This window comes from Sorex fumeus, unplaced genomic scaffold (genome assembly GCF_029834395.1).
Source record: "Sorex fumeus unplaced genomic scaffold, SorFum_2.1 ptg000061l, whole genome shotgun sequence".
In the NCBI taxonomy this organism is placed as follows: Eukaryota; Metazoa; Chordata; class Mammalia; order Eulipotyphla; family Soricidae; genus Sorex; species Sorex fumeus.
In genome coordinates, this window is record NW_026606118.1 from 59,141,953 (window position 1) to 59,275,262 (window position 133,310).

General features: G+C 54.7%; 3 protein-coding genes and 1 non-coding gene across 4 annotated transcripts; 2 read left to right on the top strand and 2 right to left on the bottom strand.

Annotated features, from left to right (window-relative positions):
- Positions 1-608: 608 nt before the first annotated feature.
- On the top strand, positions 609-120,586 carry MED20 (mediator complex subunit 20). The gene is made up of 5 exons (XM_056126425.1): positions 609-613; positions 110,934-110,981; positions 114,568-114,722; positions 118,318-118,571; positions 120,334-120,586. The coding sequence occupies exons 2-5, from the start codon at positions 110,968-110,970 to the stop codon at positions 120,547-120,549; spliced, it is 639 nt and encodes a 212-aa protein (XP_055982400.1). The 5' UTR covers positions 609-613; positions 110,934-110,967; the 3' UTR covers positions 120,550-120,586.
- On the top strand, positions 93,398-100,422 carry CCND3 (cyclin D3). The gene is given in 11 exon segments (XM_056126427.1): positions 93,398-93,434; positions 93,437-93,552; positions 93,554-93,595; positions 94,426-94,473; positions 94,475-94,642; positions 95,637-95,644; positions 97,451-97,478; positions 97,480-97,500; positions 97,502-97,604; positions 98,868-99,004; positions 99,458-100,422. Coding segments are annotated over 11 exon segments (876 nt in total). The 3' UTR covers positions 99,626-100,422.
- Positions 101,693-110,470, bottom strand: BYSL (bystin like). The gene is made up of 7 exons (XM_056126420.1): positions 110,167-110,470; positions 106,911-107,067; positions 103,442-103,580; positions 102,980-103,113; positions 102,613-102,773; positions 102,423-102,525; positions 101,693-102,072 (listed from the first exon to the last, which is right to left on the bottom strand). The coding sequence occupies exons 1-7, from the start codon at positions 110,432-110,434 to the stop codon at positions 101,727-101,729; spliced, it is 1,308 nt and encodes a 435-aa protein (XP_055982395.1). The 5' UTR covers positions 110,435-110,470; the 3' UTR covers positions 101,693-101,726.
- Positions 108,527-108,660, bottom strand: LOC130034846 (small nucleolar RNA SNORA36 family). Its single transcript, XR_008794171.1, has one exon. It is a non-coding gene; the product is annotated as a small nucleolar RNA SNORA36 family (small nucleolar RNA).
- Positions 120,587-133,310: the final 12,724 nt, after the last annotated feature.

Below are 133,310 nucleotides of genomic sequence, written 5' to 3' on the forward strand. Positions count from 1 at the left end.
TGGTGGGGCTCAGGGGACGGGATGGGGTCTTGGGGATTGAACTCGGCTCCGCTGCCCTGCTGTGTGACCTTGGTTTGTCCGCTTGGTTTTTGGCCACATCCAGTGGTGCTCAGGGGTCATTCCTGGTGGTGCTCGGGGACCGTGGGGATGCAGGGCTCGGACCTAGGCTGGCCGTGTGCGAGGCCGGTGCCCTCCCTGCTGGGCTATTGCTCTGGCCCCTCTCTGCCGGGCCTCTGAGTCCTGTGGGTCCAGCAAGATAAATAGCCAGGCCGCTCCGAGGCAGGCAAGCCAGCAGAGAGCGTTTCCTTTTCCTCCGGCGTCTCTTGTTGGCTGGGAGCTGGGAGGCCGGGAGGTGCGAGCCGCCGTGTCTGCCTGCCCAGCCCAGCAACAGAGGAGGGGCCGTGTCTGGATCGGCCTCGATAGGGCTGTGCCGCCCGCTGACAGCAGACCAGCGTGAACAGCTGTGTCCCCTGGAGAGGGGCGCCACATTCCATTCCCGCTCCCACCCCCAATTCCCACTCCTCCCCAGCGCCTTCCCCCACCCCCGCCCGAACTCGCACACTCAGCACCCCGTCTGCTCCAGGGGGCCTCCCTGGCCTTGGCGGAGGTCCCTGGAACATCCCCACAGCTGCCCCCCGCCCCCTGAGTAGGGACTGGGGGCCCCTCTCCAGCTGTGTGAAGGCGGTGAGGACTCCGGACAGGTGGCCGGAGGCGGATGGAGAGGGGCCTCCTCTTCCAGGCTCCCGGCGGTTTGGGCCACCCTCAGGCTCTCCCAGACGCTGCCGGGAGGGGGTTCGTTCTGGGGAAACTGAGGCAGGATCCTGGCAGTGGGCGAACTCCCGAAGGTTGAGTCCCTGATCATCTGCTGAGCCCTTGCTGTGAATGAACGTACCCCCCAGCACTGTCAGGGCCTGCCTTTTGAGGGGCCCAGAGCAGCCCTGGGACATGGCTTCTCAGGTTGTGGTGGGGGCTCCTGGGAGCCCCCGCAGAAGCCTCTGTGTCTCCTGAGGATGCAAGGCACTACCCCAACTACTCCAGACTACCGTCTGGGTGCACTGACCTGGGGCTGAAGCATCAAGGAGAGAGACTAGACACCGGCACAGTCGGCAAGGTGCTTGCCTTGTTGGGGCCCCACCCAGCCCGCCAGAAGGGACCCCTGAGTCAGAGCCAGGAGTCAGCTCTGAGCACTGCAGGTGTGACCGAAAATTTAAAAATCAAGGAAAAGGGGCTGGAGTGATAGCACAGCGGGGAGGGCACTTGCCTTGCATGCGGCCGACCCGGGTTCGAGTCCCAGCATCCCATCGGGTCCCCTGAGCACCGCCAGGAGTGATTCCTGAGTGCATGAGCCAGGAGGAACCCCTGTGCGTCGCCGGGTGTGACCCAAAAAGCAAAAAAATAAATAAAAATAAAATAAAAAATCAAGGAAAGGAGGCACGGGTCCCTGAGAGTGGGAAGGAACACCTCTGGGTGGCTTTGGGGACGAAGGCCAGCCTGGCCTCGTCCGGGTGAGGCCCGGGCCCTACTGTCGAAGCAGATTCTCTTCCCGTGACCCCAGGACCGTCCTCCTGAGCCGTGAGACTCAGCTGGACCAGAGGGGCCGTGTTCATCGCTTTGTTCTGTCTTGGGGGCTGCAACTAGCAGTGCTCAGGGCTTACTCCTGAGTCTGTGCTCAGGGCTCACTCTGGGGGGCCCTACGGGCTGCTGCGGCTGGGACTCGGGTTGGGCACGTGCAAGGGCTCTGCCCCCTGGACAGGACAGGTCGGACCTGCTGGCTTAGGCCACGTAGGTTTCCCTTTGTTCCGTGTGTCCCGGGCCCCGCCCCAGCAGTGCTCAGGGGCTGCTCTTAACGGCTCCGTGCTCCCTGCTTGCCACGCTCAGGACACGGGGCACTGCCGGGAATCAAACCGGGCCTCCCCGGGGTAAAGTCTGCGCTGTGGCTTGGCCGAGCCACCCCCAGCCCCCGGCCCAGCCTGCTGCGTATTCTCCGCTCCATTACTTGGGTCCTGGTAGTCGAACTCGGGGCCTCACGCCTCCCGGCGTGTGATCTGCCAAGCCGCGTCCAGGGCTCCGGAAGGGCTCTTGGCCCCGGGGCTGCAGGGGGGAGCACCTCCTGACGCGAGGGAGGGGCTCACCCCCACCCCACTTTTGCCCTGGGTGGGGATGATTGAGAGAGGAAAGTGGGCGTGTGTGTGTGTGGGGGGGGGATTCGCGCCCTGGTCCCTGTGAGGGGAGCACTGTGAGGACTCAGCCCTCTTAGAGCAGAACTCCGGCAGCCTAAGCGGGGGTGCCCGGGACTCCGAGGACCCCCCAACACCTCCACCAGCTCCCCGCGCTGGCCCGCCCTGCCGTTGCCTCGGTCCACAGACCCGACGGCAGAATGCGTGGGGGTCCCTGCTCCGAAACCTGACGACGGATTTCGAAAGGGTGGCCACAGGGCATGAAGCCACACCCCCCGCGGACACTCCCCCGCCCCGTCCACGTTGTGGGCAGCCGGCCCCTCGCGGGGCTGCATGTCGAGGCGCCTGCCATGTGTGTCCCCATTCCTGTGCCCGTCCAGGACTATTATCCAGGGCTGTGGATGAGGAAATCGAAGGAGTGGACCAGCCGCCTCACCCACCGCACGCCCGGGGCACGGAGCCCAGCCTCTGCGTCCCCCCACCCACCCACACACACATACATGGGGTACAGGCACTGCCCAGGCGGCAGAGCCAAGGGGGTCCCGGGCAACGCAGCTGCTGTCAGGGCCAGGAAGGAAGAAGAGGCCAGGACAGCAGCTGTGGGTCAGACAGAGGTGCAGGGTGGGGACAGGCGGGTGAGCTGGGCACAGGAATTGGATGAGCTGGTGGCAGCTGATAGAGGCACCCACAGCTGTGCTCCCGCCCCAGGTGGGCGCCCTCTCCTCCCGAGATAGCACGGCCAGCTCGGGCCTGCCTCCCTGTGACCGCTGCCCAACTCTCCTCCCCCCCTCCGCCTCCTCCTGGCCGGCCCCCCTCCCCTTGGGAGGCTCCTGCGGGGGGGGGGGCCCTCCAGCTGTGGCCTCCTCACTTGTCACCACCCCCTCCACCCCCGCAGCAGGCCGGATGTGGGCCCAGGACAGTAAGCGCTTGCCTTGCAGACAGCCCAGCGACCAGTTGGAACCCCCAGCATCGTTGGTGCTTCCCTGGGCCCCACTGGGGGTGATCCTTGAACACAGAGCCCGGAGGAAGCCCTGAGCACCGCCGGGTGTGGTAAAGAAAAAAAAAATGCATGGTTTAGTGAGCACTTACTGCGTGCCAGGCACGCAGCCGCAGGCAACTCTACAAATGTATAACCTTGAATTCTTTCCTCGAACCTCCCAACCATGAAGATTATCTTCATTGTCTCTTTCCTTTCTTTCTTTGGCCTCCCAAGCAGTGCCCAGAGGCAAAGGGGCCACTGCTGGTGGTGCTGAGGAGACGTGTCGTGCCAGTGATTGAACCCAGGGCCACACACGTGCCGGACCTGGGGTCCCGCCCTTGTATCCACCTCCCTGGCGCCTAGGGGCTTTATTTTACTAAGGAAGAAGCCGCCTGAGGGAGGGTCCCAGGCGGCTCAGTGGTGGGGAGGAGATGGGCGTGGGTCTGAACAGCTTGCTTGCCAGGCCTCTCGCGGGACCCGGTCACTCGGACACGATGCCCCACGCCAGGCACAGGGCAGAGCCTTTTCTTCCAAGTGGATGGACGGCTTGAGAAATGGTCCTTGTGGGAGGAATCAGACTGTAAGGAGTGGGCAGTGGCCTCCGGCTTTGCAGAGACCAGTGGGGAGTGGGTTTGTTTTCCCCCAGGAGGGCTGAGGGTGGGGATTCGGGGCCAGGGTCCTGGCACTGTGGAATGGGCTGGAATTGACTGTGCTTGGCACGGGGTAGGGGGAGGGGTGGGGGGGGGCGGCCAGACTGCTGTAAGAGAGACCACAGCTCAGGGGTCCAGGCGGGGCAGGCAGCCGAGAGAACTGAGGGTGTGCTGAGAACTCAGGGGACCCAGTTTTGGTCCTGGGCACGGCATGGTTCCCTGAGCACTGTCGGGAGTGCCCCAGAGCACTGCCAGATGTGATCCAGAAAGGAACAAAAAACTTGGGCTTAGGGGCTGGAGCGATAGCACAGCGGGGAGGGCGTTTGCCTTGCACGCAGCCGACCTGGGTTCGACTCCCAGCATCCCATAGGGTCCCCCGAGCACCACCAGGAGTAATTCCTGAGTGAATGAACCAGGAGTAACTCCTGTGCATTGCTGGGTGTGACCCCCCCCCACAAAAAATATTGGGCTTAAGCACGTGGCAATCTCTCACACGTCAGTCAGGGGGGTGCGCTGAGGATTCAGCCCCTCCCACGAGGAAGTCCCACACGTTTCCGAGGGACCCAGCCCATGGGGAGGATGACCCTGCCCTTCTCTGTCAGGGCACCACCCAACGAGGGCCAGATCCCGGCTGGAGTAAAGGCGTTTGTCTTGCATGTGGCCTGCCGGGGTCCCCCCCCCGGCACTATATATGGTCCCTGGAGCGCTGCCAGGAGTGATCCCTGTGCAAAGAGACCAGATCCCTTTCCCCCTGGTCCCCAGGGGTCATGGGGGGACACATCAGGGCTTTTAGCAGTGGGTTCGAGGGAGTGCTGAGCCGTCTGCTTCAGAGTCTCAGTGGGAGAATCCAGTTTAGGTGGGCAAGGTGTCTACCCCATGTGGGACCTCCATGAAATACATACCTGGGGGTTTCCTTGCGGGGGGAGGCCCAGTGTGGAGGGGCTGGCACCCTGGGTTCCTCGGCCAGTTCCTTCATGCGTGAGGCTCGTCTGAACGTGTGGAGAGCAGTCTGAAGCATGGCTGTGGCTGGAACCGGCTTCCTGAAAGATATGGGACAAGGTCTTCCTTTCTGGACATGCAAGTCTGCAGGTGGTGGTGTGGGCCTGGCCCCCGGTCTGTGGTGGGCGGCTGCCCCGAGGTGCCAGGCGCCGGACCCGTACGAGGGACGGGAAGGAGGAAGATGAACACTCAACTGTCCTCCTGAGAGAGCGTCTGTGCCCGGGCTTCTGTTTTCCCAGCAACATGATGCCCACCGTCCCTCCTCAGAAGCAAAATCACCCCCGGTCCCCACGGAAATCCACCCTCTGCTCAGGAGCAGACGAGCAAAACGCCCCACATGGGGCAGAGGAGGCCAAGCCTGCTCTCCTAGGTGCCCCACACCCTGTGGGGGGAAGGTGTCACCCACTCAGGACACTCAGGCTCAGCGGACACCAGCTGGGATGGGCAGTCCTGCGGGCAGGGCACTGCCCAGTGGTTTCACTTCTCTCTCTCTCTCTCTCTCTCTCTCTCTCATTCTCTCTCTCGGTGGGGAGGGGCTGTGGCCAGTCAGCTGAGGGCTGCTGCCTCCTCTACCCGCCCCAGCGGGTCCTCCAGGGCTCGGGTTTGGGCGGGACCCTCCTGCACCAACGGCACCTCAGGTCCAGGAAAGGGGGTCGCGTGGGAAGTGGAAATCTGTGTGGGGGAACTTCCTCTGCGGGGCCTTTGATCTCTGAGGTGTCTTTTGAGAGTGCGCTCGCTCTCGCTCTCACTCTCTCTCTCTCTGTCTCTGTCTCTCTCCTCTCTCTGTCTCTCTCTGTCTCTCTTCCTCTCTCTCTGTCTCTGTCTGTCTCTGTTTCTCTCTCCCTCTCTCTCTCCCTCTCTCTCTGTCTCTCTCCCTCTCTCTTCCTCACTCTCTGTCTCTGTCTCCTCTGTCTCTGTCTCTCTCGTCTCTCTGTCTCTCTCTTCTCTCTTTCTCTCTGTTTCTCTCTCTCTCTGTCTCTCTCCTCTGTTTCTCTCTGTTTCTCTCTCTGTCTCTCTCCCTCTCTCTTCCTCTCTCTCTGTCTCTGTCTCTCTGTCTCTGTTTCTCTCTCCCTCTCTCACTCTCTGTCTGTCTCTCTCCCTCTCTCTTCCTCTCTCTCTGTCTCTGTCTCCTCTCTGTCTCTCTGTCTCCATCTCTTTCCTATCTCTTTCTCTCTGTCTCTCTCTGTCTCTCTTTCTCCTCTCTCTCCCCCTCTCCCTCTCCCTCTCCCTCTCTCCCTCCCTCTGTCTCTGTCTCTCTGTCTCTCCTCTCTCTTTCTCTCTGTCTCTCTCTGTCTCTCTGATTCCTCTCTCTGTCTCTCTCCCTCTCTGTGTCTCTGTCTCTGTCTCTCTTCTCTCTCTCTCTCTCTCCCCCTCTCCCCTCAGAGCTGGCCTGGGTAGGCGACTTGCTCTCCCCTACCCCCTCCCCCCCATGGGCCATATAGCCCCCCTCCAGCTGGGAGGATCGAGTGGGGCGCAGTGACCTCAGGTCTGGTGGGGGGTGGGTGGGGGCTTTCTGTTTATTCACATAAACTTTCCAGGGGGTGGCGCTGAGTAATTCTGTTCTGAAAAGGGGGCAGTAGGTCACTTGAACGCGGGCCCCTCTGGCCGCGTCCCTGCTCTGCCACAGCCATAAGCTCTCTCCCTTCCCCTCGGGGGCCTCCTGCTCTCGCCTCATGCTCCCTGGCCAGCGGTGCCTGGACCCCGAGGGGCCCCCTCCTCTCAGCGGGGCTGGCGTGCCCTCAGGATTCCGGCTCTGTCCTTTTGCGGCCTGGAGGCGTCCACCTCCGCCCTCTGTCTCCTCCCGGGAGGGGGCTCAGAGATGCTGGCGCCCCGCATAGACTGTGTCAGACTCTGAGATACTCCAGGCCCACTGCACCCAGCAGGTGTGTCCCAGGGCTCAAAAGCAAACCAAAGACCCCAACCCTGCGGTCCTGTCTGCCAGCTGGGGAAGCCTCCGAGCCGCAGCGCTGCTGTCTCTGAGAGGACTGTGCTGTCTCTGAGAGGACAGGCTGAGAGACCGCACAGCTGCGGTCCCAGGATCCATCCCTGACACGACATGGTACCCTGAGCACCACTGGGTGTGGCCCCCTCCAAAACCAAAATGCTGGGGCCAGGGGCTGGAGCGATAGATCAGCGGGGAGGGCGTTTGCCTTGCACGCGGCCAACCCAGGTTCAATTCCCAGCATCCCATAGGGTCCCCTGAGCACCGCCAGGAGTGATTCCTGAGTGCAGAGCCAGGAGGAACCCCTGTGCATCGCCGGGTGTGACCCAAAAAGCCAAAAAAAAAAAAAAAAAAGGCTGGGGCTGGAGTGATAGCACAGCAGGTAGGGCGTTTGCCTTGCACGCGGCCAACCCGGTTCGATTCCCAGCATCCCATATGGCCCCCTGAGCTCCGCCAGGGGTAATTCCTGAGTGGATTTTGTGCTGACTCATTCAGTACGAGGGAAAACAAAGGCGTGGACGCCAGAGGCTTCTCAGGTCCTGGGGAGATAGATCGGCCCAGCTGTGCTTGAGTTATTTTAGTTTTGGGGACACCTCTGTGCTAAGGGGTTGTTGGGGTGGGGGGCACCACATGGTGCCAGGGTTGGAACCCTGACCTCCCACATGCCAAGAGTGTGCAAGAATCATTGCACCGTCTCCAGGGCCCCTGAGATATCCATGGCTGATTGTCACCCTGGAGCGCATAGCTCAAGGAGGCTTATGCAGCAGACGCAGCCCACCAGTATCCCACTTGGGGGGGCATTTTATTTGTGAGTTATCATTTAAGTGAGGGGGTTGGGCGATGTGCCGTTGTGTTCAGAGTTGCCCCTGGTCTGAGAAATGACCTCTGGTGGCGTCGGGGGATCGTATGTGGTGTGGGGTCCGTAGGAGGTAAGACAAGGAAGGGTCTTAACCCCTGCGCTATCTCTCCAGATCCTTGGGGGGCATTATAAACAGCAGAATCACCCCAAAAGGTAAAAAAGGTTTCAGGGGCTGGAGAGATAGCACAGCGGGGAGGGCGTTTGCCTTGCACGCGGCCGACCCGGGTTCGATTCCCAGCATCCCATGTGGTCCCCTGAGCACCGCCAGGAGTAACTCCTGAGTGCAGAGCCAGGAGGAACCCCTGTGCATTGCCGGGTGTGACCCAAAAAGCAAAAAAAAAAAAAATGGTGAAAAAATGGGTGCTGGAGATAGTACAATGGGTAGGGTACTTGCCTTGCACGTAGCTGAATCAGGTTCGATCCCCGGCATCCCATTTGGTCCCTGAGCACCATCAGGAGTAATTCCTGAGTGCAGAGCCAGGAGCAAGCCCTGGGCATCACTGGGTGTGACCCAACAACAAACAAACGAAATAACTAACTAAATGAAAAGACTTTCTCAGGACCAAGGAGATAGTACAGTGGGTAGTGTACTTGCCTAACCTATGGCCAACCAAGGTTCAACCCCCAGCACCCCATACCGTCACCTGAGCCCTGCCAGGAGTGATTCCTGAGCACAGAGCCAGGAATCAGCCCTGAGCACTGCCAGGTGTGGCCTAGAAAACCAAACAACAACAACAACGACAACAGAAATCCCAAAGTGGGGCTGGAGCGATAGCACAGTGGTAGGGCATTTGCCTTGCGCGCAGCCAGCCCGGCCGAGCCGGGTTCGATTCCTCTGTCCCTCTCGGAGAGCCTGGCAAGCTACTGAGAGTATCTCACCCGCACGGCAGAGCAGAGCCTGGTAAGCTACCCGTGACGTATTCGACATGCCAAACACAGTAACAATTGTTTAGGGCTGGAGCAATAGCACAGCGGGTAGGGTGTCTGCCTTGCACGCGACCGACCCAGGTTCGATTCCCAGCATCCCATATGGTCCCCTGAGCACTGCCAGAGGTAATTCCTGAGTGCAGAGCCAGGAGTAACCCCTGTGCATCGCCAGGTGTGACCCAAAAAGCAAAAAAAAAAAAAAGGAAAGAAATCCCAAAGTGGCACGAAATAACTGAACATCAGGAGCCTTAAGGGAGGTGGCAGGAGGTTGCCTGATTCACCTCAGCTGAATCACCCCTGGGTCAGGTGACTCAAAAGGGCCATGGAGGCCGGAGTGATAGCACAGCGGGGAGGGCAGTTGCCTGGCACACAGCTGGCCCAGGCTCCATCCCTGGCGCCCCGTAAGGTGCCCCCAGCCCTGCCAGGAGTGAGCCCAGGTGTGCCCCCAAAACAAACCCAAAAATGTTTGTGGTTCTGTGCACACTGGTGAATGAGCGTGAGAAAAGTGTGGGTACTGATGCGGGGTCCCCGACACATCTCTGTGCACAGGCGAGTTTTGCAAATAGGGAATCTGCAAATGAGGAGGCTCAGGACGGTGCCACAGGGTGGCTTTGTATCCGCCGACCCAACGCACCTGCACCCAGCTCTCCCGGGGGACTGAGAACCCTCCGATGGGTGCTTGCCCGGCAGGGGCCTCCCGCCTCCAGGCCAGCGCCTGGGCCTGCTGGACCACTCTGTGGGGGGTGCGTGATGGTGCTGGCCTGGCCTGCCCTGGAGGCAGGGGTGGGGCGGGAGAGGACCCCTGGCCCTTCCCCTCCCCACCCCCCATTTCCCAACTTCCCCTGCTGCACCTGAGGGTCTCCCCAATGACCAGGACCCACACATGCATTACGGGAGTTCGAGGCAACATGAAGCAAACAGCACCTGGGACTTCTCTAGGGCCCGAGCTGCAGGGACGAACACCTGGGCAAGATCCCCCCGGGAGGGTTGGGGGGAGCCAGTCTGGGGGAGCCAGTTTGTCCCTCACGCAGGAAGTGAATTAAATAGCTGTGTGTGTGTGTGTGTGTGCGTGCATATGTGTATGTGTGTGCGTGCGTGTGTGTGCGTGTGAGTGTCTGTGTATGTGCGTGTGCGCGCGCGTGTGTGTGCGTGCATGCGTGCATGCGTGCGCGTGTGTGTGTGTTTGTGTGTGTGCGCGTGCCCGCGCACGTGCCAGGCTGGAGGAGCCCAGTTGCACAGTTACGAACCGTGACCCGGCCCCAGAGGAAGTGGTAACGAAGCGATCGTTTTCTTTTCCGCCCACCCTGCGTCTCTCCCCGGCCGCCCCTTTCATGTGTGCCGAAACTGTCCCCTCTGCCAGTTTGGAGCCAACACTGCTTCACTGATTTCTTCACTCGCTTGAGCCGTGCCCGGAGCCAGCATGGGGCTGGATGCTAGGCTAGCTAAGAAAGAGAACACGAACCGTGAGGCCTGAGTGCTTCCTCGGGGACAGCCCAGCCGGGGTCATCCATCCCTGAGCACAGAGCCAGGAGTCAGCCCTGAGCACTCACGTGTGTCCATCCCTCCACCTGCCCCCACCCTCCAAAAAGACACCAAAGAGGAAAGCCCAGTGGAGAAAAAAAGTGTTGGCCTTGGAGTTCAGACCACTTGGTTGCCCACTGATGAGGTGACCAGGGCCTGGTTCATGGTGGGGTCATGCAGCAGGGACAAAGATCTGGGGAGCATGGTGGTCTGCTTGTTGTTGTTGTTGTTTGTGGGCCACAGCTGGGTACATTCAGGGGTTACCCCTGGCTCTGCACTCAGGAATTATCCTGGTGGTGCTCAGGGGGCCAAGTGGGATGCGGGGGATGGAGCCTGGGTCAGGCATGTGCAAGGCAGACGCCCTCCCCGCAGTGCGATGGATCCGGCCCTCTTGTTTCTTCTGCTAAGGATGGCTTGGCAGGGCTGGAGCGATAGCACAGCTGGTAGGGCGTTTGCCTTGCACGCGGCCGACCCGGGTTCGATTCCCAGCATCCCATAGGGTCCCCTGAGCACTGCCAGGAGTAACTCCTGAGTGCAGAGCCAGGAGTAAACCCCTGTGCATCGCCGGGTGTGACCCAAAAAGCAAAAACAAAAATAAAGACGGCTTTGCTCACGGCCGTGGAATCTGGGGCTTCCCCTTGGTGCCTCTCCCTGTGCCCTTGGCCGTGGGCCCCCCCTCCACCCCACCCCTTGTGAGCGCTGCCCTACGTGTCCGCCGGGCTTATGGCGTTGTCTGCTCTCCTCCGAGCTTGGCCCGCCTTTCACGCACAGTTAGCCTTCCTCCACGGCGTCCTGTCAGCAGGATAAAAGCCCCTTCTTCATGTTGCTCTGATCTTTCATCCATCAACCCTCTCAGCCCCAGCCCAGCCCATCTTCTAGGCCCAGCTGGTTCATTTCTTTATGGGTTTTAACTGTATTTTTTTTATTTAAATTTTACTATTATTATTATTTTTGCTTTTTGGGTCACACCCAGCGATGCTGCTCAGGTGTTACTCCTGGCTCTGCACTCAGGAATTACTCCTGGTGGTGCTCGGGGCACCATATGGGAGGCTGGGAATCGAACTCGGGTCGGCTGCGTGCAAGGCAAACGCCCCACCCACTGTGCTATCACTGGAGTGTGCTATCACTCCAGCCCTGATTTATTTCTTTATGGGTTTGGCTCATACCGGCTGTGCCTGGGCTTGGAACCTGGGTCTCCTGCATGCAACACTTGCTTCGCAAGTGCTCACGCTGTGATGCTTTCTTTGGGCCCAGTGTGTTTATTTTGTATTTGTGTAGTTTGGGCTTTGGTGTGAGGACTGTGCTCAGGGGCTACTCCTGGCTCTGTACTTAGGAATCAATCCTGGCAGAGCTCGGGGAACCACATGCAGTGCCAAGAATTGAATCAGGGTCAGGCGGATGCAAGGCTGAAGTGCTCTACCCGTGTGTTCTCTCTCTTCTGGCCTTCTAAACTTATTTTTTAAAATGATTACTATTAGGGGCCGGAGGGATAGCACAGCAGGTAGGGCGTTTGCCTTGCACGCTGCCGACCTGGGTTCGATCCCCGGCATCCCATATGGTCCCCCCAAGCACCGCCAGGAGTAATTCCTGAGTGCAGAGCCAGGAATAACCCCTGAGCATTGCTGGGTGTGACCCAAAAAAGCAAAAAAAAAAAAATAGATTACTATTATTATTATTAGTGTTGGGGGGGGTCATACCTGGCTGTGCTCAGGGCTTACTCTTGACTCTGCTTAGGGATTATTTAATTAATTGATTTTAGTTGATTTATTTAATTAATGCTGAGACCACTCTCCACACGCATGAAGGTACCAGCAGAGGAACAAAGGCATGTGGGTCCCGGGGCTGAGATCTCCAGGCCTGCTCGGATCGGGGCTGAGCATCCTCCACCCAGATCCTCCATCTTCCAGTATGCAGGGGTCACACCCACCAACTAGCCCCCTGGTGCCGTGTAATCCCATCAACGGCCAAGTCCCAGAGACTATAAAACCCAGCTCCCGGAAGCGCGTGGCCGCATTCGTGGCCGCATGACATCTTGTTATCTCATTCTTACTTTAGACAACCTGTCAGGCTACCGAATGTAATCTGCCCACACGGCAGAATCTGGCAAACTCCCCGTGGCATACCCAATATGCCAAATATCAGTAACAATGATGGGTCTCATTCTCCTAGCCCTGAAAGAGCCTGGAATATGGCACTTTTTAAGATCTCAGGGCTAGGACAAAGGAGACGTTACTGGGGCCTGCTCGAGGCAATCGATGAACAACAGGATGGTCGCGATCGTCGTGGTCGTGATTTAATTAATTAACTTAACACGTAGGGATCACTTGTTTCTTCTATTTTATGTGTTTGGGTCACACCCGGTGATGCGCAGGAGTTACTCCTGGCTCTGTGCTCAGTGATTGGGGGACCATCTGGGATGCCGGGGATTGAACCCCTGTTGGCTGTGTGTAAGGCAAGCGTCCTCCCCTCTGTCCTATCGCTCGGGCCTCTGAGATCACTTCTTGCAGGGCTCAGGGGACCATATGCGGTGTGTGGGACCAAACCCAGGTTGGCTGCATTGGGGCAAGTGCTTCACCCCTGTACGACCTCTCCAGTCTCTCTGGGCCCATTTCCAATCCCAGCCACGTTGCCTCTGGCGTAGCTTGACCAAAGCCATGTTCCATGCGGGTCCGGCTGCTTGTCCTGTGTGTGGGGGGGCCTCGCAGTCAGCTCCTGCCTGCCTCTTCATCTGGGCGCAGGCGGAAGGTGAGTGGACTCCGGTTCTGCCAACATTCCCATCACTGCATGTCACACTCCAGCAGTGAATGTTGGGGCTGGAGCGATAGTATAGCGGGTCGGACATTTGCCTTGCACTTGGCCGACCCAGGTTCAATCCCCGGCATCCCATAGGGTCCCCCAAGCACCGTCAGGAGTAATTCCTGAGTGCATGAGCCGGGAGGAACCCCTGAGTATGGGTGTGACCCAAAAAGAAAAAATAAATAAATAAATAAATAAATAAACAAGCAGTGAGTGTTGGCCTGGCCCAGAGAGAGCCCCGAGGGACGAGACGGACATTCTGCAGCCGTGGGTGCTGCGGACCCAGGAGGCCGCTGGGCTTGGAAGCTTGTTCTACACACACCTGAGGGAGCAAAGGGGAGCAGAGACACCCCAAACATCTCTGCTTGGGGAGTCACGTGTAACTGCAGAGCCCCAGGCATGCACATGCGTGTGTTAACTCTACCGGCCTTCATGGATTCAGTTATTTGGCTGGGTGGGGGGCCACACTCTAACAGTGCTCAGAGGCAACTCCCGTTTCCATATTCAGGGGGGTCGTGCTTGTGGGTGGGGGGGAGCATGGATCAAACCTGGGTCAGCCACATGCAAGGCAAGCCCTTCACGCCTGTACTGTCTCTACAGTGCCCAGCTTTTACTTGTAACAGGTTTAAACATGATAAAATAAGTACTTGTTCAAGTACAGATCGTACCGTGGGTAGGGCGCTTACCTAGCATGCGACCGTCCTGAGTTCGATCTCCGGAATCCCACGCAGCCCCCTGAGTTCCACCAGGAGTGATTCCTGAGTGCAGAGCCAAGAGTGACCCCTGAGCATCGCTGGGTGTGGTAAGTCCTTAAATAACTAAATACTTATCTAGTGCAGGAAATTTGAACAGTGTGGGAGAGCCACTCACAGCTTTGTTTTGTTTGTGTGTTTGTTTGTTTGTTTTCTGCTTGCCTTTTACTTTTATTTATTTATTTATTTATTTTAAATTTTTTTTTTATTAGTGAAGCACCATGAGGTACAGTTGTAGATTTACAAATCTTTGTGCTTGAGTTTCGGTCATACAATGATGTTTTAAAATTTTTATTAGTGAAACACCATGAGGTACAGTTGTAGACTTACAAATTGTTGTGCTTGGATTTCGATTGTACAATGATCAAATACCCATCCCTCCACCAGTGCCCATTTTCCATTACCATGGATCCCAGTATCCCGCCCATCCCCCATCCCCCCATTCCACCCTGCCTCTGTGGCAGGGCATTCCCTTTTGTTCTCTCTCTCTTCTTTTGGGTCCTGTGTTTTGCAAGAGAGGCATTGAGTGGCAATCATGTTCGGTCTGTAGTCTACTTTCAGCATGCTTCTCCCATCCTGGGAGGATCCTCCCAACACCCTTTACTTGGTGCTCCCTTCTCTATCTGAGCTGCCTTTTCCCCTAGCATGTGCGATTGGCCTCCAAGCCATGGAGTAAACCTCCTGGTACTTATCTCGGCTATTCTTGGGTGTTAGTCTCCTGTTGTGTTACTTTATGTTCCCCAGATGAATGCAACCTTTCTATGTTCGTGCGTTTGGGAGTGAAACTGGGGCTCTCTCAGAATCTCCCCCACATCCCCCCATTCACAGCACCAGTAGCCTCTTGCTTGTCTTCTTCAAGTTCTACATTTCCATTACTTAAATATTTGTCTCATCATTGTTGATTTTCCTCTTGGGGGGGTTGGGTAGTTTAGTTTTATTTTTTGAGCCACCCCTGGCCGTGCAGGGCTCTGAATCACACTCTGTTTTCTTTTTTTTTTTTCCGTTTTTGCTTTTTGGGTCACACCTGGCGATGCTCAGGGGTTCCTCATGGCTCTGCACTGAGGAATTATTCCTGTCGGTGCTTGGGGGACCATATGGGATGCCAGGGATCGAACCCTGGTCTGCTGTATGCAGAATATGTACCTACTGTATTATCACTCCGGCCTCTAATTGTTGATTTTTTAATGTTTAATTTGTAAATTCATTGAAGAATCATAGAAAATGAAATCATGAAAGTAAAGCCGACTTTATCACTGTCCCCCCACAATGTAGCGCTGCATGCCTTGCTCAAGCAGAAGTTCGGCCTCATCTTCTGAGACTCCCACTCCAGGGGGAAACTGTATTATCTCGGGATGGTGAGGTATTCTTCTGAACCCCCTTTTTGTGGGGAAGGAAGGTTTTGTGCCACATCTGGCAGTGCTCGGGCTGCTCCCACCTCTGTGCTCCAGGATTGCTCCTGGCAGTGCTCAGGGTGCCATGTGGTGCCAGGGGTCAAACCCAGGCCTCCCGCAAGCAGCGCACACTCATGACCCGTGAGCTCTCTCAAGCCTCCTGAACCCTCGCTCCCTCCCTCCCTCTCTTCCTTCCTTTCTTCCTCCCTCCCTCCCTCCCTCCCTTCCTTCCTTCCTTCCTTCCTTCCTTCCTTCCATCCTGCCCCTCTCCCTCCCTCCTTCCCTCCCTCCCTCCCTCCCTTCCTTCCTTCCTTCCTTCCTTCCTTCCTTCCTTCTTCCTTCCCTCCTTCCTTCCTTCCATCCTACCCCTCCCTCCCTCCCTCTCTTCCTTCCTTCCCTTCCTTCCTTCTTTTCTTTCTCTATCTTTAATTTTCTCTGTCCCTTTCCTTCCCCTTCTTTCTTTCTTTCTTTCTTTCTTTCTTTCTTTCTTTCTTTCTTTCTCTCTCTCTCTCTTTTTCTTTCTTTCTTTCTCTAATTCTTTATTTGTTTTTCTCTCTCAGGGCTTACTCCTGGCTCTGCTCTCTCAGATCATTCCTGGCAGGGCCCAGGGGACCATATGAATGCCATGGATTGAACTGAGTCAGCCGTGTGCAAGACAAGTGCCCCACCTGCTATACTATCTCTCCAGCTCCAATAGTTTCATTCTTTTTCTGGTTTTGTTTGGGAGTCCACCCTGGCAGTGCTCAGGGCTTACTCCTGGCTCTGCTCAGGGATCCCTCCTGGCTAAGCTCAGGGACCATATGTGGTATGTGTGGGTCAAACCCAAGTTGGCCACATGCAAGACAGGTACCCTACCCACTGCATCATCATCCGGGTCCCCCTAGTTTTCTTCTTTTAAAATAAAACCATAGAATATCGTTCACATGCAATCTTTTTTTTTTTTTTTTTTTTGCTTTTTGGGTCACACCCGGCGATGCACAGGGGTTCCTCCTGGCTCTGCACTCAGGAGTTACTCCTGGTGGTGCTCAGGGGACCCAATGGGATGCTGGGAATCAAACCCGGGTCGGCCACGTGCAAGGCAAATGCCCTCCCCGCTGGGCTATCTCTCCAGCCCCAACATGCAATCTTTTATGTTTACAAAATTAGGGTCATTTTGATCCAGAGAGATTACACTATGGGTGAGATGTTTGCTTTGCACATGGCTCACCTGGGATTGATTCCCCGCATTTATGGTCCCATGAGCAAGCCAGGAGTGATCCCTGAGGCAGAGCCAAGAGTAACCCCTGAGCATCACCAGGTGTGACCCAAAAAGTAAAACAAAACAGAAAACACCAACTCGAGTCATTTTGCATAGCCAATGCTGCATTTTTTCATTTTCTTCGCTGCTTTTACTGTAAATTTATGTAAGTATCTGAATAGAATTACTTCATGCGGTTAGTCAGCACACGACAGTACTGTAAATCTACTGTAAATCGCAGTTTGCAGTGTTGGAAAGTGGGGAGTCATTTGCTGGAAAACAGGATTTTAAAAGCATTTTTCAAGGTAGGGGGAGGGGCTGGAGAGACAGTACGGCAGGTGTGCGTTTGCCTTGCATGCGGATAGCCCGGGTTCGATCCCCGGCATCCCATATGGTCCCTTGAGCACCACCAGGAGTGAGTCCTGAGCACAGAGCCAGGAGTAAGCCCTGCGCACAGTTGGGTGTGGCCTTCAGAAAGAAAATGAAGATAGGGGAATAATCTTTCTTGAATTTTAAAAATGACTGGGAGCAACTTGTACCCAGCTGGGCTGGGGTCTCTTCCTCCCAGTGCTCAGAGGACTGTGGTGCTGGGACTAAGCTCAGGCCTCCCACAGAGCAAGCTTGTTCTTCAGTCTGCTGAATCTCTCTTTATCCCTTTTTAGTTTTTTAAAAAAGGAAAAGGCCTTATTCTCAGATACACAAGTGAAGTGAAAGTGGCTTCTCAGGTGAAGACGTGTGGCATCATATAAAATGCCAGGGTTGAAAATATACATATTTATATTATATAAAATACGTCCCTAGGGCCAGAGGGACAGCACAGGGGCTAAGGCACTTGCCTGGCATGTGGCTGACCCAGGGTTGATGCCTGGCACCTTCTGTGGCCCTGAGACCCCCTCAGAAGTGACCCCTGGGGCTGGAGCAATAGCACAGCGGGTAGGGCATTTGCCTTGCACGCGGCCGACCCGGGTTCGATTCCCAGCATCCCATATGGTCCCCTGAGCACCGCCAGGAGTCATTCCTGAGTGCATGAGCCAGGAGGAACCCCTGTGCATCGCCCGGTGTGACCCAAAAACAAACAAACAACAACAAAAAAGAAGTGACCCCCTGAGCACAGAGCGAGGAGTTAAGCCCTGAGCTCTGCCGGGTGTGACCCAGAAAACAAAAGATGTAGATCCCCGTGGAAAACCTCCAAGTCCCATGTCTTGACTCCAACTGCACATTTGAATGGTGGCTTTCCTGGTCAGTCAAGCTTTGCGTGAACCCTGAGTCAGCAGCCCCACCGCAGGGCGGTCTCCACTTGGTGTGTATAGCCAGCAGCAGGGACAGGGGGCCCACGGCGGTGGGCACACCAGTGTCGCAGCTAGAGGACTAGCAGCAGCAGGTGCCAGCCGAAGGGCTGAGGCAGCGTGGAGGGCCTGCAGGGGGACTTATCATCAGCTGTCCCTCCCGCCCCGCCGGGGGGTGGGGTGCGGCCGGGCCTGCTCTTCCTTTGCAGCTGCACCATTCTCCAGGCAAGGGCTCCAGCTGATTAGAGGGGCCGTCCCCAGCCCCGCACCCCCTCCCTGCTGCAGAAGCTGTGAGACTCCGATTAAGGAAGCCACCGAGACCAAGGGACCCGGGCCAGAGGGGGCCGGAGGACCAGAGGCCTGTGGTGAGGAGGAGATGTGGCTGGCCGCCAGAGAGAGTGGGGTGTAGTGTAGGGGTAAGCTGGGACGATGGATCTCATCTCTCCCGCACCCCTGCTCCACCCGCGCCCCCTGCCCACCCTCCTCTCTGCCTCTGGCCTTCCTCAAGCACTTCCTGAGCGCCTCAATGCACCTGCCCTGGCTCCTACGGAGAGGTCAGCATGAGCTTCTGGGCTGTGGCGTCCAGAAGCCCCTCGTACCAGGAGGTGCATTCCAAGTCAGTTTTTCTCACTTAATCCTCCCTCCACTCAGTGTGGCGTGAGATCCGTGGTGGCCACGGGCCCGTGAGTCTCGTTTCTGTGGGGTTTTTGTTTTGTTTTGTTTTGTTTTTTGCTTTTTGGGTCACAACTGGCAATGCCCAAGGGTTACTCTTGGCTCTGCATTGAGGAATCACTCCTGGTGGTGCTCGGGGGACCCTATGGGATGCTGGGAATCGAACCCGGGTCGGCCGCATGCAAGGCAAACGCCTTACCCACTGTGCTATCTCTTCAGCCCCCTCGTTTTCGTGTTTTTTTTTTAACCCAGAGATAAAAATAACGGTGTCGCCACCCCCGGTCACAAGAACAACTGGGGTCCACAAACTCAGAGAAGTCCTGTTTCTCAGGTATCTGTTGGAGTGTAAATCTCACCCTCCCAGTATCAGCTGTCCTAGGGATATTCATTGCCACTTTGAGGTTTTCTTTTGAAATTTATATATATATATATATATACTCCTGGCGGTGCTCGGGGAACCATATGGGATACTGGGAATCGAACCCGGGTCGGCTGAGTGCAAGGCAAACGCCCTACCCGCTGTGCTATCGCTCCAGCCCCAATATTTTTTTTTTTTTTTTGGTGTTTGGGCACGACAGACAGCCTGGCTCTGTGCTCGGGAATGACTCCTGGTGCTGATCGACCCCCAGCCCTTCGTGTGCAAGGCGGGTACCCTGCCCGCTGTGCCATCACTCCAACCCCTGGCAAAGCTGCTCTTTGCACCTCAGTTTTCTCACTGACAGGAAGGAACCCTCTTTGGGTTGTTCTGGTTGAGGTGATGTGCAGGGCTGTGACTCCAAGAGTGTATGAGATAGACGCTGGAGGCCCTGGGTTTGACCAGCCCCACACGGCCCCAAGCACTGCCTTTGTAGTCCCTAAGCACTGAACCGTCAGGCCCAGCACTTCAGGACCAATACTGTTAGGAGCAAGCCCTAGCCTCCTGAGCACGACCAGAGAAGCACCCAGCCCCTCACTATCTCTTTCGAAGGAAGTGTCTCTGGGCCAGAGAGATAGCACGGTGGGTCAGGCCTGTGCCTTGCCTTCATCTGACCCGGATGAGACCCCCCTCATCCCCTACGGTCCCCCGGACCCACCAGGTATGATTCCAGAGTGCAGAGCCAGGAGGAGTAAACCCAGAGCATGAGAAGAAATGTCTTTGGTTTGCTGGTGATATTCACGAGACTGAAAACTCGTTTTAAGATTTTGTATTTGGGGGTCACACCTAGCAGTGGCCAGGGCTTACTCCTGACTGTTCTTAGGAGGTGCCAGGGATCGAATCAGAGACAGGTGACTTAAACCTTGTATTATCTCTCTGTCTGACTGCAAACATCATTGGGGGGGGTGGGGAACCACACCTGGTGGTGCTTAGGAATCACTCCTGGCCACTACTAGCAGTGGCCGCATGTGGTGCCAGGGATTGGACCAGGGTCTTCCATCTTATCCCCTATACTTTCTTTCTGCTACCTGCCCCCCACCCCCACTCCACACTGTTCCCTCAACCAGAATTTATATATGCGTCGGGAAACAAGAATGTGTGTGACTTGCTGTATAGGGATGTGTGTCTTTTTTTTTTTTTTTTTTTTGCTTTTTGGGTCACACCCGGAGATGCACAGGGGTTACTCCTGCTCCATGCACTCAGGAATTACTCCTGGTGGTGCTCGGGGGACCATATGGGATGCTGAGAATCGAACCTAGGTCGGCTGCATGCAAGGCAAACGCCCTACTCGCTCTGCTATGGGTTCAGTCCCTCGGGATGTGTGTCTTACTCAGGTATCTAGAACTGTCTTGCAGCATTTCCAAGCATGCAGGAATCGCGGTCAAGTGCTATTGAACTTCTCTGTTCCCGCCTTATCGAGGGTGAACAATTTTCCAAGGCCATACAGAGTTTTGGACTCAGAGTTTTTCATGACATTTTGCTTTATTTTAACAACTGAAAGGCTTGACCTGAAGCTGGAGCGCTAGTTCGGCGGGTCGGGTACTTGCCTGCATGCAGTCCACCTGGGTTTGATTCCCAGCATCCCATATGGCCCCCAGAGCCAAGAGTATGCCCTGAACACCAGCAAGTATGGCCCAGAAACCAAGAAAAAAGAAAGAGAGAAAGGGAGGGAGAGAGGGAGAGAGAAGAGAGGGAGATGAAGGATTAACTAGGACTGGTGCTGGTGAGATAACAGGAGGCAAGGCACTTGCCTTGCATGCAGGCAACCAGGTTTGATCCCCAGCACCCCAGGTGGTGGGTGAGCACTGCCAGGAGTAGTCCCTGAGTGCAGCTTGATGTGGAGCTGCTAACACTGTTAACACTGTCCTCCCGTTGTTCATCGATTTGCTCGAGCAGGCCCAATAACATCTCCATTATGAGACTTCTTATTACTGTGTTTGGCATATCGAATACTCTCGGTAGCTTGCCAGGCTGTCCAAGAGGGGCGGAGGAATCGAACCTGGCTCGGCCAGGCTGGCTGCGCGCAAGACAAACGCCCTACCGCTGTGCTATCGCTCCAAACAGACAAAAAACAAAGAAAGCACGAGAAGAGGGCTGGAGCGATCGTGCAGTGAATAGGGTGCTTGGCCTGTACGTGCTCAACGTGTATTCCAGCTCCACCATGGCCTGTGGTCCCCGAGCCTGCCAGGAGTGGTCCCTGGGTGCAGAGCCCTGAGCACAGCTGGGAGTGACCCAAAAAAACAAAGAGGGGGGACAAAATACTAGACACTGTATATGTGGGCCCCAGAAAGTAAAGGACTGAACGCTGAGGAGGCGTGGACAGACGGAAGCGGCTCTGCAGGGGGGGGGTCTGAGCCGTGCACATCTGACCAGTGACGCGGGACAGCGTGGTCGCATGTGATCGCTGGCAGCTCTGTGTGTGTCACTGTCATTGGGCCCCCTTCATTCCTGGGTCCAGAGCAAGTATCCATTCAGCAAACGCCATCTGACCGTTACGTGGCAGACTCCATTCTAGGTTCGTGTACACTGGTGCGTGACAAGGGTCAGAATTCCTACTGGGTGTCCTTGCTGGAGCGATAGCACAGCGGCAGGGCGTTTGCCTTGCACGCAACCAACATGGACGACCCGAGTTCGATTCCTCCGCCGCTCTCGGAGAGCCCGGCAAGCTACCGAGAGTATCTCGCCCGCACGGCAGAGCCTGGCAAGCTCCCCGTGACGTACTCGATATGCCAAACACAGTAACAACAAGTCTCATGATGGAGACGTTACTGGGCCCGCTCGAGCAAATCGATGAACAACGGGAGGACAGTGATAGTGACAGTCGTTGGGCCTAATAGTTAGGCCAGAAGCAAGGAGTGGCACAGCAGAAACAACTAAGTTACGGAGCTCATAGCGTGGGCCAGAAAGATGGCCTAATGGGTGGGAATGAGGGTCCAGAGCTGCAGTATTGTGGGTACTTGCCTTGCATGCTGCCACCCCGGGTTCACTCCCCAGCACCACACAGGGTCCCCAGGCACTGCCAGGAGTGATCCCTGAGTGCAGAGCCAGGAGTCAGCTCTGAGCTTCGCTGGGGTGGCCCCCAAACAAAGTAGTTCAGTCTTTGCTTGCACGAGATCTGGAGTTCAATCCTCGTTACCATCCCGTCTCCCGGACACTGCCAGGACTGACCCCCAAGCTCTGAGCCAGGAGGAGTCCCTGAGCACCCAGGTGCTAAGTCACCCCCCAGTTCATATGTGTGAACATCAGAGCTACCTCCAGTGAGTACCATGAGCGGTGAGAGAGAGACACAGAGAGGAGACAGAGACAGAGAGAGATACACACAGAGAGACAGAGACACAGAAGGAGACAGAGACACAGAGAGAGAGACACAGAGAGAGAGAAAAAAAAGAGAGAGACACAGAGAAAGACAGAGAGACATAGAGGGAGAGATAGAGACAGACTGAGATAGAGACTCCAAGAGAGAGACAGAGACACAAGAGGCAGAGAGAGATGCAGAGAGGCAGAGAGACAAAGACACCCAGAGAGACACACAGAGACACAGAGAGAAACAGAGAGACAGAGACTCAGAGAGAGAGATGGAGACATAGACACACAAGAGAGAAACAGAGACTGGGGCTGGAGCTATATAGCACAGCGGGGAGGGCGTTTGCCTTGCACACAGCCAACCCGGGTTCGATTCCCAGCATCCCACATGGTCCCCTGAGCACCGCCAGGAGTAAATCTTGAGTGCACAGTCAGGATAACCCCTGTGCATCGCCAGGTGTGACCCAAATATTATAAAAGAGAGAGAGAGACAGAGAGAGAGAAAGCACTGCAGCTGCACAGGCCAGAGACAGCAACTCCCAGTATTGGGGGGCAGGGGTGGAGGAGATAAATCCTTTGCACAAATGATACGGCTCATTAAAAGGGGATAAGCTCTGTGAGCCGAGCAGAGGGGGAGCAGAGGAAGGGGGAGGGGAACCCTTTGCAGCTTTCGTTAATTTGATCTCTCTGCGGGTGGGTTCGGGGGACCCTGTGGGGCTCAGGATGGAACCTGGGCCTCCAGCTTGCAGAGCGTGTGCTCAGCCCGCAGAGCCATTGCGGCCCCCAGGTGCGTGTTTGGGAGGATTCAGACACACAGGGAGCATTTGAGCTGTGGCCTGGGTGTGACTGAGGGGCCGTGTCCAGGTTCAGAGAACCGCCAAAGCCAAGACCCCAGGCTCAGACCCTTCTCGGAGGGTGTGGGATGGCAGAACTCCAGGGTGGCTGTGGCTGCAAAGAGAATGTCATTTCTTTCTTTCTTTCTTTCTTTCTTTCTTTCTTTCTTTCTTAATTTTTTTCCTTTTTGAGTCACACCTGGCGATGCACAGGGGTTACTCCTGGCTCTGCACTCAGGAATTACTCCTGGCGGTGCTCAGGGGACCCTGTGGGATGCTGGGAATCGAACCCGGGTCGGCTGCGTGCAAGGCAAACGCCCTACCCGCTATGCTATTGCTCCAGCCCTTTCTTTCTTTCTCTCTCTCTCTCTCTTTCTTTCTTTCTTTCTTTCTTTCTTTCTTTCTCTCTCTCTCTCTCTCTCTCTCTCTCTCTCTTTCTTTCTTTCTTTCTTCTTTTTTTTTCTTTTTGGGTCACACCCGGCGATGCACAGGGGTTACTCCTGGCTCTGCACTCAGGAATTACCCCTGGCGGTGCTCAGGGGACCATATAGGATGCTGGGAATCAAACCCGGGTCGGCCACGTGCAAGGCAAATGCCCTACCTGCAGTGCTATCGCTACAGCCCCCACTGTCTTAATATGAGTGGATAAAGTGTGATTTTTTTATTATGAATTTTTTTTTCTTTTTGGATCACACCCAGCAACACTCAGGGGTTACTCCTGGCTCTGCACTCAGGAATTACTCCTGGCGGTGCTCGGGGGACCCTATGGGATGCTGGGAATCGAACCCGGGTCGGCTGCGTGCAAGGCAAACGCCCTACCCGCTGTGCTATCTCTCCAGCCCCTTTCTTTCTTTCTTTCTTTCTTTCTTTCTTTCTTTCTTTCTTTCTTAGGAGCGAGCACTGCCAGGAGTGATTCCTGAGTGCAGAGCCAGGAGTAACCCCTGTGCATCACCCGGTATGACCCAAAAAGAAAAAAAAAGTAGGACAGGCATTTACCTTGCACACAGCCGACCCAAGTTTGATCCCTGGCATCACCTATGGTATGGTCCCTCAAGCACTGCTAAGAGTAATTCCTGAGTAATTCCTGAGCCAGGAGTAACCCTGAGCATGCTGGGTGTAACCCAAAAATTTTAAAAAAAATGTAAAAATTAAAAAAAAAAGGTTTATCCCCTCAAATTCCCCTTGCTTAGTAGATTGTCGATGGAGTGAAAATTCTAAGCAAATTACCTACGTAAGGGATGAGCAAGACAGATGCTAGATCTGCTGAAGTCTCTATCCCCAGCACACAGCTATGTCTATGCGAGTGTCTGCTGCGGGTCTGGTCGTGTTCTAGGGGACCCAGAGCTAGACCAGCCCCTGCCTTCACCAAATTTGTACTTTTGTGGGTGTGCCCTGCCGCCAAGCAGCAGATGGGGGCCGTGATAGGGGGGGTGGAGGACAAGAACTGCTGAAACCAGTAGCAGTTAACCCTGGTTTCAGCTGAGACGGTGTTCTTTATGAGTCAGCTGCCATGCAGTTGCTAAAAAGCCCAGCTCCACCTGAGAGTGTGTGAGCAGGACACTGACAACCCCCAGCTTGTTGGGGGAGAATGACTAATTCGGGGGAGGGGCACCCTGTCACTCCATCCAGGGGACAGCAGTGGGGCGTCCTTGGGGGAGGGAGAGGTTCCAGAAAGGAAGGCATCAGCGCAGTGGGAAGGGGATGGTAAGAACTGACCCCGGGTGGAGTGAGTGGGGAGAGTGGGGCAGCTTCTGAGTCCAGCTGCAGGGTGGCCAGCCTGGACTCACCTGTCTCAGAACGTTGATGAAGTTCGGGGCTGAGCCAGAGTAGAGCGGAGAGAGAGGGTGACCCAGCTGACCCAGGTTCCATCCCCATGTGGTCCTCCAGACACTGCCAGGAGAGATTCCTGAGTGCAGAGCCAGGAGTAAGCCCCGAGCATCACCAAGTGAGGCCCAGACCCAAAACAACCCCTACCCCCCAAATGTTCATGAAGCTGTAAGAGATCTTAGAAACGTGAGCGGATCCTTCCGGTTCTAGGGAGCGGAGGGATAGCACAGGGGCCAAGGCACTCCTTTGGAAGCATCTGACCCGGGTTCAAGCCCCAGCACCCCATGTGGTCTCTCAGGAGTGACCTCTGAGCACAGACGGGAGGAAGCCCTGAGCATCACTGGGTGGGGCCCCCAAAATATAGGGGAGAGAGAGAGAAAGAGCAAGGGGTGGGGGGAGGATTTTCTGAAAATGACTTGCAGATAATGCCATCGTAGTCACATTTTTATTTGATTGTGGGTTTGGGGCCCCATGGCTTTTGCTCCGAAGTATTGCTCCTGGGTCTGTTTTGGCTCTGGGCTCAGGACCACTCCCAGCAGTGCTTGGGAAACCATTGACAATGCCTGGGGCCAAGCCAGAGCCACTGTGTGCCAGGCCAGTGCCTTATTCTCTGCGCTGTCTCGACAGCCCAGGAACCACGTTTATTATTAGTAGGACTAGTAGTAGTAGTTTTGGGACCACACCCAGCAGTTACTCAGGGCTTACAATTGGCCAATGTACTGTGATAGAGTACTATACCGGCCCATTGTTGGTTTGTCTTCATGAAGCGTTTTTGCCCAGAGGCGTGAAAGGATGTTGTGGAATGTGGGGTTCACCCTGGGACCCTCCTCCCTGGGAGGTGCCTTGCTCCTACCCTGGTGGTCCCCGAGGGAAACAGGCGGACTCAGACCTGAATCAGACCAACCGCACCCTCACCCCCTCGCACCCTGCACCCCCACCGCCCCCAGCTTGGCTCTGCCCACTGACAGTTGCCCCACCCCCAAGGACCCGGCTGTTTCCCGCCAACTTCAGCCACCTGAACCCATTCACAGTTTTCCTGTCGGTTACCCGCGCCCCGTGGGAAGGGCACCCTGACAGGTGCAGGCAGCAGCTGGGGGTCAGGGTCACCCCGCTTCTCCTTTGCCGCAGCCTGAGGAGGTGTCTGTCTGCTCTGCCCCCCACTCCCTGCCCTCACCCCCACTCTGGCTTTCCTCTGGGACGGACATCCTGGGGGGAAGCGGGGAGCGGTGGGGGTCCCACCCAAGTCTCTGGCCAGTCTCTTCAGAAGGGGAGATGGCTGGAGTAGCAGAGCCCGGGAAGGGGCGCAGACTCTGCAGCCTCCAGGGTGCTGAGAGCCACTCAGAAGGGACCGGCTGGTCCCCCTGGGAGAATGTGGCGAGGCAACGCCTTCAAGTCCACGTTCTGAGTGGACCTGAGCTGCCCTTCGCGTCCAAACACCTGCATCCCCCAGCCCAGGCTGGTTAAACGGGGTTATGGACTCACCCCGCTTCTGATTCTGCAGGGCTGGGCCAGGGACCCCCACGTTAAAGAGTCCTGTTGTAGGAGTTCTGCCGTAAGTCGGGGGACCCGAGAGAGAGGAAGGGCCAGCTCGTGCTCTGCATGCAGGGAGCCCTAGCGCCATCCCTGGTCTCAGCTGGTCCCCAGGGGCACCACCAGGAGTGACCCCCAGCACAGAGCTGGCAGTGGTCCCTGAGCACCAGCCAAGGAAACAAAGGGTCTCCAGTATGTTAGACTCTGATAGCCTTGGGAGGCTGGGCAGTCAGGGGAGATCATTAAGTCACTGAGAGGCCCTGTCATCAGGACACGCCACACACACGAGCACACTGTATGCCCTGTGGGGGGATCACACACATGCACACACATCTTGTGTGTCAGTTGGATTCTGGACATGTCCCCACACCCTACACACACTCAACACCTTACATACCCAACACTCTACATACACCGAACACCCTGCACACCCAACACACGCCCAACACCCTACACACCCAACACACACCCAACACCCTACACACACCTGACACCCTACATACACCCAACACCCTATACAGACCTACCACCAAATACCTTATACACACCCAACACCCTACATACACTCAACACCCTACACACCCAAAAATCTACACACACCCAACACCCTACACACATCCAACACCTTACATATACCCAATACCCGACACACACCCAACACCCTACATACAACATACACTCAACATCCTACACATAACCTACACACACTTAACCCCTATATACATCTAACACCCTACACACCCAACACCCTACACATATCCAACACCCTACATACCCAACGTCCTACACACCCAACACCCTACACATCCAACATCCTACATACACCCAACACCCTACACACCCAACACCCTATACACACCTAATACCTTACACATGTGTGCACACACACACGCACACACACAAACACACACCCCTTTAATTTTGAGGAGGGGATAGAAAGAAGTCTGTGTGCCGCCATCTCCTCTTGCCGCCCTCCTTTCCCTGGACGAGAGATGCCCCTGTCCTTCCTGTCTGGAGGTTTTGGGTTTTTCTGTATGTTTGCTGGTGTGTTTTGTTTTTGGGTCACACCCACTGATGCTCAAAGGTTACTTCCTGTAAGAGTGAGTTAATTCCTACACTCAGGAATCAACTGCTGGTGGTCTCAGGGGACCATATGGGATACCAGGGATTGAACCCGGGTCAATCACATGCAAGGCAAATGCCCTCTTTGCTGTACTATCACTCTGGCCCGGCCTGATTTTTGTTTTATTGGAAATTAAAACACTGATAATTCTTGGGCCCAAAGAGATAGTCCAGGGGGCAGGGCATTTACCTTCCATATGGCTGACCAGATTCAATCACAGGCACCCCAAATGGTGTCTTGAGTCCCACCAGAAGTGATCCCTAAGTATAGAGCCAATAGTACACCCTGAGACCACTGCATATGGCCTGAAAAAAAAAATTCTTAAAAAAAAACAATAAAACACTAACGAATCTCATCTGAATAAATTTAAATATTTGCCTATTTAAATATTTAAAGGAGGGGCATTTGGGCCACTCGTGGTGGTGCTCAGGGTCACTCCTGACAGCACCCAGGGAACCAAATATGATCAAACTTGAGGGAGATGAACTTCCCACGGCTTCCACGTATCCCAGTGGGTGGTGTGCTTGCCTTGCATGCAGCCAGTCTCTGTTCAATCCCTGGCCCCCTTTATGGACCCCTCGTACTGCCAGAAGTGATCCCTGAGCATAGAGCCAGGAGCAGATACTGAGCACTGCTGGGGTACAGGCCCCCAAAACAAAAACAAAGAGAGCAGGGCTCTTGCCTCGCACGCTGTGGTTCCTGGCACCCCAGATGGTCCCCCCGAGCACCTCCAGGAGTCATCCTTGAGTGCAGAGGCAGGAGTAACCCCCGAGCATCACCGGGTATGGCCCTCCAAAAGCAAAACAGAAAAACATGCAGACCTGGATGGAAACCCAGGCCTCCACCTCGCATCTCCTTCCTTCCTGTCACCGTCAGATTTCCCCACTGAGGGGCCTTCATTTCTTCCACAGCCGTTCTCTTTATTTTGAGGAAATATTCCGTGTTTTTGTTTGCCGACTGCCAGCAGTCACGGAGAGGGGCCAAGCGTCCTCCCCCAGCGTCCTGCCCAGTGCCCACAGCGGGACCCAATCTTGTCCAGTCCCCCCGGCTTCCCCGCGCACACTCGCGCCCTTTCAGAATTGTGATCCGCACAAACGCTATTTTGTGCCCTGAAATGTTTTACGTCACTTAATCTTGTAAGCCTGTCTGTGTATGGACACAGCATCGCTCCCGCTATGAATAGGACTCTGCTGCTTGAACCAGGCCCTGATTGTTAGGCGTTTGGGTGCCTTCCAGTTTGGAGCTATTTATTCATTCATGATTTAGCCCACTGCTTTGGGGCTCCGCCTCCCACCAGTCTATAAAAACTGACCTCTTAAAGGTCATTGCTATCAGTCTCCCTCCAAAGCGGCCAGCGTCCTCCCAGACCTTGACTGCACCCTTGTCCTGCCTTTAATTGAACTTGGCCTGATGAACCACCCCCAATGCCACCCACCATCCCATCTGTCAAACCCTTATGAAGTGCCAGCCTCCCTTCACTGCCTTTTTCCCTTCCCCTATATTTTTTTCCCCTTCCAAATGCAAACATTTGGGCTGCAGAGAATTCTCCAAGGGCTGAGTGCCTGTAAGAAGCCCAAGTTCAAACTCCAGGACTGTATATGGCCTTGAATACTGCTGAGAAGGACCCCCGAGCAAGGAGCTAGGACCAGCCCCCCCACCCTCCCAAAGCCCCAAACAACCAAATACAGGCATTTCTAAGTTTCCATCGCAAAAGAATAAAACAGGAAAGTAAAAGGACTTTATTAAAGCATTTAAATAAGGGCCAAAGAGATAGTACAGTGGCTAAGACACTTGCCTCGTATGCAGCTGACCCAAGTTGGACCCCCGGTATCCCATATGGTCCCCCGAGCACCGCCAGGAGTCATTCCTGAGCACAGAGGCAGGAGTAAGCCCTGAGCATCACTGTGGTCATAGAACAAACCAAAAGAGCATTTAAATAGAATTATGGGCTGTCTAGATAATACAGCGGTTACGGAACTGGTTAGTTTGCTTTTTTTTTTTTTTTTTTTTTTGCGTTTTTGGATCACACCCGGAGATGCACGGGGGTTACTCCTGGCTCTGCACTCAGGAATTACTCCTGGTGGTGCTCGGGGGACCATATGGGATGCTGAGAATCAACCTGATCAGCTGTGTGCAAACAAATAACCTACCCTCTGTGCTATCGCTCCAGCCCCGACAATGTGTGTTTAAATTATTATATATAATCTATTTGTAAGTTATCCTCCTATTTTTTTTTAAATTTTATTAGTGAAACACCATGAGGTACAGTTGTAGACTTACAAATTTTTGTGCTTGGGTTTCACTTATACAATGATCGAGTACCCATCCCTCCACCAGTGCCCACTTCCCACCACCACGGGTCCCAGCATCCCTCCCACCCCCCATCCCCCCGATCCCACCCTGCCTCTGTGGCTGGGCATTCCCTTTTGTTCTCTCTCTCTCCTTCTGGTAAAGACGACATGAGCATCAATGCTCATAAGTGATATTCAACTGCATTTTTCTCTTATGCTATTTGTGTTTAGTTTGTAATTAAGAATATGCTACCTTCACTGAATAAATCGAATATTTCCCACCCCCGTTTTTAACTGCTAAGCTGCAATAAATTTGGAATGGGTACTTATTTGGGGGGGGCGTGTCTTGTGGTCTCTGGAGCTTTCAGACTATTGTGGTATCTGGAGCCATACCTATCAGTGGTCACAGCTGACTCCTGGCTCTGTGCTCGCGGGTCACTTCTGGTGGGACTCAGGGGATCATATGAGGTGCTGGGGATTTCACCGAGCTCAGCCACATGGAGGGCAAGAATCTATGCTACCTCCAGCCCTGGGATGGAGATTTTCTTGAATGCTCTTCAGTGCTCATAAGTGATATTCACTTATTAAACCTGTGCTTGGTTTTACCTTTGTAGGAAGGTTTTGCTTTATTTGTTTTGTGACATTGTGTTTATTTGTGTTTTTATTTTTATTTGGTGGCCACACCTGCAGTGCTCAGGAGCTACTTGTGCCTCTGTGCTCAGAGTGGCTTCCAGGAGTGCTTGGGGACCATGAGACACCGGGGACTAAGCCTGGGGCTCACTCATGCAAATCATACATATTAGTCCTTTCAACAGCTCCTGAACGGTTATTTCTTTGTTTCTTGTTTTATTTTGTTTGGGGGTCACATCCGGCGATGCCCAGGGCTTACTCCTGGCTTTGCACTCAGGTATCACTCCTGGTGGACTCGAGGGACTATACGGGATGCTGGGGATCTAACCTGGTTGACTGTAAGGAAGGCAAATGCCCTACCTACTCACTCAGCTCCTTCTGGGCTGGTGTGATAGCACAGCGGGTAGGGTGTTCGCCTTGCACGCGGCCAACCTCCATCCCTCTCAGAGAGCCCAGCCAGCTGCCGAGAGTATCTCACCCGCCTGGCAGAGCCTGGCAAGCTCCCCGTGGCGTATTCGATATGCCAAAACCAGTGACAACAAGTCTCACAATGGAGACGTTACTGGTTCCCGCTCGGGCAAATTGATGAACAACGGGAGGACAGTGCTACAGTGACAGTGCTATTCTCCTTCTGAGCCCTTTTTTGAGGAGAGGGGAGATTGGGACTTCACTGGAGGTGCTCAGGGGACCATAGATGGTGCTGGGCATTGAGCCAGGGCCAGTTACATGAAAGGCAAATGCCTTAACCCCTGTCCTGTCTCTTCAACTTCTCCCTTCCCTTTATTTATTTTTTCTCGTTTTTGGGCCACACCAGCAACGTTCAGGGGTTACTCCTGGCTCTTCACTCAGGAATTCTTGGCGGTACTCAGGGACCCACATGGGATGCTGGGGATCGAACTCTCATCAGCCATATCAAGGCAAGCGCCCTAACCTTAGTACTTTGCCCCTGGCCAGGGGCTGGGAGTGAGGCCATGGAGCTTTTTTATACAATTCCTCCAAATGGGTTTTTTTCCCCTAGAGTTTTGCATACATAAATGATAATCTAGGTGTTGTCTCAGAAAAGCCTTGCACTGCTGACAGCCTCTTCAGTAACCTCACAGGTTCTTCTGTAGCGTCTACTTTTCTGAGGGGGTCCTTGCATCTCTGGGGGGGGGGGAGACCTGGGACTCCCGCATCTGGGCGATGCCTCAGTTTTCTCCTCTCCAGAGCTGAGGATTTGCATGTCAGAGGAAGTGGGCTTCATGCCTTTGGGCAACTTCAGGGAGAAAAATCTCTTAAATGTTATTATCCCCCAAAGTACATGACCGGCTCCCTCCCCCGCCCCCACCCCCCCACTGCCTGTGGCAGGTGCCTTCAGATTGGGTGTAAGAACTTTTGCTTTGCGCATACCCCTCCCCCTCACAACAATGGTTAAGAATCAAAGGCAAGACCCGTGGAATCATATTAACAAACGCTAAAGGATTTTTTTAAAATTTATTTTGCTTTTTGGGTCACACCTGGCGATGCACAGGGGTTATTCCTGGCTCATGCACTCAGGAATTACTCCTGGCGGTGCTCAGGGAACCATATGGGATGCTGGGAATCGAACCCGGGTCGGCTGCGTGCAAGGCAAACGCTCTACCCGCTGTGCTATCGCTCCAGCCCCCAAACACTAAAGGATTTTGCAGATTATTCTTGTTTTTTTTTTTTCATCACTGAGCAGTGAATATCCCCCAAACCATGGCTTTTCTCGGTTTCAACTCACTCCTCACTTCCGAACTATTTGGGTGTTTTTGCAAAGGGGTCCTAAGCCTACAGCCCGGCCCAACATCTGGTTCCTTGCCTGCTGTGTGGTGCTCCTTCACCTTCTCCTTCCCGGACCCTCCCCTGTACCCCACTACCTCGTCTTCATCCTGCTCTAGCTGTCCTGGCGCTCTCTGCCGGGGTCGGGCTCTGCACGGCAGCCAGCTGGTTCATCTGATAACAGCTTTCTCCGAAAGTGCTTGTTGGAGTTGGTGCAAGAGCTGCTGCTTCCTGCGAAGGTGCAGAAGTGGGGGCCTTCCTGGAGGAAGTGCTTGGCCCTTTGCAGCCTAAGCTAGGGAAGATGAGGCAGGGTTCAAGCCAAAAAATCAGAAGAGATTTCTGCCCACCAGCCTCCCCTCTATAAAGACAGACCCTCCCTGAACATCTGTCCTGATGGCCGGGAGGGAGCCAATGTCGAGGATATGCCCAGGGAGCACGGCACGACATTTATGCTATAAATGTCCACACGCAGTGTCGGTGATGGAGGGCGGTCTGGCAGGACCCAAAAATGGGTAAGGGGCTGGCGAGATATATTGGCTAGGGCGCTTGCTGGCACACAGCTCACCTGGGTTCCATCCCCAAGCCCCTCCCAAGCCCCTCCAGGATCCCTGAGCCCAGAGCCTCACGCACCACCAGGAGTAGCCGAAAAGTCCAAATCAATAACAAAAAGGGGTGGGAGTAAAACTTGGGTTGGAGAGATAGCAGAGGGGTTAAGGCACTGCCTTGCACACAGCTGACCTTCGTTCCAATTCTGGACCCGTGTGGTCCTCTGAGCACTGCTGGGTGTGGCCCTCAATCCAAAAATAAATAAAAAGGGGCTGGAGCAATAGCACAGCGGGTAGGGCATTTGCCTTACATGCAGCCGACCTGGGTTCGATTCCCAGCATCCCATATGGTCCCCCAAGCACTGCCAGGAGTTATTCCTGAGTGCAGAGCCAGGAGTAACCCCTGAGCATCAGATGGGTGTGATCCAAAAGGCAAAAATAAATAAAAAAATAAATAAAAAGAATGTAAACCAAACCAAGGGTCCTGATAGAGCTCTGTTGGGACAGTGACTCTCAGTCCCATCCCTAATACAGAACCTCACACCCCAACATACCCCTCTGGCTGGGCAACTGGGATCCCTGGGGCCAGTCACTGTCTGTCACTGTCAATGTCCTCCCGTTGATCGTCGATTTGCTCGAGCGGGCCCAGTAACGTCTCCATTGGAGACTTTGTTGTTACTGTGTCTGGCATATTGAATACCCTCGGTAGCTTGCCGGGCTCTCCGAGAGGGGCGGAGGAATCGAACTCGGGTCGGCCATGTTGGCCACTTGTAAGGCGAACGCCCTACCCGCTGTGCTATCGCTCCAGCCCTGCTATCGTCCTTAATTATAATAAAGGTAAAAAGGTAAAGGCCCTCCCGTTGTTCATCGATTTGCTCGAGCGGGCCCAGTAACGTCTCCATTGGAGACTTTGTTGTTACTGTGTCTGGCATATCGAATACTCTCGGTAGCTTGCCGGGCTCTCCGAGGGGGCGGAGGAATCGAACTCGGGTCGGCCGTGTTGGCTGCATGCAAGGCAAACGCCCTACCGCTGTGCTATCGCTCCCGCAGCTAAAAGGGCTCAACCCACAACGAGCACCACAGCCGAGGGCATGTGACCCCAGTCATCACAGACACAGCAACGCAGAGGGGCAGGGCTGGAGCTCAAAGGGCTGAGGGTGGGCTCTGCATGCTGGATGTCTGGGGTGGTCCTCTGAGCATCCTTGGGATGTTCCTTCCTCCTGCTCCCAGGAACAACACACGTATATACGAAGGCTGGGGGATTAGCCATCAGCTGGTGCACAGTACTTGGCATGCTGGAGGCTCAACCCTGGCATTTCATGGTTCCCGAACTCTGCCAGGGGCAGCCTCTGGTCCCAGGTAGTACTGGGTGTGGCCCCCCAAATACAAGAAACCAATGATCTCCCCCAAACAACAACAGGACGAAAGTAAGAAGTCAAACAAGGTCACTCCGTGCCGGCCTTTCAGGGTGCTGCTGGCCCTGACCTTCTGCTCAAGCAAATCGACGATCAACGGGAGGGCCTTTACCTTTTTACCTTTTAAGATTTTAAGTTTATTATAATAAAAAAACCCTTTTAGCTCCTGTGTGGGGCTGGAGCGATAGCACAGCGGGTAGGGCGTTCGCCTTACAAGCGGCCAACATGGCCGACCCGAGTTCGATTCCTCGGCCCCTCTCGGAGAGCCCGGCAAGCTACCGAGAGTATTCGATATGCCAGACACAGTAACAACAAAGTCTCCAATGGAGACGTTACTGGGCCCGCTCGAGCAAATCGACGATCAACGGGAGGGCCTTTACTTTACTTTATTAGTGAAACAGCATGAGGTACAGTTGTAGACTTACAAATTTTTGTGCTCGGGTTTCAGTTATACAATGATCAAGTACCCATCCCTCCACCAGTGCCCATTTTCCACCACCAGGGATCCCTGTACCCCTCCCACCCTCCATCCCCCCCATCCCACCCTGCCTCTGTGGCAGGGCATTCCCTTTTGTTCTCTCTCTCCTTTGGGGTGTTGTGGTCTGCAAAAGAGGCCTTGAGTGGCAAACATGTTCAGTCCATAGTCTACTTTCGACATGCATCTCCCCTCCTGGGAGGATCCTCCCAACACCCTTTATTTGGTGTTCCCTTCTCTATCTGAGCTGCCCTTTCCCCTAGAATGCCTGGCTGGCCTCTAAGCCATGGAGTGATCCTCTTGGTACTTATCTCGGCTATTCTTGGGTGTTAGTCTCCTATTTTGTTACTTTATGTCCCCCAGATGAATGCAATCTTTCTGTCTGTCCCTCTCTTTCTGACTCATTTTGCTTAGCATGATACTTTCCATGTTGTACCACTTGTATGTAAATTTCATGACTTCATCTTTTCTAACAGCTGCATAGTACTCCATTGTGTAGATGTACCAAAGTTTCTTTAACCAGTCATCTGTTCTTGGGCATTCAGGTTTCTTCCAGTTTCTGGCTATTGTAAAGAGTGCTGCAATGAACAAACAAGTGCAGATGTCACTTCCACTATACTTTTTTGCCTCTCTGGGATATATTCCCAGGAGTTCCATCATTTTTTTGCAGTACGTGTGCCCAGTCTTTCGGCTTTCCAGTGTTTCACCCTGCTTGTTAAAAGTGGATTTGCAAACATCACAGGTTCTGGGGCGGTTGCTCAAAGGACCGGAGCATAGGCTTTGCACCGCCGACACCCCCTCCTTCCCTGAGACAGAGCCAGGAGGATCTCTGAGGCACCGCCAGGGGTGGCCCCAAAATGAACCGTTGACTCTCTTTTGGATTCTCAGCAAAACTGAAAAGATAGCATAGAAATTCTTGTGTACTTCCTGTCCCCACGACCACCGTGACCATGAATGCCACAGTTGCCACAGAGGGGTGCATCGTCACCGTCGAGGAGTCTGCATTATGACATGCTCATCACTCAGGTCACAGTGACCGCAGGGGCCATGCTTGGTGTGTGCAGTCTCTAGGTTGGCTGGTTGGTTTTCACGAGGGGTGAGGGGGCATACCCGGCGATGCTCAGGGGTTCCTCCTGGCCCTACATTCAGGAATCACTAGTGGTTATGCTTGGGGAACCATATGGGGTATGGGGCATCGAACCTCATTGGCTGCATGCAAGGCCAATGGCCTACCTGCTATACTATCGCTCCAGCCCCTGCTTTCTCCGGGCTTTCAAACTATGCTTCCACCCCTGGAATGTCATACAGGGCAGCTGCACTGCCCTCAAAATCCTGTGTCCCACTGTCCTGCACCCCCTGGCCCGTGCCAGTCACTGGTTTTCTCACTGCGTGCCATTTAAATAAAAAATTAAAAACAGGGACCCAAGAGATAGCACAGCAGGTAGGACGTTTGCCTTGCACACGGCTGACCCGGGTTCAATCCCCGGCATCCCATAGGGTCCCCCCAGCACCGTCAGGAGTAGTTCCTGATTGCAGAGCCAGGAGTAACCCCTGTGCATCGCCGGGTGTGACCCAAAAAGCAAAAAAAATAAATAAAATTAAAATTAAAAACAGCACTGAATAACATTGGACTGAATAACACTCAGCACATTAAAAACAGCACTGAGGGGCTGGAGCGATAGCACAGCGGGTAGGGCGTTTGCCTTGCACGCAGCCAACATGGCCGACCCGGGTTCGATTCCCAGCATCCCATATGGTCCCCCGAGCACCGCCAGGAGCGATTCCTGAGTGCATGAGCCAGGAGTAACCCCTGAGCATTGCTGGGTGTGATCCAAAAAGCAAAAAAAAAAAGCAAAACAAACAAACAAAAAAAAACCAGCACTGAATAACATTCAGTTTGCCCGTTTGCCTACTACAGCAGAGATGGTTTAGACGCCGAGGCGTTTGCCTTCCAGACAGACAATCCCGGTCCTACCCACACCACTGCCGATCCCCCTAGCACCACTGAGTTCGGCCCCAAAATTCAAAAGACAGAAGAAATCCCAATCACATCCTGGTTGCTTGCACGTTTTGACGATATGGGTCAGATTGCTCTAGAGTTTCGTGTGTGTTGGGGCCAGAGCGATGGAGGGTGTTTGCCTTGCATGCGGTCAGCCTGGGTTCAATCCCCAACGCCTGCTGTGGTCCCCCAAGCCCACCCGGAGTAAGCCCTGAGTATGTTGGGCATGTCCCCCCGCCCCCAAAGAAGCCTCAGATTAGAGCTTCCTGTGCAGCTTTTGAGAGGGCCCGTGTCTCCAGCCCGTTTGGGTCAGCTACCATGTGTTCCGCAGTGCAGGTGGTCCAGTCTGTCCCTGAAGCGGCCTGTGTCTTCCAGACATAGGGCATTCACACGGTGGTTTTTGTTGTGCGTAGGGCTTACTCCTGGCTCTGCGCTCAGTAATCACCCCTGGTGGTGCTCAGGGTGATTATATGGGTTGAACCCAGTAGGCTGCATGCAAGGCCCACACCCTCCCCCCTGCTCTATGACCCCGGTCCCTCACAGTGAGGAGAGCATCTCACACTATCAGTGGTGTTGTCAGGGAGGAAACGGCTGAGGTTGCCCTGCCCAGGGTAGTGTTCACTGTGATTGCTAACGGCTCCTTTCTAGCATGCTGGGACCCCAAGCTTCAAAGATGTTCCTTCATTCACTCATGCCACAAACATTTGTCATATCTGGTAGTGCTCCGGGGACCATGGAGTACCAGGGCTTGAACCCAGGTTCCTACAAGCATGTGCTCCAGCCCTAAGAGCTATCTCCTGGCCCTCAACAAATATTTATCAAGTGCCTCCTCCTCCTTCTGCGGTGTTCTAATACAGAAAATTCTGCGGGGTGAAGGCATGCTCTCTGCCCTGGGAGAGCTTATCCTGAGCGCACAGACCCGTGGGCATGTCCTGCGGTTCTCATGGTGCAGGAATCTCACAGGAAGAAGCTAGACCGAGAAGCAGCCAGGGTGCAGTGGAGTGGGCCTGGTCAGAGAAGGCCTTCCTAGGCCCTCACGTTCAAGCCGAGCCCGGCCTTAGAGCTGGGACATTTCTCGGAGCTGGATGCTGTGGGTGTGGTCATTGTTGGCCGTCCCAGCCATGTGGGAGTGGGGGGTGGGCTCGGGTTCGAGTCCAGGTGCGTGCAGATGAAGCTGGTAGTGCCGGGTCAGGCTGAGGCATGAGTGCAGTGAGAATGCAGACTTGAAGGGGTGAGAGATAGGATTCAGGTGCTGGCCTTGCATGCAACTAATCCCGATTTGAATCAGGAACAGAGCCAGGAATAGCCCCTGAGTACCACACCCTCTGAGCACAGAGCCAGGAGTCAGCTCTGAGCACTGCTGAGTGGGCCACTGGGTGTGGTACTCCAAACTCCCCCTCCCCCTCCCCCCAAGACAGTTCTGAGAGGTCGTGGGGCAGATGACGCTGAGACATGCTTGGGTTTCTGATAGTTGATGGTGAATCTTCCGGCCTTGGTGTTGGGATAATTGCAGGTGTGAGACAAAAGTCAAAGAGGACTCCAAGATTTTTGTCCGTCGGAACTGATGGTAGAGACTGGGGCTGACATATGGCGAGAGGGGCGGGGGGCTTGGAAATAGTCTGGGAGGGAAGGACGAGTTTTGTCTGGAGCCAGAGGAACAGTTCGGGGTTCGCGAGCACCTACCTGCCTTGCAAGCAAGATGGCCACGAGTTCAAGTCCTCCGTGCCCCACGTGTGGCTGGCTTGGAACTGACACCTCTGCTGTCTGCAAGCCCCAACTGCTGCAGTTTCTGGCCACCCCACAGCCAGATGTGTGAAACCACCGCACACACGAAAAAAGAGAGATGTGTCCCCCCCCTCCCCCTCCCCGAGCACTGCATCTAAGAAGATAACACATGCAGTTCCACAGTGTGACTCCTGGCAAGTGCATGTACGAATACAACTACAGGAGCACAGACCATAGTGAGCACTGTGGGCCCGAGGAGCTCCACCCCCTGATGTGTGGCCCCCCCAGAGAGCCCTACGGTTCAAAAGGCGTAACCCCAGGCATTGTCTTTGGTTCCCTAAGCACTGCCAGGAGTGGTTCTGAGCACAGAGCCAGGAGTCAGCTCTGAGCACTGCTGAGTGGGCCCCCAAAAACAAACAGAAAAGCCACTAAAAACCCCGAATTGGGGGCCTGAGCAAGCCGGTGGGTCATGTGCCTTGCACGGTTGGCAGACCCGGGTTCGAGCCCAGGCATCCCATGTGGTCCTTGAACACCACCAGGAGTGATTCCTGAGTGCAGAGCCAGGAGGAACCCCTGAGCATCGCTGGGTGTGACCCAAAAAGAAAAAAAAAACACCCAAATGACATGCTTGAGGCAAAGCTTGCACAGATAGTGCCTGCTGGAAGGCTGACTCAGCGGGGTCTCGAACCCAAGCGGCTCCTTCCCTGAGGAGCTGCCGCCTAGGCTTCCCCCCGCTTTACTGTCCCTGTGTCTGACAGGCACCAGCTTATTACAGAGCTGGGGCTCCAGCCTGGTTGCTGTGCCACAGTGCTCACATATGCAGTCATTGTCCACGCACTTGGTCACAGTGCTCGCATGCTCAGCTGCAGTGCTCACACACTCAGAGTGCTCGCACAGTTGTGGCTCTCGCCCTCTCAGCTGTGATGCTCCCACTCCTCTTGGTTGCAGTGCTCACTGGGAGTCAACCTTGTGCCAGGACTCACACTCACACGTGTGGGGAGCGAGGCCAGAGACAGACTCAGCCTCACGAGAGCTGCAGTCTCCCTTGACCACTGAGCCAGGGTGCTTTTGGAAAACGTCGGCAAGGGCCAGAGCGACGGTATAGTCGGTAGGACATTTGCCTTGCACACAGCCCACCCGGGTTCCATCCCCAGCATCCCATATGGTCCCCTGGCCCCAGCCAGGAGTGATCCCTGAGCACAGAGCCAGGAGGAACCCCTGAGCAACGCTGGGTGTGGCCACAAAGCCAAATGATCTTTAAAAATCTGTGAGCAAGAGTAAACTTGTCCTGGGACTGGAGCGATAGCACAGCGGGTAGGGCGTTTGCCTTGCACGCGGCCGACCCGGGTTCGATTCCCAGCATCCCATATGGTCCCCTGAGCACCGCCAGGAGTAATTCCTGAGTGCAGAGCCAGGAGTAACCCCTGTGCATCGCCAGGTGTGACCCAAAAAGAAAAAAGAAAAAGAGTAAACTTGTCCTGGCCCCCTAAGATGTGAGTAAATGGGTAAAACTCCCAGAGCGGTGCTTACCTGCCAGTGGACGGTCACTACATCAACTTGACTCTTCTTCTTCCCAGGCCCTGGGCTCAGTGTCACAGAACCTGCAGCAGCAGCGGGGGGGCAGAGAGACTACAATGGTGAGCGAAGTATTTCCTTATTGGATATTTTCTAAAGCTCTGTGTATCACACGTTAAAACGAATCCTTGTAGTAAGAGTTGTTGGTTTGTCCGGGGGGCTCCTTAGCTATGTCCAGGGAGCCTGGGTCTACTCTGCCCTCTGGGCAGGCCAGTCCAATGTTTACTCGGCTGGTGGAGGCCCTGGACACAGGGGCCACCAGGTGAACACCTAGCAGGACTTCGGAGTCCATGCAGTGCCGGGGACGGAACACAGGGCCTCAAGCATTCAAGGCTTGTGTTCCAGCCCTTCAAACCCCGGAGCTAGAATTTTTGAAAATAAGTTGGCTTGGGGCTGGAGTGATAGCACAGCAGTAGGGTGTTTGCCTTGCGCGGAGCTGGCCCTGCCGAGCCTGGTTCAATTCCTCCGCCCCTCTCGAAGAGCCTGGCAAGCTACTGAGAGTATCGGCAAGGCCCGGCAAGCTACCTGTGACGTATTCAATATGCCAAACACAGTAACAACAAGTCTCGCAATGGAGATGATACTGGGCCTGCTCGAGCAAAATCGATGAATAACGGGAGGACAGTGACCGTGAAGTTGGCTTATCTCAGAAGCTGTGGGTTGCCATCATTGAAAGCTTTTGAGGGCCGCATAGATCATGGAGAAACTGGTGCCCGGCTGACTACAAACTGGTCTTCTCACCAGGTGCTGTGTTGGCTTCTTTTCTCTAACTACGTGCAGTCCCTTAAAACCCCCTAGAGCCAAGAGATGAGACAGCAGGGTGGGCGTTTGCCTTGCATGCGGCCAACCCAGGTTTGAGTCCCAGCATCCCGTATGGTCCTGAGTCCACCAGGAGTAATTCCTGAGTGCAGAACCAGAAGAGACTCCTGAGCACTGCCAGGAGTGTAGCCCCCAAAGCAAAAACACAAAACGATACAAAAGTCCTTTCCTTGTGCCCGAGAGAGGTCCAGGCACTTAGGGCAGTTTCTTTGCTCACTGTGACCCTCCAGCACAACTGGACGTGGCCCCGAGCACAGAGTCACACCTGGTCTCTGAATTCTGTGAGGTGTGGCCTCTCCCCACTAAAAAAAGGAAAAAGAAGATCCTGCCCTTGGTACCGGAAAGGTTCAAGGCACTTGCTTTGCATGTGGGCCAGCCCACAGAACCACAGAAGATCCCCCAATCCCTGTCAGGAACGATCCTGAGTGCAGAGCCAAGAAACAGCCCGGAGGGGTTGGAGCGATAGCACAGCGGGTAGGGCTTTTGCCTTGCACTTGGCCAACCCGGGTTCGATTCCCAGAATCCCATATGGTCCCCTGAGCACCGCCAGGGATAATTCCTGAGTGCAGAGCCAGGAGGAACCCCTGAGCATCGCTGGGTGTGACCCAAAAAGCAAAAAAAAAAAAAAAGGAAACAGCCCCGAGCCCTGCTGAGTGGCCCAAAAAACCCAGCATTTAAAAATTGATATACATATGGATATAGGTCCTGTTCTATTTGCTCAGCCCTCTCTGGCGTTCAGTCATTCTGTCTCTCATAAGACAACACATATAAGAACACAGGTTTTTTCCCCGGTGGCCTTATTAGGCAGCAACTTTGCTTTTTGGACTCCCAAGTTCGGGGGAAATTTTATTGGTCTTTGAAATGTTAACTTCTGGGAACTGGGTTTGTGGAGAAAATGAATAATTTGGTTGACTGAATGAAGTTCCTCTGAACCTCTTCTGCCCCCTAAGAGTCTGACTTCTGGGCCCAGGCTGAACCCACCCACCCCCACCTGCCCAGTGAGTCATTCTGCAAATGTGAGTCTTGAGGGGGTGTGGATGCACTTGGGGACAGGCCTCTCGTCCCCGACACACTCATGCCTAACCCTTCACCACCTGCGCGCGCCTGGCCGAGAGGAGGGCCTTCCTGGGAGCTCTGAGCCCCGACCCACACGTCCCTTTGTTTGTGTTTGATTTGTGGCCACACCCAGTGCTTATTCTGCTCAGGGCTCCCTCCTGGCTCTGTGCTCAGGGCTCACTCCTGACTCTGTGCTCAGGGCTCCCTCCTGGCTCTGTGCTCTGGGCTGACTCCCGGCTCTGTGCTCAGGTCTGACTCCCGGCTCTGTGCTCAGGGCTCACTCCTGGCTCTGTGCTCAGGGCTCACTCCTGCTCTGCGCTCAGGGCTCACTCCTGGCTCTGTGCTCAGGGCTCACTCCTGGCTCTGTGCTCAAGGCTCACTCCTGGCTCTGTGCTCAGGGCTCACTCCTGCTCTGTGCTCAGGGCTCACTCCTGGCTCTGTGCTCAGGGCTCCCTCCTGGCTCTGTGCTCAGGGCTCCCTCCTGGCTCTGTGCTCAGGGCTCCCTCCCGGCTCTGTGCTCAGGGCTCACTCCTGCTCTGTGCTCAGGGCTCACTCCTGCTCTGTGCTCAGGACTCACTCCTGGCTCTGTGCTCAGGGCTCACTCCTGACTCTGTGCTCAGGGCTCCCTCCTGGCTCTGTGCTCTGGGCTGACTCCCGGCTCTGTGCTCAGGTCTGACTCCCGGCTCTGTGCTCAGGGCTCACTCCTGGCTCTGTGCTCAGGGCTCACTCCTGCTCTGTGCTCAGGGCTCGCTCCTGGCTCTGTGCTCAGGGCTCCCTCCTGGCTCTGTGCTCAGGGCTCACTCCTGCTCTGTGCTCAGGACTCACTTCTGGCTCTGTGCTCAGGGCTCCCTCCTAGCTCTGTGCTCAGGGCTCACTCCTGCTCTGTACTCAGGGCTCACTCCTGGCTCTGTGCTCAGGACTCACTTCTGGCTCTGTGCTCAGGGCTCCCTCCTGGCTCTGTGCTCAGGGCTCACTCCTGCTCTGTGCTCAGGGCTCACTCCTGGCTCTGTGCTCAGGGCTCCCTCCTGGCTCTGTGCTCAGGACTCACTCCTGGCTCTGTGCTCAGGGCTCACTCCTGGCTCTGTGCTCAGGGCTCACTCCTGGCTCTGTGCTCAGGGCTCACTCCTGCTCTGTGCTCAGGGACGACTCCTGATTCTGTGCTCAGGGCTCCCTCCTGGCTCTGTGCTCAGGGCTCACTCCTGCTCTGTGCTCAGGGCTCACTCCCAGCTCTGTGCTCAGGGCTCCCTCCCGGCTCTGTGCTCAGGGCTCACTCCTGCTCTGTGCTCAGGGCTCACTCCTGGCTCTGTGCTCAGGGCTCACTCCTGCTCTGTGCTCAGGGCTCACTCCTGGCTCTGTGCTCAGGGCTCACTCCTGCTCTGTGCTCAGGACTCCCTCCTGGCTCTGTGCTCAGGACTCACTCCTGGCTCTGTGCTCAGGGCTCACTCCTGGCTCTGTGCTCAGGGCTGACTCCCGGCTCTGTGCTCAGGGCTCACTCCTGGCTCTGTGCTCAGGGCTCACATGTTTCCCTGAGCAGCACCAGCTGAGGCCCAAGAACAAAAAACATCAAAAAATATAAATAGGGTGCCCAGAGGACAGGGGAGTACAGCGATCTTCAAGAGACACAATGATTGTCAGCATACCAGAGAATCAGCAGGTCTGTGGAAAAAAGCTTATTAGCTATGAATGCCTTATTTTTACAACTTGAAAGAGGGGGAAAGGGCTGGAGTGATAGCACAGCAGGGAGGGCATTTGCCTTGCATGCGGCTGACCAGGGTTCGATTCCCAGCATCCCATATGGTTACCTGAGCACCACCAGAGCCAGGAGTAACCCCTGTGCATCGCTGGGTGTGACCAAAAACAAAAATAAAAGAAAAAAAAAAGAAAAAATAAGAGAGGGGAATCTGGGCTACACTCAACAGTGCTCAGGACTGACTCCTGATTCTGTGCTCAGGGAATTGGACCCAGTGGGGGCACTGTGCAAGACTTAGCCATGTTCTGTCTCTCTGAACCGTAGTCATGAATAATTAAACAAACAAAACAAATCATGACCGACCATCCTGTTGTTCGTCGATTGCCTCGAGCAGGTCCCAGTAACGTCTCCTTCGTCCTAGCCCTGAGATTTTAAAAAGTGCCATATTCAAGGCTCTTTCAGGGTTAGGAGAATGAGACCCATCATTGTTGCTGGTATTTGGCATATTGGGTACGCCACGGGGAGTTTGCCAGACTCTGCCGTGTGGGCAGGTTACAATCGGTAGCCTGCCAGGTTGTCCAAAGTAAGAAAACAAAACAAAAACCCCCCAAAATAAAAATCCTAAGCAGAAGCTCTATGGAAAGCTGCTGGCCAGGCGACTTCCTTCCAGGGCATTCCTTCCCTATTCCCCTGAGACTCTCTTGCCTCAGTCTTCGTTTTATTTTGTTTGGGGCCATACCTGGTGGTGCTCAGGAGGTTCTCCAAGCTTGCTGTGCGCAGGGGTCACTCCCGCTGGGGATCAAGGGACCTTGTCGGGTGCCAGAGATTGGATCCAGGTTCGCCGTGTGTAAGGCAAGTGCCCTACCGGCTATAATGTCGCTCCGGCCCCTTTCCCCTCAATCTTTTTTATCTGCCAGATCCTTTAGGCCCCTGGGAAGGTCCCAGAATGAAAAAACGGAACAGCCAGGGGCCAGGATGTGGCTCACGTGGCCAGATGCTGGCCGTGACTGAGTGAGGCCTAGGTTGCGTCTCTGACAGTGAAACCCAAACAAACAAACAACAAAAAAAAAACAATCAAAAGTCCAGACGTTCAGTGCACTGGGAGATGAAGTAAGACTTTCAGTTTGTGCTTTGGGCCATACCCAGCAGTGTTGCGGGGTTTGCTCCTGTCCTGGCATAACTCTCTTGGCTGTGTTCTGGGACCATGCAGTGTGGGGGCTCGAACCCAGGTCTCCCCAAGAGGTTAGAAATGTTGTTTGTCCACAGCGCTCAAAAGGAGATAGAGAACAAAAGGGAATGCCCTGCCACAGAGGCAGGGTGGGGTAGGGGGATGGGGAGTGGGAGGGATACTGGGACCCGTGGTGGTGGAGAATGGGCACTGGTGGAGGGATGGGTACTTGATCATTGTATAACTGAAACCCAAGCACAACAACTTGTAAGTCTACAACTGTACCTCATGGTGTCTCACTAATAAAAATTTAAGAAAAAAAAAAAAGAGGGGCTGAAGGGATAGCACAGCGGGTAGGGCATTTGCCTTGCACGCGGCTAACCCGGGTTCGATTCCCAGCATCCCATATGGTCTCCTGAGCACCGCCGGGAGTGACTCCTGAGGGCAGAGCCAGGAGTAACCCCTGTGCATCGCCAGGTGTCACCCAAAAAGAAAAAAAAAAAAAGAAATGTTGCTTGTTTAGTTTTTTTGGGGACCACAGTCCACTGTGCTCACTCCTCGCGAGGCTCGGGGGGCCATCTGGGGTCCCCCCATACCATTTCCCCAGCCCTTAGCATCTGTTTCTGCTGAGTCAGCCGGAGTGCCCTACCTGGCGGCAGTGTGTCTGATGTTGTTCCTCCTTGGCTGGGGGTGGCCCTCTGGGTACCGAGGTGCCTGGCGTCTCCCAGGAGGGACCGTCTGCTGTGAGCTTGTTGGCAGGTCATCGTTGGAGCGTGAGATGTCATGCCGGGGAGCCCAAGCAGGCGGGGCAGGTGGCCCCCGCCTTGGGGTGTCACCCTCCCCACCCCCGTCAGACCCCTTCCACGGTGTGTCCCCGCAGTTCCACTGTGGGCGCGTCTCGTTTGCTGCTTGCTGGGAGGATGAAGTCAGTGAGTGGAGGGAAGGAGAGATGGCACCGTGGGCGGGCCACTTGCTTCCCCGTCACTGACCAGGGTTCCATCCCGCCCCCCCCCCCCGCCCCATGCGATGTCCCATGCCCTGGCAGGCATGACCCCGGAGTACAGCTGGGCATGGTCTGGTGCCCAGCCACCCCAGTGAAGTGCTTTCCGTATGGGGTTTCATTTATTTTTATTTTTTAAACATTTTTATCTATTGGGGCTGGAGCGATAGCCCAGCGGGGAGGGCATTTGCCTTGCACGCGGCAGACCCGGGTTCGATTCCCAGCATCCCATATGGTCCCTGAGCACCGCCAGGAGTGATTCCTGAGTGTATGAACCAGGAGTAACTCCTGTGCATCGCCGGGTGTGACCCAAAAAGCAAAAAAAAAATAAATAAAATTATTTATTTATTTTGCTTTTTGGTACACACCTGGCAATGCACAGGGGCTGGAGCGATAGCACAGCGGGGAGGGCGATTGCCTTGCATGCAGCTGACCCGGGTTCGATTCCCAGCATCCCAGATGGTCCCCCAAGCACGGCCAGGAGTCATTCCTGAGTGCAGAGCCAGGAGTAACTTCTGTAGGGTTTTACCTCTTCAGTGCGGAACATCATGGGGGTGTCGAAGCTCGCTGTGGAACAGAAGAGCAGGATGGCTCAGAGCTCCCAGGGAGGCCGGAAGTGGGCGAGGGCAGCGTGGCCATCCCACCCCTCCACCCCCATCCCTCCCTTCTCAGAGTTAAACTCATAACAGTTGCCGGGTGTCCCCGGGGCAGGGCCCAGGAGGGAACTAGACCGTGCAGTGGTTCCACACGTGGCCGCCTCTGCGTGACGTCGAGGGAGGGAGAGCCCTCGGGAGCCTTCGCAGCTCAGCCCCAGGGGCAGTGCTCACCGTCACGTGCTCCTCCCACGACTCCCACAACTGCTGTCCACCCTGGCTGCCCCAGCTGCTTCTGCTCCTGAGGAGACGGTTGATTTGGGGCTCACTGCTTACTCCTGGTGATAGACACCTCTGCTGAGAAGCCGACCTGGCCTGCATGCATGTGGATGGTGCTCACCTGGAGTGACTCAGGGCTTTCTCTCCAGGTTTTGGGGTGGGGTTGGGGACCTGGATGTGCTTCTTTCTTTCTTTTTCTTTTTGGGTCACACCCAGTGATGCACAGGGGTTACTCCTGGCTCATGCACTCAGGAATTACTCCTGATGGTGCTTGGGGGGACCATATGGGATGCTGGGAATTGAACCCAGGTTGGCCGCGTGCAAGGCAAACGCCCTACCCGCTGTGCTATCGCTCTAGCCCCTCTTTCTTTCTTCCTTTCTTTCTTTCTTTCTTTCTTTCTTTCTTTCTTTCTTTCTTTCTTGCGTCTCTCTTTCTTTCCTTTCTCTCTCTCTCCTTCTTCCTTTCTCTCTTTTATTTTTTTTTTTCCTTTTGCATTTTGGGACCATATGGCATGCTGGGGATCCAACCTGAGTCAGCCGTGAGCAGGACAGACACTGTCCCTGCTGTGCTGTCACTCGGCCCCTGGTCCGGTCTGAGAGGAGCAGAGGCCTACTAGAAGCAGGGATGCTGGAGGTCAGAGTCGGCGCTTTTCTTGTCACTGTCAGTTTCCTGACACACACTGACCCTCAGCAGCCACCTGGCGGGTGTGGAGCTGATGAGGGCGTCGGGCCCGCCGTGGGACTCCGGCGCTTGCCGCGCTGACCACCACTCTGCCCTACCTCTGCTTTGCCTTTCCTGCTTCATCGTGCCGTATCTTTCTCCCTGCATAGTGCGGTGTTCTTTTGTTTTCTTTATTTTGCTTTGTTTGGGGGCCACACCCGGTGGTGCTCAGGGTTTACTCTGGCTCTGTGCTCAGCGGTCACTCCTAATGGGCTCGGGGGTCAAGCCAGGTCAAACCTGGGTTGGCATGACTGGTTAAAGAAACTTTGGCACATCTACACAGTGGAATACTATGCAGCTGTCAGGAGAGATGAAGTCATGAACTTTGCTTCTAAATGGATAGACATGGAGAGTATCATGCTCAGTGAAATGAGTCAGAAAGAGAGGGACAGACATAGAAGAAAGTCTCTCATTTGTGGAGTGTAAAACAACATAACATGAGGCTGACACCAAGGATACTAGAGACACGGGACAGATAGAGTGCTTCATAGCTGGAAGCCTGCCTCAGGAGCAAAGAGGAGAAGGCAGCTGGAATAGAGAAGGGATCACTAAGAAAACGATGGCTGGAGGAATCGGTCGGGATGGGAGATGTATGCAGGAAGTAAATAAAAGACCAAACAGGATAACTTCCCAGGGTCTCTATCGTAAACCATAATGCCCAAAAGTAGAGAGAGATTATGGAGAATCATGTCTGCCATGGAGGCAGAGGAAGGGTTGGAAAGAGAAGGTTAGAGGGTTTACTGGGGATATTGGTGGTGGGGAATTTGAACCGGTGGAGGGATGGGTGTTTGATCATTGTGTGATTGTAACCCAAACATGAAAGCTTGTAACTATCTCACGATTCAATAAAATTTTTAAAAAAAGAAAAAAAAACTTGGGTTGGCTGCGTGTAAGGCAAGTGCCCGACTCACTGCACCGTTGCTCCGGGCCCCCGTGTAATGTTCTCTAACAGCGTTTTATTGTGTTAGAAGGTTACAATCTGGAAGGGAGCAGTGTGAGTCACTCCCAGCTGTGCTCAGGGCTGACTCCTGGCTCTGTGCTCCAGCTCTCTGTGATGCTGGGGCTTGAGTGTGGGTCAACATGCAAGATACATGCCTTTCATGCTATACTGTCTCTCTGGCCCGCTTCTCTTTATCCACAAAATGAGACTCAGAAATACTTAATCTAGGGTTCCTCCCCGTCCCCCCAAGAATGAAATTAGATCATTTTTGTAAACTGGCCCTAGGGTCAGTTTCTTTCCTATGGCAGCCTGGGTCCAATCCCCAGCATCATATGGTCCCTTGGCACTGAGCACGGTCCCTGAGCACTGTTGGAATGACCCGGAACCCTGAGCTGGAATACCCCCTAAGCACCATTAGTTGTTGCCAAAAGCAAAATAAAACCAACACAACCCCCCAATTTTTTCCATCTTTGATCCTTAAGATTTTAGGGCAGTTCATGGTTTCAGGTTCTTCTAAAATAATCCTTAAATTAGTGGCACATTTGGGAGAGGGGACGAGGCCACACTGAACGGCAACCAGGGAACCATTTGTAGTGTCAGTGGTTGAACCAGGTTGACTACATCTAAGGCAAGTCCTGAATCCTTATACTTTATCACAGGCCTTTTTCCTGGCTCTGCACTCAGGAATTACTCCTAGCAGTGCTCAGAAGACCATAGGAATGTCGGGGATCAAACCGGGTCGGCCGCGTGCAAGGCAAACGCCCCCTGCACTGTACCACTACAGCTCAACCCCTGATAACAGTGTTTTTTAAAAATAAGGGCCAAGCGGCTGGAGTGGTCGTACAGCAGCAGGTAGGGCCTTACATGTGGCCAGTGATCCCTGATGCCCCATAAAGTTCCCTTGAGCGCCACCAGAAATAATTCCTGAGCACAGAGCCAGGAGTAAGCCCTGAACACAGCTGCATGTGACAGCAAAAGAAACAAACAAACAAACAAAGATGTGAGGGGCAGGGCCCGAGAGACAGTTCCGGGGGTAACACATTTGCTTTGCATGCATCTGACCTTGGTTTGAATTTCCAGCACTGCATATGTGGTTCCCCGGGCACCATCGCTCCTGAGCACAGAGCCACGAATAACCCCTGAGCACCACAAGGTGTGGCCCAAACTCCCCCTCCCTGCACACCACCGAAATAAAAGTGAAGAGTAGGGGCCATCCTGAGCACCACCCAGGGTGATGCCCGAGCACAGAACCAGGAGTGAGCCCTGAGCAGCACTGGGTGTGACCAAAAAAAAAAAAGTGGGGTGGGGGGAATCATGGGCTGGAAAGATAGTATAGAGGGTAAGGGGCTTGCCTGGCGCGCAGTCAACCTGGATTCGATCCCCAGCATTACTTATGGTCCCCGAGCACCTCTAGGAGTGACCCTTGAGCACAGAGCCAGGAGCAAGCCAGGAGCAATGTCAAGTGTGGATCAAAAAAGGGGAGGGAATTTCAGGGCTGTGGTCTACAACTAGCAGCGCTTGGGTCAGGGCACGTGGTGCCAGCCACTGAAGTCAGGACCACACATGCTCGCATGCACTTGAGCTAGCTTGTCCTTGATCCTTGATATTCTTTTCTTTTCTTTTATTTTTTGGTGGGGGGTCACACCCAGCCATGCTCAGGGGTTACTCCTGACTCAGCACTCCTGGCAGTGCTTGGGGGACCATATGGGATGCCAGGGATTGAACCTAGGTCGGCTACGTGCAAGGCAAACGCCCTCCCAGCTGTACTATTGCTCTGGCCCCACTTGTCCTCGATATTCTGTTTGCCGAGACCCTGATCTCTGACAGCCTCAGCGTCAGTCAGTACCTCAAGTCAAAGCAGCAGGAATCCCCAGCTCTCCAGCACGACTCCCGATTTCTCCCACTGGACCCGGAATGAAGATGGGGGACAGGAATCAAGGGCTGATCACTAAACTCCCTCCTCACAACTCGAGAGCCTTTGGAAGGGAATTCATTACGAATACCGGGTGTGAAAACACTAGAAGTATCTAAATGATTTAGCCGAGAGAGGGGAAGTCACAGGAAGGAAGGAAATCAGCATCCCCTGGATATGAATCCTGAGTTCCATCTCCAGGATGGCCCTGGGTCTGGGGAGGGCTCTGAGGGTACTTGGGTGACAGACGGTACCGGTCACTGTCTACCTGCTTGCTCTAAAACGGCCCTAGAATAGGCTAAGGAGATATTACAGTACCGTGGACCCGGCACTTGCCTTGCACACGGCTGACCTGGGTTTGATCCCTGACATGCCGTAATGTCCCCTGAGCACTGCCAGGAATAACCACCTCTGAGTACATATGGGTATGGTCCAATGGTTCCTGAAAAAAAAAAAATAGGGATTAGAACAATAGCACAGCCGGTAGGGTGTTTGCCTTGCACACGGCCAATCCGGGTTCGATTCCCAGCATCCCATATGGTCCCCCGAGCACCGCCAGGAGCAATTCTTGAGTGCATGAGCCAGAAATAACCCCTGTGCATCGCCGGGTGTGACCCAAAAAGCAAAAAAAGCAATAAGTAAATAAGTGAAAAGTAATACTAACAAAGTAGGATAAGAGAAACGCCTCTAAGAGGGCTCAGACAACGGGGGCACATGTTTCTCATATGGGAGCCCAGGGATCTGTCCTCAATACCTCACAGCCCCCCGAGCACTGCCAGAGGGACTGCCGAGCCCACTATCATCAGCATGGCGGGGAGGGGGGCGGGTAGCCCCCAAATCAAACAAATAAAACTCAGTGCAAAAGAAGGGCTGAACATTGTCTCACTCTGGACTCCGAGGTGTGAGCCAGGTCCAGCAGTTGTTGGGGGGGAATGACAGGGGGAGGGACCCCCCCCATCACTGGGAAAGCACGCCACCCAGAGCAACCAACCGGGCCTCTGTATCTCCCCCACGCAGGGGGATCCTGTGTGCATGGCTGAGCGGGTGGCCTGGAGGGTTGGCAGGAAGGTTCTATGGCTCCTTCCTGTCTGTGTGGGGTTCATCATGTCCCCAGACTGAACTGCCAGAGGGGCAATCTCTGTCTCCTCCCTCACCTGCCTGCCCTCAGAAAAGGCCAGTTATGGGTAGCCCCTGCCTGCCCGGACACTTGCCTCTCTCTCCCCAAGGACCATGGCTCCAGTTTAGGGGCAGAAACAGATGTCTCCACTTTAAACTGCTATGAGGGGGGATGGAGAGGCCACACCCATCAGTGCTCAAGGCTCACTCCCAGCTCTGTGCTCAGAGATCGCTCCTGGTTCCCCAGGGTGCTGCGGACCAATCAAACCGAAGACTTGGGGTCTGTCTGCTGCATGCAAGGCCAGCGTCCTAGTCCTGTACTGCTACTTCACAACCCCCCACCGCACCCCCCAGACCGCACCCCCCAGACATTCCTGTTTTACAGGGTAACCCCTGTGCATGCAGGTTTTTACAGAGAAACCGAGCCAGGCTCCCTGGCTTGTCAGGGGTCCTAAAGGGGCTGAAATGCACGTCAAATTCGGACATTTATTTTTCCATTGTGTGTGTGTATATGTGTGTGTGTGTTGTGTGTGTGTGTGTGTGTGTGTGTGTGTGTTGGGGATCGAACCCAGGTCTCATGCATGCAAGGCATGCACTTTGTCACCGAGCCACATCCTGGGTCCCAGGAGTGTCTGATTTCAAAGCCTTCAGCAGGGGATCAGGAAATGTTGGTTTAGTCCCTTACTTGATTATCCCTTCAAGCATTCCTTCGTGTTTTTATTTCCTCTTGAGGAAACACAGAGGGAGAAGATGAGCCGGCCAGGGCTGGGGAGGCGGCTCAAAGGGCCCGGGCACAGGCTTTGCACGCAGGAGGTCCGAGTTCCATTGGCACCTCAGGAAGTGTCATCTCAGCAACCTGCCAGCCAGCTGGAGTAGCCTCAGAGAATTCCTGGGTGTGCCTCCCCCCACCGCCAGCCCCAGCAAACAGGAACAAAATAGAAGAGCATTAGAAGTCCCTGGTCCCGGGCTGGAGTGATAGCACAGTCGGTAGGGCGTTTGCCTTGCACGCGGCCCAACCCGGGTTCGATTCCCAGTGTCCCATATGGTCCCCCGAGCATGGCCAGGAGTAATCCCTGAGTGCATGAACCAGGAGTAACCCCTGTGCATGCATTGCTGGGTGTGACCCCAAAAAACAAAACAAAACAGAAAAAGAACTCCTCGGTCCTTCCGCCTGAGGACATTGGAACAGAGAGAGAGGTGGTCCCAAGGCCCCCAACAGGGACAGGAGGTGACCCTCGTCCACCAACCCTCTCCTTTCAGTGTCCTCTGTGACTCAGCAAAGAAGCCAGAATTGCTCCAAAATCAGAGAGGAGAAAAACCAAACCTCAAAAATGTTTTCTTTTCCTGGAGGAATTTCCTTTTCATGTCATTCATTCCTCTGCCAGGGAGTCTGGGAGCCGGGGGCTCACGGCCCTTATGACGGCCAGACTCGCTCCTTTCTCAGGCCTGGCCGCCCCCCGGGATCGGCCTCTGCCCTGCTCCCGGATTCGGGGACCAGCCAAGGGGCCCGGATGTGACTGGAAGGGCTGGAGTCTTGTTTTCAACTCCCAGCAACCCAGGACCCCTGAGCTCCACCAGGAGTGACCCTGAGCTCCCCGGAGTGTGCCCCCAGACAAGGACAGAGCATCCTAACCTTGGACCGAGAGAGTTAGAACAGGAGGGGAGGGACTTGTCTTCCATGTGACTGACCCCAGTTCGATCCCTGGCACTGCCTAGGGTCCCCTGAGCTCTCCCAGGGTGCCCGGGTATGGCCAGAGCCACCTTCAACACCCTCGTGTTGAACCATCTGCCAGTTGGGCCTCGAATGGCCAAGCAGGGCCTCCGGCCTTCCTGATACCTGGGAACCACCCGACCCTCCCCGCCCCCCCAAAAAAAACACCCATATCCTGACCTTGGACTTGGTTATCTGTGTTCAAATTCTGCCTCTCCCATTAGCCTTGGGACCTTAGGCAGGTCACTCCCCTGCTCTGTGCCTCAGTTTCCTCCCTGTGAAGTCTAACAATAAATGGAACCCTTTCGAGGAAGGGTTTTGATCAGTCCTGACAAAAGGTCAGGACTCCAGGAGGTCGATCTGGTTGTTAGGGGGTCTTATTCATACCTGGGGGGGCCCCCTGGCCCAACTTCCCCTCTATTCTCCTTTGTTCTTCTCTCACCCCAGAATTTGCAGGAATTCTCGATTATTCATGCTGTAGGGAGCACGAGGGGGCAACTGCAAATGAGTGAATACATTAATAAATTAGGGCGCTCCTGCCCTGCCTCTGAAAAATGAGATGATTGTAACGGGAGAGGCGTGACTTGGGACTGTGGTTTGGTTTCTGAGTCCCCATTCGGTCCTGGAGGGGTTTCCAAACACGCCCCGTTGGAGCCTCCTAGGGTGTGGCTCGTGAGTGCTCCCTATCTGGTCTCGATTCACACACCTCAAGCTGGGTGGGTCCCACCGCTAGGGGTCCTGAAAGCCAGGCGTGGAGGGGAATTAACAAACCTACCAGGTTTGGGGGCTTCTTGAGGGGGGACAGGGAGAGCAGAATGGGCAGGAACCAGAAACACTGTAATCCCGACCCAGGGTGACAGAGTTCACGCCTTCAAGTGTGTGAAGCCCGTTTGAACCCAAGGTAGACCATGGGTGTGTTTCTCTCATCCTAATTCATCCGACTGGGCATAAAACCCGTGCAGTTGATGGCGAATTCTCTTTTAAACAATTTTTTTTTGATTTTTCGGTCACACCCGGCGATGCACAGGGGTTACTCCTGGCTCTGCACTCAGGAGTTACCCCTGGCAGTGCTCAGGGGACCATATGGGATGCTGGGAATCGAACCCAGGTCGGCCACGTGCAAGGCAAACGCCCTACCCGCTGTGCTGTATCTCTCCAGCCCCTAAACAATTTTTTAAAAAGAAGTTACAGCACAAGTTAGAACCCACGACATTTAAACATTACAGTGTTTTTTTTTTTTTTCACCAGCACATGCAGTAGGATATGCTGGAGAAAGTTGGGAAGAAGAAACGGAATATCACTGGGATGGGGGTACCTGGGGTGTCATACTGGGGTGTCTCCTTGTTTTTCACCAGCTTTTTTTTTTTTTTTTTGCTTTTTGGGTCACACTCGACAATGCACAGGGGTTACTCCTGGCTCATGCACTCAGGAATCACTCCTGGCGATGCTCGGGGACCATATGGGATGCTGGGAATCGAATCCGGATCGGCTGTGTGCAAGGCAAACGCCCTACCCGCTGTGCTAACGCTCCAGCCCCTTCACCAGCTTTTAAGGAGATGACAATACCTTATTAGAAAATCTAACAAATTTACTAAATTAAAAAAAAGAGAGAGAGAGAGACCAGTGCAGTTGAATGTCAGAGAGATAGAAAAGACGTGAAGGTGATTGCCTTGCATCTGACCTGGGTTCGACCCCCGGCACCCCATAGGGTCCCCCGAGCCTCACCAGGAGTGATTCCTGAGCCCAGAGTCAGAAGTAAGCCCTGAGCACCACCAGGTGTGGCCCCAAACCAAACCAAGGCAAAAGCAAGCACCCGAGTTAAAGTCTGGAGGTGGAGAGGAGCGGCCTGGGGTATTTCGCACATTCCCCACCACGGGAGGTCGGCCTGGAAGAACCTTCCCAGAAACTGAAATTAAGATGATCCCCTGGGTGGGAAACTATAAAATCGATACATAATGGAGTCCGAGCAAAGATATGCAAAACGATTTAAAGGGACACAAAAGCCCCCGGAGCGAGAAAGGCTTGACCTTAACCCTTGACCCTCATCAGCATATCTAAAGGAGGAATGTCTGGCGGCGGGAGGGGCTGGCCTGGCCGCCAGCCCTCGGTGCTGAGACGGCCCGGCGGGTGGCCCCCACCCGGCCCCGGGCTTCCATCCTCCCCGACCTCTGTGATTCTCGACCTGCCCTTTGCATGTGTGTGTCCTCAGTGTGACAGTCCCCCACGCTCCCTGGGGACCTCGTCCTGTCCAGGGCGCCGAGCGGATGTCCAGAAGGACCTGCGTCACGGCAGACTCCTGGTGAAGGCCAAGAGGAGGACGTGACGGGCGTGACGTGTCAGTCGGTCGCACTTCACACCCCAGCTGAGCCACGTTTCTCTCTCTCTCTCTCTACTTTTTTTTCTTTTTGGGTCACACCCGGCGATGCACAGGGGTTACTCCTGGTTCATGCACTCAGAAATCACTCCTGGAGGTGCTCAGGGGACCATATGGGATGCTGGGAATCGAACCCCGGTCGGCCGCGTGCAAGGCAAACGCCCTCCCCGCTGTGCTATCTCTCCAGCCCCTCTGTTTCTCTCTTTTGCTTTTTGGGTCACACCCGGTGATGCTCAGGGGTTCCTCCTGGCTCATGCACTCAGGAATCTCTCCTGGAGGTGCTCACGGGACCATATGGGATGCTGGGAATTGAACCCGGGTCAGCCGTGTTCAAGGCAAACACCCTACCCGCTGTGCTATTGCTCCAGCCCCTTCTCTCTTGCTTTCTTTTGTTTTGTTTTCTTTTTTTTTTTTTTTAAAGTAGAAGTACTGAGCTGGAGCGATACGAACTCTAGATTACTTTTTAAAAAATTTTTTTTTTAAATTTAAATGGAATATTTGTGAGATAGAACCATTACAAAGCTGTTCATAATTGGGACACAGTGATCCGGCACCCACCCCTCCGCCAGTGTACATCTCCCATCATCAGTGTCGCCTGTTTCCCTCCCACCATCCCCAAACACCCCACCCCCCTCCCCTCAGCCTCCCTCTTTGGGCGGCACAGTCCTTCTTTGAGCCACATTTTTTGTTTGGGGGCCCCACGTGGCGCTGCTTGGGGCGACTCCCACTCAGTGCTCGGGGGACCGGTCACTCGTGGGAGCCATGAGTTGCTGGGCATCACACGTAGGACGTCATCCATGAAGTTTTGGTTCTGACCCTTTGAGGAGCTCCCGGCCCACTGAACGTTATTTAGTTCTCAGTTTCTTGGGGGGCCCAGGGGACAGAGTGAGGTTTGGGTGGTGTGCCCGCGGGCTTGGAGGACCATATGTGCTACTGGGGATCCAATCAAAGTCCTTTGCATGCAAGGCAAGGACCTCACTCCCTGAATTATCTCTCGAGCAGCTTCTTTTTCTAGTATTATGATTTGATTTGAGTTTGGTTTTGCCACCTGGTGGTGTCCAGGGATGCTCCCAGCTTGGGGCTCAGAGGTCACGCACGCCTGATGGGGCCTGAGGAGTGGACCCAGGCCTTCCTCACTCCTGGGGTGGGCCTGGAGCTGTCCCTCCAACCTGTTCTCGGTGGTGGACTGGGAGAACGGTGCCTGCCTTCAGCATCTGTTGAGGATGGATAGACTTGCATTCAAGCGATTGGTACCTGTTGATTATGGCCGGCTGCAAGGGGAGAGCACTTAACTTTCCCAGGACACTTCAAAGGCGACATATGGGGCCACCGAGACAAACAGGGATCCAAATGCTTGTCTGGCCTCTGATGGACCCCATTTGTCCCCCAGTTGGTCTTCCACCCCAGCACAGAGCCAGGAGCAGCCCCTGAGCACTTCTGGGGGTGGCCCCAAGAAGACTTAACTAGAAGTTAAAACAAACTTAAGGAACTGGAGCAAAAGCACAGCGGGGAGGGCGTTTGCCTTGCACGCAGCCAACATGGCCGATACAGGTTCGATTCCCAGCATCCCATATGGTCCCCCGAGCACCGCCAGGAGCAATTCCTGAGTGCATGAGCCAGGAGTCAGCCCTGAGCATCACCGGGTATGACCCAAAAAGAAAAAAAAAAAAAACCAAACTTAAAGACAAAACAAAATGGCAAAATAAATATAGAACCCTTCTCCCTTTTAACTGCTGTTCCACTTAGATTCCTAAATCAGAAAACAAATACTGGGTGGGAGAGATAGTATAGCTGGTAAGACACTTGCTTTGCTTACAGCCAGCTGGGTTCAGTCCTCAACATACTATATGGTCCCCTGAGCACTGCCAGGAGTGATTCCTGAGCATAGAGCCAGAAATAATCCCTGAGCATCACCAGATGTGCACCCCCCCCCACTCCTCAGTTTCCCGGTCACCCAAAAGGTTCCCCAGTTCCCGTGGAACCTCTCCATTGGATCTATGCTCTTCTCAGAATTCCTCATTAGGGGGCCAGAATGATAGTACAGTGGGTAGGGCATTTACCTTGCACATGGCCGACCCAGGTTCGATCCCTGGTATGCCATATGGTCCCGCAAGCGCTGTCAGGAGTAATTCCTGAGTGCAAGAGCCAGGAGGAACCCCTGAGTATCGCGGTATGTGACACCGCACCCCCTTCAAAAAAAAAAAAAGAATTCCTCATTAGGTCACAAAAGAACGTCTTACCTCCTTGCTCTAGTATCGGGAAACTTCTAATGCTTGCGACCTCAGATTCTGGTACTGCTAAGGACTTTCCATCTGGGTCAAAACATAGCACAGAGGTTAAGGCACTTATCTTACATGTGGCTAGCCCCAGTTTGATCCCGGGGACCTCAGGAGGTCTCCTGGGCATCACCAGGAGTGATCCCTGAACACAGAATCAGGAGGAAGTCCTGAGCACGGCCAGACATGGCCCGAACACTCCAGCCCAAACATCCCAACTCTTAGCCTTTTCTCTGTGGCCAGGTGTTGGGGGACCACCCAGGGCTGGGATTCTGCAGGCAGAGCCTGTAGACAGTTGGATCATTTCCCGCTGTCCTTGGGCACTTGGCCCTTTCACAGGGTGGGGGTGGGGGGGTGCCTCCCCTCCTCTCTAGTACCTGAAGCGTGGGGCACACCGGCCACGTCTGCACACAGACACACTGAGCCTGGCGACCGAGACTTCTCACTGCAGCAGGAGAAGGCCAGGCCACCCCACAGCTCAGCAGGACACAGGGCCCAGGAAAGCGGCTCAGTTCCCGGCTCTGTTTGTATTGTTTGTGTGTGTGTGTGTGTGTGTGTGTGTGGTGGGGGTTACACCGAGTGGTGCTCAGAGCCCCCCCCAGCAGTGCTCAAGGATCACGTGCAATGCATGTGCTTAGGTCAGCGAGCTCCCTGCTGCTGACCCTCCGTTAGCCTTTCCACTGCTCCTGAGCTCATTGTCCACTGCCCACCCAGGGGGTGGCTGGGATATGCAGGGCTGCCCCCGGAGCGCCCGGTCTTGGTCACTGCCATGCGCTGGCGGGCACAGGCGCTCATGCTAACACTACACAGTGTTAGCAGGGGGTTCCCACCCAGGGCCTCACGTGTGTGTGAGAGAGGCGAGCCAAGGGCATGGTCGTTACTGTTTTATTTTGGACTTTGGCCACACCTGGTGGTGCTCAGGGCCTCCTCCTGGCTCTGCACTCAGGAGCACCAGTGGGGGTGCTCAAGGACCCACGTAGGGGGCCGGAGCAATAGTCCAGCGGGGAGGGCGTTTGCCTTGCACGCGGCAGACCTGGGTTCAATCCCCAGCATCCCATAGGGTCCCCCGAGCACTGCCAGGACTGATTCCTGAGTGCAGAGCCAAGAGTAAGCCCTGAGCATCGCCGGGTGTGACCCAAGAGGCAAAAAAAAAAAAAAAAAAAAAGAAAGAATCAAGGACCCATGTAGGATGCCGGGGACTGAACGTGAGTCTCCTGCTTGCGAGGCAAGTGCCTTCCTGCTGTACTGTCTCTCTAGCCCTCCAAGCAAAGATGAAGAAGTAAAAGGACAAATCTAGTCTAAAAGACAATTCACTCTAAACATTTTATTTACAGTGTTATACATTTATTTATTTATTTTGCTTTTTAAAGCAAAAAGCACAGGGGTTACTCCTGGCTCTGCACTCAGGAATTACCCCTGCCAGTGTTCAGGGGACCATATGGGATGCTGGGAATCGAACCCGGGTCGGCGCTTGCAAGGCAAATGCCCTACCTGCTGTGCTATTGCTCCAGCCCCCACTGTCTTAATATGAGTGGATAAAGTGTGATTTTTTTTTATTATGAATTTTTTTTTTTTTTTTTTTTTTTTGCTTTCTGGATCACACCCAGCAACGCTCAGGGGATCCTCCTGGCTCTGCGCTCAGGAATTACTCCTGGCGGTGCTCAGGGGACCATATGGGATGCTGGGAATCGATCCCGGGTCAGCTGCGTGCAAGGCAAACGCCTTACCCGCTGTGCTGTCTCTCCAGTCCCCATTATGAATTTTTTTGTTTTTGGGCTACGCCTGGCGATGTGCAGGACTACTCCTGACTCTGCACTCAGGAACCATTCCTGGTGATACTCAGGAGACCATCTGGGAGTCTGGGGAATCCAACCGGGTCAGCCGCATGCAAGGCAAGTGCCCTCCCCGCTGTGCTATCTCTCCGGACACCTCATCACCTAATTTTAAATGGGTTTTTATCACCCCAAATAGAAGCACAGTAGCCATCAGCAGTGACTTCCCTTACCACCGCCTTAAACCCCAGGCAACCGCTAATCTATTTTCTGCCAGTAGATTTGCCTATTCTGTACAATTAATATCAACCTAGTCATCATACCCTCCGTGGTCCTTTGAAGATGACTTCTTTCACTTACTGTCATGTTTTAGGGTTCTTCCATGTGGCAGCACATAGCAGTAGTTCATCTCTTCTCCATTGCTTTCTGGCTACTGTTTGGAAGTCCACCCCCAGCCCTGCCCCGGGATTGCCACCTCATTGCTAGGGATCACTTCCTGGTGGCGTTGGGAGGACCATGTAGTACTGGAGAATGAATCGAGGGGCTCCTGCATACAGAGCATGGACTCTAGTCCTTTGAACCATTCTTTCCTTTTCATGATTGAATGATGTTCCATCGTATGTACAGGTAGACCATCAGTTACTGAATTTTTCATACGTTCATAGGTGTTTGTGTTTCCACTGTTTGATGACTATGAATAATGCTATCCTGATATTTGTACCACAATTTTTTGGGCAGGAGAGAACCACACTCAGCTGTGCTCAGGAGTTACTCTTGGCTCTGTGCTCAGTCATCACTCCTGGCAAGGCTCAGAGGATCCTGTAGGATGCTGGGGATCCAATCCAGGCTGGCCATGAGCAGGACAAACATCCTACCCACTGTAGATACTCTGACACCATATGTGTGCTTTTGTGTGAAAGTCTGTTTTTATTTTCTTGTGGATATGTACTCAGGACTTGAATGACTAAGAATAGGATCCCTAATTTTATTTTATTTTTTTGCTTTTTGTGTCATGCCCCGCTATGCTCAGGGGTTCCTCCTGGCTCTGCACTCAGGAATTACTCCTGGTAGTGCTCAGGGACCATATAGGATCCCGGGGGTATCAACCCAGGCTTGACTGCATGCCAGGTAAATGCCCTACTTGCTGTAGTATCACTCTGGCCCCCTAGGATCCCTAAATTTTGAGGGGAAATTTTGCTTTGGTAAAGTTTGGGGCCACACCCAGAGATGCGCAGGGATCACTCCTGGTGTGATTGGGATGTAGGGGGAACAGTATTTGGTACCAAGGATCAAACTAGGGTCTTGCAAGATGAGCACCTTTACCCCTGTACTATTCTCCTGCCCCTTGGGGAAAATTTTGATGACGTGTTTACACCAAGCGCCTGATCCGTTTGTCATTCTCGCCTGCAGTGGCGGAGGGCTGGGAATTCTCTGAGTCTTCACCAATACTTGTTCCCGACGGGGACATTTTTGAGAGAGAAAGATGCCGTATTAGTGTTATACCAGGGCAGCCAGTGCTAAGTGAAACTGTTCTTTCTCAGATACCCAATACATAAGATTCAATTCCTGATTTCAGGGTACTGTCTGGCCATGTGATGAGCAAAAGCCCCAAACCCACATAGATGAGTCAATTGAAGAGTGAAGTCAAGGTGGGTGCTGGGGTCAGCTTGCCCGGTTCCAGGTCCCGGGCCCCACCAGTAGCACCCCCATTACTCCAGGACTATTGGGTGTGGTCCCAAAGCAAAATAACAAACCAACAAACATTGTCCTCCAGTTGTTCATCGATTTGCTCGAGCGGGCCCAGTAACATCTCCATTTTGAGACTTATTGTTACTGTGTTTGGCACATGAATATAAATATGACACGGGGAGCTTGCCAGGCTTTGCCATGCGGGTGAGATACTCTCAGTAGCTTGCCGGGCTCTCTGAGAAAGGCGGAGGAATCGAACCCGGCTTGGCTGGGCTGGCTGCGCACAAGGTAAATGTCCAAAGCAAAATAAACAAATAAAAACATGGGAAAAAAGGAAGAAAAGGTAAATTAAATGGGATGAGGCTAGATAGCTGACTCAAAGGGCCAAGTATTTGCTTTGCCTGTAGGAGGCATTGGGAATATCCCCTAAACACTGCTGGTATGACCCCAAAATGAAACAAAACCACAAAAAAGCAGAAGGAAAGCAGAACACATTCTTTTTCTCCCAGGAGATTGTATGCTCTTTAAAAGAAAGTAACCAAGGGTCAGAAAGATAGTTCAGTGGGTAGGGCACTTACCTTGCACATAGTTGACCTGGGTTTGATCTCTGGCATCCCAAAGGGTCCCCCTAGCACCACCAGGAGTAATTCCTGAGCTCAAAACCAGGGGAACCCCCCCTGGAACATTGCCAGATTTGGCCCCTCCAAAAAAAAATGAATAAAAGAAAATAACTGCGCCAGAGAGATGGCAACTGGCAGCATGCAGGCTTTGTACATGGAAGTCAGGGTCCCATCCCTGACTCCTCATGGTTCCCGGAGCATCACGGAGAGTGAGTCCCACGCGCTGAGCCAGAAGCAGCCCCTCCAAGCACTGCCAAGTGTGGACTGATACTAAATGAATAGTGAAAGGGATTTATACGGCAGTGAGACCATCTTTTTAAAAAAAATACAAACAAGAGACTGGAGAAATAGCACAACGGGTGGGGCGTTTGCCTTGCGTGCGGCCAACCCGGGTTTGATTCCCAGCATCCCCTATGGTCCCCTGAGCACCACCAGGAGTAATTCCTGAGTGAAGAGCCAGGAGGAACCCCTGTGTATTGCCGGGTTTGACCCAAAAAGAAAAAAAAATACAAACAAGGGGAACAGGATAAGATGATGGGTGCGTAATGGGTTAGGCATTTGTTTTGCATGTGAGTGGCCTGGGTTGGATCTCCAGCACCCAATACAGTCTCCCAAACCCCATCAGGAATGGTCTCTGAGTGCAGAGCCAGGAATAAGGCCTGGGTACCCGCAGCTGTGACCCAAGAGTAAGAAAGAAAGGAAGGAAAGGAGAAAGGGAGGGAGGAAGGGAGGGAGGGAAGGAGGAAGGGAGTGACCCCAGGAAATGGCATAAAGAAGTAGCCTGAGTACCTGCCCAGGAGTTGGGGGGCAGGAGGAAGAGAGGGAGGGAGAGAGGAGAGAGACAGAACTGCAGGACAGAGTAAAGCAAGAAAGGTGCTTGACCTACATGTGATGGACCCTGGTTCGATCTGAAAAACCGTCTTATCAAAATGAAACTATTGGGGCCAGAGCGATAATACAGCGGGTAGGGCGTTTGCCTTGCACGTGGCCGACCCGAGTTCCATCCCCGGCATCCCGTATGGTCTCCCCAGCACTGCCAGGAGTAATTCCCGAGTGCAGAGCCAGGAGGAACTCCTGAGTATTGTTGGGTGTGACCCAAAAAGCAAAATAAATAAATAAATAAATAAAATAGAATAAAAAAAATAAATAAAATAAAACTATTTAAAATTGGCCAAAAAAAAATATTTTTTTCAAAGCTTGTCTACTTGTTGTTTGTATTATTTATGGAATATCCCCTGTTTGTCAGGTGAATGAGACCAGTAACTACAACTGGTCTCATTCACCTGACAAACAGGGGATATTCCATAAATAATACAAACAACAAGTAGACAAGCTTTGAAAAAAAAAAAAAAACGGGATGTCAAGAGACCGCGTGGCCGCCCACCTACCAGATGGTCAGACTTCTTCGTCAAGGTCATGAACGATCGGTTTGAGGCCCTCCATGTTCCCGGAGCGAAGAGATGCCATTGGGCTACACTAGCACGCGACAGGGACAAATGGAGACGTTACTGGCGCCCACTCGAGCAAATCGACGACTAACGGGAAGTTAAGTGATTAAGTGATTAAGTGATCCCCTGTTTGAACTAGACCTCTTGTTGTCTAGTTCTCACTTTCAGAGAACCCAGCAGGCTACTGAGAGTCTCCTGCTCACATATATGCCTGACTGGAAACACCCGTAAAGGTGATTAGAGGCTGCCCCGAAAGCCTCCACCCCTCTCGGAGAGCCCGGCAAGGTACCGAGAGTATCCCGCCCACACAGCAGAGCCTGGCAAGCTCCTGGTGGCATACTCGATATGCCAAAAACAGTAAGAATGATAGTCCTCATTCCCCTGACCCTGAAAGAATCCCCAATATGCCATCCGGCAACACTAGCACGTGACAGGGATGAATGGAGACATTACTGGTGCCCGCTCGAGTAAACCGGTGACCGAGTTGATAGTGATAGTGATCTCCTGTTTGATAGAGTCTCCGCAAAGATTTATGGGATAAATGAATGAGAATGAATAATACAGCTTCTCCTGGAGGGAAGGCATAGACAGGGATGGAACTCAGCAGGGAAAGACCTGCCTTGGGCGAGAGAGACAGTCCAGTGAGTTGGGCCATCCCGGATATTCCACATTACCCTCGAGCCCCGCCAGGAGTCATCCCTGAGCACGGAGACAGGAGGAAGCCTTGAGGAGTACCGCAGCTTGTGGCCCAAAATACAAACACCAAGAAAGAAAGAAAAGAACCCGCCTTGTCACTTTGACTCTACTTTTTTGCCTCCCTGGGATATATTCCCAGGAGTGGGATTGCTGGGTCAAATCGGAGCTCAATTTCTAATTTTTTTTTTCTTTTTGGGTCACACCCGGCAATGCACAGGGGTTACTCCTGGCTCTGCACTCAGGAATCACTCCTGGCGGTGCTCAGGGGACCCTATGGGATGCTGGGAATTGAACCTGGGTTGGCTGCGTGCAAGGCAAATGCCCTACCCGCTGTGCTATTGCTCCAGCCCCTCAATTTCTAATTTTTTGAGAAGTGTCCATACTGTTTTCCAAAAGGGCTGAACCATTCAGCATTCCCACCAGCAGTGAAGGAGGGTCCCATTTGTAAGTCTACAACTGCGCCTCATGGTGTTTCACTAATAAAAATTAAAGAGAGACAGAGAGAGAGACAGAGAGAGAGAGAGAGAGAGAGAGAGAGAAAGAAAGAAAAGAAAAGAAAAGAAAAGAAAAGAAAAGAACCTGCCTTGGCTGTGTGTGCCCCTGGGTTCCACCCCCAGCACCACAATAAATGAATAAGCAAACAGAATGAGTCACAAGACATGGAATTGTTTTTGTCACGTTTGTTTTGCTTGGGGGGTTACACCCAGCGGGACTCAGGGCTGGCTCCTGGCTCTGCGTTCAAGGATTCACTCCAGGTGGGCTTGGGAACCATTGTGAGGTACTGGGGATTGAACCCAGGTCACATGAATGCAGGTCAAGAGCTTACCCGCTAGACCCTCTCTCTGTCTCAATAAGACATAGAATTGTGAATTTAGAAGAGTATGTGTCTTTTCTAAACATTATTATTTTTTTTTGCGACTTCTGGGTACTCGGGCCTCACCCTCACCTCGGGTTTTTTGGGGGTCCCGGGCAGTGGAGCTTCAACCTGCGAGGGCCACGTGGTGTTGGGGATCAGACCCGGGGCATCACACGTTCTCGGACACTTGCACTCTCTCCCAGCCCAGGAATGACAATCTCCTTTGCTCGGGGACCACACCCAGTGGTGCTGGGGCTCCTCCCAGTTCTGGCTCTCTGTTGCTCCCAGTGGTGCTGGGATCAGCCCAACCTCCAGCTGGCTAAGTTTCTGCTCTAGCCCTGAGCCAACACTGTACCCCACCCCCCCACTAATAATTTATTTTTATTTTATTTTATTTTGGTTTTGGGGCCACCCACAGTGATGCTTAGCGCTTACTCCTGGCTCTGTGTGCAAGGATCACTCCTGCTGGTGCTCAAGGGACCAAATGGGATTGCTGGGGATTTTAACCAGGTCAGCCGTGTACAAAAGCAAGCCTTCTACCCACTGTGCTAACGCTCTGTTCCCCGCAATGATAATTTTAAAGGAAAAGGTAAATAATATGCAAGTGGAGGAGTTTTAAGAGTTTTGCAAGTGTGTATAGCTGGCAGAATTCCCAGCAGAAGAATTCCCTGAGCGGGCCTCCCAGAACCAAAGCATACTTTTGTGTGTGGGGGTGGGTGGGTGGGGTTCGGGGTGGGGGAGGTTTGGGACCACACCTGGCAGTGCTTAAGGTGGACTTACAGCTCTTACAGTCTCAATAGGAGACGCGCTCAGGGGGACCATGGGATTCAACTGGGGTTGGCTGCATGCAAGACATGTGACTTAACCCCCCAAGTACCCCGAAACATACTTTTAGAGGGAGGGTCCCGTGAGGTTTATACATTTTTATGCAGCATCTTCACCAAATTTGGAAATAAAAAAAAGATGTAGTCGACGCTCTCAGAAGTTTCCAGACTGTGTGTGTGTGGGGGGGGGGGGGGAAACTGGGTTTGCTCTCCAAACTAAAAAAAAAAAAAAGCAACAAAAAACTCCAACATTAGAAGAGTTTAAAACAACCATTAACTAGCTGTGTGCCCTGGGGCTGATCAGCCTTCTGGATCCTTCTGGCTCTAGGGCTTCCCTGATCCTTCTATCCCGAAAGCGTGGAAGCCTCGGGGGATGAAGGTGGGGGGGGGGGGGGAGCGGGGCGGGAGCTGATTTAGAGGAAGGAGCAAGAGGCCAGGGGTGGGTGATAAGACCTTGAGGTAGGCCTGAGTGCTCCCGCTGAGATAAAACTGGAGAGAGGCCTCAGCCTCTTGTAGGAGAACTTTAAAAGCCAGGCTGGTTGCCTTTTAAATGTGACCAGATAAGCAGGTCCTTGGCCCGAAGATGAAAGGAGTGTCTGCAGGAGATTAATCTGATGGCTCTGGGCCATCATTCTGGATCTCCCTGGGAGCTCAGTGTAGACTCAGAGACTCTCTCGAGGAGGCTTTTGCAATAGTCATGTCCCCAGCCTTCCAAACCGGGCTTTGGAACGCCTCTTGGTGTGCTTGGCCGGCCCGAGTTCACTTCTCCTCCCCTCAGAGCAGCTGGAACCGTCCTCTCTGTGCCGTAGCATGAGTGAGGACCAGCGTCTGGGTGCGAGTCTTCCTTGTGCCCCCATTGCCCAGGCCGCTGTTAGGCTCCTACTGAGTTTCGGGCTTGCCGAGGCCCGTTCTGGGTCAGGCGGCTGGCTGCCCCCCACCCCGAGAGAGTCCTCTCTGCTGAACAGGACTGAGTTCGAGAGGAACATTTTGAGACGTTTGCTCAAAGTCATCTGGGAGACTTTTACAAGGGTGGAATCCGAGTGAATGCAATAGCGGTGACGTCGAACCAGGGAACCAGACTGGAGACAGGAAACCCAAGGAAGGGAGAAATCCAAGACGGCACTAGCCCTTCCCCGCGGATGGAAGGCCCTTTGCCTCCTGAAAAGAATACGAACATTAAGTGCCAGAGTGATTAGTACAGAGGGTAGGGCGCTTGCCTTGCACGCGGCGGGCCGGGGTTCGATTCCCAGCATCCCATCGGGCCCCCTGAGCACGTCCAGGAATATAATTCCCGAGCCCAGAGCCAGCAGTCACCCCTGAGCATCACTGGGTGTGGCCCCCCAAGGAAGAAACAAAATTTCAACACTGAAAGTGGGCTGAAAGAGTGACAGTGAGAGGAGGTGACCTTGCAGGCCCATGGAAGGGCTGACCAGGGCCGTTTTAGAGGACTTTCCAAGTCTCCGCCAAGACACCAGAAGCTCTGCCCATTGTCATAACTGCACTTTGCCTGGTTTACACTAAATAAGACATTTCCTCCCCGCCTGTGCTTACCAGAGTGAGTGTCTGATGGCCCTCAGGCACCAGAAGGATGGGGCGTTGGTAATAGTAGCCTCTGGTGCAACGGGGTGTGTGTTTTCTGTTTGATCCCATCAGGTAGATTTCCTGTGCTGAATGATTTTCTTTTTTTCTGGAAAGGAGTGTTGGCCGGATAAGCTTGGGAACCACTGCTTTTGGGTTTTCGTAAATGTTCTCTTCAACGAAGGAAGCTCCCATCGCCCCCATCACCCTCCTTAGCCAAGAGTTTTTCTAACTATAAATAGGTATTGAATTTTTAGCAAAAGCTTTTTTTGGCAACAGATGATGCAGTCATATAATTTACCCCTTTGATCTTTCGGCATGATAGATTGAGTATATTGGATGATGGATTATATTGTCTTTTATTTGTTCAGAATACTAAAACATGAGTTTTGGGTGGATGTAAATGTATTATATCCAACCTTTTAATATATTGCTAGAGTCAGTCTGCAGATGTCTTTTTGTTTTTTTTGGGGGGTTTTTTTTTGCTTTTTGGGTCACACCCTGTGATGCACAGGGGTTACCCCTGGCTCATGCACTCAGGAATTACTCCTGGCAGTACTCGGGGGACCACATGGGATGCTGGGAATCGAACCCGGGTCAGCCGCGTGCAAGGCAAATGCCCTACCCACTGTGCTATCATTCCAGCCCCAGTCTGCACATATCTTGAGCAGGATTTTGCATTCAGGTTTATGAATGTAGTTTTCCTTTCTCTTACTGGTATTCTTGGGTTTTGGAGTCCAAGCTATACTAAAACTGAGTTGAGATGTGAAGTCTCTTTACATATTCTCTTAATGAGCTCGTATAAATTGAAATTCCTTGGGCCAGAGCAATAGTACAGCTATAAACAGACAATAAAAGGACAATAAAAAGAGTGAAATTAATTCTCTCTTGAAGGTGTGGTTGAACTCTGGTTGTAGTGGAAGTTTTCCCTAATAGTAGCACTGTAGCCCTGTCCTCCCGTTGTTCATCGATTTGCTCGAGTGGGCCCAGTAACGTCTCCATTGGAGGCTTTGTTGTTACTGTGTTTGGCATATCGAATACGTCACGGGTAGCTTGCCAGGCTCTGCCGTGCGGGCGAGATACTCTTGGTAGCTTGCCGGGCTGTCCGAGAAGGGCGGAGGAATCGAACCCAGCTCGGCCGGGTCGGCCACTCGCAAGGAAATCTCCCTTACCACCGCGCTATCACTCCAGTCCTATTACTATTCTCTGATAGTAGAGAATGGAATTTTTACTTGGGGAATAGAAGTAGCTATACTGCCTTCACACCTCAGGAACCCCCTCAGGTAGGAGGCTCTGGGATTGGTTAAACCCTCAGGGAAAGACTTTCAGCTGTCAGCTCCTCCTAATCATTGCACCAGGTTGCAACTGCTGCAGGCATCCTGATGCCTTGTCTCCTAGTGTGGATTCTAGGCTGGGGAGATACACAACAGCCTGGAGCAGATGCTCTGCATGGCTCACAGATGTGGTGTCCGGAACCCAGGTCAGCCTTCCCTGCTGTCCTCTCTCCTCACCCCACCCCTGCAGTTTTGATTGTTTTTGTTCTGGGGCCACACCCAGCGATGCTCAGGTATTACTCCTGCCTCTGCACTCAGGAATCATTCCTGGCAGGCTTGGTCAGGGACCTTGTGGGATGCCAGGGATCAAATCCAGATCAGCTGCATGCAAGGCAAAACCCACTGTACTATCTCTCTCGCCCAAAGCCCATTTTAAAAAAAATAAATAAAAGCGTTTTGGGCCGGAGAATCAGTACAACACAATAGAGTGCTTGCCTTGCGTGCAGCCAATATGGATTTAATTCCTGGTATCTCATATGGTCCCCCCTCTCCCCACCCACCTTCCCACTGAGCCCTGCTAGAATGATCCCTGAGCTCAGAGCCAGGAGTAAGTCCTGAGAACAGCTAAGTAAACAAAAAATTTAAAAAAAAAATAAAAACAGAACAGTTTGGGTACAAAATCCTGTAGTTATATGCAGGTAAGTAAAGGCTTACCTTATCATAATATGAAATACTTCTGAATACTTTGCCTCTGAAGTGTATTATTATATGGAACGGGTAGGCTTGTTTGTTTTTAACTTTTTTTTTTTCTTTCAGAAAAAGATCTCATTTATTTTATTTGGTTTAGGAGCTGGGACTCCGCGCCAGGCTGTTTTCACTTGGGGCACCCTAGGGTGGGGGTGGGTGAGAGTCCCCCCACCCCAAGGGACCCACCCCTGGCAGTCGACCTCCACTACCCAACCACTACCCAACCGCCACCATACTCCAGGCCACTTTTCCACACTCAGACCGAGTCTCACGTATGAGTGAACATATTCCTGGACACATCATAAGACACTCCCTACCCATTTTCCATAATTACCACACCATATTTGATGGGGTTCAGACAGTAGGCAACAAATCATAGAGAGCCCGGCAAGCTACTGAGAGCATCCCGCACTGCAGAGCCTGGCAAGCTACCCGTGCTGTGTTTGATATGCCAAAACCAGTAACAATAACAGGTCTCATTCCCCTGACCCTGAAAAAACCTCCGATCATTGGGAAAGACGAGTAAGGAGCGGCTGCTAGAATCTCAAGGCTGGGATGGATAGAAATGTTACTGGCACCACTTGAGTAAAGTGACGAACCACAGGATGACAGTGATACGGTGGTTTAGGAGAAACACCCAGCAATGCTCAGGGGTTACTCCTGGCGGTGCTTGGGGGACCTTATTGGATGCTGGGGATTGAATCCAGGTTGGTCATGAGCAAGGCAAAAACCCTCCCCCATTTTTTTTCTCTTTTTGGGTCATACCTGGCGATGCACAGGGGTTACTCCTAGCTTCGCACTCAGGAATTACTCCTGGTGGTGCTCGGGGGACCATATGGGATGCTGAGAATCGAACTCGGGTTGGCCGCATGCAAGACAAATGCCCTACCTGCTGTGCTATCACTCCAGCCCATCCCCCACTTATTTTTATTTATTTATTTATTTATTTTTTGCTTTTTGGGTCACACCTGGCGATGCACAGGGGTTCCTCCTCGCTCTGCACTCAGGAGTTACTCCTGGCGGTGCTCAGGGGACCATATGGGATGCTGGGAATCGAACCCAGGTCGGCCGTAGTGCAAGGCAAACACCCTACCCCCCCCCATTTATTTTAAATTAACTTTTTTTTTTCTTTTTGGGTCACACCTGCTGGTGCACAGGGCTTACTCCTGGCTCTGCACTCAGGAAGTACTCCTGGTGGTGCTCAGGGGACCACATGGAATGCTGGGAATCGAACCCCGGTCAGCTGCGTGCATGGCAAACGCCCTTCCTGCTGTGCTATCGCTCCAGCCCCTAAATTAACTCTTAACTCTGTGTCTGGCACATGATTAGCATTCAGTAAATATTATATTTTACCCTATTCTCAGATGGGATAGAAAAGACTCTTGTTTTTCTCCTGCCCTCTTTATCGAAGCCTCTTAGTGGACTTACCTTCTTGGCCAGTCTTTGGCTAACCGTCCTTTCTACACCAGCTGTGTGTTCAGCATGACTTGGTTTAGAGGAACTTAGATTCAACTGCTGAGACAAAGCGGTGTCTGAAGTCCTCCAAAACACACAGCACCTGATGCCACCACAAAACCCGGGTTCTGAGGTGGGAGAGAGACTCCAGGGTCCAGGCGCTAGCCGGACACGCCACCCATCCCAGCTCTAGGTCCAGCACCACACAGGACCCCCGAGCACTGCCAAGCGTGTGGCTCCTGAGCACAGAGCCAGGAATACTCCTGAACATCAACCCCCCCCCCCAGTATAAAATCTGGGTTCCAGCTGCATGGCAGAAGCTGGAATGGTGTTCTCAGGGATTTGCGGGGTTGACCACTTTGCTTCGCCAACAGTACACATAGTGCGTTGTCATCTGATGGTTCTCAGAAACCCCCCGACGCAGTTAGGGCTCTTCTCTATTACGTTCCATATGTGGTGCCAGGGATTGAACCCAGGTCAGCTGCATGCAAGGCAACAGCCTTAGCCCTTGTAACGGTCTCCTTGGACCCTTATTAAGCACATTTACTTTAGTTTTTAGATTCAAATTTTTTTTTTTAAATTTGTTTGGGGGCCACACCCAGCCACGTTCAGAAGTTACTCCTGGCTCTACTCTTAAGGATTAACCCTGGTGGTGCTTGGGGGACCATATGGGATGCCGGGTATTGAAACCGCATCATCCACAGGTAAGGCAAAAGCCCCCTGCCCACTTAAACAAACTCATTTTGAGAGGATGCAGTGCAGTGGGGGGCACAGACTTGGCGTGTGTGAGACCCGAGCTCCATCCCCCACATCACACTCACACGCACAAAAGGAAACTTGATAGTCCCTGACTTGTTGTAGAGCACACACACACACACACACACACACACACACACACACACACACACACACACGACTTTTGAATTTATTTTTGGGTGTGCCAGCATGCAAGGCCAGTGCACTGAGCCGCCTCCCCAGGCAATTCATACAACTTTAAAATGAGCCAGGGGTAGGGTGGCAACATCAGGTGCTGTGTGTTTTGGAGGGCTTCAGATACCCTTCGTCTCAGAAGCTGAATCTAAGTTCCTCTAAACCAAGTCATGCTGAACACACAGCTGGTGTAGAAAGGACGGTTAGTCACAGGCTGGCCGACTCGTCCTCTCAGAGCCTTCGATAAAGAGTGCAGGAGAAAAACAAGATTCTTTTTGATTGCACGTGAGAATAGAGTCAAACATAAAATTTACTGAATGCTTATCATGTGCCAGGTGCATTAAGAGGGTAAGGCATTTGCCTAGATTCCCGTTAGATCCTGGCATCATGGCACCAACACCGCCAGGAGTGATCCCTGAGCACAGAGAATATTCAGGCATGTGGCTTTAAATCAATAAGTAAAATGAGCCTAGCGGGCTGGGGATTGGGCTTGTCTCTCAGCCCCTCTGGGACTGACTGCAATTAAAAATAAATTATCCAGCTGGAGCTGGAGAGATAGTACAGCGGTTAGGGCATATAACTTGTTTGCAGCCAACCTGGGTTCAATTCCCAGCATCCCATATGGTCCCCCGAGCACCGCCAGGAGTGATTCCTGAGTGCAGAGCCGGGAGAAACCCCTAAGCATCGCTGGGTGTGACCCAAAAAGCAATAATAATAATAATAATAATAATAAAAAATAAGAGGCCACGAGAGTGATAGTACAGCGGGTAGGGCGTTTGCCTTGCACATGGCCAACCTGGGTTCCATCCCTGGCATCCCATATGGTCCCCCGAGGCCCACCAAGAGTGATTCCTGAGCGCAGAGCCAGGAGTAACCTCTGAGCACCACCAGATATGAACCCCGTCCCCCCCCCCACCAAAAAAAAAAACCTCTTAAAAAAGAAAAATGAATGAAATGAATGACCTAGCTGGAGCTCCCTGGCCCTATGCGTGTTCTGTCCCCAGATTCCTCGGGCAATGAGGGCACTAGCTGACCTGCCCTCTCTCCCCTCTTCCTTCTCGAGGCGTTTCCTCACCCCCTCTGGCCAGCCACCTGGAGTCGCCTCCCCAGCTGCATGGCTTTCTTGGAAGCCTTGGCTCAGAGTCCGCTCTGGGAAAAGCAACAAGAACGGTCCTTTGCTACCTGAGTGTGTTCGGCTGCACCTGCCTGGTTTCTGTCCCTGGCCTGTGGATCCTTCCTCTGCTTCTCTCTGCCCAGTCACCACGGACCAGCGTGGGCTGGGGCTGCCGACATGGCCTTCCCTGTCCCTGGCCAGGGGCACAGCACGGCTTCCGTCCCGGCTAGGGGAGGTGCTTAGCAAGTGTCGTGGAGCAGGGTCGGGGGCTGGAACTCTCAGGTATGACTGCAACCGCCGGGACCTCCCTAAACTTTCTCTGGATGCTTCTTCCTGCCCTTGTAGTCCTCTGTGGACACTCCTGCCTTGCCAATTTTGCTTCATTGGCCATCAAGGAACGGCGGTGGTAGGACTGCGGCTCCCCAGATAGCACTGTGAGTGCAGCCCACTCTTTTTTTCTTTTTTCCTAATAGTCCTTTAAAAAAAAAAAATATATATATATATATCCTTTTTTTTTTCTTTTTGGGTCACACCCGGCGATGCTCAGGGGTTACTCCTGGCTTTGCACTCAGGAATTACTCCTGGCGGTGCTCAGAGGACCATATGGGATGCTGGGAATCGAACCTGGGTCGGTCGTGTGCAAGGCAAACGCCCTACCCGCTGTGCTATCTCTCCAGCCTGATATACAATCATTTTGGAAGTCAGTACAGAGCCTGTCTTTATCTTGGGATAGTAAAATTAGGGGGATAATATGGGATGCTGAGAATCAAACCTGTTTAAGACTACCACCTTAACCAATGTACGATCGCTCCAGTCCCCCCATTTTATTTATTTATTTATTTATTTATTTATTTATGTAGGAGTATGGCTATTTGCTCAAGCGGCTGGAGCGATAGCACAGCGGGTAGGGCGTTCGCCTTACAAGCGGCCAACGGCCGACCCGAGTTCGATTCCTCCGCCCCTCTCGGAGAGCCCGGCAAGCTACCGAGATTATTCGATATGCCAGACACAGTAACAACAAAGTCTCCAATGGAGACGTTACTAGGCCCGCTCGAGCAAATCGACGATCAACGGGAGGGCCTTTACCTTTTTTACCTTTATGGCTATTTATTCAGCCATAGATTAGGCTGATTAAATTGGGCATGAACTCCACCTTACTTCTTTTTTTTTTTCCTTCTTCCCCATTTTATATATCGTGTTTTGGTTTCCCGCTTCCAGCAGTGCTCAGGGGTGACTCCTGGTTCTGTGCTCAGGGATCAGGTCTGGTGGGGCTTGGGAGAGCGTGTGGGGTATCAGGGATCGAACCCAGGTTGGCCGTGTGCAAGGCAAGTGCCCTGACTGCTGCATTATCTCTCAGGTCCTCCAGCCCTCGCCCTCTTTTTTTGGGGGGGAGGGGCACACACTCCTTGCTCTGAGCTCAGGGATCGCTCCGGGTAGGCTCAGGACACCCTATGGGGGCCAGGGATTGAACTTGTCTGCAAGCAAGCCTCACTTTGGTGTTCTGGGACCACACCTGGGATTGCTCAGGGCTTACTCCTGGCTCTGAATTCAGGGATCGCTTCTGGTGGTGTTTGGGGATCACGTGGGGTGCCAGGGGTTCAACCAGGGTTGACAGCACGCAAGGCAAGCTCCCTACTTGCTGTCCTATTGCTCCGGCCCCAGCCCCATTCCCCCCAGCTTTCTTTTGTTTTGTTTTTGGGCCACACCCAGTGGTGCTCAGGAATCACTCTTGGCTGGCTCAGGAGACCCTGTAGGATGCTGGGATCCACCCTGGGTTGGCCAGTGCAAGGCAAGTGTCTGACCTACTGGACAGCCTCTCTTTTTTGTGTAGCACTGCACGGTCGCACTGTCCTCCCGTTGTTCATCGATTTGCTCGAGCAGCCACCACTCACGTCTGGGTGTGTTTTTTACATTTTATTTACCGCCTTCTCTTGGCTGTTGCTGTTGCTGCGGTGACTGGAGTTTGAATCCTCCATTTGCAGTGCTCACCAGGGGTCCCCCACATTGACTCGGTGCTGCCATCGAGATCCTGTTAGGTATGTGAGGTGGTGCCGGGATCAAACTCTGGCCTCGTGTCTGCAAGGCAGGTGCTCTGCCAACAAACTGGCCCCACTGTGTGTACCCTGCTCCTGGGGCCCCTTCTTCCCACCCACCCCGGCCTACCTCTGCTGTGGGGGAAATGCCCAGGTTAAGTCTGTCCTTTTTGGGTTTTTGGTGCCAAGGATGGAACCCAGGGTCTCACCCTTGCCGCAGATGTGGCTTTGCGGCTGCAAATGGTCACCCCCTTTTTTTAAAAATTTTTTTTCTTTTTCTTTCTTTTTGGGTCACACCTGGCGATGCACAGAGGTTGCTCCTGGCTCTGCACTCAGGAGTTACTCCTGGCGGTGCTCAGGGGACCATATGGGATGCTGGGAATTGAACCCGGGTCGGCCGCGTGCAAGGCAAACGCCCTACCCACTGTGCTATCTCTCCAGGCCCCTTCCTTTTTTTTAAATTTTTTTTTTGTTTTTGAGCCATTCCCAGCAGTTCTCAGGGGTTACTCCTGGCTGTGCACTCAGGAATTACTTCTGGCTGGCTCGAGGGACCATATGGGGTGCTGGGGATTGAGCCTAGGATGGCCGTGTGCAAGGCAAATGCCCTATCTGTTGTCCTATCCCTCTGGCCCCAAGAGATCTTTCTTCCGTCTTAAGAGCATACCAATATTTCCCCATGATGCCAAGACCTTGGAGCCACCCCCTTTAGACTGGGACCTTCTTATCTTTGACTCCTGTCAAGCGTGTCCCAGGACTTCCACTGACTCGCCTGAGGCCTGGGGCTGGGAAGGGACCTGTCAGCATTGATGATCACAGTTCCCTTTTTCGAGTACTTCTTCAGCACTGCGAGTCATGATATTTCCCTGTTAATCCTTGCCACAGCCCCTGGTGGGGGAATCATTGTCCCTATTCTCAGAAGGGAAACTCAAGTGAGAGATACTCAGCTACCTACCTGAGACCACACAGCAGGCAAACAGAAGAGCCTGCCATCAGCCAACCCCAGAACTGGCTTTGTTCATCCCCAGGCTAAACCCTCTGGTACCCAGGTCTAATGCTGGCTTCCTCACTTCCCAGCTGGAGAGTGCCGTGACGGGCCTCCCATGGCTGACTGGTGAGCAAGCTCCCTGATTCCATCCTCTACATCCCATACGGTCCCTCGAGCACCACCAGGAGTGATCCCTGAGTGCAGAGCTAAGAGTTGGCCCTGAGCAAAAAGTAGAATACCAAAATACTAAAAAAATAAAATGTGGGGATTGGAGAGATAGTGCAGTGGGGAAGGTGTTTGCCTTGCACGTGGCCAACCTGGGCTCGATCCCTGACATCCCATATGGTCCCTCAAGCACTACCAGGAGTGATCCCCAAGCATAGAGCTAGGAGTAAGTCTTGAGCATCACAGGGAGGATGTGACCCAAAAGCGAAAGGAAGGGAGGAAGGGAGGGAGGGAGGGAGGGAGGAAGGAAGGAAGGAAGGAAGGAAGGAAGGAAGGAAGGAGGGAGGGAGGGAGGGAGAGAGGGGGGGAGGGAGGGAGGGAGGGAGGGAGGGAGGGAAGGAAGACAGGAAGGCAGGAAGGCAGGAAGGAAGGAGGGAGGGAGGGAAGGAGAGAGGGAGGGAGGGAGAGAGGGAGGGAGGGAGGAAGGAAGAAAGGAGGGAGGGAGGGAGAGAGGGAGGGAGGAAGGAAGAAAGGAAGGAAGGAGGAAGGAGGGAGGGAGGGAAGAGGGAGATAGAGAGGGGAGGGAGAGAGAAAGAAAAAGGGAAGGAGAGAGGGAGGGAGGAAGGGAGGGAGGAAGGGAGGAAGGAAGGAAGAAAGGAAGGAAGGAAGGAAGGAAGGAAGGAAGGAAGGAAGGAAGGAGAAGGATGGAAGGACAGACTGACAGAAGGCAGGCACAAAGGTTCCCTGAGTGATAAGGAAGGAAGGAAGGAAGGAAGGAAGGAAGGAAGGAAGGAAGGAAGGAAGGAGGAAAGGAAGGAAGACAGAAAGGCAGGAAGACAGGAGGGAGGGAGGGAGGGAGGGAGGAAGGAAGGAAGGAAGGAAGGAAAGGAGGGAGGGAGGGAGGGACGGACGAAAGGAGGGAGAAATGGACAAAGTATAAAGGTTGCCCCATTTCACACAGGAGAGTGACAGGTTCAGGTTCAGGTCAGCAGTTGAGTTTTCTTTCCATGAACTGTTTCTTTCTTTTCTTTATTATTTCCTTCTTTTCTTTTTTAAAAACTATTTTTATTGAATCAAGCCATGAACCATTTCTGTACAAGAGCTTTCAGGCTGCTGCCCCCCCACCCCCGCCCCGCCTTCGGGTCTAGTCCTGGGCTGCAGGATAGCAAAGGATGGTCTCCGGGTCACCTTGCACGCAGCCAGGAGCGACGTGACCCTGTGAGGGTCCCAACCCTGTCTTGCCACCAGCTCTCTTAGTGCCCCTGAGCTGTCACGCCTCATGTGGCTTGCACTGGTGCTCCTCTTGGATTCACTTTTGTTTCACTCACTCAACAGTCACGTTGTGGGCATAAGTGTGATAGAGGGCATCTAACCCAGAGTTTCATACATGCAAAGTATGAAACTCTCTCCCACTGAGAATTTCATACTCTCCCACTGAGCTTCACCCCTGCCTGGTAAGGAGATTTTGGAGGGTTTGTTTTTATTGGGAGGTGGGGTTCAGAATCACACTCTGTGTTGCTCAGGGGACCACCATATGCGGTGTCAGGTAGGAAGAAAACGTTGGCCATGTACCAGTGACCCCCTGTACTATCTCTGCAACTTATTTCTCTATGTTTATTTTGGGGGACCTCCCAAGCTGTGCTCAGGGTATCTGAAGGCCTCTGCAGTGATACGTAGTTAAATGGAGCAGATGATTCCATGCTTGCAGCCCATATGTGGTGCTATTCTGGCCCATGTGCAGTGCCAGGGACCAATGTCAAACTCAACAGCATTGGGAGGACCAGGCAGTCCCATAGATTGAACTCTGGTTCCTGGACATGCAAGATGTGTGCACCTCATCCTTGAGCTATCTCCTCAGCCCCTGAAAAAAGGATGCTTTTCTTTTAATGGCAGGGAGCAGTGCTTAGGGATCACTCCTGGTGGGATTCAGGCAGATGCAGTGCCCAAGATTGAACCTGGGTTGGCTGCATTGCAAAGCAAGCGCCTTCCCTGCTGTACTAGCTCTCTGGCCGGCCAAAAAGATTTATTCATTTGTGTATTTATTCCTTTTTTTGCTTTTTTTGGGGTCACACCCGTGATGCTCAGGGGTTACTCTTGACTTTGCACTAAGGAATCACTCCTGGCGGTGCTCGGGAAACCATATGGGACGCCAGGGATTGAACCCAGGTTGGCCACGTGCAAGGCAAATGCTCTCCTCGCTGTACTATCGCTCCGGCCCTCAAAAAGATTTTATTGAGGGGCTGGAGCAATACCACAGCAGGTAGGGCGTATGCCTTGCACGCAGCTGACCTGGGTTTGATTCCCAGCATCCCACATGGTCCCCCAAGCATTACCAGGAGTGATTCCTGAGTGCAAAACCAGGAGTGACCCCTGAGCATTGCCAGTGTGACCCAAAAAGCAAAAAAAAAAAAAAAAAAAAAGAGAGATTTTTTTGAGACAGTCCTATGCAGCAGATACCACTCTGGTTTTATTTTTTGTTTGTTTGTTTGTTTTGGGGTTTTTTTTTGCTTTTTGGGTCACACCTGGCGATGCACAGGGGTTACTCCTGGCTCTGCACTTAGGAATTACTCTTGGCGGTGCTGGGGGACCATATGGGATGCTGGGAATCGAACCGGGGTCGGCTGTGTGCAAGGCAAACACCTTACCCGCTGTGCTATCGCTCCAGCCCCAATACCACTCTGTTTTTGCTGGGCCAGTGTGAAGTCGGACAGTCTAAGCTGAGTTGTACAGAGTTGGTGATTTGAGTCAGCAGAGCAATGCCCCAGTGGAAGGGCAGAGGGAGGCTCGGTGGGAAGGAAAGGCCAGGAGAGGCTCTGTGAGGAATGTGACTTGAGTTACGACCCAAGCAGAAGGAGGGAGTGGGTCGTGTGGCTCTCCGGGGCAGGACATTCCAGGCAGATGGAACAGCAAATACAAAGGAATCAGGTATGCCTGGTATGTCCCAGGGACACCAGGGGCCAGAGCAGAGTGAGGGAGATGGGGTGGTGGGAAATGGGGGTGGGGCGGCCATCCGGGAAGATCCGGGGGCACGGGAGGCCTTTGGCAAGCTCGGGGAAGGAAACGGAGCTTCAACCCTGAGGGCTGCTGCGTCGAGACTCGGGGACCGAGACTCGGGGACCGTCACCCATCGGCGGCCTCTGTATAACCCCACCGAGAGCACGCCACTCTGGGAGCGGGGAGGGGTGTTTTAGAATCAGCAAGAAACAAGATCAGATGGGGGGTAAGAGTCAAGGTAATATGACCTGGGCTCAGTCCCTGCTTCCTCCATGGTTCCTTGAGCACAGCACAGAGTCCCCAGAGCCCGGCCCAGGAGTGACCCCTGAGCTCAGAGTCAGAAGTAAGCCTGGGCACCACTGGGTGTGGCCACGTCCCCCCCAAAACAAACAAGCACAAGACTGGAATTTGGACCAGGGAAGCAGCAAGGGAGAGAGGAGAAAGAAGGGTGAGTTGGGGGCCAGAGATGGTTCAGTGGGATGAGCACAAGCTTTGAACCATGCGGTAAGCCGGGGCCATCCCTGGCACGTGTCCCCTGGCCAGGGGCCAGCTCAAGCCCCCCACCCTCCAAAAACGGTGGGTTCTGGTGTATGTGTTTTTCCCCTAACCCTCATTATTTATTTTTCTTTCGGCAGGGTCACTCCTGGCTCTGGGCTCAGGATCACGCCTTGTGGTGCTCAGAGGACCGACCATGTGGGATGCTGAGGATGGAACCCAGGTTGGCCGCCTGCAAGGCAAGTCCCCCACCCGCCGTCTGTCGCTGTCGCCCCTTCCCCTCGTTGTTGTTGTTGCAATGACACATGCCTGGCTGTAGAGCGCATGTGCATTCTGGCCGAAGTGCTCCCTTGGGGTCCCTTGGGGGCCGGCAGGGAGGGGTGCAGCCCTGACGGTGGCACTGGACATGTTTGGGTTTTTTTTGTTTGTTTTGTTTTGTTTTTGCCTTCGGGGTCAGGCCCAGTGGTGCTGAGGAGCCTACTCCTGGCTGGCCCGGCGCTCAGGCCCAGCTTCCCGCATTTGCCAAACCTGCCCTCCAGGCCCCAAGCCTCCCCGCCCGTTTCCCTTGCATCCATCTGTGTGTGGCGCAACCGGGAGGTGTCTGCGGCGCCAGGGATCAGGCTCCGACCAGATCTGAGGCCGCAGGTACCGAAGCCCTGGCCAGCCCCGGGCGCTGGAGCTGGTCCGAAGGTGCTCTGGGTGCCCTGCTGAAGGAGTGCGGGATGGCACCGGCAGGAATCGTCATCCTCTCTCTCTCCCCCTCTCTCTCTCTTTCCCTCCTTCTTCCTCCCCCCTCCCCCTCCCTCTCTCGCTCTCTCCCCATCTCTCTCTTTCTTTCTTCCTTCCTTTCTTTCTTTCTTTCTCTCTTTCTTCTTTCTTTCTTCTTTCTCTCTTCTTTCTTTCTTTCTTTCTTTATTTCTTTTCCCTTCTCCTTCCTTCCTTCCTTCCTTCCTTCCTTCCTTCCTTCCTTCCTTCTGCTCTTTCTTTCATCCTCTCTCTCCTTCCTTCCTTCTCTCTCTATCTCTCTCTTTTTCTCTCTCTCTTGTTTTGGGACCTGGTTGGGGCCAAACTGATAGCACAGTGGGTAGGTCACTTGCCTTGCACAGGGCCAATGTGGGTTCAATCCCCAGCATCCCATATGGTCCCCTGAGTCTGCCAGCAGTAATTGCTGAGTGCAGAGCCAGGAGTATAGCCAGGGCATCGCTTGGTGTGGCCAAACAAAATGGATAAATAAATAAGTGGATGGGCAAGGGATATAGAACACATTCCAAATGTATATGGCCCTGGGTTTGATCCAACCCATGATAAAAAAAAATAAATATATAGATATGGAATAATGGAAAACTCCGGATATGCGCTGTTTTCCTCCGACCCTCTCAGAGAGCCCAGCAAGCTACCGAGAGTATCTCGCCCGCATGGCAAAGCCTAGCAAGCTCCCCGTGATGTATTCGATATGCCAAACACAGTAACAACAAGTGTCACAATGGAGACATTACTGGGCCCGCTCGAGCAAATTGATGGACAATGGGAGGACAGTGACAGTGACAGTGATGGGTTGTTTTGATATTGGTTTACTATAAATTTTCTAATTGTGTTTATTTTCATTGGTCATGTATGTGAGGCTTGGAGATCCAAGCCTACTCGGATTGGGGCTGAGCATCCTCCACCCAGATCCTCCAAATTCCAGTAGGCAGGGGTCACACCCACCAACTGGCCCCCTGGCGCCGTGTAATCCCATCAACAGCCGAGACTCAGAGACTATAAAACCCAGCTCCCGGAAGCATGCGGCCGCATTTGTGGCCGCATGACATATTATTATCTCATTCTTGCTTTGGACAACCTGTCAGGCTACCGAATGTAACCTGCCCACACGGCAGAGTCTGGCAAACTCCCCGTGGCGTACCCAATATGCCAAATACCAGTAACAATGATGGGTCTCATTCTCCTAAAGAGCCTTGAATATAGCACTTTCTTAAAAATCTCAGGGCTAGGATGAAGGAGACGTTACTAGGGCCTGCTTGAGGCAATCGACGAATAACAGGATGGTCGTGATTCGTGATTCGTGATGTATGTGAGGGGTTGTCCCACTCTTAGGAGTCAGGGGCTAAAACGTTTAGGCCTGAGGAGTCATGAGGTTTCCAATGGTCCAGCCAACAGTGTGCATTTCAGTGGAAACTATGTGGGCGCATCACATCTTTCTTGCAGCTTTTAGAAATAGTTGGAGGAAAAAGAGCATTCCCATAGTGTTTTCCGATTCTTGGAAGCTGGAAAATCCCATTCAGGTCTCTCAGACCGTAGAGCACACTTTTTTTGGGGGGGGCACACCCAGAGATGCTCAGGGGTTACTCCTGGCTCTGCACTCAGAAATGACTCCTGGCGGTGCTTGGGGGACCATATGGGATGCTGGGAATCGAACCCGGGTCGGCCGCGTGCAAGGCAAACGCCCTCCCCGCTGTGCTATTGCTCCAGCCCCCCTAGAGCACACTCTTTTCCCTCACAAATATCATCACTTGTTTCGCCGATGACTGTACAGCTTCCACCCTTTCTGAAGCAACGAGCGGGCAGGGTCTCTGGGGCCTCCCACCCACAGCACTTCAGTGTTTATTACTATTATTATTATTACTATTATTTTGGGCTACACCCAGAGATGCTCAGGGGCTCTGGCCTTGCACTCTGGAATCACTCCTGGTGGTGTTCAGGGGACCATGTGGGATGCTGGGGATCAAACACTGGTGGGCTGGTACCAGGCATGCGCCCCACCCACTGTGCTATAGCTCCGGCTGCCCCTGAGTTGATTCTTATGGTCTATACAGCAAGATGGTTGTGCTTGTGTAGTGCTAGATGTTTGTGTGTTAAGTTCCACAACCACCCTAGTCCTTCATCCCTCCCTTCTTCCCGCCTCCCATCTTCTCCCTGTGCTGGGGATTGAGCCTGGCCAAACTCATCCCTGGAAGGCGACCGCTGGCTCCAGGCTCAGTCACACTCAGTCTCTACTTTTTTTTTTGTTTTTTTTTTTTTTGCTTTTTGGGTCACACCCGGTGATGCTCAGGGGTTACTCCTGGCTCATGCACTCAGGAATTGCTCCTGGCAGTGCTTGGGGGACCATATGGGATGCTGGGAATCGAACCTGTGTCGGCCATGGTGGCAGCCTCTACTTTTTCTTTTAATTTTTAAAAAGATCCCAGGCGTCCTGCTTACAGAGCTCGCTCCAGCCCCCTGAGAGCATCTTCCTGGCGGCACAGCGACTTCTCTTTTCTTATTTTCCTTTCAGGTTTTTGGGTCACACCTGATTGTGCTCGGGGCTTACCCCTCACTCTGTACTCAGGGATCACTCCAGGCAGGGCTCAGGACGAAATGTGTCAAGGATAGAACCTGGGTCAGCAATCTGTACTGTATCTCATGTGTACTATATATGTGTGTGTATGCATATACACATATACACACACGTATGTGTGTATTATTATCTACGGTGTACTATATCTGTGCTGCACGAGTTGCGTATCTGTGTTCCCTGCAACTAATTTATTTGTGAACTCAACCACATGCCAGACATTGTTCTTTACGTATTTTGCACAAATGAGCCTGTCCCATCTTCTTAGCCGCTGCCTAGGGGAGGTTCTCTGAGAGCCATTTTCAGAAAATGAAGTGGAGGCTCAGAGAGGCAGTGTGCCTTGCTCAAAGTCACACAGCCAGTGAGGTGCATGGCCAAGTGGTTTTTCCCAGCCCCCCCCCTTGCTCACTGTCACCTGCTTAGCCGCGAACTTCCCCTCACAGGCCGGACCATCCAAACCAGTCATTCCAGGAGTCTGTTTCCTGAAGGAGGCGATACCAGAGTCAGGACTAGTCATAGGGCTTCTAGAAACTTCTAGAAACTACCAGACTACCATTCATGATTTTGTTTGGGGGCACACGCAGCAGTGCTGGGTGGGAGGCAACTCCTGGTTTTGTTCTGGACGATGGGGGACCCTGGAGTGCCTGGGATTGAACCAGAACTCCCGTGTGCAAAGCATATGCACCCTCTGTGTCCCCAACCCTGCCCCCCGAAATATTTGCTTCAGCTTTTTTTAGGGAGGGGCACACGTGGCTGTGTTCAGGGTTGACTCCTGCTCTGCATTCAGGGATCACTTCTGGTACACGTGAGGGGAACAGCTGGGGAGTTGCAGATTGAACCTGGGGGTTGAGCCTGGGTTGGTCCTTTGTTCACTGTGTTATCTCGTCAGCCGCCCAAGCTGATTGCTAACTCTGTCCAGGCAGAGGTAAGAGAATTTCCTCTGTGCGGTAAGACTCTTATTAACCTCTTTCTTGCTCCTAAGAGGCATCAGAACAGAGGAGAGCTCAGCCCTTCACAGGCGGGAGACCTCGGTAGGGATTCCTGAGCACTGGGGTTGGCCCCTAGCACCATTGGGTGTAATACAGAAATAAACAAGAGAGAACAGAGCTCCCAGAAGCCCCCCTCAAGTCAGAAGTACCAAGCAAGGCTTGGAACTCAGGTATCCCGATACCCAAACCATGTCCCAAGCCTTGTCCACCTGTCCCCTTGTCCACCTATCTCCCGTGGCCCCAAGGTCGCGTGGCCTGTCCTTGTCAGCCAGGAGTCTGGAGGTAACTGGGTCACAGCCAGAGGTCATGGCCACAGCTCAGAGCTGGACATGGCAGGGCCTCCCGGGCCTGGCTCACCCACTCAGTTCTCACAGGAGGACACTGCAGGGATGAAGAGGGAGAGAGGGCGGGAGAGGGGGAGGGGGCACGGTGCGGTGTCCTTCCTTTTCATCTCATCGGTGACATTCCATTCCCAGCCCTGCTTGAATTTGCCATTTCACTGAGTAACTCTTTCTAATTGAATGCTCCTGCACAGAAACTCTGCCCCATGTCTGCCTGGTCATTGCTTTGCCTTCTTCTTCTATTTTTTTTTTTTAATGCAACAAGGGAGCCCTATTCCTTTGAAGTGCAGGTGATTGCTAAAGTTCCCAGGAAGATCAGGAAACTCCTCTGCCCTTGTCCTGCCTGCAGTTCGCCTGCTCCCTTGGGGGACCTCTGGTTGTGAGCTTCCTGACCTGCTGGGGTGGGGGAGCCCCCCAGAGACCCCAAACGACTCAGTGCTGGCCATGAAAGTCCCGGTCAGGGGCCTGACAGAGACCCTCTTGGCTTCTGACCCTGATTGTCAGAAGCTCTCTTCCTTAATGAGTAAATCAGCAACTCATAGATCAATATGCAGTCACAAAACCACACAGGAGCCGGGGGAAGAGCTGGTTCGACTCTGAAGCCAGACCTGGGGTCAGTGCTGCTACCCGCTGTATGACCTTGGACGATGAGTTAGCCACTCTGAATCCTGTTTTCTCTTTCTGTAAAGTAGCGCTGGGAGTGGGAATATTAGTCTGTGTCTGGGCCGGAGTACAGGGCTTCGGTGCTTGCTGTTCATATGGCTCTGGTTCTATCCCTATCCCTATCCTATACGGTCCCCTGAGCACCGCCAGGAGCGATTCCTGAGCACAGAGACAGAAGCAAGCCCTGAGCACCACCGGGAGTGGCCCCCGAAACAAACAAAATAGTAGGTATGCATCTTGCAAGATTGCTGTGAAAATGAAATGATTTCATCCATGAAAACATTTAGTTTGGGGCTGGAGCCATAGCACAGCGGGGAGGGCGTTTTGCCTTGCACGCGGCCAACCAGGGTTCGATTCCCAGCATCCCATCTGGTCCCCTGAGTACCGCCAGGGATAATTCCTGAGTGCAGAGCCAAGAGTAAGCCCTGTGCATCACTGGGTGTGACCCCCCCAAAAAAATAAAAAAGACAAAGAAAAAACAAAACAAACATTTAGTTTGAGGGGCCAGAGAGTAGTATAGCAGGTAGGGCATTTGCCCTGCTAAGTGGACCGGAAACTAATTCCAGCTGTTGTGGGGGGGAGGATGGTGTGTTGGAAACACCCACCCAGGCTGACACGCGGTCAGATCTGAGCGCACAGGGTTGCCCTTCCCCTTTCCGGGAACTGCCGCGTTGGCCAGGGACAGAGAGCAGGTCTGACCAGCCGGCCAAAGCTGGGGTGTGCTATGACGTCCTCGGGAGTTGAAAGGTCACAGGGTTGTTCTTGTGGGTTGTCCTCGAAAAGCTTTCTGGAATAGGTCAGACCTGAGCGGGACCAGGAGGGATAAATTAATGTGAGCGGAGGTCTTGGGGGAGGGATAGCTCAAAGTCTGTGCTGAAGCCGAGTCTGATTCCGGTCCCACATGGCTCCCCAAGCACCGGGAATAACCCTAATTGCCACCAGAGTGCCCCCCCCCCAACCAAAAAGGTAGTTTTTGAAGACTGGAGCGATAGTATAGCGGGGAGGGCGTTTGCCTTGCATGTGGCCAGCCCGGGTTCGATTCCCAACATCCATTATGGTTCCCTGAGCACCACAGGAGTGATTTCTGAGCACAGAGCCAGGAGTGGGCCCTGAGCATCACTGAGCGTGGCCCCCCCAAAAAGGAAGAAAAAAGTGTGATTTTTATTTTAGAAAAGGGGATCAGAGAGGATAAGGGGGCCAGGAGGGGAGGGGAAGGTAAGGCTGTGTGTTTAGAAGTTTGTGGAGAAGTCTTCGCTCCTTTGGCCCCTCCCCATATATTGTCAAACTGCAGCCTTATTTTAGAATTTTTTGGTGGGGGCCCACACCTGCAACGCTCAGGAGTTACTCCTGGCTAGCTCTGTAAACCATATGGGATGCCGGGAATCGAACCCAGATTGGCCGCGTGCAAGACAAGCGTCCGGCTCGCTATCCTACCTCTCCAGCCCCTCAAACTGGAGTCTCTCCAAGCTCTCTTCCTCACTTCCCTCTCGCCATAGTTTAAGGCCAGTTCTCTTGACGAGTGGAGAGCCATGGTTCTTTCCAACTAAATGAGATTTTGGTGTCTTTCTTTTTCCGTGTGTGTGTGTGTGTGTGTGTGTGTGTGTGTCTTTGCCTACACTTTGCTCTCTATTCAGGGTCACTCCTGGCGGTGCCAGGGAGACCAGGCAGTGTCAGGGACCGAATCCCCAGGCCTTCTATGTGCCAAGCAAGTGCTCCAGTCTTGAGAACTATTTTCTTGGCCCTTGATGAAAAGGGGTTAGAGCGTAATGAGCATTTGAGCCGGGCACTGCCGGACGCTGCCTACAGCAGGCAGGGCACTTGCCTTGCAGATGGCCAGCCTGGGCTTGTTCCCCCGCTGTACGTGCTTTCCTGAGCCACACCAGGAATGATCCCTGAACCCAGAGCCAGGAGTAAGCCCTGAGCTCCTCCCCGCAAATAACGGGGTCATGTGTCATTTCCTTCCTTCCTTCCTTCCTCCTTCCTTCCTTCCTTCCTTCCTTCCTTCCTTCCTTCCTCCTTCCTTCCTTCCTTCCCTCCCTCCCCTCCCTCCCTCCCTTCCTCCCTCCCTCCTACCTCTTCCTTCCTCCCTCCCTCCCTCCCTCCCTCCCTCCCTCCCTCCCTCCCTTCCTTCCTCCCTTCCTTCCTTCCTTCCTTCCTTCCTTCCTCCTTCCTTCCTTCCTCCTTCCTTCCCTCCCTCCCTCCCTCCCTCCCTCCCTCCCTCCCTCCCTCCTTCCCTCCCTCCTTCCTCTTCCTTCCTCCCTCCCTCCCTCCCTCCCTTCCTTCCTTCCTTCCTTCCTTCCTCCTTCCTTCCCTCCCTCCCTCCCTCCCTCCCTCCTTCCCTCCCTCCTTCCTCTTCCTCCCTCCCTCCCTCCCTCCCTCCCTCCCTCCCTCCCTCCCTCCTTCCCTCCCTCCTTCCTCTTCCTTCCTCCCTCCCTCCCTCCCTCCCTCCCTCCCTTCCTTCCTTCCTTCCTTCCTTCCTTCCTCCTTCCTTCCTCCTTCCTTCCTTCCCTCCCTCCCTCCCTCCCTCCCTCCCTCCTTCCCTCCCTCCTTCCTCTTCCTTCCTCCCTCCCTCCCTCCCTTCCTTCCTTCCTTCCTTCCTTCCTCCCTCCCTCCCTCCCTTCCTTCCTTCCTTCCCTCCCTTCCCCCCTCCCTCTCTTCCTTCCTTCCTTCCCCTTCCCCTTCCTTCCTTCCTTCCCCTTCCCCTTCCTTCCTTCCTTCCTTCCTTCCTTCCTCCCTCCCTCCCTCCCTCCCTCCCTTCCTTCCTTCCTTCCTTCCTTCCTCCCTCCCTCCTTCCCTTTCCTTTCCCCTTCCTCCCTTCCTCCCTTCCTTCCCTTTCCCCTTCCTCCCTTCCTTCCCTTCCCTTTCCTTTCCCCTTCCTCCCTTCCTCCCTTCCTTCCCTTTCCCCTTCCTCCCTCCCTCCCTCCCTCCCTCCCTCCTTCCTTCCTTCCCTCCTTGCTTCCTTCCTTCCTTCCCTCCCTCCTTCCTTCCTTCCCTCCTCCCTCCTTCCTTCCTCCTTCCTTCCTTCCTTCCTTCCTCCCTTCCTTCCTCCCTCCCTCCCTCCCTCCCTTCTTTCCTCCTTCCTTCCTTCCCTCCCTCCTTCCTTCCTTCCCTCCTCCTTCCTTCCTTCCCTCCTTCCCTCCTTCCTTCCATCCTTCCTTCCTTCCTTCCTCCCTCCCTCCCTCCCTCCCTCCCTCCCTCCCTCCCTTCCTTCCTTCCTCCCTCCCTCCCTCCCTCCCTCCCTTCTTTCCTCCTTCCTTCCTTCCTTCCTTCCTTCCTTCCTTCCTTCCTTCCTTCTTTCCTTCTTTCTTTCTTTCTTTTTTTTCCTTTGCCTTTTTTGGGCCACCCCCAGCGATGCTCCGGGGTTCCTCCTGCCTGGCTCTGCAATCCGGAATTACTCCTGGCGGTTCTCAGGGGCTCATATGGAAATCCAGGTCAGCCGTGTGCAAGACAAACGCCCTACCTGCTGCCCTATTGCTTCGGCTCCCGTTTTTCCTTTTTTCCCTTTAATCCATTATTACCAGGCGTTGCTGGAACCTACTCCTAGCGTGCTGCTGAGGGTTGCTCCCAGTGGCGCTTGTGGGGGCCCGTGTGGAGCCAGCAATCAAACTGGGGGTGGCCCCATGCAGGCCGAGCTCCTTATCGCCGGCTCTATCTCTCCAGCTCTGTCATTTAAAGAGGTTTCGATCATGACAGACCTCAGATATGCTCATGGTTGCTTTAGGATATCCGGGAGTGTCAACTGCTGGTCTTTAGATCAGTAGTCGCTGGGCTAAGATAAAGCCATTGCTGCTTTATACAGTGTTTTTCAACTGCTGATGTGAATGGTGGTTTTGTTTTTTTTTTCATGTATGAAAGTTGCAAACTCGGGACTAGAGAGAATATTACAGGGATTAAGGCGCTTGCTTTGCACATGGCTGATACCAGTTCAATCTCTGGCATGAGAGAGGGTCCCCTGAGCACCACTAGGAGTGATCTCTGAGTATAGAGCAGGAGTAAACCCTGAGCACAGCTGGGGTTTGGCTCAAAAATTGGAAGAAGGGGCCGGAGCGATAGCACAGCGAGTAGGGCGTTTGCCTTGCACGCGACCGACCTGGGTTCGATCCCTGGCATCCCATATGGTCCCCCGAGCACCGCCAGGAGTAATTCCTGAGTGCAGAGTCAGGAGTGACCCCTGAGCATTGCTGGGTGTGACCCCAAAAAAAGCAAAAAAAAAAAAAATTAGAAGGAAAAAAAAAAGTTGTAAGTCATTGCTGTACCACCTGGGTTCAATGTGAAGGAGGCTGTCCCATATAAGTTGTGTAGTCATGCTTCTTGACACATATGGCGCAATTTATGGCAAAAAAAAATTGCCTAAAGATGCATTTCTCAGGACAGATCCTCTTCATTAAGCTATGTATGACTGTATCCAATAGAAATTCAACAATTGGGGAAAAAATGGAAGTCCTGCCATTTGCAACAACGTGAATAAACCTTGATTTAATCGCTGTGGGCATTATGCAAAACGAAATAGGTCATTCAGGGGCCAGAGAGATAGTTCAATGGGTAGGGCATTCATTTGCCTTGCACGAGGCCAATCCAGGTTTGATCCCCGGCATCCCATATGGTCCCCCCAAGCACCGCCAGGAATAATTCCTGAGTGCAGAGCCAAGAGTAACCCCTGAGCATCGCCAGGTGTGACCCAAAAAGAAAAAAAATGTATTTTTGGTTTTTTTTTTTTTTGGGGGGGCACACCTGGCTGTGCTCAGGTTATAAACTCTTTTGTTTCGGGTTTTGGGCTACACCTGAAAGTGCCAAGGGCTTATTCCTGGCTCTGCTCTCAGGGATCAAGGGACCTAGGAGGTGACCATATGGGGTGCTGGGAATCCACTGGGCCGGCTGGGTGTAAGGCAAGGGCCCCACCCACTGTACTCTGGCCCCAGAGGTCACTCTGGATGGGGGTCAGGGAACCGTATGTAGTGCTCGGGATCAAACCTGAGTCGGTCGTGTTTAAGGCATTGTCTTACTTTTTGTACGATCTGTCTGGCTCCTACACAGAAATTTTTTAATTAAAATATATGTGACACAATAAACTCCTTAAAAAAAAAAAAACTCTTTAGCTATCATACAAAACTCAACGCCAGTGTTTTGTTTTTTTTCTTAATATCTAAGATTTGTATATTAAATTGGTTCAGGCTCTTGGCAAGGAACTTTGGTAATAAGAACTGTATCAAAAGCCTTACAACGTTTCATAACCTTAGGTTGAGAAATTCCACTTCTAGAAATTTAATTCACTTCTAGAAATAATCATGAGTGTGCACAAAGACAGAGACCCGAAACTATTTTACAGTATTCTTCCTTTCTTTTTTTGAGGGGGGCCACACCCAACGGTACTCGGGGGCTACACCCAGCCCTGTGTTCAGGCTCTGTGTTCAGGGTTGGTCCAGGCAGTTCTCGGGGAACCCTGTGGTACTGAGGATCGATCCAGGCCTTCTGCATACACAGCATATGCTCCAGCCGATTGAACTTTCTCTCCCTCTATACATTATTATCTTATTTTTTTCTTTTTGGTCACACCTGGCGTTGCACAGGGGTTACTCCTGGCTCATACACTCAGGAATCACTCCTGGCGGTGCTCGGGGGACCGCATGGGATGCTGGGAATCGAACCCGGGTTGGCCGCGTGCAAGGCAAACGCCCTACCTGCTGTGCTATCGCTCCAGCCCCTACATTATTATTTTTAGTAGGGAAGAATTAGAAGTAAATTTCCAGGTTTGGTAAATTGCATAAATTGCAGGTCTGACAAATTACATTAGTAAGGCATAGTAGCACTGTAGCACTGTCCTCCCGTTGTTCATCGATTTGCTCGAGCGGGCCCAGTAACATTGTGAGACTTGTTACTGTGTTTGGCATATCGAATACCTCATGGGGAGCTTGCCAGGCTTTGCCGTGCGGGCGAGATACCCTCAGTAGCTTGCAGGGTTCTCCGAGAGGGGCGGAGGAATCGAACTCGGGTCGGCCATGTGAGTCCTTTAAATTCAGGGCCACGGAGATAGTTGAGGGGTTAAGACTCCAGTCTTGCATCCCGCTGCCACTAAAGATTGCATAAGATCCTGTTCTCCCCCACACTTAGCCCAGCATGGCGAGAGATCACTCCAGAGCATAGAACCAGGAATAACCCCTAAGTGGGGTGTGATCCAGCCCCTCGTGATGATCTTCTTATTATTTATTTTTTGCTTTTTAGGTCACACCCGGCGATGCACAGGGGTTCCTCCTGGCTCATGCACTCAGGAATTACTCCTGGCGGTGCTCAGGGGACCATATGGGATGCTGGGAATCGAACCCTGGTTGACCGTGTGCAAGGCAAAACGCCCTCCCCGCTGTGCTATGGCTCCAGCCCCAAACCCGTGTGCTAGGCAAATGCCCTACCTGCTGTACTATCACTCCAGCCCCTTATTTATTTGTTTATTTTTGGGCTACAGCCAGTAGGTGCTCAGGGCTTACTCCCGGCTCTGTGCTCAGGGATCACTTCTAGCAGGAATTGGGGGTCCATATGGGGTACCAGGGATAGAACTGTGTTCATCTGTGTGCAGGGCAAGTTCCCTACTTTCTGTACTCTACCTTCAGCCTCCTGATCTTAATTTTTAAAAATGTCTGTTTATTCACAGAACAATTTTAGAAAAATAAACATTGACATTAAAAGGTTATCTTTGTGTGTGTGTATGTGTGTGTTTTATGCTTTTTGGGCCACACTAAACGATGCTCAGGGGTTACTCCTGGCTCTGCACTCAAGAATTACTCCTGGCGGTGTTGGGGGACCATATGGGATGCTGGGAATCAAGCCTGGGTCTGCCGCGTGCAAGGCAAATGCCCTACCCGCTGTACTATTGCTTCGGCTCTGGTTATCTTTTTTTATTTTTTATTTATTTTTTTGCTTTCTGGGTCACACCTGGCGATGCACAGGGGTTACTCCTGGCTCTGCACTCTGCACTCTGTTACTCCTGGCGGTGCTCAGGGGACCATATGGGATGCTGGGAATCGAACCCGGGTCGGCCGCGTGCAAGGCAAACGCCCTACCCGCTGTGCTATCTCTCCAGCCCCTGGTTATCTTTTTTTAAAGGTGCAAATGTGTATTACATTTCCTATATTTTCTACAATGCAAATGGATATTTTGGTAATACTGAAACTCCATTTAAATTTCTTATATAAAAAGAACAATTCAGGGGCTGGTGTGATAGTACCGTGGGTAGGGTGTTTGTCTTGCATGCTGCTGATGTCGGGTGTGACCCCAAAAAGCAAAACCCGAAACAAAGAACAATTCAGGGCTGGAGCAATAGTAGTTGGTAAGGCATTTTATTTTGCACGCAGCTGACCCAGGTTCAATGCCCCCCCCCCCCAAGCCCCATATGAAAAACAGCCAAGACAAAAGATCTAAAATAACTACAACAAAACACCCACAACTCATTGAAATGATGCTTCCACAGAACTCGCTGTTATTTCTCTAGTAACTCACTTCTGCTCCTGTGGGGGACCTGGGCAGATTTATGGATCCCTAAGGCCTGTTTGGAATATAACCGGAGGCCTCAAATCTGTATCTTGCTTGTAGGGAACCCTTGTGTGGAGTGTCAGTGTTTTGTAGTTTTTGGGGGAAAACTAGAAAGTAAGAAAGAGCAGCTGGACGATTTCAGAGTCTGAGCAAAAAAAAAAAAAAAACAAAAAACAAAAAACACAACCCTGTTTTCTCCACCCTGGACTGAATGAAGGCGATTTCAGAGGCTGGTCCGAGGCCCACAGCTGATGCTGTGACCAGGTGAGGCCTCGAATGCCTGGCCTTTGGGCTGGTGGCCTTTCTGATTGAGACCAGGCCTTCTCAGGAAATCACCAACAAGGAAATGGGCAGCCCTTTCACCAGGGCTGGAGCTGAGAGGCAAGTTTTTGACTCAGCAAGTCGGAGCCGGCTGGGACTCTGCATTTCCAAGCAGCCTGAGCGGACCTGGTTGGCAGGGATGAAAGGGGGCTGGGGGTGGGGGTGGGTGGGGGGAATGGGGAGAGGAGGTAAGGGTGTAAGTATAAAAGGGTGTCTCGGACTGCCTGGCCTGGCACCAGCCTCGAAATTGTCCATCCCAGCTCCGCCGAGAAATAACAGCAAGTTCTGTGGAAGCATCATTTCAATGAGTTGTGGGTGTTTTGTTGTTGTTAGTTGTTATTTTAGATTTTTGTCTTGGCTCTTTTTCATTTGGGGTGTTCGTGTGGGGGGATTGAACCTGGGTCATTGGTGTGCAAGGGAAATGCCTTACCACTTACTATTGCTCCAACCCCGAATTGTTCTTTGCTTTGGGTTCCTCGTGTGCAAAAGAGCGTCGCACCTAACTTCTGGGGGTTGGGTCTGGTTGGGGGGGGGCACACGCCCGGCGGCGATGCTCAGGGCTGAGTCCTGGCCCTGCGCTCAGGGCGCTCTCCGGGCGGTGTCCGGGGGTGGGGGGGGGGACCATCTGGGGTGCCCGGGTGGACGGCGGTGCACGGCAAACGCCCTCCCCGCAGGGTGCTGCATCGCTCCGGCCGGGGTGGCCCACCCACCCCGGCCGTTTTATGCCCGTTTCTCGGCCGGAGAGCACGCAGCGGGCGAAGTCGGGCTGGATGAATGAATGAAGAGCGTTGGTCCCCCCCCCAAAAAAAAAAAAAAAGTCAATTTCCCCCTCCCCCACCACCACCCAGACCCCCGCCGCCCGCCGCTCTGCAGCCAGAGCAGCCAAACGGGTGGGCCGGGCGGGCGGGGTCCAGGCCGCAGGGGGTCCGCGGGGCCCCGCGCCCGGAAGCCCGCCGGGCCGCCAGCCCTTTCCGTCTGGGCGCCAGGCCCCGCCCCGGACGCGGCGACGTCCCGCATTCCGACGGTTGCTACATTCGTCGCGAGGGGCGGGGCGCCTGTCAGGGAAGCGGCGCGCGCCGGCGCGGGCGGGTCGGCTCGGGGCTCCGCGCGCAGTGCCAGCGCCCGCGCCCGCCGCCCGCGCCAGCGCCAGACCCGCGCGCCCCGCGCCCCGCGCGCCGCCGCCCCGCGCCCGCCGCTCCGCCCCGCCGCCGCCGCGCCGCCCGCCGCCCGCCGCCCGCCCGAAGCATGGAGCTGCTGTGCTGCGAGGGCACCCGGCACGCGCCCGGGCCGGGCCCGACCCGCGGCTGCTGGGGGACCAGCGCGTCCTGCAGAGCTTGCTCCGCCTGGAGGAGCGCTACGTGCCCAGCGCCTCCTACTTCCAGTGCGTGCAGAAGGAGATCAAAGCCGCACATGCGGAAGATGCTGGCCTACTGGATGCTCGAGGTACCGCCCGGGCCGGGCCGGGCCGGGCCGGGCCGGACCGCGACGGGCCGCTCCCCTCCCCCCGCCCCGCGCCCTCCCCCGCGCCCTCGGCTCCGGACATCCCGGGGGCCGCCCAGCCGGGACATCCTGGTCCCGGCCGCCCCCCGCGGGATGCTCCGGCGGCCCCCGGCCCTCCCCCCCAGCCCCCCGACCCCCGCCCCCCGCCACCCGCGCCGGGCCGGCCGGGCCGGGCCTGGTCCGGTCCCGCCCGCGCTGCTGCGCCCGGGCACCCTCGCCGGCTGCCTCCGTGGCGGCGGCGTCTCTTGGCCCCCGCCGCGGGGCCCCGCGCCCCTCCCCGCGCCCAGCGCGCCTGGGAAGCCCCGCGGCCCGCCGCCCCCGCCCCGGAACGGGTTCCGGTGGTCGGTCGCGCGGGGGGTTCTGGCCCGGGAGGGCGCCGGCGGCGGCGGCGGGTGTGCGCGCTCCGGGGTGGGGGAAGGAGGTGGCGGCGGTGGTGGTGGTGGTCACGCGGAGACGGTCCCCCACGCTGGCTCTCCCGCACCCCCGCCCCGGCCGCGGTGGGGGAGGGGAGCTTGCGTTCGGAATCCTAGAGGAAGGGAGAGCCTCCGGCGGGCCCCCCACCCCCAGCCTCCCGGGGGTGGGGGGTGGGGGGCAGGAGGAGGAGGAGGCGGCCGCGCGCGGAGCCGAGCGGAGGAAGTGGGGGGGCGACACCTTGGGGAGGCGCATCCCCGATCGCCGACTCGCGCCCCCGCCCCCACGCGTCTGCCCCCCACCCAGCCACCCCACCTGAGTGCGGCCGGGTCTGCTCCCCCCCCACCCCCACCCCGCCCCAGGTGTGCGAGGAGCAGCGCTGCGAGGAGGAAGTCTTCCCCCTGGCCATGAAACTACCTGGATCGCTACCTGTCGTGCGTCCCCACGCGCAAGGCGCAGCTGCAGCTGCTGGGCTCCGTGTGCATGCTGCTGGCCTCCAAGCTGCGCGAGACCAAGCCCCTGACCATCGAGAAACTCTGCATCTACACCGACCACGCCGTGTCTCCCCACCAGATGCGGGTGCGTGCGGACACCCCAGCCCACCCCCCGCTCCCCGCGGGACAAAAAGCCGGGCGGGGCGGTGTGCCAGGGTGGGGGGTGGCTTGTGGCCCTCTCCCGACCCCCCCGACCCCCGGGAGAGGCGCCCCTCAGTCGCGGTCCTTCCCCCCCCGCCCCCCACGAGAGCCACCCGGCGGCGCACCAAGGTGCGCCCGTCTCCACGCGGCAGCCCTTGGCCGCCGGGTTGACCCAGCCAGCCGCCGCCCGCGAGTTATTTATTGGCAGCAGCAGCGGCAGGACGTGAATGCCCACCCCCACCGGAGTCGGGGGAGTGGAATGTGCTCCGGGTGGGGGAGGGGGGCCGCCGCGGTGGCGTCCCTGGAGCCCGGCGTGGACTTTGGGATGCAGCAGAGTGGCCGGCCGCGCGCCCAGGCCTGGGCGCCGCGCGCGCGCGCGCGTGCACGCTGCGCCCAGCCCACCTTGGGGACTCCTGGGTGGGGAGGGTGGGGGATGCCCTAATCCTGCAGCGGCGCTTCCTGAGAAGCCCGAGCAGCAGCTGCTGCTGCTGCTGCTGCTGCTGGGGCCCGTGGAATCCGCGCTCCCCCCCACACCCGGCCAGCGGCGGCTGGAGGAGGGGCCCGGGGCGCTGCAGCTGCTTCCGATGCGATAATGCTGCCCCCTCCCCCGGCCCGCCCCCTCGGACCAAGGTCTTTCATCACCCCGCGGGGAGCTGCTGACTCTCCTGCGGTTTGGGAAGTGGGCTCCCCGCAGCAGCAGCCGCCTCTGGCCGGGGCGCCCCTCCCTCCCCACGCAGCCCCCCCGCGAGGAAGCAGCGGGGCGGTGCTGGGCTTGTCCAACCTCCTCTCTGCTGCCCGCCCGCCCGCGGCCAGGCCTGCTCCTGACCCGAGGGGAGTCCCGGGGGCCCCATCTCCCCGGAGGAGGGCGGCGTGCGGGCGGCTGTGATTGGCCCCCGGCTGCAGCGGCAGAATTCCTCTTCCTGCCAAGTCGCTCTCAGGGATGGGAGTAGGAGGGAGGGCCGGGCGCTTGGGAACCCGGGAGGCCCCCACGGCGCTTTCCAGGAGGCTGGTCGATCCTGGCAAGCCCGCAGGGCCGGCCAGCCCAGCAGCAGGAGTCTTGGAGGGGCCTGGGGTTGGGAGGCGGCCGGGGCCACTCCCCGCGGTGTGGGCCGGAGCTGGGAGGGTGCCTTTGCTCCCCAGCCGGCCCAAAGGACTCCGCTCCCCACCCCTGTCCCTCTGCCCGAGCCAGGGGTGGGGCCTCAGAGGCCTTTCTAGAAGAAGGTCAGTTCATTGCAAGGGACCCTGGAGAAACAGCGGCTGAGTCCTGGCACGCCAGAGAGGCTGAGGCCCAGAGCAGGGGGGACAGGTCCGGCCCTGCGCTGGGTGGATGGGGCCGGCCTGTGCTTTGTGGCCTTATAAGCCAGTGTGCGGTGCTCCAGGCTCTGGTTGCTAGCTCCTAGGGGTGTATTTCCTCGCATAGCGAGGCCTGAGTGGGGGGGTCCCTAGATATGGGAAAGGGGTGCGGTGACCATGTCCCGTCTGACTGGGACACCCTATATTCAGGAAGCCCCAGGTCAGTGCCTGCCCAGAGCCTCCAGGCGTTTGCTCCCCTTCCGACTTGGGATTTGGACCCTAGGACAGTCCCCCACGCCCACCCCCCCAGCGTGTCTGGCTCCACAGCTCAGCCTTTGCTCTGGAACTTTGGAAGCTGGGGACTGATGAGGGGGAGGACAGGCCCTTGGCTGGGACCAGGAAAGGGAAGGCTGAGGCCCGGGGTGGGGGTGGGGGTGGGGGGGCCGACTCCAAGAGAGGCTGGGTTCTCTCTGGGGGGGGTTGCCCAAGTCTGCATCAGAGAGGGGTCAAACCCACTAGTTCCCTTCCTGAGATAAAACCGTGAAGAAACTCTTCCATTTGCAACTCAGAAATGGGGCCAGTCTGGGCACTCGGGGACCGTGGATTGGTGGGGTGTGGCTGCCACCTTCCTTCCAGGACCTCATAGTGTGGTGGAAAATGATCTGGGGCACGTTGGGGGTGGAGAGGACTTTGGGTTTCTCGGGGGTACTAGGGTCCCTCCTGCCCTGGCCTTCACCTCTTAAAGACTCAGCTGGGCCTTCGGCGTGGTGGGTTCCCGCTGATGGGGTGGCAGTCAAGTGCCAGACCTCAAGACCCACCCCCGAGGTCCCACCAAGGGGATGTGGGTTGGGTTGGGGCAACCCTCCCTGAGGAAGTTGGGCGGGAGGCCAGTGCCCCAGGCTTACCCCGGGCCTTCAAGGGGCGCAGCAGACTGGAGGCAGAGTTTTTATTTATTTACTTTTGCATTTTGGGTCACACCTGGCGATGCACAGGGGTTACTCTCGGCTTTGCACTCAGGAATTACTCCTGGCAGTGCTCAGGGGGGACCATATTGGGATGCTGGGAATCGAACCCGGGTCGGCCGCGTGCAAGGCAAACGCTATCGCTCCAGCCCTGGAGGCAGAGTTTTGGGAAGGGAATAGCGCTCGCCTCCCAGCATGCCCAACCCGAGCCATGGCGGGCGGATTGCCCCAGACAGGTCTGGATTGATGGTTCTGCCCTGGGAGGCGTCAGGCTGAGTCTGGGTTAACGAACCTCGTACTCAAAACCCGGCAGGAAGCAGTCAGCCCAATACCGATTCCCAAGGCTGGTTCCGCTAGCTGGCCATGAGCAGAGTTAGGCATTAGTTCGCCCCCGCCGCTGGGCAGCTGAGTCCCAGAGGGCAGGGCACCCCTGAAGCCCGACATCCCGAGACCCCTGCCTCACCCACTCGCCCCTTCACACCCCGCAGGACTGGGAGGTGCCTGGTGCTGGGGAAACTTAAGTGGGGACTTGGCCGCAGTGATCGCCCCAGGACTTCCTGGCCCTGATTCTGCACCGCCTCTCGCTGCCCCGAGACCGCCAGGCCCTGGTCAGGAAGCACGCCCAGACCTTCCTGGCCCTCTGCGCCACAGGTGAGAGCCGATTTCAGTCTTGTTGTTGGCCAGGCTGGGAAAATCAGTCTGGGGAATGGTGAGGAGCTTCTTGGGTGGAGGGTGGCCATACCCGGCGATGCACAGGGGTTTACTCCTGGCTCTGCACCGGGGAATCACTCTGATGGTGCTCGGGGGGGGGACCATCAGGGGTTCCGGGGAATCGAACCTGGGTTGGCCGAGTGCCCTCCCCGCTGTTCTGTGGCGCTGGCCTCTGAGTGGGTGCATGTTTTTTCTCAGGGCTGGAGAGCTGGCCCAGGAGGTTGGGCCTTCCGTGTGACTGAGCCTGGTTCCATCCCCAGTGCTTCAAGGCCCTCCTCAGCACCAAACACAGCTGGGAGTAGAATCCCCCCACCCCAGTTCTGGGTGTGGCCCAAATGCACTCCCCACCTAAAACGGATTTGAGAACCCCTTGGAGTCCCAGACCGCGTCCCAAGGAGCAGGAGCGGATGTCTGGGCCTGGGGAGGATGTTGATGTTAGACTTGCCCAAGGACTGACCAGTGGGGGAAGAGGGCCAGGCCCAGGGGTGGTGGGGTTCCCTCGCCCGGGGCACAAAGGCCATTCCCCTGCTGCTTAGGGCGTGGAACCCCTAGCTCCAACCCTGGGGATAACTGCTGTTTGTACACCAGGGGAGGACTTGGCGGATGGCTGGTCTCTGGCCAGGGTCACTTTTTTTGTTGTTTTGGGCTATACCAATGTTACTCAGGGGTTCCTCCTGGCTCTGCACTCAGAGATCACTCCTGGTGGTGCTCGTGGGACCATGTGAGATTCTGGGGATCGAATCCGGGTCGGCTGCATGCAAGGCAAGCACCTACTCACGGACAGAGTCACTGTCAGTGGGAATCGAACTTGGGTTGGCCGAATGCCCTCCCCGCTGTTCTGTGGCGCTGGCCTCTGAGTGGGTGCATGTTCCTCCATGGACCTGCCCTCTGGGAGTCAGCTGTCCACCATGGTGCTCCCTAGGAAAGGGGCCTTTTTCTTTTTCTTTTTTGCATTTTGGGTCACTCCTGGCTCTGCACTCAGGGAATCACTCCTGGCGGTGCGCGGGGGACCCTATGGGATGCTGGGAATCGGAATCGAACCCGGGTTGGCCGCATGCAAGGCAAACGCCCTACCGCTGTGCTATCGCTCCAGCCTCTGGGTCTCACGCCCCCCTGGCCACCGTGCTCCCCAGGCTCTTAGGGGGTATACCCGAGGCCCTGGAATTCCCCCCTGCCTTACGGTTCCTTCTTTCTCTTCCTAAGATTACACCTTTGCCATGTACCCGCCTTCCATGATCGCCACGGGCAGCATCGGGGCTGCGGTGCAGGGCCTGGGGGCCTGTTCCACCTCGGGCGATGAGCTCACGGAGCTGCTGGCCGGGATCACGGGCACCGAAGTGGTGAGTGGGAACTTGGGGCTTGCACTAGGCACTCGGGCGCAATTCCCCGAGCCTCCAGCAGAGGGCGGCGTCCACCCCACCCCCACCCAACCCCCCTCCAACCTGGGCCTGGCCCCTGGATTCACACCCCGCCTTGGTGCTGGTGTAGCCCTGTGGCCCGCATTGTTTGGGGAGCAGGGCCCGGCCGGGTGGGCTGCGCAGGCGGGCACCGTTCCCGGGGCCCTCCCTGCTTGCCAAACGGTGTGCCAGAGCAGGGGTGGGGGCTGGTGCCGAGCTGGGAGCCCTCACACCCTCTCGCCACATCCTCTTGCCAGTTTCTGAGAATCGCAGGCGGATTCCTGGGGCTGGGCTGTGGCCTCATCTGCCGCCCTGCCTGAGCCGGGGAGGGAAGTGGCCCTCCCCGCCGGGGCGGGCATCCAGCAGGCCCCCTCACGTTCCCGCTCTTCTCCCCAGGACTGCCTGCGGGCCTGTCAGGAGCAGATAGAAGCCGCCCTCAGGGAGAGCCTCAGGGATGCGGCCCAGACCTCGGGCAGCCCAGCGCCCAAAGCCCCCCGGGGCTCCAGCAGCCAGGGCCCATCGCAGACCAGCACTCCCACAGACGTCACCGCCATCCACCTGTAGCCGTCCGTGCCTGCCCCCCCCCCCACCCGTCGCAGGAACGAGCCCACCAGAAGCCCGACGGGGGTTCCTTCCTGCCCACCCACCGCCCAGCCCGAGGGGGCGGGGGCCACCCTCTCCCTGCAGTGCACTAAGGGGCTCCCCGGCCCCTCTCCCTCCACCCCTGCCTCTGACCAGCTCAGCCCCTTCCCCCCCCTTTTACTTGGCCTTGGGTCTGGCTGGTCAGACGATTTCAGACTTATGCAAAACGTGCACCAGCGTAACTTTCTGGGGTTTCTCTTGTCACGGGGGTTGGGGAGGGGGGGAGAGGGATGTCTCATGTTCTCAACTGCCAAAATTGCCCTCGGTGCCTTCCGGACGACCCCTTTCTCGTTATGACGTTTGGATTGGGGTCTCTCTCCCCGCACAAGTTCCCGCTGTCTCTGACAGGGAGGTGTGCCAGGGAACGGCGTGCCTAGACAGCGGCCTCCCCACCCCCACCCCCGGGGAAGCCCTGAAATGATCCAGGCTGAGGCTCTTCTCAGCAGAGGGGCAAGCGGAAGCCACCCCAATTCCTCGTGCTTTGCTTCCCGCCGAAGACAAGAGGTAGCTTTAACTTATAGCCTGAGCGCCGGCTGCCTCCCCCTCTGCCGCTGGCCAGAGGATCTTGTGGCCCAGGAGCTGCTACACCTGGGTGGGGCCGCCTCTCCCCCCCTGCCCCATCCTCTGCACGGAGAGGGGCGAGCCCCGATCATACAGGTCTTCCCTACGGTCACAAGGTCCAGGCCCGGCCGGTGGCCCGGGACCATCAAGCTACCTTAATAAAGATTCTGTAATAAAGGGCTCGGCTTTCCTTGCAGAGCTGGCGGGGTGGGGGAAAAGCTCCCTTCCAGGCGGCTTCCCTGTGTGCAGGAGGTGCAGGGAGAGCCCTGGGCGCTGGGTCCCTTCCCCTTCTACTACTAGTGACCCCCCCCCACCCTCTAGAAGTCACCAAGCCTCTTCCACAAGTATTTTGTGGGCCATCTCTGACCTCATTACTTCTGTTTCACGACATATCCCTAAAAGAATCACTGCACGATGCCTAAGGAGAACCCGAGAGCTATGGGAAAAATCCGCTTTGAGGTGCGGCTCTTGGTTTGGTGGTGGGGGACACACCCCCCACCCTGGTGGTGCTGAGTAAGGATAACCTGGGCGTTCCACATCAACAGTATAAAATGGGAATCCCGGGGTCTAAAGAGCAGGTTGTGATGTCAAAAGGCCAGCTCAGTGGCCAGCGCCTGGTGGAGAGCCAAGCACTCCCCAAAGGATATGCTAGCATCACTTTTGCACAGTAAGTGGCGAAACGAGCTACAATAAATAGGGTCCTTTATTTTACAAAGACCTGAAGTTGCCCTGGTCCAGGGAGTGGGAGGGCGCGGAGTTGAGGTGCCAGAGGGGCTTGATTCCCAGTCCAGAGGTGAAGCAAGTGGGTGGCTGGGTCAAGGGATTCCGTACTGACTCAGGGCGCAGAGCAAGCCCTTAAAAATCAGCCTCGGCTCAAACACTGGGTGTTTCGCCACTAACCCCTGAACTAGCTTTTTGGGGAGCCACCCCCCCAGTGCTCAAGAGTTCACGCCTATCACTCCTGCCTGTGTTCAGGGATGCCTCCTGTTGGGGTGTGGGGGCCACACAGGGCGCCAGGCTCACACCTTGGCGCATCCGACCCACAGCACTGCTGCTGAGGCAGGCCCTTCCTGCCTGGCCCGCTCTGCGTCACTCGCGGACCCCCACTCCCCTTGGGGTCTCCCGCCCACCAGGACGCCCCCTCCATGCCACGGCACTTAACAGGGTGGGGAGGGCCTGAGGACACCTCAGGAGAGGGAGGGGACCCACCCTCGGTACGCGGGTCAGGATCCACGCTGGGAAGCACGGAGCCCCCCTTCCCCCATCTCCCGTGGACAGGGGCAGCGGGGCAAGAGCGTCACCCGGAGACACAGGAGTGCGATGAATCCCCCGCCCTGCTGCTTCCGGCCCCCGGGGCGTGGTGCCAGGTGCCAGAGGTCAACGGAGGAGCGTCTGCAGAGTCCCGCGGCCTCCCCCCGGCCTGCCCGCGTCCTCTGGGGCAGAGAGCAGGCGCGGCCCGGCTCTAGTCCATGGCGGCGGGGCCGTCCTCCACGTCTCGGGGGACGGCGCCCTGGAGCTCGCGCCGGATCTCGGGGGACAGCTGCGCGTGTGGCTGCAGGCGCAGCAGCTCCAGCAGGGCCTCCTTCTGCTCCGAGGCCAGGTCGGCCTTGTAGCGCTGCGCCAGCGTCAGCAGGCACTGGTGCCACAGCACGGGCAGCTGGCGCTTCTCCGCCCGGAAGCCCAGGAAGTGGAAGACCAGGGCGTCCAGCACGCGGTAGGGCAGCGCGTACTTCTTGTCCAGCAGGAGACGCAGGAAGATGCTGTTGGCGCCGCTGTACTCCATCTCGGCGAGCTTGAGCATGGCCGCGCTGTGGGCCAGGGGCGGCTTTAGGTGGGGCGTCTCCCCACCCCGCCCCGGACATCCCCACACCCAAGGTGGAACGTTCACGGGGGAGGTGGGCACGGCCAGCCGTGTCTGGGGACGGGGCCTAGTTTCCCACGAGCAATGCGGGTGCAGGGCTCGGCCTGCAGTGCTCTCCGCCCTGCCCCGGGCCACCCGCCTGTTCTGGGGTGGGGGACGACGCGAGTTTCAAGTCGGGTTCTCGGGACACGCCCAGCAGCGCGCCCAGGGCCAGGAATGACGCCTGGATGGAGCGGCCCGTGTCCGGGTGACACCAACTCCTCCTCCCCTTCCTCCCCATCACCCGGTGGGCCGTACCTGGAGTGCAGCACGGGGATGGAGCACTTGGTGATGATGCTGCCCACGATGATGGCTTCCCGGAGGGTGCAGGTGCCCGACTCGCACAGCGGGATCAGGATGCCTGCCCGGGGACAGACGGACAGGTGTCGGCCGTCGGCCGGGAGGGCACCCCCGGCCAGCCCTCCCTGGCCCCGGGCCGTCTTGTCACCTTTGAACCAGGCCCCGGGCTTGAACAGGGCCTTCTTGAGGGCCATGTAGAGGTGGAAGTTGAGGCGTTTGTACTCGGCGATGTCGTCTCGGATCCGTGGGAGCAGCACGAGGTTGTAGAAGCGCTGGGCCATGCGCTCCTTCAGGTTAGAGGCAAAAATCCTAGTTTGCGGGTGCGGGGAGGGAGAAGGCGGGTGATGCGGGGAGTCTGGAGAGGGCCCCCGGGCTGTGGCCGTGCGAGAGCAGAGAAGAAAGGGCGAAGGGCCTGCCCCCCCCACCCCCGCTCCATCGGGCAGGAATGCAGGGGGTCAGTAAAAGGCGGCGCCTGAGGGCCTGAGAGCCACGGCAGGGAACCCGCCTGTCCCCACCTGGTGGCCTGGTACATGGCGGCGGCCGTCCAGGCCTCGGGCTCCGTGACATAGAGGATCTGCTCCCAGTTGGAGAGCGCCGGGATGATCTTGAAAGCTTTGGGCAGTTTCCCGCTGCGGTACTTGGACAACACCTGGGCGGGGCCGTGTATCCCCGTGTTCACAGCCTGCCAGCAGCCAGTCCCCGGCGCAGCAAGGGCGGGCCCCCTATCCCCACCCTGTGCCCCATGCGGGTGGTCTCGCAATCCCCCTTCCCAGCAGGAAAACCAAGGGACAGGGATTCGTGACTCCAGGGGGCTCAGGAAGCATGTGAGCCCAGCCACTGGGACTTTGGGGGGCCACACCCAGGGGGTGTCTGGGTGGGAGTCACCATGGGGTGCAGGGAAGGGAGCCCGGTGGGCGGCTCACAGCACACACACCAGCCCTCTGTGGCTCTGCCCCCGTGGGTCTCTCGGCTCTCACCTCCCGCACCCCTCTGTACACCTCCAGGACGCGGGGGTCCAGCTGGGGCAGGGGGAAGCCCGACACCTCCGACATGACCGTCTCGACTTCCGTCTGCTTCTCGGTCAGCTTCTCCATGATGATGTCGGCCAGGGTACGCCTGCACAGAGCCATACAGGGGGATGCCGGGGTGCTGGGGCCTCAGTCTCCCTCTGGGCCACCCGTCCCATAATCACCCCGTCAGGGTTATTCGTTCCAAAGCAGCACACGGCTCCCTGCACATCACTGGCTGGCAGCAGGGAGCCCCCCCGCCCCCAGCTGCCCCGGGCCCTGGCACTGAACTGTCGCCTGGTTGGCTGAGAATCCACTGCTGGGGGTCCCCAAGCACTGTCTAGGGGGGGGGGTCTCCGGTTCCAGATAAAGCAGAATCAGCTCAGAACACAGGAGAGGAGAACCACCCAGCGTGCATGCAGCCGACAGGTGAGCTGTGTCTATAACCCCCGACTTTGTGTCAGACAGTGCCCGGCCCGGCCCGGCGTGACAGGGCTCCCTCCAGCACCTCGGCACACTGGCAGGAGCCCCTCTGGCCCACGTCAGGCTGAGCTCCTCTGAAGTCCCTCATCAAACAGCAGGACACATGGTACTAGCAGGACATGTACAAGGACACACACACAGACACACGGGCTAGTGACGGTATGCACACTCTCGTACATGCATGCACACATGGTTCAACCCCCAAGTACCACATAGGGTCCCTCGGCACCACCTGGAGTGGGTCCTGAGTACTAGCAGGTGAGTACATCCCCTCTCTCCCCCCGGGCCAGACATTCACATACGAAAACAGATCTTGGTTTCCAGGCCATACCTGCCTGTGCTCAGGGCTGTCCTGGCCTTGTGCTCAGGGTCACGCCTGGTTGGCTCAGGGCACCGCATGCAGCGCCAGGGATCGAACCTGATCAGCCTCAGGCTAGGCCGGCGCCCGCCCCGCCATACCCTCCCTCTGGCCCCTACTCCTGGTCTTACTGGACGATGAGGATCACTGTCTGTCACTGCTCCCTGCACGGTCTAAAGCTGTCCCCTCATCTGTCAGACAACGTGGATGGAAACGGGGCCGTGGGGAGGGCTCAGGGCGCTGGGCTTGACCCCCAGCACCGCGTGGTCTGCGAGCGCCATCAGCTGTGGTCTAAACACACGCCCCAAACCCCTCAATGCTCCCTGGTCAGCAGCAGCCCAGGGAGAACGGGCCCTGCCTTGGAAGGTTGAACGGGGGTGACACATTCCCGGGGGGGGGGGGGGTCTGAGCAAGCACACGATGGGTGTCACCTGTTTCTGACACACCCGTCCCAAGCCGAGGACTCTCCAGGGACAACATGCCGGTTTGAGCTCCCGGAGTGTCTGGGCAACTCTCAACCACAGGCCAAGACTCCATGGAGCCAGGCACCTTTCAGGGGCAGACGTAAGACACAACTGCTCCCCTCGATGCCTTTCACTGGGGAGGAGGCGGCCAGGCAGGAACATGCATAGTACATGGGCTGAACCAAGGTTGGCCACTTGCACAGCGAGTATCTTAATCCCTGCACTAGCCCCACGGGCTTTTTTTTCTTTTCGGGTCACACCCAGCGATGCTCAGGGGTTACTCTTCGCTCTGCACTCAGAAATCACTCCTGGCGGTGCTCAGGGGACCATAGGGGATGCTGGGAATCGAACCTGGGTCGGCTGCATGCAAGGCAAATGCCCTATCTGCTGTACAATCGCTCCGCCCCCCCCCCCCCATTGGCTTTTATCAATGAAAGTTTACGGAACTAACTCTCTAACACACACTACTGTCTCCAGTCTCTCCACGCAGAACCCGCCCCACTCTGCCTGTGGTAACGGTGCAGAATGAGCACTGAGCTGGGTGTCTGTACAAGGCTGCCTGCACACACCGCTATGCACAGGAAGTCACCAACGAGGAGCTTTTAGGAAACCACATGCGGCTTTAAGGGAAACGGCAGACAGTGAACCAAGGTCCTCAAAAGGCACCACTGACTGGGGCCAATCTTTCTCACTACTGCCAGACTAACAGTGAACAAAACCCTTTTCAAGGCCCCCCGCTGCATTTAAAAAAAAAAAAAGTCCCTCTGGGGGCCAGAGCGATAGCATAGAAGTTAGGGCATGCGGCCGACCCGGGTTCAATCCCCGGCATCCCATCTGATCCCTGAGCACCGCCAGGAGTTATTCCTGAGTGCAGGGCCAGGAGTCACCCCTGAGCACCGCCGAGGGTGGCCCCAAACTCAAGCCAAACCAACAAGGCAGCAGCCCTGGGTTCTGAGCGCGTTCTCAAGGCCAGGCGGGGGTGTGGGAGTTTGCAGGTCGGAATCTCACGCGTGATACCCAGGCGGGGTGCTTTCTCCCCAACACAAGACACCGGAGCTGACGCCAGAGGTCTCCCCTCGCTTAAGTCACACAGCTTCTAACTGATCTTTCAGGTCTTTTATTATCACTAGAAATAAATCAGTTGCTCTAACTGGAGACGAATCGGCATTCCCTCACCCCCCACCCATCCCCTGAGAGTCATCTCCAAGCCAACTCTGGGGTGGGGGGGGGGCGGGGTGATGACATTCGCAGCGCCTGGAGGTGGTTCCCACGTTCACTGTTCACGGGGGGAAATCACAGCAGAGCTCTGGAGTGCTAAGTGTTTTGTTTTGGGGGCCACACCTGGCAGTGCTCGGGATTACTCCTGGCTCTGTACTCAGGGATCACTGCTGGTGGGCTTGGGGAACCATACGGGGTGCTGGAGATCGAACTTGGTTGGTCACGTGCAAGGGAAGCGCCCTATTGGTTGCACCATCTCTCTGACCCCAAGACTCTACAACGGACAGCTCACCCTCCACAAAGCACTACCCAGTCGGAGGGCACAACGGCAGGGGCACTTGTCATACTCATGCGAGGTCCTGGTTCGATTCCTGACTCCAGGGCAGGGGACGAGCAGGGCGCAGAAGAATGAGCCAGCACCCATATTTTAGTAGTGTCAAGTTTGGAAATCCCTGGATCAAATGGAAATTAGGGTGGGAAAACTGACGGCCCAGAGGACTGAGCTGACCGCTCAGAAACAGTGACCAGGGGCTGGAGCGATAGCACAGCGGGTAGGGCATTTGTCTCACACGCAGTCGACCCGGACTCAATTCCCAGCACCCCGTCTGGTCCCCCGAGCACCTGAGTGCATGAGCCAGGAGTGACCCCTGTGCATCGCCTGGTGTGACCCCCCCAAAAACAAACAAACAAACAAACAAAAACCCACAAACAAACAGTGACCAAAAGCCTGTGTGTCCCCAGATGCTATGGAAAGGCCCCTCCAAGCAGACCCAAACCCTGGGGAGCAGAGGTGGGGGAGAATTCTGAGTCTCGGTCAGCGGTGGCAGGAGTACAGCCCCTCCATTGAGAGAAGGGCTGAGGGCTGCCCACACGGGGACACAGGCTGGCCCTTCACAGCTGCCCCAGCCCCGCCTACCGGGCAGGAGGGTCCTTCTTCATGAACATCTCGATGGCACGCTCGTCCTCAGGGTCCACGACCACCTCTGCTTGGGGGTCCGGCCCTGCCATCGTGGCCGCCTTCTCCAGGGTGGGCCACTCCTCGTCGTCTGATCCATCCTGAGGCAGTCCAGGGCCTAGCAGAGGGGAAGGACATGGGTGAGCAGGCCACGGGCAGGCACGGCCCGCGAGACACAGAGCCTGCTGGAGAAACACAACGGGACGGCAGTGTCAGGAACCCCAGTTAACACCCAAGCCCGAGTGACGGTAGAGAATCATCCCCAGCCCTGCACCCAACCCTCAGAAGCCCCACAGTTCCAGCCGGAAGTCGGTCCATCAGCAGACTGGCCCGGTTCAGGTTCCGGAGGCAGTATGTCCGCGGGCAGGAGTGAAGTCGCTTGCAGGGCATGTCGACTGGGTGGAGACTGTGACATCTTCACCCGACTCTACACTGACATTCCAGCCCGAAGGAACTCCGCGTCAGAAGATGCAGTGTGCAGGGCAGGGGAGGGGGCCTCGAAGGGGCCAGTCACGTGCCTTTCACGCTGGATGGAGCCCTGGGTTGAAGCCCTGGCACTGCAGAGCCCCCAAGCACCACTGGGCGAGGTCCCAAACCAAACCAATCCAAACCAAACCAAGCCAGTGAGGCGTGCAGGAGATGGTGAGCATCCGGACAGGTATCAAGGAGGCTGGAGGAGCAGCAAAAGAATTTGGGAGGGGGCTGGAGCGATAGCACAGCGGGGAGGGCCTTTGCCTTGCATGCGGCCGACCCGGGTTCGATTCCCAGCATCCCATATGGTCCCCTGAGCACCTCCAGGGGCAATTCCTGAGTGCAGAGCCAGGAACCCCTGTGCATCGCCAGGTGTGACCCAAAAAGCAAAGACCAAAATTTATCTTTCAGCCAAACACCCCCTCTCTTCCTGTGTCCCATATCCCAATCAGTGGCGCCCTCTTCCCCCCACCACGACGGAGTCAGAACCTGGGAGACAGTTCAGGCATGTGCCACGTGTTACAGCAGGAGTGTCAACCAAACATCACTGGTGTCCCCCCCCCCCCAAAAAAAAATTCAGAACCCTAAGCCCCTACTAGCAATGCCTTTCGGCTGGATTAACGGAACATTCCCAAAGAGATGGGTATGTGAACAATCTGTTCCAGAAATACAGGAATGTGGCTTCCACTTTTGCTAAGAGTTTCCTATTACCTCTGTGGTGGCTTTTTTTTTCTTTTTGGGTCACACCCGGCGACGCACAGGTGCACAGGGGTTCCTCCTGGCTCATGCACTCAGGATTTACTCCTGGCGGTGCTCAAGGGGACCCTATGGGATGCTGGGAATCGAACCCGGGTCGGCCGCATGCAAGGCAAACGCCCTACCCGCTGTGCTATCTCTCCAGCCCCTCTGGGGTGGCTTTGAATCCCAGGCGCAGCAACAGCGATGAAGGGAAGGAAGAGGAAGGGAGGGAATAAAGCAAGAGTATCAGAAAGATATACATGGGGGGTGGGGGCTGCGTGAGTACAGGGGGCAGGGGGCTGACCTTGCCTGCGGCCAACCTAGGTCCAACCCCTGGCATCTCATACGGTCCCCCTCTCATTTTTTTTTCCTGTAGTCTAGGAGGGAAATGAATAGAGCCATACCTTCTACCCAGTCATCCCTCTCAGACCTTGTTTTAATGTCCCAAAGTTTAATTACCAGAACAGGGAAACAGCCCTGAACCAGGCTCAACACTTTGGTTTCACATGGTGCCTCTCACATGGGCCCCCAAACCCCACCAGGAATGATCGCTTGGGGGATGGAGCAACAGCACAGCGGGTAGGGCGTTTGCCTTGCACGTGTCCAACCCGGGTTCAATTCCCAGCATCCCATATGGTCCCCTGAGCACCGCCAGGGGTGATTCTTGAGTGCAGAGCCAGGAGTTACCTCTGTGCATCACTGGGTGTGACCCAAAAAAGCAAAAAAAAAAAAAAAAAAAAGGAATGATCACTGAGCACAGAGCAAGGAGTTAACCCCAGAGCACTGTGACCCCCCCCGCCAAAACAACAAAGCCGGGGTCAGGGAAATCAGCTCAGCAGGCTGCATGCACCAAGTCTGGGTTGAATCCTCACCACATGATCCCTGAGCACCATGGGAGTGAGCTTTGAGCAAAAGGCAGGAGAAACTCCTGAACACTGTCAGGCAGGGTCCCTAAATAAAAAAAAAAAAAATCTCGGGGCAGGAGAGTCAGCTCAGCAGGCTAATAAGCACACGCTACACAGGGAGGAAGCCTGGGTCCCAAGCACCTCCAGGGTGACCCCCAAACTGGGAGTACTCCCTGTGCACTGTGGGGCACCCACCTCCCAAATCTCCAGGCATAAAACCTTTAAAAAAAAGTCTTTTGTAGCCCTGGCTCCTAGCCAGGACCATCACCACCGAGGAACGATGACTCAGTTGCCGGCTTAGGGAGCTTAAAACAGACCCACAACAAGAGAAGCAAGGCATTTCACCATTATGGAGCTTGATGTTCATGGACTATCACATCGACAGTGTACAAACAAGATAAACAACTTGCCAGGCATATGAACTGTCAATGCAAATGGGTGCGGACGTGTGTGTGTGTTTTGAGTTTACACCCAGCAGGGTCTGGGGAAACCAAGCGGTCCTGGGGAAATCAAACTAGCATCTGCTGCATGCTCCCAAAGACTAATGCTATCAGTATATAGAGGTTTTTTTTTTTTTTTTTGGTTTGGGGCCACCCTTGGCTATACTGATGGGGGTACTCCTGGCTAGAGGGCTGTTCTGCAGCCGATGCCTGGGGGCCATATACTATGTCACGAATCGAACCTCGGGCTTCACGGGTGCAAAGCAGTGCTCTACCAGGGAGTCAGTTTGGCCGGTGAAACGTAGTCAGCGTCTGCTGACCCTCTCTTGGGCCAGACGGCAAGACCCCGAAGGCAGGCAAAACAGCTCTGTTTCGCTCGTCTCTGTGGTCAGACCATCCGAAGCCCTGCCCGGCAGGAAGCATGCCACAGACAGCAGGCCCTAGGGCCGACCTAACACGAGGATATTCCAAGCTACGAGAACGGGGAGCACGGAGTGCCGGTTGCTCCAACTTTATTGGGGGGAGGGGGCGTGAGATGCGAGCGTCAAAAAGCAGGACAGCAAGAGGAGGGGCCTGGGGGCCTTGCTGGAGCTCAGCCCCCGCCCCGAGACCCCCCGCAGCAAGCCGGCGGCTGCCCCTCCCGCCTACCCCCCCCCCACTCACCCAGGCGCGTGGTGGGCTCCCGGGGGGCCGCGGCCCGGGCCCCGGCCCCGTGCTCGGCCTCGAGCTCCTCCTGCTGCCGCCGCGCCTGCTGCAGGATCCGGCGGCTCAGCCGGGGGCCCACGTACTCCTCCTCGTCCTCGCCGGCGCCGCGGCCCCGCCGCTTCTCCCGGCCCCCCGCGCGCACCGCGTCCCCCGCCAGGATCTGCTCGGCCAGCGGCGCGTGCTTCTCGGGGCCGCCGGCCCCGCGGGCCGCTTTGATTTTGGGCATTTCGCTCCAAAAAGCGGAGCCGTCCAGCAGCACGCACGTGGGGGCCGGCGACGCGCGCGGAGCCCGGGACTGCGCGTGCGCGGAGCTCGCCGGGCGCCCCCCCCGCCCCCGGAGGCCTCGCGGCGAGCACAGCGCCCCCGCGCGCTCGGAGGCCGGAAGCGCCACCCACCCGCGTCGCCGCGCCCCGAAGCTAGCCCTGGGTGCGGAGGTGGCCTCTCGAAGACACTCCCTGCACCCTGCTTCTCCCGTGGGGGCGGGGGGGGACAGTCCTCGATATGGATTTAGAGATCTACGCAAGGAGGAATTTCCGGAGCTACAAGCCGGGCCGGGGGAGGCGGGGCCGGGGAGGGGCGGGGCAGAGGGATGACGTCACCGCAGGCGCCCGGACACGCCCCCAGCCCTCGTGGCGCTGGGTTTCTACGTCACTTCCGGGCCTCTCCTGCCACTGACGCCTGCGAGGGGTTTCCCTGGGGTGCAGCGGCCGGAGACCCCCACCCCCGCGCTCTGATCGCGACGCTTCTGCGCCCGGCACCATGGGAGTGACTTGGTAGGAAGGCGTGGGGGCTCGGGCAGGGCTCGGGGGCGTGAGGGGCCTTCGGGGACTCGCGCGGATGGGGCCGGGCGCTGACGGTGGCCTGGGCCTGCGCGGGTGCGGGGGGGACCCCGGGAGGGTCGCGGCCGGACCCCGGGACCCCACCGGCGATGCGTACCGCCTGCCCTGTCCTCGGCATGCTTCTGCCCGGGAGGGCGAAGGACTGCGGGGCTCAGACCAGGCTGGGCCCCCCTCCCCGGAGCAGCGGGTCCGGGAGACCGTGACTCGGAGGTGTTGTGGTTGTGGTTGTGGTTGTTGTTGTTGTTGTTGTTTCTTTGCTCTGGGGCCTCATTCATTCAGTGGTGCTCCGCGGGGGCTTGCTCTCTGCTTGCGGGTGAAGGGATCGCTGACCCCCTTGGCAGTGCTGGGGGGGGACTTTGTGATGCCAGAGACGGGGCTTGTACCACCCGTGTGCAAAAGGTGCGCTTCCCGGGCCCAAGAAATGACGTTTTATTTATTTGTTTTTGCTTTTTGGGTCACACCCGGCGACGCACAGGAATTACTCCTGGCTCATGCACTCAGGATTTACTCCTGGCGGTGCTCGGGAGACCCTATGGGATGCTGGGAATCGAACCCGCGTTGGCCGCGTGCAAGGCAAACGCCTTCCTCCCTGTGCTATCGCTCCTGCCCCCGTTTTATTTTATTTTATTTTTTTATTTTATTTTGAAGGCGGGTTGGTTCATACCCAGCGGTGCTCAGGGGTAAGTTACTCTTGTTCTCTGCACTCATGGTGGTGGTGCTCAGGGGTAACGGGGATGCCCGGGATTGAACCCAGATGTTGCACATGTCAGGCCGGCGCTTTACCCACTGCCGGAAACTGCTTCTTTCCTTGAAAAGTCTTTTAAAGGGATCAGAGACACAGTATACTGGGTCAAGCCCTTGGCCTGGCACGAGCCCCCCCCCCCCCCCTTAGATCCTTGTGCTGCATTGGGTCCCCTGAGCACAGTCTGCGTGCCCCCTTCCCCCACGCGCTGCCGCCCACCCAAGTATTTTAACGGGCAACACTGTTCCTCTGGAAGGAGTCTCCCAGGATATATAAGAGCATCGTGGACCCAGGTTCCTTGCTTTCAGGGGGGCGACATCCCATCCCATGGTGCTGTGTGAGAGGTCTCGGTACTCAGCACCCCTCACTTCATTTTCCTTGTTTGTGTCAGGCCACCCAGCTCTAACTGGTCTTCAGGAGGAAGCTTGCCACCTGCTGGGGGTGGGAGGGAAAACCAGCGATGTGGAGGGAAGTGGCCACTTAGGAGGTCTAGGGGTCCCTGATCGGTGATTAAGTGTAAACTGCAGTGCCTAAGTCTTGTAAATAAAGCACCCATCTTAGAGAAGGTTGGTGGGTGGGAGGGAAACCTGGGGCCACTGGGGGAAAAAAAGATAGAAGGATCCCGCGGCCCTGCGACATCTTATTATCTCATTCTTACTTTGGACAACCTGGCAGGCTACCGAATGTCACCTGCCCCCGCGGCAGAGTCTGGCAAACTCCCCGTGGCGTACCCAATATGCCAAATGCCAGTAACAAGGATGGGTCTCATTCTCCTAACCCTGAAAGAGCCTTGAATATGGCACTTTCTAAAATCTCAGGGCTAGGATGAAGGAGACGTTACTGGGGCCTGCTCGAGGCAATCGATGAACAACAGGATGGTCGTGATCCTGAGAAGGACCCGTACCATGTAGTAAGGTGGGAGGGCACTTGCTCTGCACATGGCTGACTTGCATTTGATCCTCAGCGGCCCTGATCATCCCCTGAGCCCAGCAGTAGTGATCTCCTGAGTGCAGAGTCAGGTAACCTCGGAGCACCACGAGGTGTGGCCCCCAAACAAAAAAAGAACAGCCCCTCTTCCCGACTGTGGAGAGGATTCGGGGCGGTACTTCTGGCTCACAGTCGCTGCGGACTCGGGGTGGCAGTTCCTGGGCACAGTCGGTGGGGACTCAGGGCGGTAGTTTTGGCGTTCAGTTGGTCCTTGCTGGTTGTGGCCTCTGCCTACCACCTTGGCCAGACTGGGGAAGTAGCCACTCTAGGTGGTCTTGTTTATTTTCATTTTTCTGGGCCATACCCACGGTGCTGAAGGCTTGCTCTGGGCTCAGGGATTACTCCTGGAGGGGCCCAGAGAACCATCTGGAGTGCCCGGGTTCAGAACTGGGTTGGCTGTGTTCAGGGCCAATGTCCTACTCATTGACTTTGACTCAGGCCCTTCTCGTGTGTTTTTATTTCCTTTTTGGTTTGGGGGACCCTCACCTTGCCATGCAGGGGCACTCCTTCCTGCTCAGTGCTTGGGGGTGGCCCCCAGCAACACTTGGGGGACCATGCAGTGCCCAGTAAAGCATGTGAGCTAGCCCTGACCAACTCTAAAGTGAAAGCCAGGTTTTTTTTTTCCGTTATAGATGAAAATTTAAGAAACTGTATTTCTTTTTTTCCCCCCCTTTCATTTTGGTTAATTTTGTTGTTGTTCTTGTTGTTAGTTTTATTCGGGGCCATCCCCTGTGGTGCTCAGGGCTTACTCCTGGCTCTGGGCTCTGGGATCATTCCTGGGGACCACATAGAGTACTGGGACCATATTTGCTGCATGCAAGACGAGTGCCTTATCTGCTGTGCTGTCTCTCCAACCCTCAGTTTGGTTAAATTTATATCAGTTCTCTTGTCTTTCACACCCAAAGATAAACTTGATTCTTGCTCTCTCTTCAGATCCCAGGGCTGAAGCAATTTTTTTTGTTGTTGTCTTGTTTTTGTTGTTGTTTTTATTTTATTTTTAATTTTTATTAGTGAGACACCATGAGGTACAGTTGTAGACTTACAGATTTTTGTGCTTGGGTTTCAATTGTACAATGATCAAACACCCATCCCTCCACCAGTGCCCGTTCTCCACCACCATGGATCCCAGTATCCCTCCCACCCCCCATCCCCCCCATCCCACCCTGCCTCTGTAGCAGGGCATTCCCTTTTGTTCTCTCTCTCTTATTGGGTGTTGTGGTTTGCAAAAGAGGCATTGAGTGGCAATCATGTTTGGTCTATAGTCTACTTTCAGCATGAAGCAATTTTTTTTTTCTTTTTGGGTCACACCCGGTGATGCACAGGGGTTACCTCTGGCTCATGCACTGAGGAATTACCCCTGGCGGTGCTCGGGGGACTCTATGAGATGCTGGGAATCGAACCCAGGTCGGCCGCGTGCAAGGCAAATGCCCTCCCCGCTGTGCTATCGCTCCAGCCCCTGAAGCAAATGTTTTGCTTGTGGGATACCCAGGTTTGCTCTCTGGCACTGCCAGGAGCACCCCGGGTTTGTTTCACAGTGCTGCAGCGGGGGAAGAGTCTCTCAGCTGTTGACACACGCCAGTGTTCTGTAAACATTAGGGCAGCTGAGCAGAAGTTTGCTGCTCCGGGCAGGCCCTTGGCTGATTGGAGCACCCAGGGCCTCCGAGTCTCTGCTCTCCTTGAGAAAGGAGGCGTGGAGGTAGGCGGCCTCGGGCCCTGTGTCAGGAGCTGTGCTTCTGTGGGTCAGCTCTGGAGTACCGGCTGGTCACCGACGGGCTGGTCCTGTCTTTCCAGTGTGTCCCAGATGCCCGTGGCCGAGGGCAAGAGCGTCCAGCAGACCGTGGAGCTCCTCACCCGGAAACTGGAGCTGCTCGGGGCCGAGAAGCAAGGGACATTCTGTGTTGACTGTGAGACCTACCACACGGCGGCTTCTACTCTCGGCAGCCAAGGTGAGTGAGGTGGGTTTGCATCCGCCCCTGCTGACCTGTAGGTTTTCACCTTCACTCAGTCTCCGCTTGGCTAGAAATGGTTTTCTTTAGGGTTTTATTTTATTATTATTATTATTATTTTGGTTTTTGGGTCACACCCGACATTGCACAGGGGTTAGTCCTGGCTCTACACTCGGGAATTACTCCTGGCGGTGCTCAGGGGACCATATGGGATGCTGGGAATCGAACCTGGGTCGGCCACGTGCAAGGCAAACGCCCTCCCCGCTGTGCTATCGCTCCAGCCCCATGGTGATTCCGGTTTTTTTTTGTTTGTTTGTTTGTTTTAAAGGGGGAAAAAGAAGCAGGGCTGGTCTGGGCCAGAGCATGGCACATAGCATTGGGCTTTTGCCTTGCATGCCAGCGATTCGGGTTTGATTGCCAGCACCCCATATGGTCCCCGAAGACCTCCAGGAGTGATGTCTGAGTGCAGGTTCAAAAGTACAGCCAGGTGTGTCCTGCCCCCACCGCCCTCCAGTAGAAAAGGCCGCAAAAGCTCATTCTCTTTAACACCTCCCTCCCCCCACCCTCGTCTCTATCTCTCTTCCCCATCACGTCTCTACATTTCTTGCAGTGATGTTTTTTTTTTAATTTTTATTTTTTTATTTTATTATTATTATTTTTTTTGCTTTTTGGGTAACAGCCAGTGATGCACAGGCTCATGCACTCAGGAATTACTCTTGGCAATGCCCAGCGGACCATATGGGATGCTGGGAATCGAACCCGGGTCGGCCGCGTGCAAGGCAAACGCCCTCCCCGCTGTGCTGTCTGTCCGGCCCCAGTAAATGTGTTTTGACTTCATTACAGGGCTGAGAGAGAATCCAGTGGGTACAGCACTTGCCTTGCTCGCAGCCAGCTCAGGTTCAGTCCCCGATACTGTATATGGTTCCCTGCCGGGGGGGGCCCGGAGCGCTGTCAGGTCTGACCCCCAAATAGAACCAAATTTCAAAACCCACAAAACGAACAAACAAAAAACACCCAAAACTGTCGTGCTCTCTTAGGAATAAATAATAAGGGTCCGAGAGGTAGCTCAGTGGGCTCTAGCGAGTCCACGTATTGAATGCAGGAGGCTGGGTTCTGTCTCTTTTCAACCCTGGCATGCCACGATAATCATGACTACTGCCAGGAGAGACCCCCGAGCACTGCCCCAGGAGTGGCCTCTGAGCACCTGACCCCCTCCAAAATCAAAACCTAACCAAGTTGCCCTTCAGAATTTACTTTCCGTTTTAGAGTCACACCCAGGGGTGCTGAGGAGTCGCTCTTGGCTTAGTGCTAGGGACTCACTTCTCTGGTGCTCAGGGTTCCATGTGGGCCAGGAGTCAGTCCCGGGCCTCCCCCATGCAACTGCGTGGTCCTGCTCATTGCGCTCTCCGGCCCCCTTGGGTCTGTTAAGCTTTCACCCTGTGAGTCGAGGGGCTAAGATTTCCACTTGTAAGTTTCGCTGTTCTTTGGGTCTGTCCAGGGGGACTGATCCTGGACCTGGCAATGGTGCTGGCTTGATGCCGAGGTGCTCGTCCCCAGGGCTGACATCCTGGGGAGTGATGCAGTGATGGGAATGAACTGGGGCCTGTGCTGCCGGCGTGCGCTGCACATCCTGGACCATCCCAGCCCTGTCTCTGCCTCTTAAACTCTAGCCAGGCGAGGGGAAAGCGTTTTGTTGCCAGCACTTCTTTTTGCTTCTTCGTTTGTTTTGCTTTTGGGGTCACACCCAGCAATGCTCAGGGGCTACTCCTGGCTCTGTGCTCAGGAATTACTCCTGGCCATGCTTGGGGGACCCTGTGGGTTGGCGAGGATTGAACCTGGGTGGCTGTACTATCATTCTGGCCCCATTGTTATCCGTTGTCACCGTTTTGTTTTTGTTTGGGAGGGCTGCACCTGGCGATGTTCAGGTTACTCCTGATTCTGCACTCAGGAATTACTGCTGGTAGTGCACAGAAACCACATGGGATGCCGGGGCTCGAACCCGTTTGCAAGGCAAGCACCCTACCTGCTGTCCTATTGCTCCAGCCCCTGGGTTGGAGGAAGTTTAAGGACTTAATATGTAGAATTTTGGCACTTTATCCATTAGCTCTTGTGTGTGAGAGGAATCTTGCTTCCTATTTTGATTTTTGATTTTGTCTACTTAGCACAGTGGTAGGGCGTTTCCCTTGCACACGGCCGACCTGGCTGACCCAGGTTCGATTCCTCTGCCCCTCTTGGAGAGCCCGGCAAGCTACTGAGAGTATCTCACCTGCACGGCAAAGCCTGGCGAGCTATCTGTGACATATTTGATATGCCAAAACACAGTAACAAGAAGTCTCACAATGGAGACGTTACTGGGCCTGCTCGAGCAAATCGATGAACAACAGGAGGACAGTGTTACAGTGCTACTTAGCAAAATGCACATAGCTTCTTCTCCTTCTTACAGAAAAGGTATCAGTGAGAAAAATCATTTCTCAGAGACTGGAGCAGGTAAGCTGAGGCGTGTAACTAGATCTTCTGATCCCAGATCTTCCAGCTATAGTTGTACTGCTTGAAGTCTTCCCCCCCCCCCAGCCCCCCAAGTTTGCTTGTTGTGGGACTACACCCAGTGTCCTGAGGGCTACTCTTTTATTATTTTTTTTTAATTTTATTGAATCACCGTGAGATAGTTACAAGCTTTCATGTTTGGGTTACAATCACACAATGATCAAACACCCATCCCTCCTCCAGTGCACATTCCCCACCACCAATATCCCCGGTATAAACCCCCTTTCCCACCCTCCCTCTGCCTCCATGGCAGACAATATTCCCCATACTCTCTCTCTCTACTTTTGGGCATTTTGGTTTGCAGTACACACCCTGAGAGGTTATCATGTTTGGTCCTTGATCTACTTTCAGCAAACATCTCGCATCCTGAACAGTTCCTCAAGCCATCATTTTCTTAGTGATCCCTTCTCTATTCCAGCTGCCTTCTCCCCTTTGCTCACGAGGCAGGCTTCCAGCTCTGGAGCAATCTACCTGTCCCGTGTATCTACTATCCTTAGGTATCAGCCTCCTGTTATGTTGTTTTATACTCCACAAATGAGCGCAGTCCTTCTCTGTCCCTCTCTTTCTGACTCATTTCACTTAGCATGATACTCTCCATGTCTGTCCATTTAGAAGCAAAGTTCATGACTTCATCTCCCCTGACAGCTGCATAGTATTCCTGAGGGCTGCTCTTCAGAGCCTCTGTGGTCAGGGTTGCTCCCTGCAGTGCTGGTGACCGTGCTCTTGCCAGGGATCCCACCTGGGCTCCTGTGCGCAGAGCCTGTGTCAGCTGTGAGGCCCCCTTTCTGGCCCTTATTCCCAGGTCCTCCCTCTCTGTGCTGGGATTCAGCCCGATGTCAGGCATGCTTGGCGCTAGTCACCTTATTCATTGCTCAGCCCCAGCCCTTAAATTTCTGAGAATTGAAAATCTTCGTAAATTTAAGCAGTAACAGGGCCGTAGTAGAGCGGTTCGGACACTGGCCCACTGTGGCCCGTGCGGCGTCGGGGATGAACGTGAGGCCCGCGCTCTGCCCCTCGAGGTCCCTGCCGAGCGCCTTTGTGTCCCTCGCAGGTCAGACGGGGAAGCTGATGTACGTGATGCACAACTCCGAGTACCCCCTGAGCTGCTTCGCCCTCTTCGAGAACGGGCCTTGCCTCGTGGCCGACACCAACTTCGACGTGCTCATGGTGAAGCTCAAGGGCTTTTTCCAGAGTGCCAAGGCCAGCAAGATTGAGACCCGGGGCACCCGCTACCAGTACTGTGACTTTCTCGTGAAGGTGGGCACCGTCACCATGGGGCCCAGTGCCCGCGGCATCTCCGTGGAGGTAAGGCTTTGGCCGTCTGGCCGTGGGGTGAGCAGGAGGGGTCGGCTGTCCCCCGCTTCGTTCTCCCGCGCCCCGCATCTCTCTCCCCTACTCGGGAATCCCGTAGACACTCCAGCCCGGGATGGGAGATAGAGTGCCCGGCTCCCCACAGGCGGGGGGAAATGCTTCTTTAGGCAGCCGGGCTGCCCGGGAGGGCACGGGAGAGTGCCAGAGCCTCCCCTGCAGGAGGCCGGGCTTGGTCCCCAGCACTGCTGGGTGGCACCGTTGGGAGGGCCTCACTCCCACCCCCTCCTCCCCTCTCACACCCACCCTTAGAGAAGGGCATTACTTTCAGACTTTATTGGGTCATCGAGAGGCTCCTGGTGGTAGGACTGCTGAGGATGGATTGACAACGTCGAGCACTGTAGCGCTGTCCTCCCGTTGTTCATCGATTTGCTCGAGCGGGCACCAGTAACATCTCACAACAAATTGTGAGACTTGTTGTCACTGTGTTTGGCATATCGAATACGTCACGGGGAGCGAGCTTGCCAGGCTTTGCCGCACAGGCGAGATACTCTAAGTAGCTTGCCAGGCTCTCCGAGAGTGGCGGAGGAATCGAACCCGGGTGAACTGCGTGCAAGGCAAACACCCTACCCGCTGTGCTGTCGCTCCAGCAAGTGGAGAAAGAGTATTTTGCAAACGTAGAGAGACTGGATAAAAGATACCAGGAGGAGCTTTCCAGGTGGAGATAGGTGGCAGTTCCTGCTCTGGGACTCAGAGCCCTCACGTGACAAGATTCCCTGCCTCTTTTAAGCTCGTGACCCACCCTGTCCTTGCCAGACCCTTGGGGTCATGTTCCCACCCCATCTCCAACCCAGCGGAACACACACTCCCACTACTCTTCTCTAGTTGATGTCCCCTGGAGGGTTCCCGGTAATTAAGGTGTTTCTCTCGGACCCCTGGCACAATGGTTGGGAAAAGTTACTGTTTTAGGGTCAGTGTCCCTGGCTGTGTAGAATACTTGGTTCGGGAGAGACTTAAGAGCTTGCGTTCACACTCCACCCACTGCCGATCTCTCTCTTCCTCCTTCAGAAAAGTGAAGGGGGCCCTGGGTTTTGGGGACAGGGCTGTCGTTGAACTTTAAGAGGGAAATGTTGGGTTTCCTAACGGGCTGGGGCTGGGGTGTCGAATTGTGGTGCCAGGCCTGGACGTTTGCCACTGAGCAGTGCTATGCTGGCAGGCGCGTGTCCCAAGGGTCGAGGGAAGATGCATGAGTCGATCAGGCCTTGCTCTCCTCTCTCTCTCTTTTTTTTTTCTTTTTGGGTCACTCCCGGTGATGCACAGGGGTTACTCCTGGCTCTGCACTCAGGAAATACCCCTGGCGGTGCTCAGGGGACCATGTGGGATACTGGGAATCGAACCCGGGTCGGCCGTGTGCAAGGCAAACACCCTACCCGCTGTGCTATGGCTCCAGCCCCTTGCTTTCCTCTCTGGCCTCCCCCCTTTTGTTGTTTTGTTTGTTTGTTTTTGGGGGGCCACACCCAGTGGTGTTCAGGGCTGACACTCAGGAACTACTCCTGGCGATGCAGGGCGCCCTCTGGGGTGCCGGGGATTGAACTCGGGTCGACTGTGTGCAAGGCTGGCGCCCTCCCCTCGGACTGTCATCCGGCCCCACAGGGCTTCCTCCTGGCCATGCTCCAGGGCTCCATCTCGGGTCCCCTCATGTCGCGGGCCGGGACGGCGCCGGCTCTCCAGCCCCTCTGTTGTTCTGTTCGACCCCCAGGTGGACTATGGCCCCTGCGTGGTGGCCGGGGACTGCTGGAACCTGCTGCTTGAGTTCCTCCAGAGCTTCCTGGGCAGCCACACCCCCGGGGCCCCTGCCGTGTTCACGAGCAGACAGGACGCCGTCTACAGCCCAGCGGACACCATGGCCCAGTACATGGAGCTCTTCAACAAGATCCGCAAGCAGCAGCAGGTGCCCGTGGCCGGCCTTCGCTAGGGACCCCGCCCCGAGGCCCGGGGCCGGCACGGAGTCTGCCTGGCCTTCGGTTTGGACTCTGGACGCCCCTTTCCTGCCTTTCACCTGTCGGCCCCCAGCATCTGGGCACGGACCTGTCCTGAAGAGCCATAGTTATGAGGAATGGGAGGGGCGGAGCCCTCCTGCCTCAGGGGCCCAGGTAGGGTGGGAGGGCCCAGCTGGGAGCTGGCAGGACACAAGAGTGCAGCGCCTGCCAGGGGCCGTGGACAGGCGCCCAGAACAGGGGCCCTTTGGACTCGGCCGCGGCCGGGCCTCTCTCTTGGACACCAGGGCTGCGAGGCTGGCTTGCTCGGCCGTTTCCTAACCTGCGAGCTGACGTGAATTGGAAATGGGTCTTTCTAGGGTCTTGTCTTGAGTCCTTCGAGGGCTCCCCTCCGACATCCTCCTTGGGCTCTTGAGTTTCGGTAAGCCACAAGCAGAACTTCTGTAACAAAAGGGGCTCCAAAGAGAAGTTAGTTTTTCTCTCTTCGGTAGGACAGAGAGACCCAGAGGGCTTAGGAAAGATTGGACTCTGTGAGATCGTCAGCCAGCTCTCGGGGGTCCTCGTGGGAACGCAGGGTCTCGGCACACTCATCACCTCCCGCCCCCCATTTGCTTTCGGTTCTAAAGGTCGTGGGGCCTTGAGCCAGAGCACAGCGGGGAGAGCATTTCCCTTGCCCGCAGCCAACCGGGTTGTCCGCCACATCCCCTGTGGTCCTCCGAGCACCACCAGGAGTAATTCCTGAGTGCAGAGCCAGAGCATCACTGGGCGTGGTCCAAAAAATCAGCCCATCAGTCAATCAAGGCTATGAGCTGAGATCGTCCAACTCCTCATGGTCACACACTTTGCGGAAAGGGATGCGAAAATAGCCTCTGGCTTGAGGCCTGGAGAGGCAGGACAGCAAGTAGGGTGCTTGCCTGGCATGCAGTCGATTTGAGTTAGATCCCCTGCGGCCCACATGGCCCCCTCAGGATTGATCCCTGAGCACCTCCGGGTGAGTTCCCAAAACCAAAATTCCAAAAAACCTCTCTCGTGAGGGGATCATAGACTCACTTAAAGCTTGTGGAGAGCCGTGACTGGAAGATAACGGGGAAAATGGAAGCTGGGGCCCGGTGGGTGACTTAGTGGCCAGTTGCTACTTGGATCTCAAGGGACCAGTGCCCAGAAGTGCTCTTAGCTCTCACTCTGCGGCCAGGGGCGTGGGTTAGAGCCGTTGGGCTGTGGGTTTCGTGGGAGAGTGCCACTCCCGGTGCCCCCTTTCAGCTCCGCTGGACCCCGGGAAGTCGGCCTGCACTCCTGGCCTCCCTCTCAGTGCCCAGGCATTTCCGGTTCTCGTCCCCCGGAGCCTGGTGATGAAGAACTGTTAACCGAGGGGCTGCCCTGTGCTTCATGGCGCCTGAGCTCTTCCTCACCCACTGGAGTCTCCCGCTGCTACGTGCCCACGTTGCCTCCTTGGTCCACCTCTGTAGAATGTCCCGGAAGCGCACACGGTGCCCGCCAGCAGGTGTCCGGCCCCTCTGCCCCGTGTCCTTGGGAGCCAGTGCTGCAGGGAAGCCTCGGCGAGCTGTGGCCGCATCTCAGGCCAGGGCCACGTGCCCGTCTCGCACGCAGGAAGTGCTCACCCCAGCCTTGGGACTGCAGGACCCACCTTCGGCCTTTCTGGTTCTCAGTTCCCTCAGGGTTGTCAATTATTTTGCCTATTTTGAGGACTATTTTAGAGATCGTTTGCATTCAATAAAACAAATGGATCTTGTGTTTCTGGCCTAGTGATTTATCTTTGGTCTTTTCTAGAGTCTTCTTTGCATTTATATGTGTGAGATGAGATAGAATGTAGCTAGAATTTTGAACCCGGTGTGTTCCTGAACCTACATAGACATTCACCGTCAGCGTCACTGTCACTGTCCTCCCGTTGTTCATCGATTTTCTCGAGCGGGCCCAGTAAACATCTCCATCGTGAGACCTTGTTGTTACTGTGTTTGGCATATTGAATACGTCACGGGGAGCTTGCCAGGCCTTCCCATGCAGGCGAGATACTCTCGGTAACTTGCCGGGCTCTTCGAGAAGGGCGGAGGAATTGAAGCCGGGTCGGCCGGGTCGGCCATGTGCAAGGCAAACACCCTACTGGCTGTGCTATTGCTCTAGCCCAATATTGCAATAAAAGTGAAAAAATTTAAAATGAGACAGTAAAATATTTTTAAATGATATTACTAATGAAGTCACTAACTCAGATATTAGTATCAGTTAAATGATGTCGTGTCACATCCTTAGTAAGTTAACTTTTAAATTCTGCAGAAGAAACTATTCCAAACACTAAATCTCCTTGGAGTGAGTATATAATGTCCACAGTAGATACACTGGAAAGTGAGGACCACTGGAACGGAATGAAGGCAGAGGTCACAAGGAATTTTTCTGTGCAGATGACAGGACTTATTCTGCTTTTAAAATCATTAGCAGCTCTCCTGTGTTGAATGGTGGCAGTGGAGGATACCGGAGCATTGGGCCATGGCCAAAGGTGCTCAGGTGCTATTCCCACTTCTAAATTCTTTCACCGATCCATGATTCAAGAGTTCATTTTTGGCTTTTGGCAAAACGTCCAGGTACAGTCCTGTCCTGTCCTGTTTTTCCTCTGAACGCATTCCCATCTGTCCTCCATTGGTATTGAGAGCTCTTCTGTTTGCCAGGACTTAGTTTGACTTGGTAAGATCCCACAAATAGTCTTTGCAAGAAGACAAAGCAGGATATATATTCAGTGAAGTTGCAACCAGCTGTTTTAGCTTCTAAGCGTACTTAACCTTCCCTCTTTTTAAGCTGCCGTGAAAAAAAAAAACATACCTTCACGATAATCTACAAACACTGAGGTTAATTATATATAAAGTATGTAAGGCTAGGAAACACACATTTCCCAGTATGAACGGCTGAGAGAAGTCAGATCATTTCGCGCTCCTGTTACACACCCAGATTTTCAGGTGGTGGTGGTGGGGTGTGGGGTCTGTACTCCGCAGAGGTCCCTCTCAGATCTTCAGGGCTCACCATTTCAAGGTTGCTTGTCACTGGGAAAGAGAATGGGAAGATAAAGATGCACTTAGCCACACTTCTGTGCTTCTTCCACAAAGTAACACGTATCAGAGGTCAACAGGGGAAGTCTCATCTCTCAGAAGACTGATACCAATTCTATTACCTTTGTAGGGAGATCAGCGGGAGCATTAAAGTACAACCCTGATGTTTCCTATGTGGGTGATCAATGTTTCGCAAACAAGAGAGAGCTGGAGAGATAGTTCACGGGTTAGAGCCCTTGTCCTGGTCACGGCTGGTCCTGGTTGATCCCCAGCGTGACATTTAATCTCCCGACCACTACCAGGGCTCATTCCTGACCACAGGAATATAGACATTAAGTGTGGAAAATGGGACACGATACGTCATAAGAGATTCTGCTCTTCAAAACTAAGTAAGACTAGAAACTGCCTAATCAGACTTTGCATCTTAGACGTTTCCCTTTTGAGCACCCATTTTTCATTTTATTTCTTTTGGGAAGCCACACCTGGCCTTGCTCAGGGCTTAACTCCTGGCTCTGCATTCAGGGATCATTCTTGGTGGGTTCAGGGACCATCTGTGGTGTGGGAGGGTCAAGCCCGGCTTGTCCATGTGCAAGGCAGGCAGGGTACTGTTTTCCTGGACATGACCCCACGTCTTAACAGCCTTCAGTCCAGTAGGGACCAGATCAGGGACCAGATCAGTGTTTCAGATGGCTACTTTGGGTTCCTTTGTCCATGTCTGTCTTTTGTGTTCGCCAGGGGAAATTGATGACTAACAAGACAGGTAACCCCTTCTCTCCTTTCTCATCACTCCCCTCTCCTCCCATCCTGTCTTTTCCCCCTCCTTTCCATCCATGGTACCAGGATCAAACCCAGGCCTCATGCTTGAAGACAGGTACTCTGACCGTGCTGCTTTCCTGACCCTTGTAATACATTTCTTAAGTGATTGACAAATAAGGCTCCACTGGCAAAGTCTGCACAGCTGGGTTGAGAGCTGGGGGAAGGACTGACGTCTCCGGCCCTCGTGGACAGCTGTACATGGGACTTAACAAGTATTGTTTAGTAGGGTGGTGAGGGGGTAAGACTTGAAAGTTTAGGTTAAATGAAGTTGAGAAGCATTTGTGTAAGGAAGAAGAGACGTGGTTATCCTCATAATTTTTTTTTTTTTGTTCTTAGGGTCACACCCAGCGATGCTCAGGGATTACTCCTGGCTTTACACTCAGGAATCACTCCTGGAGGTGCTTGGGGGACCATATGGGATGCTGGGAATCGAACCCGGGTCGGCCATGTGCAAGGCACAAACGCCCTACCTCCAGCTCCCTTCTCATGATTTTTTGAATGAAAAAAATCCTTTCACTCCCTAGGAAATGGAGAGCCCCATTTTGCAGTTTTGTGTCAGTGTTCTTCCTTTTATGCTAGACCATCTTCCGGCCTCTCCATCTGCTTCCAGATGCCTTGGCCTTCTCCTCACGTTGCAACTGATCCCCCAAGAGGACAGAAGCTGGGAAACTTCTAGGCCCCACCAGCAAGTCTTCTCAATTGGCAAAGCCATGTGGGAACCTGCCTGAGCTCTGCAGGTGGCCGGCACATCTGATTCTCTCACCGGAAGGTGGAGAGGCCATTACTTCCAGAGAAGGGACCGGGACCAAACCTCTTGATCCCTGCTGCTTGAGGTGTCAAAAGCGTGACCCTTGGCTTGTGTGTGGGTCTATGCCTGGTAACTGTTTTAGGGTGGAATGTGGGAAATTTTCCCCTTACTACTCAGGCCTGGTGGCCTAGGGCCATGAGCACCACAACAAGTGGTCCTTGGGGGAACCCTGAAGTGCCTGGGTTCTAACTCACAGAACGCAAGGTCTGTTCTCCAGCCCTTTTTTTCTTTTTGGGTCACACCCAGCGATGCACAGGAGTTACTCCTGGCTCTGCACTCAGGAATCACTCCTGGCGGTGATCGGGGTTACCCTATGGGATGCTGGGAATCGAACCCGGGTTGGCCGTGTGCAAGGCAAACGCCCTACCCGCTGTGCTATCGCTCCAGCCCCTGGCCCAACAGGTTTTAGGGGAAAATAAAACTAGCACTTTATTCCATCGGCAGAGGGAGCAGGATACGGGTAAGAAGCAGTGCCAGGGATCCAACCCAAGGCCGCCCAGATGCGAGGCTCAACCACATCCCCAGCAGCCCTAACTTCGTGTGCACACCAGTGGTTATTCTGTGCAGCAAGATAATAACCCTGGGGCCCAGGACACCTGCGTGAGAAGCACGTACTTCAGTTCTCTGAGCCGTTCCCCTGACCTAGGCATTTTTATTTGTTTTTAATCTTTTTAATTGTTATTTCTGTTTTGATGTTGGGCCACAGCTAATGGTACTCAGGGCTTATTCCTAGTGCTCTGCAAAGAGACCTCTCCTGGAGGTGCTTGAGGGACTTTTCTGTGATGCTACGGATCGAACCTGGGTCAACCATGTGCAGTGCAGGTATCCTACCCATTGTGCTATCACTGCCTTTTTAAATTTAATTAAATTTAATTTTTTTGCTTTTTGGGTCACACCCGGCGATGCACAGGGGTTACTCCTGGCTCTGCACTCAGTAGTTACTCCTGGCGGTGCTTAGGGGGACCATATGGGATGCTGGGAATCGAACCCGGGTCAGCCGTGTGCAAGGCAAACGCCCCACCCTCTGTGCTATCTGTCCAGCCCTATTTTTAATCTATGACACTGAGGCAACATGTTCCTAGTCCTTTTTGTTTGTCTCGTTTTGGGAGCCACACCCAACTGTGCACAGGGTTTACTCCTGGCTCTGTGCTCAGGGGTCACTCCTGGCAGGCCCAAGGGACCATAGGGGGTCCCAGGAATCAAACCCAGGTCCACTACATGGAAGGACAGCGCCCTGCTCACTGTGCTATCTCTGCGGCCCCAGCCGTTGTTTTCAAAGTCTGTTGAAGCGCTTGCAAGATAGTTGCAGCGTTAGACTGTATGACTGGGATGCGAGAGACCCCGAACCTGACCCCAGGTACCACGTGCGCTCTACTTCCCCTAGTATTACTGAAGACCGCTGCGGGCTGTGGCAGCACAGGCCTCCCCCCGAGATTGGTGTTTCTGCTCTGTGTCCACCTGCTTCCTTCCTCCTCTAGTGGCTCTGCCCAAGCTGCCTGAAGTACCTCTCCCAAGCTCTTCTCTCGCTCGGCCTTTGTCTCATGCTATTTCCTGCTTCCTGGCTTCGGGTCCTGAGTACAAGGTCTCCTTTCCCACTGCCTGCTGGGAGTCGTCGTTGCTCGGAAGGAAGACAGGCCCTCCTGCATTCCCAAGTTCCCCCAACCCCGCATGAGTTCAGAGTTCATTCCCAACGCTCCAGGATGAGTTTCGAAGTGACATTTTTCAAGATCCTCATCTGCCTGTGTCCTCCAGGTACCGGAAGTGCAGGCTTTTAGGATAGCTGTCGGAGCAGGGCTGCAGGCTGCATGTTTTGTGGAAAGTCACGGGGGCTGTGGAGCCAGATTGGACTGATGTGCAGCTCATGGCGTCTCCAGGCATTGTGTTTTCCTCCCCGTAGGGTCCTTCTCTGTGTGTGATCTTGAGCTGCGGGCCCCAGTCAAAACAGCCACGTAGGGGCTGGAGAGATAGGACCGTGGGTAAGGTGCTTGCCTTGGAGGCAGGTGACCTGGTTCAATCCCTGGTACCACCTTGGTCCCCTGAGTACTACCAGGAGTGAGCCTGATCACTATTGGGTGAGACCCAACTCTCCTTTACCCCCAGTCCTTCCCCCCCCCAAAAAAAGAAATATCCCCAAACCAGGAAAACCTGCCATAAACAGTGGCAGAAGTCAGTTGTATTTGGAATTTGGTCTTTTCTTTTTTTTTAAATGTAGGAGTACGGCTATTTATTCCACCACTGATTAGCTGATTGAATTGGGCATGAACTCCACCTTACTTTTTTTCCCCCATTTTTTATAATTTTATTTATTGAATCACGTGAGAGCAGCCACAAAGCTTTCGGGTCTAAGTCTCGGTCATACAATGAAACACCCGTACCTTCACCAAGTGCCCATTCTCCACTCCCAGGAATTTGGTCTTAAGGCTTGGCATCTTTGATCTTTGAGCAATCCCTTTTTTCTGTTTTTTTGTTTTTGGGCCACACCCAGCGATGCTCAGGCTCTGCACTCAGACATCACTCCTGGCAGTGCTCGGGGGGACCATATGGGATGCCAGGTCGGCTTCATACAAGGCAAATGCCTTCCCTGCTGTCCTATTGCTCTGGCCTAGTTTCATCAGTCTCTGCTTAGGGGCGGACTCCCTCCAGGGTGAATTTCTACCATCGCCTAGGTCTCTCCAGATTCAGTCTCTTAGCTCAGATGGGACTTCTTAGGTTATCCAGTTTTACCCTCACCTAGTACTCAGATCTTTCTTTCCATGCCCTCCCAGGGGTCGGGTGGTCTCAGCTTCACCCCCTCCAGGGAGATCTTTTCCCCTCTGTACATCATCTATTTTGTCATTGAGTCAGAACCAAAAAAAAAAAAAGGCATGAAAACATGCTTGTCTTTTTCTTCCTGGAGTGTGGAGACTAGTATATTTAATGAGAGATGTTTTCATTTGTGGTCAAGTGGGAGAATACTGACTCTTAAAAGTTATCATTGTTAGGGGCTGGAGCTATAGTGCGGTGGGTACGGCGTTTGCCTTGCACGTGGCTGACCCAGGTTCGATTCCCAGCATCCCATATGGCCACCTGACCACTGCTAGGAGCAACCCCTGTGCATCGCTAGGTGTGACCCCCAAAAAAAGCAAAAAAATAAAAGTGATCATTGTTAGCACCTTGAGGTGCCAGGGGTACTATTTGATACTGGGGGGTCAAACACAAGCAAGGATGGTGTGCTGGCACAAGGACCCTGACTCTGAAGTCAGAGCTCTAACATTTTTGCAAGCCACCAACTCCCAAGGGGCGCCTGGTGAGGCCAGCAATACCCTGCACTGGGCATGTTTTGTGTCCGCAGCCAGGGTTTGGAGACTATGGCTTTAGTCTATAAAGTATTTAGTCTCGGGGCTGGAGCGATAGCACAGCAGGTAGGGCATTTGCCTTCAACGTAGCCGACCTGAGTTCGATTCCCAGCATCCCATATGGTCCCCTGAGCACCGCCAGGAGTAGTAATTTCTGAGTGCAGAGCCAGGAATAACCCCTGTGCATTGCCGGGTGTGACCCAAAAAGGAAAAAAAAAATCATTAGGTCTCATTCGAGTATCTCAGAAATCTCTGGGCCTGAGAACCTCCCAAGGGATTACGCCTTGCAGAGGAAATAGAAGGACGTGAAAATTCAGGTTTGGGATGTGTTACTGGTTTACTGTGAACCTGGCATTTTCTTGCCATCTGGACCTCTCCTTCGGGTTCTCTCCAGGGAACTTCCTCCTTCATTTCACAGTCCCTGAGGCCTGGGAGCCAGTGTCTGAGAAAGTGGACTGTTGGAGCTCTCTCGTCTTTCCTATTGCTTCTTCTCCTCTTTGCTCTGCATACACACCCTCGAGAGATCATGATCATCCTGTTGTTCGTCGATTGCCTCGAGCAGGTACCAGTAATGTCTCCTTCGTCCTAGCCCTGAGATTCTAAAAAGTGCTACATTCAAGGCTCTTTCAGGGTTAGGAGAATGAGACCCATCCTTGTTACTGGTATTTGGCATATTGGGTATGCCACGGGGAGTTTGCCAGACTCTGCTGCGTGGGCAGGTTGCATTCGGTAGCCTGCCAGGTTGTCCAAAGCAAGAATGAGATAATGAGATGTCGCGCTGCCACGAATGTGGCCACACGCTTCTGGGAGCTGGGTTTTATAGTCTCTGGGTCTTGGCCGTTGATGGGATTATACGGTGCTGGGGGCCAGTTGGTGGGTGTGACCCCTGCCTACTGGAAGATGGAGGATCTGGGTGGAGGATGCTCAGCCCCGATCCGAGCAGGCTTGGAGATCTCAGCCCCGGGACCCACATGCCTTTGTTCCTCTGCCGGTACCTTCATGCGTGTGGAGAGTGGTCTCAGCATGGTTGTGGCTGGTTCTGGAGGTCTTCGACTGCCGGGGCTCTGGTCAGGGCAGGGAGGGAAACTCAACCCACCCCCCTCCACGGGGCCCAGGTGAGGACAGCCAGGCGCAGGGGCAGGAGACTCTGCGCTGTTCTCTTCAGGGAGCTGGGTTTTATAGTCTCTGGGTCTTACCCTCTAGAGATGAGTAGAAGAAACACCAAGAGATCATTTATTTATTTATTTTTTATTTAAAAAAATTTTAATAGTGAGACATCATGAGGTACAGTTGCAGACTTACACATTTTTGTGCTTGGGTTTCAATTATACAATGATCAAATACCCATCCCCTTAGAGCATTTTTTTTGTGGCCTCAAGAGTGGGCCACAAAAACATGTTTGTTTTGTTCTATTCCTGGCCCACACCTCCAAGTGCTTAGGACTTACTCTTAGCTGTGCACTCAGGAATTATCCTGGCAGTGCTCGGGGACCAGCTGGGCTGCTGGGGATCAAACCGGGCGGGGCTGTGTGCAAGGCAAGTGTCTTTCCTATTCCATCCTCTGATTTCTTTTTTTTTTTTTCTTTTTGGGTCACACCTGGCGATGCACAGGGGTTACTTCTGGCTCTGCACTCAGGAGTTACTTCTTGGCGGTGCTCAGGGGACCATATGGGATGCTGGGAATCGAACCCGGGCCGGCCGCGTGCAAGGCAAACGCCCTACCCGCTGTGCTGTCTCTCCAGCCCTCTGATTTCTATTTTTGCAAGTTTCTTGTCTGGTATAATAGAAGAGTGGAACAGTTATGTCTGCTTTTGCATCCAATCTCTTGTGCTATTTTGTGTTGCGGTGAGAAAAGCCGACCCCACATAGTGGTGTAGCTGGAGAAGTGTGACATATTAATAATATTCCTCTCACTGTGGATTTTCATTGATCCGACGTCAAAATTGCTTATAATATGGAATCTCAAGCTGTTATCACTAAACTTTTTTTACTCTATTAAAATGCACTGGTTTATTTTGCACTTCGGCTCCTGTATGGATATGTGGTTTTTCGCATAACAAATTGATCACGTTAAAAACTACTACCAGGGGCTGGAGCAATAGCACAGCGGGTAGGGCGTTTGCCTGCATGTGGCCAACCCGGGTTCAGTTCCCAGCATCCCATATTGTCCCCTGAGCACCGCTAGGGGTAATTCCTGAGTGCCGATTCAGAAGTAACCCCTGTGCTTTGCCGGGTAGGAACCAAAAAGCAAAATAAAATAAAAACTACTACTACAGACCTTCCAAATGTCCACTTTTTAATATGCAACTTCAAAACTGTTTTAAAAAATATCCACATGCATTAGAAATATCTTGGGGAGCTAGTAAGTTCTTGGTGGCAGGTAGTCTTAAAACTTGCCGAGGTTCACGTGAAACCTTGAGTGTTATTGCTAACACATTTGTTTCTGAGAAAATATTACCCAAAGAGAAACAAACAGTTTATCCGTCAGGGGTTCTTTTGTGTAAAAATATGGCAATTAATTGAAAGAAAATTGAAATTATCTTTTGATTCCATGGAAAGAATCACCAATTCAGCTGAAAACTCAGAAGTTTCTCTCCCCTCAGGAGAAAGCCTCGCGCTTAGGTAAGGAGCAGACATGCTTTCTGCAGACCTAAGGCTGTAGAGGCTGGTATCTTCTCATTCATTTATTCATGTTTGGTTTGGGAGCCAAATCCACAGGTACTTGGGGACACTCCTTGATGTGCTTGGGGGGCCTGGGGGTACTTGCGATGGAACCCAGGGCCTGTGCATGCAAAGCATGTTCTGGAGGCCTTTGAGGTGGTTCTCCGCCCCAAAGGTACTTAAATTTATTTATTTATTCATTTTTTATTTATTGCATTTTGGGTCACACCCGGCAATGCACAGGGGTTATTCCTGGCTCTGCACTCAGGAATTACTCCTGGCGGCGCTCAGGGGACCATATGGGATGCTGGGAATCAAACTCAGGTCGGCCGCGTGCAAGGCAAACGCCCTACCCGCTGTGCTATTGCTCCAGCCCCAGGTACTTAAATTAAAAAAATTTTTTTTTAATCGAATCACACATGAGAACACAATTCTTATTTTATTTTTGGCTTTGGGCCACACCCAGCGATGCTCAGGACTTAATTCTGCACTCAGGAATCACTCCTGGTGGGACACAGGGGAGCATGTGGGATGCCAGGGATCGAACTCAGGCCCACTGCATGCAAGGCAAACATCATACCTACTATACTATTGCTCTGACCCCACAAACATTTTTTAAAATTTTTTTTCTTTTTCTTTTTGGGTCACACTCAGCAATGCTCCTGGCTCTGCACTCAGGAATCACTCCTGGCGGTGCTTGGGGGATCATATGAGATGCCGAAGTCCGAACCGGGGTTGGTCATGTGCAGTTACCCTGCCCTACCTGCTGTACTATCACTCTAGCCCTATTTAAAAAATTTTTTCTTTTAATTTTTTATTTCACTGTCACTGCCCTCCTGTTGTTCATCGATTTGCTCGAGCGGGCCTAGTAACATTGTGAGACTTGTTACTGTGTTTGGCATATCGAATACTTCACGGGGAGCTTGCCAGGCTTTGCTGTGCGGGCGAGATACTCTCGGTAGCTTGCTGGGCTCTCCGAGAGGCTTATTATTATTATTTTTAATAATGTAGGAGTACTGCTATTTGTTCAGCCTTTGATTAAACTGATTGAATTGGGCATGAACTCCACCCCACAAACATTTTAGTTTGGGCTAAAGGACTAAATAATTTATTAAGTGAAACCTGTTACTCTTTCCCTGTGAATGAGTGGCTGTGAAAATACTTTCACTGCCAATTCAGTTGGTGCCCTTACCCTCCTTTGGGCAAAGACAGCAGCTTTCCCCTTGTTACTTTGTAGCATGACCGCAAACAAGGAAACTTTTTCAAGTAAAGCCTTACGCGGCTTTACTTGAAAAAGTTTTGGTCCAGGGATCCTCCAAAATCCTTCAGTCAAGAGCACCTGTTGTGTTAGGCACTTTAAGGACCTAAGACAATCTTTATTCTCCAAGACTGTTCTTGGGTCCAGCAGGAAACATTGCAAAGTTAGTAAGAATTCTCTGGGTTTTGTTTTGGGGGCCACAGCTGGCAGTGTCCAGGGTTTCCTCCCGGCTCTCAAACTTGCAGAAATAGCAGCTGTTCGTTTTCCTAAGGGTTCTATCCCTTGGGGAGAAGAATCATCGTTGACTGCGCGGACCCTCTTATTTATAGAGAATTTTCCGAAAGCAGCTGACTACCATCTGGGTCTTCAGTGGCAAAAAGTCAAAACACACGTGCGTGCTAAACCGTTGAGGAGCGAGCCAATGGTAACTGAGCAGACGCTGCCTCGGGAAACCCTCCGGTTTGGAGGCTGCTACTTTCGGAATGATCCGGGGCGAAAACCGCTTGATCTTTCAAAGACCACAAAGCAGCATCACCAACAGGATCGTGCAAGGCTTCTTCTCCCACTGGCAGTGGGCGGGCCACGTTAATGAACAGAGCTTCTCCAAGAAGTGCGGGAACTTGGGTCCGATCCCCGTGCCGGGTCCGCGGGCTTGCAGGGCTGGGGGACCCGGGGGCGGAGCCGGCTCGGGAGGGCCTCGGGCCCTTTAAGGAGGAGGGTCGGCCAGAGGACGTGCACCTTTAAGAGTCTCTTTGTCTGGAAACCTCCTAATTTCCCCTCCTCTGCGGCCGCCCACCTTGGCCCCGCGA

Bases quoted from the DNA above. Each gene is read 5' to 3' on its own strand.
- MED20 (XM_056126425.1), top strand. The intron at 114,723-118,317 runs GTGAGTGAGGTG...TGTCCCTCGCAG, and splicing joins TTCTACTCTCGGCAGCCAAG to GTCAGACGGGGAAGCTGATG. The intron at 118,572-120,333 runs GTAAGGCTTTGG...TTCGACCCCCAG, and splicing joins CCCGCGGCATCTCCGTGGAG to GTGGACTATGGCCCCTGCGT.
- BYSL (XM_056126420.1), bottom strand. From the start codon at position 110,434: ATGCCCAAAATCAAAGCGGCCCGCGGGGCCGGCGGCCCCGAGAAGCAC. The intron at 103,114-103,441 runs GTGAGAGCCGAG...GGCCCCGCCCAG, and splicing joins TGTACAGAGGGGTGCGGGAG to GTGTTGTCCAAGTACCGCAG. The intron at 102,073-102,422 runs GTACGGCCCACC...CCTGGCCCACAG, and splicing joins ATCCCCGTGCTGCACTCCAG to CGCGGCCATGCTCAAGCTCG.